The following is a 144,103-nucleotide window of genomic DNA, read 5'->3' as shown; positions in this document are numbered from 1 at the left end:
CTTGGCAAAGGGCTCTCAAACAACAGCAATATTTCAAACTGAATTTCGGCTATATGCTCAAACAATGAACATGTTTATGTAATATGTAATACTTGTGTAAAAGTAATAAATTTTATATGCACAGTTGTTTATGATTGCAAACAATATACACATAATGACTACACACATTGCAATATCGCATCGAACCAACACTAAATAGATATAAGTCAGACAAAAATACAGTAGTACACAGCGTTTCTATCACGAAAATCAACGGAAGAAGAAATGTAGCACGGTTTTAAATTATACGAATCATTTTGCCTTTTATACACGAACGAGGAGCACTCCTAGTAAAGTACCCTGCTGTTTTGAGCAAAGGAAGAATAATCTGGTAAGAAATTATTAGTTTGCGTGCGAAATTTGTTTATAGGTTTGAGGCATGTCGAGTCAGAGAGAGTACATACCAGAACAGCTCTGATTCATCAAATGGTAGACATTTTGCTCGTTTACACCACCCGAATTTTCATGTATATATCTAATGTGCACGAATTATTGAACAGTTCACGAATTTTATGGTTTTTCAGTGACCCTGCGTATTTCTATCGTCATACAACCTTTTTGTGTAATTTTAAAGAACCAGGGCATGCAACCACAGACCCAAGATATAAGTTGGGACACCACAAACATCTACAGACATTTGAAAGTGCACACAACGGCTGAAAAGAATAGTATTGTTCACCCATTCGTTAGCCAACCATCGACTAACTTGCATGAACATGAAATTATACACCTTGACTATCTTTCAGGCAGACACCCGCTTGTGTCAGACTAATAGGTTCGCATTATGCATGGGCATGCGTAGGTAGGTCTTCGTGCTTTATTTATTTTGCGCCGTTGTGTTCAAAGTTATTTGTTAGTAGTCGTTTGTGTTTTCTTGACTTCATTCATGTGTCCGTGTTTGCATTCCTTGTTTTATTAGAATGAATACGCAAAAGTTAGCTCTTCTTTCACTTACGCAAAATTTTTTTTGAAGCCGTATGAGTCGTACATTGTTGGGTTAGTGGTCGTACTCCCAACTAATGCTCCATAAAATAGCCTTGAATAAAAGAGTGCGTTGTAGACTAAGCCTTTTGCGGAAATCGGAGCAACGTGTGCTATTTGGTGCATGGTTGTACTACGTTAGATAAAGCATTGCATATCATCATCATAATCATCATCATCATCATCATCATCATCAGCCTGACTACGTCCACTGCAGGACAAAGGCCTCTCCCATATTCCGCCAGTCCACTCGGTCCTGTGCTTGCTGCTGCCAGTTTATACCCGCAAACTTCTTAATCTCATCTGCCGACCTAACCTTCTGTCTCCCCCTAACCCACTTGCCTTCTCTGGGAATCCACTTAGTTAGCCTTAATGACTAGAGGTTATCCTGTCTACGTGCTACATGTCCGGCCCATGTCCATTTCCTCTTCTTGATTTCAACTATGTTATCCTTAACCCCCTTTTGTTCTCTAATACACTCTGCTCTCTTCATGTCTCTTAAGGTTACACCTACCATTTTTTTCATTTCATTGCTCTCTGCGTCGTCCTCAGAACTGAACCCTTTTTGTTAGTCTCCAGGTTTCTGCTCCATAGCTAAGTACCGGAAATATGCAGCTGTTATATATCTTCCTCTTGAGGGATAGTGGTAATCTACCTGTTATGATTTGAGAGTGATTTGGAGGTGTCTCAAAAGATGGCTAAATGATAGGTCCTCGCCAACTCATACTCCCGAAAATTTTCTGTTCAGTTGCTCTTTTGACAATAACTTCATCAAACATAAGAGTGATTTGGCAGTCAAGTTTCTTTGATGAGAGGTCTGTGAAGATTGCAGGTTGTTTTTGGTGCATTCAATTGTCATTTATTTTGACTAAGCCGTACTGATGGTGAATTTAACCGTCCAATAATAATTGATTCTAGTTCATGTTAATCACTTGAAGTAAAAAGTAATGAATTCGTATCATCTGAGAAAATAATTTTCTCCGTCTAATTTGTCACAGCAACTATGTAATACATATGCAATGAAAACCAGCCAACAAAGCACCGAAACTAGTGCGATAAATAACGTCTGTTGGGGACCCAGAAGGGTCCCTTTAAATCGCGGGGATCTGCACAGCTAAAATTAACTGACATGTGATCATATTTTATAACTCTTGTTTCAAGATAATGGTGACAGCCCGTTTGTGAGGGATGATTGTACTTCGACAAAACAGTCCGACCGAGTTAATGGTTCATTTTTTTCATACAACGGCGAAAGTGCCAGGGCGCTACAGGGTTCGGTGTTGGGTCCTTCACTCTTTGTGATTTGTCAGAGACGCTAATATGAAACGCATATGCTTGTGTCATTTATAAACCAATGCACAGTATGGACAATATTTGTATTTTGCAAAGTCATCTTGACACTGTGGTGAGGTGGTGTGAGAAATGGTAAATGTGTTTGAGAATGTAAAAATATTAGTGTTTTCGTAGCTTTACCACAAAATGCAAACATTTTCACTAATTCCAGAGCTTGTTGGGATCAAAACTTGACAGCGTTGAACATTTTAAACACCTTAGTGTATACTTGTCTTGTGATTTATCTTGAAATAAGCATATACGTTACGTGATTGCAAAGACAACGGTGGTTTAAATTAATTAAACGCAAAATTTAGTCTCCTTAGTATGTTACAAATTTTCGACCTATATTTATTTTTGCCGGTACCATGCGGTATCCTCACGGTCAAACTGTAATCTATAAACATGAACACAAACGAAGTCGTGTTGCACGCTTTGTCAAAGGCACAATATTAACTCTACTGTTACCTGCAATAAATGTAAATTTGAATGAAAACCTCTTGATTAACGCATAAGTATCTTGCGATTAAACTAGGTTAATTTGATCTTTTCTGAAGAGATTTGTATTAACAAGAATTTATACATGATGAGCCCACCCCGACACATCATGTGAATAAAATTGATCACTACAAAAATCTGCGAAGTTGGTGGTCGTACTGGTGTTTCTTCCGATTCTTTGTTTTCTCTTGCGATTCATGAATATATCAATTTGAAAGCGTCTGTTGCTCATCTTCAAGTCGACGCTTTCTGTTCATCACTACATTATGTGAGGTTTTTGTTAATGCGCAGGCACTGCATAGCAAATGTGAGCCATTTTCAACTGTAGCCCTTTACTTTTTTTTTCTTCATCTCCCGCCCACCTGGGCTATGCACATTGTCCTAGTAAAAAACTGAAAAGACGTGCAGGGAACTCATACGGTCATATAATTTATTTATTTATTTATTGTACCGTCAGGGCATACAGCATTATAGAGGGGAGTGCATTTAGAAGACAAAAAATACAATTGAAACGTGAAAAACAAATCACATTCAGTTCATGCGTACAACACTCGAGAACAACGTGTAAATGACATCGCTTACACAATATCTAAAAAAAAGGAAGCACCGCGACAAATCAAACAAGGAATCAAAAAATCAAAAAAGGAAGCACCACGACAAAAAAAAAATACCGTAATGACGATCTAACACACAGAGAAAGTAACAAAAAAATTACAACATGGCACAACGAGTCTGCGATACACAAATTAACGGTAACCGAACAGCAGCAAACAAAACCAGGGAAAAAAATGCGTTGAGCACATCAGTGCATAAAATTTTCGAGTGCCGCCCGAAAGCGTTCCTGATTAGTAATCGTGACTAGTGACGCAGGCAGGCTGTTCCAATCATGGCATGTTTTTCGTAAAAAAGAATGGGGAAAAGCACAAGAGCTTTTCTACTATCAGCGAAATTGGTGCAAATTGAGCTTGGCATGGGCGTTCATGAACTACTCTAATGGCTTGTTTATTTTATTGCTTCTATATTTATTTATTTATTTATTTAATTAGTTATTTATTTATTTTGCACTTTGCAATGTTTTATACTCATGTAAGCAAGCAGTTTCTTTAAAGGTGGTGGGCGTCCCCTAAACCTAAACGCTGTTATCGGTCCAACGTGGTAGGGTGTGTTTTTTGTTTTCATGAGCGTTCATCTTCCTCAAGGGCAATTTGTTAGAGAAAAATTACTATTTTGTCGCCCTAATCTAGAGCGGCCTTATCAAAAGACTGTCGCAATCCTGTTAACACGTCGAATAAATTCAATTTGCTAAAGTCACAATTTTTTGTGAATGCTGAATTGTTATTATCAACTATACATAGTCTTTCGCATATCAATTTCAGTCCCCGAACACAAAATATTTCTATGAAGCACCAATTGCTGGTGTGCGGCATTCCACTTTCTTTTTTTTAATGTGAAGCATTTCCTAGTGAACTTCACGACCTTCAGCTTATCTATCTATCTATCTATCTATCTATCTATCTATCTATCTATCTATCTATCTATCTATCTATCTATCTATCTATCTATCTATCTATCTATCTATCTATCTAGCTATCTATCTATCCAGCTGCCTAAAACTTTTAGCTCTCCCAGCCGTTTCGATAATGGTATCAATACCAAACTTGGTAGGACATAACATGACTATATGAAGAACATAATTAACTAGTCATAACATGAACATAATGATATGTAGGCTATGAATGTCATGATTTACATGTTATGGTCTTGCAGCTCTTGCGGTGGTTTCGCTCCAATGGCATGGTGCAAAACTGGTATGAGAAAGCATGTTTGCATGGCGAACACACGCGACAGATCCTAACACAAAGTTCATGACATGCGTGCCATGTAACAACATGACTACATGCCATGCTCATAATGTGCTCGTGGGCGTTTCGCTAGCGTCACATAAAGCAAATTTGATTTTACGAACGTGAATGGATAACAAAGGTATGTGACTGGTGCAAACATGATAATCATGAGATGCGTGTCATGTAAAAACATGACTACATGCCACGCTTATGGTGCGCTGGCGGCCGTATCGCTAGTTTCACTTATACGAAATTTGGTATTACGGGACGTGAATGAATGACGAAGGTATGGTAGGAGTAAAAACATAATAAACATGAGATGCGTGTCATGTAACAACAAGAATACATGCTACGCCGATGATGCACTCGCAGCCGTTTCGCTAGCTTCACATATACCAAACTCGGTATTATATGGCGCGGATGGATGACATAGGTGAATTACACATCCAAACATGATAATTATGACATGCGTGTCATGTAACATCATGACTAGATGCCATACTCATGATGCCCTCGTGGACCTTTCGCTAGCTACACAGATGCCAAATTTGGTATTACGTGATATCAATGATTGAAGAAGGTATGTAACTTCTGGAAACTGGATAATCATGAGATGCGTGTCATGTGAGGACATGACTACATGCCACAGTCAAGGCGCCAATACATTTCGACGTCACACCGTGCGCGTGCTCGCTGGCGTTCATTTCGCCACGTCACGCTTGCGCTGTGACGCCAGGCTTCGGTTCTGCCATATACTCGCAGGCGCGCGCCGCAATGCGTTGCTTTGACGCATGCGCGTTTCTGCGCGTCCGGCGTCCCTCTGTCACGAAAAGAGGGAGACTCAGTGTTGTCTGGGTAACGCATCAGTGCGAAATGCAGTGTGTCGCATTCGCGCCGGTTGCCGTCCGGCCGCGCCGGTGTTAGCATTTAGCCACAGCCATTTTTCGGCAGCAGTGGTTGCGGCTGTGTACAAGCATTGACCCTTGTGTTCGCTCCGTCCAGGTGGTGAATCCTATCTGCACGGCTCACTGGACAGCACTGCTTAGCTGCTGCTGCTGTATCCTCGGCACGTGCAACTACGTCACTGAACTTCAGCCGCTACGTTCGCCATCTACTGGAGAAGGAGACCTACAAATAGACCATCGTTTGCCATTGCTTGTCATTTTGGCAGCAGTGGCTGCTGCTGTGTACAAGCATTGACCCTTGTGTTCGCTCTGTCCAGGTTCGTTGCTTCTCGGTGCAGTCTTTTCTGTTTTGCGTTTTTTTTTCGCTTCCAGTGCTGCCTTTATTATTGTTTATATAGTTTATTTTCTTTTTTTATTTCGTGTCTTGTGTTCCGTATTTTGAGTTTACATTTCTTCATTACTTATCTTGAGAATGCCGACTTGCGTGGAACTAGCAAAGGAATTACAGGCTCTTCGGCAGAAGGTCGCAGAGTTGAAAACAAGCCTTGTGATGTTCAATGACCTCTGTGAACGTGTAAAGAATGATAATGAGGCACTAACTAAAGAAAACAAGGTTCTGAGGGATGAGAATAAGAAGCTCCGTAAACAATTGTGTGACCTCGAACAATACTCGCGACTTGCTAATGTTGAACTGAAAGGAATTCCTCAGACAAAGGGTGAAGACTGCTTGGCAGTCGTCCAGGTTATCGGTGAGAAGATTGGTTGTCTAATTGCCGATACAGACATAGACGCCGCGCATCGGGTGCCCGCCAAGAATGGAAGCAACATTATTGCGCGATTCTGTTTGAGAAACAAGAAGGCTGAATTCTCTAAAAAGGCAAGAAAGGCACGCCTGTCTACAACAGATATAGGGTTTTCTCAGAGCGCAGGCCCTACATCTGTGCATGTGAATGACCATCTCACACCAGAGCGAAAGCGCCTTTTTGCACAGGCACTTGTGCTTAAGAAAGCCAACCAGTGGAAGCATCTCTGGACTGACAATTGTACAATCAAAATCAGAAAGGCGGATGACAGTCGCGTGTTTCGAATTGCATGCGCAGAAGATCTCCGAGTATTCTCTTAGATATCCTATCTGTCCCCATTTTAAACTGACCTTAGATCAACATGGCTGCGTTCTCGTGCCAGCAAACATCAGGATTGCTACTCGAGAAGTCACCATCCCTATCACTACTTCACTTAAACATTCGCTGTCCTAGAAAGCACCAGGATGACCTTGTTGCGTTGATATTCTTGCTTAAACATTCATTCTCTGTGATATGTTTATCTGAAACTTGGTTGTCTGGAAATGAGGATCACTTGTACCGATTGCCAGGTTATTATTCTGAATACTGTAATCGGGAACTCTGTCGTGGTGGCGGTAGTGCCATACTTGTCAACTCATCCTTAACCTACACACGCCGTAGTGACATAACCTTCAACAATTTTTTATGTGAATCTGTTTGGCTTGAATTCAACCATAGTGTTATACCATTGAATAGCCGTACTACTATTATAGCTTCTATTTATCGGTCACCTTTATCGTCGCATTCCGATTTTTGTAATCAGTTAAGCATCATCCTTAATAACCTAGTGAGAGAAAATAAAAACGTTCTTATGTGGTGATTTTATTATACACATTATTGATCCTGATAGTGCATCGTGCTTAGAATATATGAACTGTTTATACTGATATGGCTTTACGTCGCATATCTCAGCACCAACTAGAAACGATTTACTAGGTTCGAATACCCGTATAGATCATATCATCTCCAACATTCCCAGTGAACACGTTGCAGGTGTAAAAGATCATAGCATTACAGACCATAATCCCGTATTTTTCATTCTGGGCTCCGAAAATACCAAGGCCAGTAACATCTCTGCGAAACGCCGATTCGACGCGGACAAGTTTGTGCAAATATGTAGCACAGTAGACTGCACATCGGTGACTAATCTAGACTGCGCAGAAAAGGCTATTGAGTCTTTCTCAGAAGTAACAGCTTCAGGTAAAGATGCATGTACCACTTCCACTACTGTCACGAAGTGGTATCGTTCCCCTAGAAATCCATGGATAAGCAACTAGTTGTTGAAGTCCATTATTAAAAAGAATAACCTTCATAAGAAACTAAAGTCGCAGCCTTATAACCTCGCAATAAAATGCCGCTTTCACAAATACTCAGCAACATTCTCTTCCTCACTTAGGCGTGCTAAGCGCAATTACGACCGGAATCTCATTGTAAAAAACACAGGTAACACGAGACGCTGCTGGGAAACCATTAAAGAATTTTTGAATATGAAAAACTGCTCATAGCCCACAATAAAAATAAAGCAACGCGACAAAATGTATACCGACCCTGTAAAAGTGGCCGCCACGTTCAGTGAGCATTTCTGCGCATCTGCGGATACGCAGCAATCACCAGGTCATTTACGCAATATACCACGGTGTACTCATTCTTTTTATCTTCATTCCACGTCTGAAGATGAAGTCCTTCAGGCCATCACGTCACTAAAGACCACAAGTGCTGGTTTAGATAATATTGATCCTTTTAAAGTAAAACTAGTTTCAAACTTAATATCACCACCTTTGGCAGTAATTATTAACAAGCTGTTTTCAGCGGGTGTGTTTCAGAGCTGCCTTAAGGCTGGTAAAATAGTTCCAGTTTTTAAGAAGGGTGATAAAAATTTGTAAAGAATTATAGGCCAATCTGTATCCTGCCTTTCTTCGGTAACGTAATTGAAATCTGCTCGGCGGTAGACTTGGTCTACCGCCGAGCAGTTCTTACACAGCAGGAAATAAAGACGTCATCGACAATTACTTTGAAAAAGTGTCCATATTTGTCCTGTACAAGCATATTCTTGTCGACCTTACGCCACAAAGCCAACACGTCCTGGATGTACGCGATGTATGGCACTGTGGATGTATGAGCACGAGTCAAGAACTTTTTCTTTGCGTCTACCTGTCGTCCGATCGGTTTCCCAAATAAATAGCATAATTTCTGCTTGCAGGCGTCTCAGCTGAATAATCATTCTTGATGCGTCTCGTACTACAGTTTTTGCCATGCCATACAAGTAGATGATGTTCACCAACATCAGCGTGAAATCCTGATGGTTACTTCTGCTGACACACTCATACAGAACCAGCTGGTCGTCGATGTCTCTGCCACTTGTGCTGTTAAATGAGCCTGGGTCACGAGGTTGCATCACAATGGTTGGCTGCAGGGCTGACAGATCTTGTTGGCATTGAGTAGCCTGGTCAGTAATCGTGGTAGCTGCAACATGCCGTCCGCTGCGAAGATCCAGCTGCTGAGGTATAGCTAGTCGTATCCCGCACCGTCCACCAAAGATGTTACGAGGAAGAAAGTGTATGGTCAAAATATATTTGTCTGCTAATGTGTACAACGGTGCTGCTGTCCATGAAAGTTCCGCTCGGCACTTCGTCGTCAATATTACCAGGTATCTACTGACCCTGTGCGAATATTGTCACAAAGTGTAAACTGACGAAACCGGACAGCCCGTAATGGTGCATTAAATGCCATCACGCGGACATGGCAAACGAAATACCGAAAATAGTGGCACAGCATTTTGGTGTATCAAGACATAAATCCAACGATCTTAATCTTTACTTACTTCAGTCAAACTTTCCGTCTGCAAGAGACAGAAAATATGTTGTCATACTGATATGCCCGGGGAGGGGTTCAGGCTGCCACCCAGGATTCGGCGAAGGACGACTCTTGCGACGCGTCTCACGAACAAGTAGAAGATGCGTTTAATTTACATATTTGCAAGAGAAGTACATTGCAGCGAGAGCGTACTGACGCGCCTTTCCATCACGAGGGCCCAGAGTGCACTCGAGACGAGCGGGCCAGTGAAGTCAAGAGAGAGAGCTCAGCGCACTCCCGACACGCTCCTTTTATAGCCGTCCGTGCACGCGCTAGACGCCGACTGCGTACGGCAGGCCTGACAATGCGCGTTCCTCGCAGCGCGCCAAGAGATTTCCCGCGTTCCTGTGGAACGCGGACAGCGTATGGCAGGTACGCCGATGAGCGTCCCTTGCATGCCGGTTCCTCGTATTGCCAGTTATGACAGCTCGTCCGCCGTCCGAAGAGGTCACGTAAGGGCTGCAGTGGCGCTGCTCCCTGAAGTGGCCGTAGTCCGTCTCCGTAGGCGCAACACTGTCCACCACAACACAGAGACACTCACCACATAGCAGGTCTTACGGTAGGCGCACCTCGACGTCGTAAAGAGGCCCAGCACATCACACGCTTGGTCACAGCATGGGACTGTCCACAGCTGCAAAGGCCCCGTCACCGCTGCCTGGTCGTCAACTGGCCAAAGGAAGCAGGAAGCCCTACCGAAGGGCCACAGTCCGCAATAGCTGGTTCGTCGTGTCGACCATGCCATGCTGTTGGACCGGTAGGCATAGCAATCTTCTGCCTGCCTTTAGCGGGGAAGACGATCTCAAACCGGACACCCACACTGAGAACACTCAGTTCTCCCGAGAATCACCAGGTGTAACTTGCTTCAAGGCTCGTAATTTCTTGCACAACAGAAGACTACACTATGGTGGTGACCAAGTGAACTCGAACAAAGAAATAAAAACGCGCGCACACACGCACAAGGCTGAATAGTAGCACTTGAGTCTGACGAAGGACTCAAAAGAATTGTACAGTTCCGCGTTTCTTTTAGCTATTCAGCTACGGAAAACCTCGGCTCAGGCCATCGGCGTTACCGTTGTCTCTGCCTTTGCGGTACTAGAGCTCAAAGCTATGCCCCTGCAACGCTAAACTCCAACGCAAAAGCCTTCGATTTTTCGACGACATACTATGCAGCCATGTTAAAAGACAATGATCTGTCTGGACCACGAGATGGGATCCAGCCAGATAGCATCGCAGTTTCTGTATCGCCCATACGAGGCACGCACACTCTTTTTCCGACGCACTGTACGCCTGCTCACGAATCGTGAGTTTTCTACTGACAAATACCACGGGGTGTTCGTTCCCTTCAGCGTCGATTTGACTGAGCACAGCTCCCATTCCCCCATCACTTGCATCGCACTGCAGTACAAACGGGCGGTCAAAATCAGGCGCCCTCAGCACAGGCCAACTGGACAGAGCAGATTTCAGAGCAGCAAATGAGCGTTCGTTCTCTTCACTCCACTGCACTTTCATAGGTTCGTTCTTTTTCAAGCTATCTGTGAGTGGACTAGCAATCTCTGAAAAGTTGGCAATGTAATGCTGGTAGTACCCAACCAATCCAAGAAAGGATCGTATGTCAGTTTTACTGGTAGGTCTGGGGTAACCAGCTATTGCTGCGATTTTAACCTCTAGCGGACGCCGGTAACCTTGACCAAACTTGTGGCTGAGGTAGCTGACCTCTCCTCTTCCTAACTGACATTTCTCTGCCTTTTCTGTCAGCCCCGAAATCTTCAAGCGCGTTAACACTTGTCGCAGATGCGAGAGGTGGTCCTCCCAGCTACCAGAAAAAATCGCAATGTCATCCAAGTATGTCAATGCGTATTTCTGCATGTCTTTGAGAACGTGATCTATAAGCCGAGAGAAACAAAATGGTGCATTCTTCAGCCTAAAGCTAAGGACTAAGGGACGGAAAGTTCCAAGAGGAAAAATAAACGCGGCATAGCGGCTTGCCCGTTCAGTTAGCGGAACCTGCCTGTAGCCTCTTGTCAGGTCGAGCGTCGATATATACCTTGCACGGCTTATGATTTCTATTCTCTCCTCTAGGTTAGGGATGGGGTAGGGTTGGTCCCGAGTTACTGCACTTAACTGACGATAATCAATGCATGGTCTAGGCTTTTTGCCTGGAGCTTCTACGAGAAATATAGGGGAGGTGTACTCACTATCCGCTTCGACAATCAAACCAAGCTCCAACATGCGTTTGATTTTACTTTCCAAGATTTATTTCGGTCTAGAAGACCAACGATACTTTTTTACCGAATGGGGTCGTTAGAAATCAAATCTATGTCGTGTTCTATTAGAGTGGTCTTCCCTGGCGTGTCACTAAAGGAACCTTCAAACTCGCGCACTAATTCACTGAGCTCCTGCCTTTCTTGGTTGCTTAGGTGCGCATTCTTCTCAATATCTGCTAAGAGCTTTTCGAATGAATTTTCACGTTTCTGTTCTGGATACTGAAAATCGGTTTCTACCTCCTCAGGTACATTCAGCGCCATTTGAACCACCGCTTCGCGTTTCTTATAAGGCTTCATTAAGTTGGAGTGGTAGATGTTAACCTCTTTACGCCGCCCTGGCATTTTAACGACACAGTCCGTGTCTGATAGCTTTTCTACCACTTCTGTGGGACCTTCCCACTGTACTTGCAATTTATTCTTTTGGGAAGTGTTTAACAATAACACCTTGTCTTTCACAGCGAAAGTTCTCTTGCGGGCATTTTTGTCATAGTACAGTTTGGCCCTAGCTTGGGTGCTTTTCATGTTGGCTTCCACCAACTCCTTACCTGACTGAAGGCGGTTTAGGAGCTTCAATACGTAGTCAACTACGATGTGATCTTCTCCGCGGCCTTCCCATGCTGCGCGCAGCATGCGGAGGGGTGACCTTAGAGACCTGCCATAAACTAGTTCTGTAAGACTGAAGCCAGTAGACTCATGTGGCACGGATCTCAAGGCGAATAAAGTGGCAGGTAAACAAGCCTCCCAATTTTTCTTCTGGTCGTAACACATCGCGTGGAGTACTCTTTTTAGCACAGCGTGCCACGCCTCCACACTATTACTCTGCGGGTGCTGCACTGAAATCTTAACAATGCGAATTCCTCACTGCTCCAGAAACGCCGTCGTCAGAGCGCTGGTAAATACGCTACCCTGATCGCTTTGGAGCTCTGCTGGAAAACCTATTCTTGAGAAAACAGATAGTAGCGCATCCACCACATTTACTGAATTGACTTCACTCAGTGGAATAGCCTCGCGAAACTTTGTGGCTGGACAAATCATGGTTAAAATGTACTTATAGCCTGATTTGGTCACGGGGAGCGGCCCTACTACATCTACAACAAGGCGCCTGAAAGGCTTTGTGATTAGCAGCACCAACTTCATGGGTGCTTTCCGGATTTCACGTGGTTTTCCTACTCTTTGGCATGCATCGCATGTTTGTACATACTTCTCGACATTTTTAAAGCAACGAGGCCAATAGAACTTCCTAAACAACCTCGCCTCAGTTTTCTTCACTCCCAAGTGGCAAGCCCATCCCTCGCCATGTGACAAGCAAATAATATGTTTCCGATACTTTTCAGGGACAACCAGCTGGTCGTAATGGACCCCTTTCTTATCTTTGTATTGACGATACAAAGACCCGAACGGCTTTGGAAACCTATTCGCCTACGAGATACTCCTTCCTGGACAAGTTTCTTTAGATTTTGCATCGAAGGGTCTAGATCTTGTTCGTGCACTGAAGTTTCCTTGTCGACATTGAGGAGGTCAAGTAAACTTTCAGAATGTGGTAGCATATAATGGGGCAACGCCTGTTCCATTGTGTAGTATGCGGGCACTTGCGTTGATGATTGAATAGCAGCCTCTGTAGCACTGCTATCGCCCACTGTCACAGGTGCTCCAGACATGCTTCCTTCCTCACGCGTACTAGTTGATCCTTGCTCACAGTGATCAGCTGGTACTGGCTGTTCGACTTCATTAGGCCTCACAGCGGCAAGCTCGCGCGCCTTAGAACGGGTAATAGCCTGTGCTACGAATTCCCCGAAGCTGAGACCTCTCTGCTTCAAAAGAATATCAGACTTGTTCGAAAAACGGTACAGGTACTGCTTCGGTAGGTTCGGAGATACTGCTGCCTCAGTCTCCAGTATCCCAAATGGACCCTCAATTGTTACCTTTGTGATAGGCAAGCAAACGCTGTTCTTTTCTACTACCTGCTTTATCCACGCGCACTCAACCGTGAAGTGTTTAGCTTCAACGTATTCAGGATGGACAATGTCCATTGTAGCTGCGGAGTCACGAAGGACCTTACATTCTTTTCCGTTTACGACTAAGTCTCGAAGGTACGGTCTCAAAAGCTGCATATTTTCATCGCCACTGCCCGTAAAAGAAAATACTACTTTCGATTTCCGACATCCAGCCGCTATGTGTCCTGTCTCTTGGCACCGGAAACACAAAAGTGGCTTTTTCACCTCAAAACTCTTTTCCTTCCCCGAGTTTTCCTTTGCTTCGGTCTCGGGCGCATTCATTGCAGAGCTGGCGCCTTTACGCACAGAGCAATCTTTGAGCGGTCGTTTGCTGAATGAACGAACGCGTGCTTTTTCTGACTGGCGATGGACGGTGTACTCATCAGCTAGCTCAGCCGCGCGTTCCATGTTTCTCGCCCCAGGTCTATCTTGAATGCACAGGCGCATTTCCTCATCCAAGCACCCGTACAATTGCTCAAGGCAGATCAAGTCCACCAGCTTATTCCGATCCTCGTAGACACCTTCTCCCTTCAGCCACTCCACCAAATCGGCCTTCATGTTGAATGCGAACTCTTGAAATGTCTCGCCCGTTCTCTTTTGTGCGTCCCTAAACCGGCGGCGAAACGCTTCTGCTGAAAGCCGGAATTTCTTTAGGAGGGCAGCCTTCACTTTGTTATAGTCAACTGCGTCTGTTGCTGGCAAACGCGCAAGCGTGTCCGCTGCTTCGCAGGGCAATACCATTAGGAGCTTTTTAGGCCACGTGGCACGATCAAACCCCATCCTCACAGAAGTTCTTTCGAAGTTTACAAGAAACAACGCTATGTCCTCGCTCATTTTGTAAGGCTGCAAGAGGTCCCTCATGCTCACTCGTGCGCCTGCCTGAATCTCTGCATTTTCTGTTCCCAGATCACTATTGCCTTTTGCCTCTGCAATCTTAAGCTGAAGCCGCAAGCGCTGAAGCTCCCTTTTTAGATGCGGAGCATCTTATACTCGCGCCTTGTAGTGCGCCGTCCGCACCGTCCGCGCCGTCCGCACCGCTTCTCGAACATTCGACAGCTGACGCGCGCGCATGCGCCGTCGTGCCGTCGCCCACTCTTCCACCATCTGTGCATCCCTTCCTCCTCTACACACCGCGCGCGCTTCACTCCTCCACCATCTGTGCACCCTTCCTCCTCTACACACCGCGTTCGACATCTACAATTCTCCTGATTCTCCAGTGGACGCGCATGTGGCGTCGCGCTTCGAGAACATTCAACAGCTGACAGTGCATGCGCCGTCGTGCTGTATATATACTCAAGGTCGGCGCTCGCTCGCTCAGTTGCCGCTCGTCGGTTGGTTTGTACGGCGCGTCGACGTCCAAGGTCGCGGTGAAATGAATTCCAACGAATCCACAAACACAATGATCGACGTCCCTTCGACCAGCGCCGCCCTTTCGCATACGTGTGTACGTGTTCACTCATTTAACACCCCCTCCTACAACCACGTTAACCAATTTAGCCATCGACCCAAGTAAGTCGCAATTTAACACCCCATTTCACAACCACGTTAACCAATTTAGCCATCAACCCAAGTAAGTCGCACTTTAACACCCCGTTAACCAATTATATGGTCCGCATCCTCCTCAGTGTTCCCCCGAGGGAAGCTGCGGGCAATTTTTTTGGCTTCCCGCTTCTTCTCTGCGCCTGACGGTTTCTCTTTCAAACATAAGGCGCTCTCGCTCTTCGACTTCTTGTGCTTTTTTTCATCCTCTCCGGAATTAGCTCCCAGCACTCGGCGAGCTCCTCCGCATCCGCGCCAGAATCCTTAACCGCCTGTAATAAAAGTGGCTTTCTATGTATAGTCGCCACCTCAATTCCCAGCTCCTGGCACAGCAGCACTAAATCCGGTTTCCTCAATTTGTTCAAGTCCATGGTCACCCCGTGCAGACTTCCGTTGCTCAAACTGCCGTGAAGGTACCTCTAATAAACCCAATCCTTCTCAAAGCAGCAACTAATCTACCCTTTTGGATAAACATCACCATCTATACAAAACACCTGGCAGAATCTCTGCGGAAAGTGAGCACTCACCAGCATCGGTACCAGGAAAGAACACGAACCGATCCCGCCGCTGCCAACTAGTTGATCTGCCCGGGGAGGGGTTGAGGCTGCCACCCAGGATCCGGCGAAGGACGACTCTTGCGACGTGTCTCACGAACAAGTAGAAGATGCGTTTAATTGACATATTTGCAAGAGAAGTACATTGCAGCGAGAGCGTACTGACGCTCCTTTCCATCACAAGGGCCCAGAGCGCACTCGAGACGAGCGGGCCAGCGAAGTCAGCGCACTCCCAACACGCTCCTTTTATAGCCGTTCGTGCACGCGCTAGACGCCGACTGCGTACAGCAGGCCTGCCAATGCGCATTCCTCGCAGGGCGCCAAGAGATTTCCCGCGTTCCTGTGGGACGCGGACAGCGTATGGCAGGTACGCCGATGAGCGTCCCTTGCGTGCCTGTTCCTTGTATTGCCGGTTATGACAATACCTTATTTACAACTTCTGTACAGTTTCAGTCAGCGGACATAGACGTCACAGAAAGGGGCTTTTGAATCTATTCAATAAAGTAAATTTGCGAAGAAAACTAATAAGACTTGCGTCCTTCCGCAATCTCTACGGTATCTTCGTTAAGTGCTGCGTCACGATCTGGCAACCATGACTTTGTGAAACGTCTTCTCCCACACATTCCTCGGCTTCTCCCCTATTTATTTACGAACTGCCACTTTTTTACTGACACAGTTTGTCACGGCGCTCCACCCTCCCCCTTTTCCACACCGTCATATCCCTAGTTGCATTCTTCGGTCTTTCTTTTTTCAGGGTACCAAGCGTATACATGCTAGCTAGATCTAAACAAATCAGATCTAGCATTGAAAAAGATGTGTCCACTTGTCGAAACGTCATCTCGAACACACAACCTTCGTTTACGAAGTTTCGCATCGTAAACTTCCATCTTAGTTTTTCCGATGTTTTTTAGGTTGTAAGAATGAGAAATTTTGCATCATGAATGAAGACAGTTTCTGTAGCAAGTTTGGCTGCCCAATTCTAATTAGCTTTACAAGCTAGGATGATGCATGTGTATATACACTCGTGTATATATGCTCGTGTATATACACACATATTTACTGTGCCCTTTCACATATTACAATGCTTTCTGTTCCCTGTTTGCATATTAGTATTAGGCAGTGCAAAGTCAAGTGTGCGCATGTACATTGTTCGTCATACACCTACTGTGTACTTCTGTGGGAGCTGCAGCTCTTGATGAAGGTAAAACCCATGCGTCATGTATTGTTTAGATCTTAGCTACTTGGCATTATTTTTATTATTTAATCAAGTTTTTTACGCGATGCATAATCACAGTTGTATAACGGCACTGTTGTTTTCATTGAAAGCCTATTATAATATTGCATCGCTTTTTGTTGCAATTATGACAGAGAATTCAAGCGCATACATCAGTGACAATATACTATATATTGATTGTTTATTGTGATGATAGTGTACACTTAATTTGAATACGTTTGCAGATGACAAAACATTTTGACACAACAATCAGGTGCCGTTTTTTTCTTGTTCTTGTTCAGTAAGAGGGCTACGGATAGTTTCCATTCAGCAGTATCCTTTCAAGTTTCTAGCCCTCTCTCAACAGTGATCGGTGGTCGATGTGGCAGAAGAGTTTTGTGCCAAATTACCTGGACGGCTCACTGGTCCCAACATCTCCCCACACTCACGTGGTGGCAACACATCACGCGATCACCGCATTGACCAACGTTTTTCTATTCATGAGCCTAAAGCAGCACTGCCTTTGTGAAGACGGACATCAGCACCCGGGCCTGATGGAATATTCTACAGACCATTGTGTCACTTTGGTGGGTGTGCGAGAATCGCCCTTCTCGAGATATACAATGATCCGTAGCGAGAGGGCACCCTTCCAGTTAACTGGAAGACCAGCCGTTCAGTTCCACTACTGAAGCCTGGCAAATCACTCTTGGTGCTCACATCGTACCACCCGATTGCACTGGCTAGTTGCTTGGGCAAAGTGATGAAGAGGATGGTACTAGGGCGCCTATAATGGTTCATGAAGCATCACAACATCTACCCGGACACTATGACGGGTTTTTGCCGTGGCCGATCTTTGATTGATAGCGTCATAGGCTTTGTCAGCTACGTGCAACACAAAAAAGGCCGTAAGCGTCTCTGCATTTTTTTATTTCTTGATATAAAAGGGGTGTATGATAACGTCACTCATGAAGCTATCTTCACCGCTTTCAGAGAGGTAAGAGTGGGCGGTCGGATCTTTTAGTGGCTACGCAGCTACCTCTCTGTTTGATCCTTTTTCGTGAGAACCAAGAATGGTGACACTTCGCTATATTACAGCCACTGCGGTGTTCCCTAGAGTGGCGTTTTTAGCCCAGTACTATTCAACCTGACGCTAATCGCTCTTTATGAGCATTTGCCAAGTACTGTGAGAGTGTCTATGTACGCGGATGACATCTGCGTTTGGACGTCTGCAGTAACACGTCTACAGCTGCGAGCATGAATTCAGAGAGCTGTCACTCATGCTTTTATTTACCTGCGTAAACGAGGTCTGGAAAATGTCTTTGATAAAAGTGTACTTGTGGCATTTACGCGCAAACCAATGAAGAACGACAGCGTTTCGCTGAACATCAAAAGGATACTTTACCTCCGACCGTACAAGTTCCTAGGTGTTATAATCGACTGAGACCTCTCATGGAGCCCACATGTATTATACATGAACAGCCGGCTGACAGGCATCTGTCATTTGTTCAAATTCTTCGCTGGAAAGAACTGGGAAATGTCCACAGCCGCTATGTTGCGACTATACAGGGTTCTTTTCCTTTGATTTCTTCGGTACAGTCTACCTGCGTTAGCCAACGCAAGTAAAACAAGTATACGAATGCTTTAAAGTTACCAGGCTCAAGTCCTTCGGATTTGTCTAGGCTTGCCCCAAAATGCATCAACAGTGGCAACTATTGCCATCACAAAGAACCACCTCGTCAAGACCCATAATAATGTTGAAGTGCTGAAGACGCATATACGACACCTTGCTTGAACTCCTTGACATCACCTAGCCTCTCTACCAGTAGACCGACCATGCATATCTTACTGAAAAGCAGTGAACTCACATCGTGAGTCGATTCCAACTTCGTTCTCTCCTGCCAGTAGACCTGTGACTCTGCCAAGGGGCCTCACTCAACCAAATAATATTTTACCATACCTGGCTTTCAGTAAAAAGTCAATTTGTCGTCACCGGCTCTTAAGCAGCCCACACTACTTCTCTTATATAAAAAAAAATACTAAGACTTCATACATATATACACTGACAGATCGGTTCAGCCGAACAGCTCAACTGGAGCAGTCGGTATACCAAGGTTGGTCACGACGATTAAATTCAAGACATCCCACACAACAACATCAATGGCAGCAGAATTGGCAGCACTTCCTACCGCGTTACAATTTTTGATTGGTCAACCTACACGCAAGTAGGCTATTTTCTGCGACTCGAAGGCGGCACTGCGATCTCTACTGTCTGCTTACGCCGAGGACCACACAAGCAGCTGGCACAAGAGATAGCAGAGGTTATACACCACCTGTCTAAGAAAAGGCACCAAATTACATTTCAGTGGTTGCCCAGTCACTGCTGAATCATCGGCAATGAACGGGCCGATCAAGCTGCCCACTCATCCCACGCAGAAGATCACGAACTACTACTACCACTATCTAGGATACACGCTGCATGAAAGCTCCGCTTGCTTGCTCGCCAGCAAACCACATCAGAATGAAATTGAAATTACCCGCACCTCAAACATGCTTTACTGTACTCGCTTTAACTACGTTAAGTCTTCATGTCCCATCTAGGCTGTGCCGAGCAGACCAGAGCCTTTTATGTAGGCTGTGGTTTGGCAATGCGTTTACCAACGCCTACACTTTCTGCATTGGGATGGTCGACACCACAGCCTGTGGTCACTGTGGCAAAAAGAAACCAGCCGACATGTTCTTTGTGATTGCCTAGAGTATAGTAGATCACTGTGCCTTCGCAAGTAACTCAGAAATTTAGAAAATAAACCTCTGTTGGAGGAAAAAATTCTAGAATTTTGACAAGATGCAACTTCACAGAATAAGGCCCTGAAAGTGCTACTGCACTTTTTTGCGTTCGACCGGCTGATTGGCTGTAGCCAGAACGCCCTTCCTGTGTGTGTTTTGGTTTTCTCAAGAGTGTACGTTAGTTTTTTTTCTTTCTTGTTCTATCTACCCGCTGTTTCTTGCCCCTGTTTCCCCACTGCCAGAGATGGGTAGCAAACCAGATGCCAATATGGGGTTAACCTCTCGGCCTTCTTTTCTCTCTCTCTCCTCTCTGTTCACCTATTGTTCGTGGTGCATACCCACTATGGAAGATTGGCCAAGAATTGAGTGGCTTTTAAAATGATTGTTCAGATTTGCAATAATGGAAATTTAATAAAAAGATTGTTGATGGCCTAGGAAATTGTGTTGCTTGATCTAATAGTTATAATTATTTAAATACAAACGAATTTATTCTTAGAATAGAGCAATAATGTGATTTTATTATGTACATAATTGTGAAGACACGTCAGGATGATGAAACACTATAATTAGTCAATCTATTAGTTTCATCAATATAGTTCTGGACGGCCGCGCATACTGTCGCATTAGAGAACACAGAAATGGAAGCTCCAAAAGACAAAATGACAGGCACAGATAAATCCATACCATTACCGCGTGATGGTATTTCTAAAAAGATTTTTCGTGATGTGTTAAACCCCCTGCAGGTAAAAAAGAAATGGTCTATTGTTTCAAGGTCATCACAGAACGCGCACAGTGGCGAAGGTGCCTGAGTAGACCTGTGTTTATAGAAATTTAGATTTGGTACCCGGAAACGCAGCCTTGTGATAGGTACTTCTAGTTCACGAGTGCGGCAGAAGTCTCTTCGCCAGGCAGATAATAAATGGCGATACTCGGTAGAGTTTCTTAGTGCTGTACCTCTAAAGACTTCGATAAGCGTACGTCTGCGGAATCGAGCAACATACACATAAGCGGATGATGTACAGTGTGGTAGAATCGGTCCGCTAATTGATGACTAAGCTAAGGATTCGGCTATTTTAGTTACAATTAAGCCTTTATATAAAGGCACCCAAACTAATCGGACTTATCTCAAATGCGCAGGCACTAGTGCACAAAACGCCTTTGTTACTTGATTATCAACACTAACAGAAACTGCCACACAGAGAGATAGAGAATCTGTTATTATAACAGCGGATATAATTGCTGTATCTAACTTGCGTAAAGCGAGCACTACTGCCACAAGTTCAGCCACAAAAAGGGGTATGAATATGAGTAGCCGAACGGAATAAAACCAATCTAAAAACGGGCTGAAAATACCAACCCTTGACTTTTCGTCACATTGCAATGCGTCGGTAGCAGTAATAACGTTTGCTGTTATACTGCGCAGGTGATCTTGTTGTAAACCACATAGAATATATAAGGGAAGTAATTCCGCGTTATTAGGAAAAATATCATCAAATTGAATTTCCACAGAAAATGAATTATCTCGACTCGGCATAATTTCACAAAAACGTGCGTCTTGATAATCCAGTAAATTTTGTACAAATATATTTTTGGGTGTGAAATAGCGGCCATCCAGCACCGAAAATTGATTCCGGGGTGGACATAAAGGCTGTTTCTGAATGTCGTATTGGTGATTCATATATTCTTAAAAACGTCTGAACAGTCAGAAGGCGAATTCTACAGGAAAGAGGAGGGACCATCAATTCGAGATACAACACATTGTTGGCAACTGTTTTAGGCAGGCCAAGGCATAAGCGCAAAGCTTCTCTTTCCAGAAGAACTAGAGGCCACGACTTGTAAGCTTGAACTCACGAGAAAAGTACACAACCAAATTCAAATATATGACGAACGTACATGCAATATATTATTACCACTGTGCCTCTTCTCATACCTATGCGGTAGTTGCTTAGCCCAAGTAATATGCCAATGGCTCACACACCTTTTCCGGTGATGCATTCGATATGAGGTCGCCAGTTAAACGATGTGTGATAAATTACTCCAAGGTATTAAACAGATTCCACCTGCGGTATATCTTCATGTTGGTTAGACAGAGAGATGCGCCCGGGCTATTGCATTGCGAAACAAGGAGGGCACATTTATATTCTTTTCAAGCAACTTGCCACGAGCTCAAGCCTCGTAGGATACCCTACACGAGCAGCAGCAGCAGCAGTATCGAGCATGCATGTTGCCATTCACGCACTAACAACTCAGAATAATATTTTTTCGCGTGTTTCCTTCTGCGATTTTCTTGCATTTACATGTCGCTGCTGAAGCCAGACATTGAACCCATCACGCGAATTAATCTGTTATGATGCATTGCTTGTTGTGACTGAGACAGTCGCCGTGACTGGTAGTCACCTTGTAGTAAAAAAAAGATCTTCGAAGTTTCGTGTGGTTCTTTAATCAAACACTTATTAAAAAAAGACCTTGGTTGAAGATGGCTGGAGACATTTATTATTAAAAAGGGTGAACATCATGTACAAACAAATTGTGAATAGTAGTTAGCCTGCCATCTTATTCAGCGTTAACCTTGACCATAAAACACGTTCAAATTATGAGCTTTCTCAATTAACGGGCTACCACCTGACAATCATTGTTTGTAGTGGCATTCAGTTTATTGTGCTAAGTACTAACAGATGTTTATATGTATTTATTGTAGAGAAGCGGTGCCATTTCCAAAGGGACATTAATGATGGTTTATATATGAATTGCGATAAGCAACATGTAAAATTGTGTAATCAATTACGTCATAGATAACGTAAATATAATAGTCAATTTGGCAGGAGGTGCATTTATATTTATTACGAAGATCCTTTAACAAAGGTTTCCTCGTACTGGTTGTTAAGAGTTCACGACGCCGTTCATGCGATTAAAATAGGTTTACCCTCACTGTCTTCACAGTTATCAATGTTAAACACTGTCGTGTTTTGGCGTTGACAAAACGTCTTAAAATTTGTTGTGCAGGGTTCTTGATTTTCGTTTCCACTTTTGAAGAACTTGTCGTTCACCCATAGTTCGCAGCTGTTGTTAAAACCTGTGAAAATACACCTTTGTATTAGTTTCACACACGTCCGAGATATGATAAATATATAAACGGGAACGACATTAGGCGAGTTGGTGTGGAATATTTAGGAGTGAACTCCAGAGCAGAAAAGAACGACATATAAAAGAGCGAACAACTGCGTTTTTGTTGCACGGAGGCAATAAATATACAACAAAGCAGCCTTTACCGCATGCGTGAAACCCCAAATTTAAAGACATTGAGAACATTTGTTTTTGTCGTGACAAAACTCGGGATGCTAAAAAGCGCTTTCCAGATATGCGATCTCCAATCTTTTTTGGCATACAATGGCATGCTGACGCGCAATGAACTTTCTTTTTGTGGATAGCGAAAGCTTATTTTGTCAAGCGAGTGGTTTCTTGCCGATGTCTTCTCAAAACGCAGCGAGCCCGAGAGTTTGGAGAGCACTCGCAGGCTGCGGAGCGCAGAGTCAGATTACTTCCCTGCTTCTGGCTGAAATTATTGCGTTCTCCCTAAGACGAATGTTCCAAGGAGCATGGCAACAATACTAAGGCTTTAACGTCCCTAAACCACGATATGATTATGAATAACGCCGTAATTGAAGGCTCCGGAAATTTCGATCACCTGATTTTATTTCATTTAACGTAAACCTATATCACACATCACACGGGCCTCTAGCACACCTTCATTGAAATGCGACTTAGATTTCAATGGTTTAACGGCTATACACACACATTTTCTCTGCTGTCTTGTTCTGACTCACATATAATGCATGAAGATAAACAGTAGTGATGTCATTAGTTGTAAGGGTAAACCATGCCTAAACTATGATATGAATATAAGAGGCGCTGTAGTGTAGGGCTCCTAAAACGGTGACAGCCTGCGACAACCTATTGTGCGTGAAAATCCAAGTAATTGCAGCATATTCAAGTACTTTTGCCTCCATTGAAATGCGGCCGCCGTGGGGAGAATTCTATTCCGGACCTTAGGTTCAGTACTTGCGTAACAGCCGCTGGAGCACTGTAACAGGTCTGTCGTGATAACTCCATTGGAAGCATAATATGTCAGTAGAATCAGTTTAATAGTCGGCATCAAAGTTTAGCGCTCACTGCTTTCATATATGAGCTCGTTCTGGTGTGAAGGTAACCGGTAGCACTTTCTCGTCGTAAAGGCGGATTCGTTACCAACACTACATCTTCACGTGTTCAGCAATAATTTGTCTAGGTAAATATACAAGTATGACATATTTTGTGTCGGTCGTCATGACCCCAACATTCAAAGGTGCAGAGTAATTCTCTCCAGTAAGTAGATATACACTTCTATCGTGAAAAAACTCCGCACTGACTAATGTCAGCCTAATAGTCGGTGTGACGAGATGAATTATTGCGGCAGTCGTATGCACGACGTGGTCAAGAGTGTGAAATTATACGTTCAAGTGGAGCACGAAGACTGAAGTGCTGAATGTGCTCAGAAATGAGATGTTTTCTAAATAGAAATTAAACAGTGCTTCATGAGTCATTCTGGATACCACGAATATCTCTGGTTAGCCTTACCACCTGCGAAACTTTCTGCATGACGTACTGGTCATTCGAAAAAGACACTTTAATAAACTACCTTATTTTGGGACACCAGATGTACGACGATACTCAAATCTGCATTGTGTGGCAAAAAAAACTAATATGGTGGGCTGTCAAAGTTAGTTATTACGTGAATAGAGAATCCGTCATGTTTCGGAGAAGTGCTACGCTAGTGTCTCAGGCTTGAAATCTTTGGTGCGATGGGTTCATGGCCTTCAGTTGTCCACACTCACCCCCGTATTCACAAACGCTCTTCGATTGGACTTTCACTCCTCACTTGACAGAGTTGAGCACTGCGCCACCGCTCGGCTGGAAATAACGCTGCGCTACTCAAGAATCGCAGCTGATTATCGCTGATATGCAGTGATTTTCCCTGCCAAAAGGCGGCACTCCCATCTGTTTTCTCAAGTGAAGGTAAAGTGTTGAGTGAAGGGACGTTCTAGAATGCGGGGGTCAGTTTTCAGGGTATCAAAGCTTAGGCAAACTTACAATCTCTACCTCATCAAAATTCCTATAAACTATATACACGTCCTGTTTTCCAACCTGACAAGTGTCTCGGTGCGCCAGTCGACAGCGTCCAGTCTACCGCATGAAGTGTATCAGTGTGCTGTTCGGCCCTTAACGTTAACATTGGACATGCATCATTGATGATACTGGCTTGCTCGAGTGAACGCCAGCCGAAAACGACAAAACTTCAATCCACATTCTCGCTATATTGACGCTGTGAAATATCTGAACAAGAATTTGTACGGCTTACTCCAGCTGCAAGAAAAAGGGCTGCCGTTCATCTTTGTCGAGGTAAGAAAAGCCGAGACGGCAGAACAAGTGGCAATCGCACTCGCCAGCACTTCATGTATGGACGGAAACGAAGTATTCATTTACTACTGATCCGTCGCGCACACCTACACGAGACACTGAATCAAGGTCGAAGCGGTAAAGTTTCCGATGAACTTGGCTCCATCTCACCTTGATAATGTGATTGCTGAGCCACTAGGAACTCGAAACGAAAGAAGTGGGTCATACTGTGGCACGTGGTCAACAATAACAACCTCCCTTTCCACGCGAGAACCAGCTGTTGTGATAACTTTCCAAGAGGTGGGAATAAGGCGAAGCATGCAGAGCTATGACACTCATGGTGAAGCTGTGAATAATAACAACGAATGGAGAGTGGCGAAATGAGTCCGCAAATGCATAACCGCAATACAGCATAAACCAATAGAAGGAATCCAAATCCCACATATCATTACGGAAATCCTATATAAAGAGAAGAAAAAGAAAAGCATTTTCATCCTGAACATTTATATCCCACCTCGACAAAGAAAGGCAACTTTCGACAAACTATTTGAAGATGCAGCAAAATTAGCGAAGCAGAACACGCTCATAGTGGTGGGGTACTTCAATGCAAAAGACCCAAGCTGGGGATACCTCACTCAGGATGCCAAAAGCAAAAACATAGCCCAGCAAATAGAAATTACAGGTATGACACTCTTGACGGATCCAGCAATGCCAACAAGACTAGAAAACAGTAACTCCAAAGACACAACACCGGATCTAACTACGTGCAAAAATTGTCAAGAGGTGGAATGACACAACGCTCTAGAAAATCTAGGCAGTGATCATTACATATTCTGCACCACAATGCGCACAGATCATATACGTAAAAAGATTCGCGCTGCCAAAATAACTAATTGGCATGCGTTCAGAAAATCACTGGAACAAAGGTTGACTGCCTCAGATATAACAAACTTGAGTGATTGGGGTGACGAAATAAGGCGTCAAAAAGAAAGGTACAGTAAAGAAATAACGCAATCAAGCAATGCACCTGAGGTCGATTCACACCTACTACATCTTTGCAACACAAGAAGAAGCCTTACGAAAAGATGGAAAAGACAGAAACGTAACCGTGAATTGAAAGAAAGAATCAAGGATATCACCCAGCGCACAGAGGAATACGCCAATCAACTAGCTGCAACTAATTGGGCCTATTTCTGTATTCACTCAATGGAACACTGATAACGGCCTAAACATGGAACATACTGAAAGCCATGATAGACCCCACGAAGACAAAAAAACAGCAAAGCCGTTGAAAGATTGCTGCACTTATACCTTGGTACAAAAGAGGACCTCATTCAAGCCATGCATAAAAAATTCTTTGGGGAAGACGGAGCGGCGCCTTCATATCAAAGAAGGTATAAAGGATCACTGTAACCTGATTTAGACAAGCCTTTTACGGACGCTGAGATAAGAGCAGCCATATTTAGTAACAAGAAGAACACAACCGCGGTTGCAGATAAATCACCAATGGTATGATCAGGAACCTAAATGAAGAAGACATTGAAGCTCTCACTAAATATATAAACAAATATTGGCTGGCTAGAACTGTCCCACCCGAATAGAAACATGCGATTGTGGTCATTGTGCCTAAACCAGGAAAAAAAGTTGCCATTGAGAACCTGAGACCTGTCTCGCTCACTTCCTGCTTAGAAAATATATATGAAACACTGGTGAACACCAGGCTCCTCAACCATCTCGAGAACAACAGCCTCATGCCCGAAACTATGTTTGGCTTTCGCCCACATCTTTCTACTCAAGATGTTCTACTACTTTTAAAAGAACAAGTATTAAGGGACATCTGTAACGTTGCGCAAAACGACATTATGGCAGTTGACATGAAGAGAGCCTTTAATAACATTAGTCACAAAGCAATACTAGAAGGTCTCGAGGAAGCCAACTGTGGAGAACGAATGTTCGACTACGTCAAAAGTTTCCTTAGTCACAGGACTGCAACAATCAAGCCTGGAGATTACGAATCCGACATCATTAAACGTCCAAACAAAGGAACACCCCAAGGAGCGGTCATTTCACCGACACTTTTCAATGTCGCCATGACAGGCCTTGCAGGAAAACTCAAAGATATTGCTGGTCTACAACATGCAATATATGTAGACGATATTATGGTATGGACAACCACAGGCAGCCTAGCAGAGAAAGAAGATAGCTTACAACAGGCAGCTAGCACCATAGAAGAGTACGCAAGGATACGGGGTCTTCAGTGCTCAGCCGAAAAGTCAAAGCTCATTCGCTTCACGAAGAGAAAAGCACGGAGGATTGACCCGAGTCTAAAGCTGGAATTCAAGCTCGATGGAAATGTCATTTCGAAGAAAGATACCATACGAATACTAGAAATGTGGCTTCAAGCTAATCAGAAATGCCTGCACCCAATAAATCAACTCAAAACATCAGTACAGCACATCTCACGCATGATCTCGCGAATAACAAACAATCGCAAAGGCATGAGAGAACAAGATGCCCTAAAATTGGTCAAAAGCCTCGTCATCAGTCGCAATGCATACTCGCTTCCGTATGAAATTATGAACAGAGAAGAGAAGGTAAAAGCAAACCAAATAATCAGAATGGCCAACAATACAGCCCTGAGATTACCGCGGAATACTTCAAACGACAATCTACTGGCGCGTGGCCTTCATAACTCAATTGAAGAAATATCTGAGGCCCAATTACTAGCGCAAAAAATCGCTTTTTCCAGACCCCAACGGGCAGAGCAGTCCTGACAAAACTAGGGCGCGATACTGTATTACAAACACACCAAGAAACTAAAGAAGTACCAAGCGAACATAGAGAATGTTACACCGTAATGCCAATAACAAGCAACGCGGATCCTACTCTGCATGCTGGAAGAAGAAAGGCAAGGGCTGACTACATTGACAAAATGACAAGATTTTTGAACACGGCCAGATTCACACACGCCGCGCCTGATCAGACCAATGCAAAGAGATGTGTGTGTAGTCACCGACCATAGAGGGAAAATTACAGCCTGCGCTTCAGTAGATCAGGCGTCGACAACACAAGCAGAAGAAGTTGTCATAGCACTCGCAATAAAAGAGGGGTGACGCGAAACGCTCCATTAACAATCATTACTTATTCGCAGAAAGCTTGCAGAAACTATCTAAAGGGCAAAATTGGAGCAGAGGCGCTCCGTATATTGCATGGGACAGGATAGGACCCCACAGTAAAATACGTACAGGCTGTGACTTAGGCACCAGGGCACGAGGGCGTGACAGGGAACCTGCGCGCGGACGAGGCGGCTCGAGGATTCACAAATTACCGAGCCACTCAAGACAATGCAAGTGATGACCCTACACGTCTGGACTCTTGTTTCTCAACGATTTTAAAGTGCTACAGAGAAAATAGGCAGCTGTATCCACGTCCTCATAGCAAGTTCAATGCTGTGGAGGCAAGATTGCTAAGAAAAATACAGACTAACACTTACATAAACCTGCACACTCTTCACCTGATCTACCCCACGGCGTACAGAGATATGTGCCCGTGGTGTGGAGCCACCCAACACTTTTTCACATCACGTGGGAGTGTGCACAGCACGACGAACAACACGACACCACTGGAACGTGGGAGCAATGGGAGGCTTTGCTGTCTAGCCCAGCCCTAGTGGATCAGCTGCGAATTATCCACAGAGCTTAACGGATGGCTCGCGCCAGTGGGGCCCTGGAATTGGGGCACCACCCTGCCGGACAGACTTCGTTCTCCACCCCGTATATTCCTTGGGGCACTGGAGTTCAAGCCTAACTGGATTATGTATATAATAACATTTTCTACTACTGCTACTGCTACGCGAGAACAGCGGTTGCTCGACGCTGAAGAGCTACATTCTGTATCAATGGCATTACATAATAAGCGGACACAAGCGGTTACGATGACATATATACCAGCTCCGTTACACAATAAGAGTGAAGTTACAATCGCGACGTTTCGCAAAATTTTCAACACTACATTAATAGTATCGTGCTACGTCACTCACATCTACCCAGTGCCTTACGCCTGAAAACGCCCGATCAGCAATTTACCGGACAACAGGCGTACTTGCTCATCCAGTAACCGCGTACTTAGAAGAAAGCCGCTAGCGAAGCCGTAGAGCCTGTGGATGTCGACATCCTCACCGAGGGATCGGAGGCCAGCCACCACGGGGACCAGGACGACAACTGATCGCTCTACGCCAGAGCCCGAGATGTTATTCTGTGTAAAATGTTGCCCTAATGCCACATCCTCTCACACAGTCGACCCTAAGCTTGGACACTCAGATTAATATCATGAAATAACGTTTATTTCCTGCTCCGGCAAAATAGCAGCCTAACTAGTAGGCACGACAGTTAGAGTGTGCTGATTTTATATTTAACACAGTGCAACTACATGTGGACGAAGAATATAGAAACGTCAGTAAAGGCACTCCCTCACCACTGAGGCTTATTCAAAAGAACACTGTTTTATACAAAATGTCACGAGCACAACTATGTCGTAAACGATAGTAAGAGTGCCAACAGGAGTGTATGCCGCAAGATGTCTCAGCCATATACTCAAAAATACCTAATCACCAAATGGCGCCTGAAAAAAAAATATCAGCTCACTCTGAGACAATAAAACTGATGGGGCTAATGCACAAATTGTTTTATACAAATGTGAACAGCTACGGTGATTTCTCTCAGGAGTTGGTTTTTATAACGGCGAACGACCGTGCAATAAGAAAAATGGTGTTCCCAACCACATTCACGGCATTGCTTTCCGGTGTGGCACAACTTATCTACCCTGCTGGCTTTTTCATTTTCGTTTAGGCAAATAATGATTCAGCACCGCGTTTTATTTATACACGTTCTTCATATGACAGCGACATATTCTACGAGACAACCATTTTATAGAAAACATTTGCGGCCTCGCGCTTGACGCTGTATATGCTAGAAGCATCCTGCTTTTCCTATTATTTTCGTCAAATCGCATACAAATTTCCAAAAAGTTTCGCCAGTGGCATGAGGCCAGCAGCGTCTCATGGTCGGCATGGGCGTACATGAGTTCTATAGCGACAGTTGTATATGAGCATCCTTTCGTACCCGTACGCTGCTGCATTTGACTGGGCTGCCTAGAAATTCAGCCACGCGAACTTCAACCTGCAGCACTTTTAACGTACGTAGATCGCACGGAACAGTAGACCCGGCTGCCGGTCCTCGTCAAAGCAGGGTAGTCTGGCAGGACTCTTTATTGCATGGACTGTGGCAAGCCAACATATTCAGGAGGGTACAGGCCAGTGTCTGCCGTACACTTCCTGCAGAGTCAGTGCATCATATTCAATCCGCCAGAACTGCAAAGTTACATGAGCCTGCCGCCACCGCAATGAGTGTGCATTGCAGAAAAAGAACTCAAGCAGTGGCGGCGGTGGCAGCAGCAATATCCTGCTGTTGGCGGACATTGACTAGAAAGGTCAACTACAGAGGAGAAGCACTCCACCAGACTGCAGGCCTATGCAATGCAACTGCTGGCTGCCGGGTGCCTGGAAGAAGAAGGTCGGAAAGTTGCAGAAGTCGAAGGTTCTTCTTTTCATTGACGGCACACGGTATGTTCTACTTTCAGTGGCTTGGCGCAGCCCTGCTTCATGACGCTACAAGTCAGACTTATCCGTCAAACTTCTACACTCCCATACCATTTTTAATCTACTCAAAGTTAAGGAGGCGATCACAATAGAAAACAGAGGGGTCAGCTTGACAGACAGACAGACAGACAGACGGACGGACGGACGGACGGACGGACAGACAGACAGACAGACAGAGACAGACAGACAGACAGACAGACAGACAGACAGGCAGACAGACAGACAGACAGACAGACAGATAGATAGATAGATAGATAGATAGATAGATAGATAGATAGATAGATAGATAGATAGATAGACAGATAGATAGATAGATAGATAGATAGATAGATAGATAAAAGTACCAGCAGTTCTCTAAGAATGACTGCACGTTTATTATTGAGCTTGAGTGATTACTTACCTCCACCTGTGTTGTTCTGCTTTTTTGAAATTATCGCACAGTGCTCTGACGTGTAGTTAAATGCAATGGTAAATTTCATAGATCCACCTATTTCAGACACGGAAACACACATTGAATACACACACAGCTCTTGGCCTGTTGCACACACAGGTTTACACCAAGCCTGCAATGCACGCTTTAGCTTCAAGAGTAAAAGAGTAAGAGATGAGTGGCCCTGGCGTCATTATTTTTTGTCATGGTGTTTAGTGAGTGCAATGAATCGTATCGCAAATAACAAATTTGCTAGTATATGAAAAGTAGAGTTTATAATACGCCACAAATGCAGTGGTGAAAATTCACATCAGCTACCTCAATTTGGCAGTGTCAAGCCCTATTGCAAAAAACGGCATCCCCAGAGTGATGCCATCGCGTTTTTCTTGGCACTGGTACACGTTGGAGACACTAGAACGTGCTGGTATTTATGGTACTTTGCTGGGCGCACTGGCAAGCAGATGTATCGCATTGGTAAGGGCGCTGACTTAACCGCTGGGAGGCTGGTGCATACTGGGAAGCGCTGGAATTTTCACTGGAAATCGCTGGTGCATACTGGAGCACGAGCTGTTTCTACCAGCGCAGCGTGCACATTTATGTCGCGTTTGCCGTGGTATTTTTCGGTGTCATTGAATATAAAACGCTCGATTGAAGGGCTGGAGAGATGCTATCCTAACAGACCCAAACATATATAATTTCTGCGGCGCACGTACGTCTTGCATCTATTAAAATGCACCTTTTTCGCGTGCCCCAGCGTATACCGGCCATATTCGCATCAGCCGTGTACTACTGTAACGACTTCTTGTTGCAGTGTTTATAAGCCTGGAGCTGGACGCCAATTCTAACAGAAAGAGAAATTGGTTTTTGTCGTCATGTGGACGAAACGTAAATGAGCTCTCTCGATCGCTTCGCAAGGTTTCCCTGTGAAGGTGAGGAAAACGCTGTCGTTTGATTCCGCCACACTGCGTGAATGAATGTACTTATTTCAGGTATCAGAGAGAAATGATCCGAAGCTCAAATGCAGAAACTTCAGCTGTCCCAACTCATCACGTCGAGAGCGGTCTTACCCAGTGCCCGGCCCAGCCAGCATTTGGCCTTTCTTGCCGGCAGCGTCGGTGTGTATATGACCGGCACTTCTTGCTTCATTTACACACAAATTTAAAGTGTGAGAGTAACTGTAAAGTATAGTTTAGACATCCGTAAACCTAAATCAACTTCTACCTTGTGTCGATGTTCGCACAAAGAGCACTGATGATCGATGCATCGCGCCTTCAGCTACGCAGGCTGTCATCGAAAGCTGCCGGCCACATTTAGCCGGTACTTCTCTGACTGATATGTAACAACACACAATTTCCAGGTGGTAATTTGGTACGCCTTCGTGAACTGACTCGCTGGTTACATTTTCACCGGATTGCATTATTATTTCTTTGGGCGTTTCTTTTATAATTGTTGGTACTCATATAACTGCAAATCTGTACACTGGCACGCCCGCTGTGTGCTGCCAGCGGAGGCCAGAAAAGCAGCAGTCGCTTGGTATCGTCATTCCTGAAATGCATGTCTCGAAATTATTGACCTTCTAATTACTTCATGTACCGTTTAGGTAACAGTTAGAAATGTTGCGAAGCTCGCTTGCGGAGTCTTCAAGCATCGCAACTCAGCTGCGATGACAGCGGCCTTACCCAGCGCCCCGTCCCAGCGAGATACATCGTGCCGGCCGCGTCGGTGTACATGCTACCGGCGCTTTTCACATTAAGTACGGATAATTCAAAAGCGCAAGAATGACTGTGGGGTACAGTTTAGAAAACCCTGAGCCTAAATCATCCCCACAAGGAGTGGCGACGATCGATGTGTCATGCTTTCAGCAAAACGGGCTGTCACTGAAAGCGTCTTTCAGGGCGCAGTAGGTGGTACTTTTCGTACTCGTATGTGAAAACACGCAGCTTTGAATTAGTAATTTGGTATACTTTAGTGAACTAACACACTGGCATGCTTTTCCAGTGGATCGCATTAGTAATTTCTTCGGTGGTTTCTTAGTTGCAGGTATCCTTATAACTTCGAATCTGTACACTGACACGCCGGATGTTTACTGCTATATCGTCAATTGCGCAGACAAAAATACTGAATGTTCAATCGCGTGGGCGCATATATTCCAAACAAGTCATTTTAATCATCCGCACAAGTTCACCAGTGGCAAGTGTGAGATGCGACTATCAAAGGAAAAACAATGTCAGCAGGAACAGCCGACAATCTGTGTCTATTCCTGCAGTCAATTAGATTTTTCCGAGGTAAATTGTGAATTCTTCAAAAACCTTCGCGCTCTTGACAATACCCACACGTCATTCGGTGCCCTGAAGCCGGTCGTCACTGTCGAATTAACATGCAATTGTTATTTCGAAATGAATATCGCGTCAATGTTGACTTTGAGACTTTTAAACATGAGGTCGAACGACGTGTTTTTTAATAAATATTTATTTCACAACCCAACAAGCGTGTTTAGGCGTGGCGTAGTGGACTTATAGGTCCATGTTTCCTAGAGGTATACTGCATGTAACTAGTTTTTTGTGTCTAAGCTATGGTGTATGATGCAAGTCCTGTACTGTTCTCAGGTAATTGTTCAAAAATTACATCGTGTGTTTGCAATACTTGTGTGGGGATCCAACTGCGAAAGGTTCAGTCGCACAAATTTGTTCAGACGGGTGAAGTGTTGAGACCTTGGATGATAGGACATCTGTTTATTAAACAGTTGGTAAATAGGTTTTTTTTTGCAGACAAGAGATCCTTCCCTACTAAAAGTGTGTCAAACAAGACTAAGCAGACCGTTGCCTGAGTTTGTTGTGAGCACTCATGTTACTACAGGAGCTGTGCTAGAATACATGAAGGAAGTTGTGGCCAGTGTGCGGTTTTTGTAGGTTCATTTTTCAACTGACTACCTGTCATCTCTTGGAAAGGAAAAACTGTACGAAAGATTTATGTGACACTATGCTCCCCATCCCACTGTGCAGAGCGCTATATACATAACGCAAGGATCAGCATATACTTAAATGAGTTAAAAAAATGCTGGCAGCTCCAAGTGAGAAAAGATTCTTTTTTAAATTACACACCGGAACACTTCCTGTGAGAACCTTCCTAGAGGAGTGCGGGTTTTATGCGCCTTGGAAAACTCACTGTCTATTGTGTAAGAAACCGGAAACTATTGACTGTTTTCTTGCACTGTTGGGAAGGAGTTTAATTTTTGGACGTAATACAAACAACAATTAAAAGATTGTTGCCGTTAGACCCTCATGGGATCAGGTACTTGGCAATGGAGAATGAGAATGAATTACCTTTCTGTTTTAATGTGATGACTGTTTTGCACAGCATATGGCGCTCTAGAACGGCTGGATTTCACTGTGATCCTGACAGGAGATCAGCAAGAGATTATCTTAAAGTATCTGAAGATTTCTCGAGGTAGTAAAAAAGGCAAATGTATACCTTTATGGTTAAAAAGGGTAGAAGCCCTACTGACAATGAAGGAATTCTAGAATGTGATGTATCATATGAATATTTGATGGTCTTAGGTATTTTTCAGTTGTTTGTATTGTTTATTGTGTATTGCAATATCTTTTTCTTAGAACCCCGTGTGTGAAGCTTAACGGGAATTACAGAAAATAAAGGCGTGGCGTAGAGGGTCAGGCACTCGGTTCAGAATTGAAATGTGGCTAGTTCAACCTTGTAAAGAAAGCTTTATGTTTTATTTATTTTTATTTATTTATAGACTTATTTATCTATTTATGTCAAATGGGCACCCCGTTTCAACCATGTGAGGCCATTTTGCGCAGCGTACCCAGCGCCTCGCTGTTACTAGGACGCTGCCGCTCCAGCGTACCAGTACCTAAGCGCTGGGAGGCGCTGGAACCAGCGCAACACTGGGCCCGTAATCAGGCATGGCACTGGACTCTGGTACTCAGTGGCGCTGGTATTTGCAATAGGGAGCAAAATAGAATTAACATAAACAAATTAGTGACAATGGCAATACGACTCTTAATGTTTGCTTCCACAAAATTCATCTCTTACACATACGCATGCGTAACCTTTTAGGGTAGAAAATTGGAATATGTATCGTATAGTTGCATCTGTCGCTCTTATTTGACATGCTTTGCTGATGTGTGTTCTCGGGATGCATTCGCAAGAAGCATTGCAGCTTGAATTTCAGTGATGCCGGGTGGCGCTATATATTACTTCTAACATATTACTTGCAAGCGCCGACCTGTAAAAACTGCTCACGCGCTACTTTTATTTTCACTTCAAGATGGCGCGCAGAAAGAGAACAGATATATTTCTGAAAGTTCATCAGTTTACTTTGTATTTAGCGTGTTATGATTTTGCAATCTACACCTTCTTTTATTCAATGGGTTTCGAAGACTGCGCCACAGACACCCACGATAGGACGAGGCCATTTAGCACTTTTACTACCTACACCTATACAAGGACAGAATCCTGAGAAAACCCAATGTAACAACACAATCTTCAACCGCGAAGTCATAGTCCTAACAAAGCAGTTCCAAAGGAAGTCGGGAAAGCCAGGCGTGCCCACTCGTTTCAACAATGTTCATGGCTGTTGACTATTTCCAAAGAACACTCGTAGAACGACGAACGGAATGGCCTTCCAAGATAGCTGCTCGAGAATGAGACAGCGATGCCACTGTGAGCGAGGAACCGGGCATTAGAGGCCTTGAAGCTGCAGCACATCATAGACTCGTCCCCATCGTCTGTTGGTTCCTGCCAGGTACCTCGGCGCTCAGCCGGCCTCTAAGACACGAATGCGAAGCCCAACCGCCCAAGAATGTCGCCCGATCTCTTCGCTGCTTCTTTCCTTATTCCTCGTGCCACTCCGCTATTCCCTTTTTTTTTTTTGCTCGTGCATCCCATGGCCCACTTGAATTGGTCCTTGTTTTTCATTTCTTTTTTGCCAGCTTTCTGATGAGAAAAAAAATACTTATAAGAAAAATTATCGAAGTCCTAGGCATTTCACTACGCATAAACACTGAGCACCCTATGAAACTTGGAGTCAACAACACGCTTGAAGAAGTTATCGAGGCTTGAAAAACGGCCCAGGCTGCTAGGATTTCGGTCACACCAGCAGGGAGAAAGATTCTGGTTGACACTAGAGTCAAAGTCCTGATGCTCGCAGTGCAAAATACACCACTTGATAATTTTATGCACTTTTTCATCAAACAGTGTCCACTTCCACGTAACATGCGCCCCAAGTACAATGTGGTCACGTGTGTCACTCACGCTCACGCCTGCTCGTCTGTTTTATGCTTTGTCGATGCCATCCACTACGGCATTTCCGCTGATTTTGCAGTATTATCTATAGATACTAATGGTCAAATTTTATTCTCAGCACGGGTTCGAAATACTTATTACTGAGCAGAGCACGTGGCCGTTGCACCAGCTTTCCTTGGTCCACAAAGAACTGGTATTTACACAGACTCTAAGTCCACTGCTAGGTCATTTGCTTACGGTACCATTTGCTAGGATGTTTTATAACTCTTGCTCACTAGAACCTCACACGTCACAACTATAATTTGGTTTCCTGTTCACCTTGGCTCAAAAGTCACGAGCCCTCCTAATGTCAACGAGCTGGCCTACTCCAACGCGCAAGGCTTCGGACACCACGCCAGGACTTGCACAGCTCAGACAGAGATCTCAGCCCCCATCCGTCATTTTAGGGACATTTTGAATCAATTATGCCGTAGTTCCTTTCCACTACCACACGAAAACGTTGCCTAGGCCACATGCCAACTCCCTTCGCACGCTTCAGACAGGAACATACCTCGGCCTCATAACCTACCCATTACTCCGGCATTTCAGAACTTTGTGCTGACTACCACGATAGCAGTGGTTTTGCTCACTGTTCTGGAGGGGCTTCACAAGGAAAATATCAGCAATTTTCTGACGATGACTCTTATTCTATGCTCACGAGCCTGGTCCTCATACAACAGCTCAAGGTCGTCCAGATGACCTACGTTGGGACGGTGAGGCTAGGCCTCCCCGCTCCTGCATGGGAGCGGCCCACGATCTTACCCCTATAAAACGGGGATGAAGTCTTTCATACCCCAATAAAGTTTTTCATCGATCCATCCATCTCAGGTTTGTGCGAATTTTTTCGTCTTCTTCTCGACCTCATGATGGCGCACATTTTTGAATGCCGAAACGCACATCACTCATTTTAGATACGCAACACATGGTCTAGTTCCATCTTGTGTCCCCGTTCATTCAGCGCTGTTTCTTTTCTTTTATTTGTCGTCAGTATGTTTACCGACAACCACAAATTTCACCAATGCTGTTACTTTCATGTGACGGACACTATTATAGTTTTGATTCTTAAGCCTTTAATAAAATATCTGCCCCTGTGACGGAACAAACTGGAGATTGCTTCGTATACACACGCAGCCATTTCAATTTTATATCCATTATTAGAGATCTGGGTCATAAACTGATTCAAATAATCTGGGTTAGGTGAACTAAATGAAACCGCAAGAACAGGTCAGCCCAAAGCCATGGACACTAGCAGAGACTGCAGAATAACGTATTTCAGAAAACAGGTCCACGGCTCAAGCATCAAAGTTGCCGCTAGAAGTTATTTAGAATTTTAATTCCCTCTCAATCTTTAGAACAGTGCAGAGGTTTTCTTTTGCAATTTGTTGTTTCTCCTACCATCTATAGCAGTTCGCTATACACTCATTTCACTTATTATATTTACAGACTCTATTAAGATAAGCCCCGCCTTCTTTGCTTTGTTATTGTTTGCTTGGTAAAATTATCATAGTTACCGGTGATTCATAGCTCACTTATCAGCCATGGTATAACAATGCTCTAAATCCTCAATAACGCAAAACCTATTTTTCATACTTTATTTTACGACGCTTATTTCAGACGTCACACGTCTACAAATCACTCTTACAAGCGACTGCTATAGCAAACAGTATTGCGGTTAACAACATAATTTTATTTTTATACACCGTGCTATTGAAACACGTATCATTATTATAAATTATTTATTAGTTGTAGCACAATAGAAAATCATAATCAGAAGATGGTGTACCTCTACAAATTGAAAGACCAGATCCTCAGAGCCTAGGAAAAGTTTGACTCAGCGTGATTGGGCCGTAAGAGACTACTTACAGTATGATTTAAACAATTGTCTGCATTGCTGTAATGTCGTGATGTCACAACATAGTACGTGCTTTTCGCCGTGTGGTTGCAGTCAATATTCTTACTTTTCTACGGTCGATTCGCTTCGTAGAACTGTTGGTGACGAACAAATCATCAGGTTAAATGTTTTTTGTGAAGCGCTAGCATCCATTTCAAATATTTTGTTATCAGACTTCATTATAACATGCCAGTTTCATTGTGACTGCATTGGTTTTTTAGGCAAGACGTCAAGCTAGTGTTAATATCTTCAGATTCGCCATTCAGTTTTGTTTAATGAATATCAAAATAAAACATGTTATCAGCACTTCCGGGGCTTCACAATTGCTGCGAGCCTACTTTGCATAGCAGCGATTTCATGGCAGTGCAAACTTTACATATAGAAATGATGTCAGTACTTTTCAAGAGAGAAGCGCAAACTCTTTGCCTATAACCAGTAGTCTAAAGATCGAGTGAGGCACAAAATTGAGAAGGTACATAAAGTGAATGCCTCGCATAAAAAACAACGTGGAAAACACTGATAGCTTACTGCTGTCGACAGCTGTGAATGCTTGGGCTGGCCTACGATTGCCTTCTGCTTTGTAAACCACATCATAATTCTTCCTGCGGGAGGAAGAGACACAAAATATTATGCATTTTATGTTACAGGACAACAAGTCTTCAACGTTTTCATTTGGCAAACAAGAACAATGCAAATAATTGTGGTGTCCTTTAGCAACAACGTCAAATAATATATATATATTGGTATGCAATTTGTCCTTTATGGTACAGTATGACTGCAAGGCCTGATAACAAAATATTACCTGTGCTTTCTCTTGCAAACACAGCAAAAATGCGGATCATAGGCACATGTCCCAAATTTTGCTGGGAAAAAGTGACATTTTCTCATGACACGGTAATCTAGGACATATCTGTCGCAAACTTTCATGCATGCTCAGATTTGTAGCGACATTAGTGACCTCATTTTTTTATAAGTATACATTGTGTAAACCTTCAGTTTTACATATTACACATTTACGAATGCTAGGCAAATACGTATTCATTGACATGGCTACGCAGTAAGCATCCATATATTGTGAATGCAAGAATAGGGTGCCACCAGTTCATCGAAACTGACTACCTGTATAGTTAGATGTACTAAGATGGCAAAACCGGCATTTACCCATTTAGTTAGTTTAGGGAGAAACTGCGTTCGGCTTCCGAAACGAGCCCCGGATGCCTTAGAATTGCGCTATCAAAGGCTGTTCATGCGAGAGAAACACGAGCCTTTCCCCTTAGTTGATCACGGCTGGTTTTTAAAATGACCACACCGCCGGTTGTATTTTAAACACGACCTCTACTGCTATACTAAGATTCCTAACACTTTAGCTGTTTAACAGCTACTACTGACACCAACCTTTGGGAATGACGGCATACAAATTCGTTCACAGGTAACACTATACCGCACTCGGAATAGTAGAAAACGAACACTAAATGGGGGCTTCATTATGGATACGAAACTTCAGCGCCTGTAAAAGTATTAGCTGATTGGCCAGGGGTGTTTTCAACACCAAAGCTGCTTACGAAATCCTAACATGTTCACTCTATGAAAAGTTATAATCATCATATACACATACGTTTGGCAGATTCTAATACTAGTCACCGATACACTGAGAACGAAGAGGTCCACAATACATACAGCAAAAAGGTGTGTGTCACAAGAATTTTTGCGACTTATCACACAACTAATATTATTATAAATAGATATGTGTCACGAATTAATAAGTACCTAACGCCGTCATGCTATCTACTTGGAACCGCACAGCAATTTGTGTGCTTGCACCACAGTCACGCAAATGTCACATGTGATGCTTTATTTTTATCGAGGACAGCGTACAACTCACACCTAACTATAGGAGTCAATGGGTCACCGAAACGTCAAATGCATTCTCGAAGAATAACGTACGACCCCAGAAGCAAGCCTTGCGCCTGTGCAAGAACAGCAACGGCAGCATTGTGTGGGTCTGAGCAGTATGCTTGAAAAATAGAATGGCAGAGACTTCTTAGACATCAGTATTACAGAACGCATAAGCGTGAATCTAATACTGCATTTAGTCATGACCCGTGCCACGATAGAGCCTATTGCGTAGCGCAGAGAGCCCGTGCTTCTACGGGCAAAGCAGTCGTAAGACCGAAACAACACCGTTACAGTCATTCATCCCACGTAACTGTCATATTGAAGGCAACATCCTGTCGACAGAATCACTGCGAGCATTTTTATACAGCCGAGCTGTATAACGTGAAATACAGATGTTTGTTTTTGAAAATAATTTATCACTATCCTTACTCGTTTTCTCCATGAAAGCCCTGGAGAGCAAAACTCAGTGACTTGATTAGCAATGGATGTTATCGTTCTCATCTTTTTCTGGTTCACTCCCAGCATACGTCGCGAATGAGCAATAATTAGAATTGGCGAAAGATTGAATGCAGAGAGAGAAGACGTTTCAGAAAAAAAGATGAAAAAAGGGAAGTGGAAGGTGGAGTAGAAGAAATCAATAACACAAAATAACGCAAAACCCTTACGCTGCGGTATTCTAACCTGGCTTCTTACGATTTGAAGGCTAATGTCGAAGCTAGTTCACTATACAGGCACAATAGCAGAAACGTTTAAGGCGGCCCTATGACTGTCTTGGTAGATATGAGAAAATGACAAAATGACAAACAAAAAGGCAAACAACAAAGAAGGAGCATAAAACACAAAACAGAGAGAGATAAAACGATCAGACAGAATATGACCAGCAGGAAAAGACAGCGAGACAAAAAATAGGTGACATGAAACAGGAAAAAATAGCTTAGAATAGCCCTTTATTTAGGAGATATATCATGCTGATGGAAAGGTAAATGAGGTTAAGGAGCAGTGATTCCAGGACGAGAAAGAGAGAAGGAAGCGTTAAAATGCCATTCAATTATGTGCTTCTGCTCACTTCGCACCGATAGTTCATACTTGCCCTGAATTTTTCGCCTGCTGAATAGTTTACGCATGCCTCATCACTACACAAACGAAATGTTCACAAAGACTAGCGGAAAACCTTTCGTTAGGCTCTTCGAGTTGCTTGGCTTGTGCAAAACTTTCATCATGCCGCGAAACCAACTCACGCATCCATATATTATTTTTTTTCTGAAATGCAATAAATAAACGGATATATCTGATATTGGTTTTTACCGACAGGTAAAGAACAATCTCATATCTTTTTTTTTAGTTAGCTCGGCGAGTACCTAGACAGGCGTGCACGATACTAATGATTTTCTCGTTATAGGTAGGTGTCAGCAAAAATTTATGTTTTTTGTTTTGGCATGATTTCAGTAATCAAATTCAGCATATTTCTCCAAAGTGGCTCAGCAACCAAAACCGAACTACATCCCAATAACCATCAATTTTTCTATTACGGCCGTCAGGTATCAACATGAACAAGTAACACCAAAAACCAGTGTAGTCGCCTTGTTCACAACCAGTGCTGTTTTAAGCGGGGAACCTTCTAAAGGCGTGTGTCTGTACATCCTCCGATGTATGTAGTAGTAGGAAGCCACCGGTGGCACATACCCGCTCTACAACGAGTATGTGCCACATGGTATGCGAGATGGAAGACGGTGGAGTGTAACTAGATGGACGCACAGACGGACAGATGGACAGACAAACTGGCAGAAGGACGGACGGATGAACGCACGAACGGAAGGACCGACGAATAGATGGACTCACCGACGGGCGCATGCACAGATAGATGGTCGGACGCATGGATGGACGCATAGATGGTAGCGCGGACGGATGGAAAGGAAGAATGAATGGACGGACGGAAGTATTGACAGTCTCACGCTTCGCCCCACTCATCACCATTCCCTCCTTGGATATGCTGTGATTTTTAAGTGCGAATGCACTTTATAAGCGACCCTGAATCCGCCGTCCGCGGTGCGCCTCCTCCTATCCCCTAGCAACGGTGCGAGGAGCGGAGAGGAGCGTCTGTAGCAACGGCGCAGCAACGCCACACACGCGCGCCGCGTCTGTTGAAGACAAGGCAGCGCGGCGAAGGGCCCGTGATGCCGAGCGCAAGCGGGCCGCGGATCCCGATCTCCGTGCGTGGGAGGCCGATGGGCGACGTAAACGGCGCATCGCCTGCGGTGATAAAGGCGGCGAGACGCCGAACGAAAGCGGATGAAACGAGCCGAGCCCCCTGAAGCCGATCTGGCGGGGGGACGCGAGATGTGTGAGCGAGGGTGGGTCCTGGAGTTTGCTCGTCCAGACGCGCTCTTCAAGCGCGACTTTGTGGATCGCAGCTTCGGTCACAGGTGCGCCGTGTGCGACCGGCTGAGGTTTGACAACAACCTGAGCTGCATTTCTGGCGTGAGGAACGAGACCAACAGGTTCAACACGCTGCGGCTTCTTTAGAACGAGTTAGGAAGATGGTCGGACGAACACCGATGCGACGACATGGATGAGCAAGAGCCGTAGCTTGCTCCGTTCGGTGCGTTCTAGGTGTGTGCCTCGTGGTGAGAGTCCCTGCTGGACAGGCGGGATCCGCCGTTAAGCAAGTGCCACGGCTACGCGTAGCTGCCTCGTCGCACAGACCTCCCCAATCTGAGCCCGGTGGAAGAGCACCTCATCTCGCTTCGACTACCCTTCATGAGCATCAGATGGCTGACGCGGGGCAACGGTCAGTAGGGCTTTAAAGGAGAGATCGTGAACGTGCCCATCGACGTTCCGAGCGTAATAAAAGAACACATAAACATCATTATAGTGCCAACTTACTCTTACATATGCACGTGAACTCACCAAGATTTTCCGAGAGGGTCTAATAGTTCCTGGGAATCGCAATGTGATCACACGGGGGAGTTTTATGTTAACTCACTGGCGAATGCCAAAGGATTTTTACTCCACTCCCCCTCATAGCATCACCCCGTGCATTCGCACTTAACCATGTTCACCCTCGGGGAAATGCTTGAGATTTTTTTAGCTGATGTAACTAAAACGATTGCCAAGAATTACAAACAGTTATGTAATAATCATATGGGATGCCGCGTTGATAGAAAGATGCATTCCTGCATGCAACTTAAGAACTCTTCATAAGCGTGTTAGCAGCAGCGTGGCGAGCATGCCCACGCTGTGCTCTAACTGTTAGAGAACAACCATTATCTTCCGAACTTGGCAGTCTGCGTTACCGGTGGTTATGTCAGCTTTCGGTGGAAATGGGATGGCACTGTCCTTTATCGAACACCCGCTGCAGCATGTGGCCGAGTGACGACACCTGTGCCGGTACGCAGTGTGTCGCCACATAGATAGATGCTTGTGAATGAAGTGGTGCTGCCCCGTTCATTAACAGTGATGTATGCGGCCTTGAGCCGGGTCCACTATAGGACGGTTGAGACCAAGAGCGCAGCCAGCAGGTGGCACACCAGACACGTGCTTTCCCCCCAATTTTGTTTCGCCTTGGAATAGAGACAATTCGGCGAGCTTTGTTGTCGATTTACGTTATGCCAGCAATACCATCACTTCACGTCATCCTAATGCTTTCATTTTTCTGCTGGTGACTTCAACTTTCCCAACAGTTCCTGATGTTCTGAGCCTCCGGTATCGAAATCATTTTCTTCGAAAAGCTTCAGTTTTAAATCCTTTGCTCAGTACTTTCTCTCCACCAGATCGTTTTACAGCCTACTAGGTTAGCGAGCAAGTATAAAAACACACTGGACCTTCTGTTAACAAACTATCCGAGAACGGTTTCGCATTGATCATACCTACCTTGTCTGAGTGACCATTGAAACCTATCCTTTGAATTAAATAATTTCCGTCCTCCAAAGTGCAAAGTAAAAAAGAACCTCCGTAATTTCAAGAGAGCCAACTTTCAGGCTAATAAATGTGAGATTTCTAGCTCCACGGAAGTTTTCTTGGAAAGTTTTGAAAATCGGAGAACACAATCTAACTGTAATATGTTTGCATCAAAAGTCCACAAATTAATTGACAGATACGTTCCCATGGGCACTATTTTCTTCCATAGCAAAGCACCTTGGTAAACCGCACCCATAAAACGACTATGTAACAAAAATAAACGATTCATTCGTTCAGCCAAACACTATCTCTCAGATACGCGATGGGATGCGTCCAAGAAAAGGAACAATGCATACGTTTATGTGCTTAAGACCGCCCGCAATAATTTTCTACACATCACCTTGCCTTCTATCCCCAGTAATGACTCAACGGTGCTACGGTCTTGAAAAAGGTGTTTTTCGTAACTGTTACGTCATCGTGCGCGACCTTTCCCGATTTGCAGTGCTTTATCCCTACTGAAACGTCCCGTATGAAAAATTACGGAAAATATATGGACTCCGTAACATTTCCTTATGCTACATACGGAAAAAATATGAAGTTTTATGGAAATATACGGAAGTTGTATGGCATTTACGGAACGCTTCTTATGGAGTATATGGAAGAATAAGGAAATTGTACGGCATATACGGAATGCTTTTTATGAAGTATACGAAGGATAAGGAAAATGTATGGCATATATGGAATGCTTTTTATGGAGTATATGGAAGGATAAGGAAGTTTCATGGCGTGGATGGAGTGAGTTTTATCGAAAATTTAGAAAGCTAAGGAAACTTATGGAGCATACGGAGAGTTCATTATGGAAGATATGGAAGGATAAGGAAAGTGTATGGAGTGTACAGAAGCTTTCATAAGGAAAATGCAGATTGTAAGGTCTTACGGAAATATACAGAATTTGTAAGGCGCTTTCGAAAATGTGCAATAGTGTATGAAAGGCATGTGAATTGTTGCAAAAATGTGGAAACTCTACAGTTGTTGTCACATTTTCAGCAGGAAATCTGAGCTCTATAAAGTTATAAATGAATGCACAGTGACATATATAGTACAAAAGAATAACGCAGGCTAGTCTGTGTTGTCAGTCACCGCTGTTCGCCCTTTTCCAGAATGAATACAACTTCTGCAGATGACCAGGTGCTAAAGTCTGTCACACTGAAAATGTGTCTTTCACAAGGAATGACAATAACTGTCATTTTACTTGCATGCTGTCACAAGAAAACAAATAAAAAAAACATAACTTCAAGGGCTCGTTTTTTTGGTAAAAACAATAATAATGAGAACTAACTTCAATGCGAATGAACTTGTCAATATTAATGAAATTGTTCTCAATAACATTGGCGAAGAGAAATGTCTTTTTAAAATATCGACCATGAGCTTAGCTCTCCTGAGCACCAACAAAAGAAATGAAAATCTATGAAAACTAATTGCATGTAGCGTAAAAACAATTTTTTATTGATAGTATGTGCTCCTGCAATATAAATACAGCTATACACAACTTGCCACAGCTTCACGACAGAAACGGGGTAGGGGCAGAGGGAGTGGTCAGAAAAATAATTTTACACATAATGGTGCTTATCATTGATGCTCGGGTGGTTTTGTATAGAGCTGGGTCGTTTTAAGATTTTCAAAAGCATTGTTTCAGACCACCATGCAGATTACACTTCAATTGTAGTGCTACATAAGACACAACTTATGGGCCAGCTTTAATGAATAGGAAGTATATAGGTTAAACAAATGCTTCAAAATATAACATATCATGGCTGCATGGACGCATACAAGCTATGTAAAGCGCAATAAAGTGAGGACGCATGAGCTTCTCTTGATGCTTCAGTTCTACATAGATGCTTCAACTGTGCTGCAATGAAATTTAACCAATGTCTGTGTGTGCAACATTGTCCATTTTAAACTATCTATATTTATATATAAAATTCCTACTGCGAGTTAAGCTACGTAGCACTCCATAACTCTTATATTAAGGGCAAATTTTCAAACAATCAACATTATTCATTTTATGTCTCATGACTTCGTGCCCGCAATTCTTGGTTTGGCTCGATCACAATTGTGCAGCCCTTATTGTGGAGGAATCAAAAAACATCAACCAAAATATATTTTGGAACTGCTTCTCGGTGATATGGCTTTCCCTCAACTGCCACAGCTTGAGATGAGTCATATAGCAAGTCTCGCGCATACCTAGGGCCTACTGTTGAAGAAACTGGTCCTGCTGTGAAATGCTCAGTTTTTTCTCAGATAAATTTTTTGGTTTGGTTTTCTCACTTCTCGAGTCCCTTCACAATCAAGCAGACCCAATGTTCCCCTTAGTCCTTAATTTTGTTATAATATGAAATAAATAAAAAAATTAATAATGAAAATAAAAATACCAATAACTGTTGCGCAAAAAACACAGTCCCACATACGTACTTGAACGCAATATTGCTTTTATTTTGACTTAGAACCTAAGGCATTAGAAAAGACCGCAGTACAATAAAAACGTTGAAAAAAAACAAAAAAAATTGACCTGGCGGGACTCGAACCTGCACCACTCAGTTGTGCTCGCGTACGCAAACTGAGTGCGTTAGCTTGCTAAGCTATTCGCGCTGAACAGTGCACGCGAGTTTAAGGTATGTATATAAATTTGCTTTTTACACGCTATGTGTTGGCATATTTATCTACGATATGCGATCTTATCTATTGTTCTGTGCATAAGTTTTTGATTGTATATACGTCACATGCTTTTCGCATCTCTTTCAACTATAGATTGCTGTCCCGCCGCGGCTGAAAACAAGTATTTTTACACCCACACACAAGCTTGAGCAGTTGAAGGTTGTTTCCCGGAGCTCTCTTGCGATTGAGTCGGCCACCACAGGGAATTAGAGTGATACGCCATTAATCCCTGCATCTAGCTGTATTCCACTTAGTAGCTCTATTAATTGATGACAAATCGAGCGCGGAGCGCGACGCTATTGCGCACGACCATGCCTCGCGTAGTGGCGAAATCAGCTGATTGCGCCGGCCGGCTTGCTTCGATTTGCTTCAGAGCAAAGAAATGTCATACCTTGAAAGATTGCGTACTGCACTATGTCAAAATGTTACTGCTTTGTAGCCATTCTATGATTCATTAAGAATTGATAACTCTGATATCACTACTGTAGAGCTTTGCGTCGGCGATACGCAGCGAACGTGAGACCGCACTACGTCTGTCGTAAAAGCAGTAGGAGGCTGTCGTCTGCTAGAACAAAAACAAAACAAAGACCTGCGAAAATATTTATAAGTTGTATCTTGTTTTTTGAATAACCGTTTATCACTTTAAAGTTATTTTGCCAGATAACATACATTTTTTTTCAGTTTATAGCAGCGACAGATGTTTCCTCACACAGATATCCAAGTCAAATTCATTCACAGCTGAAGCCACATGTTGTTTGTCTTCTTTGTTTCCGTGGGCATGCCGTTTCGGTGCGTCTCTCATGTGTTCGCGCTGCTACACATGAGAGCACGAAATGTTAAATTTACGCAAGGAAGCGCCGTTCCTCGTTCGTGTGATGTGCTAAGATTGCGTCCTATTTCCGTGGTTGTTCGAGTGCGGATCATGTGCCAGTCGTCCGAGGAATCGGCGGGTTGGGCGGGCGCTCGAAGGACTCCGAGGTGACGGCTGACGCCTGTGGTCGCTTCCCTCAAGACAGTGTGAAAAAAACTAAAGGTAAGGGGGGACACTTTTTTTTGTAAACCAAGTATGCCACTCAGTGCAAGTGTGTGTTGCTGGACTCGAACGAGGCGTCGTGAAACGGCAACCTTACGCGCCTTTGCGAGTGCGGTAACCGATTAGCTTTGACAACGCGAACGCCAGCAGAGTCATGGCGCATCAGCGCGCCCTTACTGGAGCTAATTCGAGACAACTGCGGCAACATGCATGTGTATGGTGATCGATTTTTTCATATGTCCAATGTAGTGAGGAAGACGCACACGGCGCTTGCTACGTTGTTGATTAAACGAAGACTGCAGTGCCATTTGATGCAAAGTAGCATTTTGTTTACGTTCGCGGGCAATACGATTTGTAACTTTGCTCGATTCACCTAGCCAACCGCCTAAGTGGGTTGATTAGCATACGTTCACGGTAGAGATTTACTATGCCCCTAAACAGTGGCGTGTGCTTGTTAAAAGATATAATGTTTGTGCCTAGTGTAGAGAGAGAGAGAGGTGTTCGTGCAATCTGCATGTGTACCTTCAAGACGCCTTTGCTTGTAACTAATAATGTACCGGCCAGCAGCTACATTGTACGCCTGATTTTGAAGAAAACTTGCATGCACAATGTGAGATTTTGTAATCTAATAGTTTTGATGCGTTAATATTTCTCATCTAACTCATCAGGTGTTTGGCTGTTTCAGCACAAACAAGGCAAAGAAAGAAGGAAGACGGGTAATGACAGGACCAGTGCCGACTTTTGTTTGCAGGAGAATACCAATGTTGGTGTATTTATTGTGACAGCCTTTCTGTGTTGCTTTTTTGCCCAATTTATGCAACAACACAGTTGTCAGCAATATGAGAGAGAACACTGAAATTAGCTTTTAAAGATCAGGGTGACTAAATGCCTAGTAATTCACAGCACAAAGTAACAACAAGAGACATCAGTATGATCAATGCGGACGAGTACAGTCTTGCATCTAAAAAATATATTGTGCAAAATGTTGCCTAAGTAAGAAACCTCTCTATGTTTGCAAACAGTGTGACGTCACTTCGAGCACTGTGCCAGCCATTCCCTCCCTCTGTGCAAGGGCTGGTTGGCAAGGAAGTTGTTTGTGATGTTCCTGATAGACCACTGAGATGTATGCGATTCTAAACGTGTAGCCTAATATATACGTAATCTTTTGTGCAGTTACATCGCTGCATCTGACACCTACAACTTATTTGCATATTTACATTGCTCTCTTAGGACCTAACACACAAACTTGTTGTGTGCATTGTCACTTCATGAATATCGAGCGGTAAAGGTACTGAGTATATGTGAAACAAGAATCTCTGCTTATTACATGAAGACATATGAGGCCTTCGATAAAACGAGTTACACCTTTATTGGGCTTGCGTACTCGTCGGGGTGATTCATACATGCAGCTTCAGCAAATGGTATCTTCCAGCCCGGTGACCATGCAATTTTTTCTGCACACAGCGCAAACACCGAGATGTACCCACTCGCCGATAGTCGCGTCAAGTGCATATTTACCTTGACTAAAATGTCGAGTCAAGTTTTTTCATCGACCGGTCCCTGCCATGAGTGCTAACGTCTTCGCAAACAAGACACATTGTTATTGACACTGCACACACCACACACAATATTCTCAGTTGAACCGATATTCTCAATACCTTTCAATGCACGCTACATGCCGCAATCAACAGTGCACATTTTTGAAGACTATGCTGCTGTTCTTCGCACAGGCCACCACGTGTGTTCACTTCTTCAAGATAAACAGACAGCGTGGCAAATATTTTACCACACGGTTTACCACACAGCTAGATGTTTGCTGACACATACTACAGCTAATGTCGACATTGTAACATGAAGTGTAAGCTTTAAAAAATTAAACTTGCCTCAAACACCGCACGACTGTACCAGGCTGAGCCACCAGCGGGAGTGTTTTTCCAGCCACACCTTTTACATGTGCCAGTGACATCATGCTGTGACGTACCTCGGTAGGGGGGCCTATCGCTGCATACTTTATGTGAATGAGGGTCCTGTTAGTGAAAGCAGGCATTGCTGATTTCGTAACTTGTTCATTCCCAACTGGACCTTCATTTGCACGAGTTGTCTGACTGATATTCAGGCGAACTTTTGTGCAATAAATTATACAGTTGGAAGTCGGTGCTTGACCCATACTGTTGTTACTGGTGTTTCTTGTTGTTACATTGCACTGCTCATTACTGCTCACCTAAAGAAACTAGCCTATCTTGCCGCTGTTTTGGACAAGATGCAGCTGGCAAGTGCGATAGTGTTCATAACTCAAATCATTGATTAAACATGAATCCGTGTTCCTTCACATAATTCTGACAATTTTTATATCAAATTGAATGGTGTTTATAAAAAACATGGGTTTTAGCCAAACTTCATGCTCTTTTCTCGAACAGCTGACAAAACGCTATAGCATGCTTACTTGCCATGAAATGGACTGTGTTTGAAATACATTGCAATTCTTCACCGGACTGCCAGTACACTTCACATAGGCGGAACATTTATTAACCATGGATTGATTAATTAAGAAGGGAAGGAAAGAAGCGGCAGGCCGCGATACTTGATATTGGCATCCGTTTCGCTACCAAGCGCAATATCATGCAAACTTCCTACAGAGTGGTTATGCGTCTTGCATGTGTGTCTGTAAACCAAAAACTTTGGGTAGAACTATATTTATCTTACAAATGGTTGCAGGACAGTGGAGGCTGTAGGGCTGCTTAGGAATGGTGGAATCCCTGGACATGTGTTTAACCTTGCTGCATAAGCTCCTTGGTGTTTTCATGGCATCTTTACAGATGTGTTGGGTGAGTAAAGCAAGCAGGTTTCAACACATGGAAAAGTATAATATGGCAGCACCTCTTGTGCGTGCCTTACATCCTAAGTATATCAAATATTTACCTTGCACCTTGTGGCCAGTAATTTTTAAATAAACACTTTTTTTTGCTTTATATTTGAGTCTTTATGCTTCGACAGAAATGTATTTGCGTTTGACAGCAAGTGTTCTTGAACAAATAACTGATCTCAATAATGACAAAACACCCTTCATACTTGGTCCTTAGCATAAGCTAGCACATATCTGTAGCAGATTCAATTATTCATTTTTTGCTGGTATGATAATCGGCAAGTAGCAAAGGCAAGTTCAGATTGGAGTGGTCGGTGACGTCTGTTTAGGCTCTGCCACATTGCTTTGCAACCAGAGTTACTTGTGGCCACATATACAATGAAGCCACATGACGTGCATTCTAAATGAGATTACCATATCATATTTCACTGCATCATAATATGTGCCAAACAAATGCAAATATCATTAGCTTGCCACTATAAAGGGATCCTAAACCAACACAAGGTTGAAATTTTGTCGTGGTGTTGCAGCTGTGTATGAGTCTACAATGGATGCATAGCCGTGATAATTTGTCTATATGTTGGCGCAGTAGTAATGTTACACACATAGTACGCTACAAAAGAGGTCCTCGCTTATTTCGCTTTTTTTCGCTATGCTTCTTTCTTGTCTCTTCCTACCATGTGCTCCTCCTCACTGTACAAGGAGCAAGAGCAGTGGGCACACAAACACGTATTTAAAAAAATGTTGTAAGGTGAGCACTGAGAAGCTGAACACTTCCAAAAGGCTCAAAGAGGTAAAGGTATTGTTTCTAGCTACTTTTTGGGCACCCATAGCTAGTTGTGTTGCTGCAGTTAAATAATAGGTTAAATGTTAAAAATTAATTGGAGGTGGTTTGGCACCCATAATTGCAGTTACATACAGAACTTGGTTTCAATGCGTAAGCAAAATCTGTTCACTCTAAATCAATCCTAATGATATCTGAAATTCAGGAAATATTCACAGAAAAGCTCAGGAAAAGGCTAAGTGGTTGCCCCTTGAACGTGAAGGAGATACCCTTCTTCTAAAAGGTCAAAGGACAGTCTAGTAGTCTCGATATTACATGCACTATAAAATATTCTGGTGTGGTGCTTTTCATGCATGTTATAATGAGAGGGGTTTTTAATAGAACTGTTGTCACTTTGCTCTGCGTTGCTGAAATTGTTCACATAGTTATAATACATTAATCACTCAATGCCTTTTGATTTTATGCAAATGGTTTGCTTACCCAGTCGCATTAGCTTGATTTGGATAAAATCATGAATGCTCTTAAATTATTTTACTATACAGCAGGTTTATATTTAAAATACACGACCATTGATGTGAACGCAGTTGGTGGCGTGCTTGAATAATCCTTCACTATCACCACTCTAACTGAGCCTGCTACAGTGCACAGTGTGACAAAAGTAATGGTACTTAACATTACTGGCAGCATACACTTTTATGTCTCAAAATGTGTCAAAAAGCCGGGTAAAAATGTGTGTACGTTTTTTTTTCGCTCCAACTAAATATTCTGGTCTACTCAAAGTAGCTTCCGCTCTTTGAAGGTCCTCAAACTATTAGGTGTTCAAAAGAAGTATCAATGCCATATACTTTCTTTGTCAGTCAGGACATATAGTCAGGACCGCTTAAGCAAGTAGATGAACACAAATATCTTGGCGTAACATTAACCAGTACCTTAAGTTGGAACTCTCACATAACTAACATATGCGCTGCCGCTTTCCGTAAACTTTGTTTATTACGACACAAACTCAAAATCGCTCCCTCTGAGGTTAAATACTTAGCATATACTTCTATAGTTAGACCTAAACTTGAATATGCTTGCGTTATTTGGGATCCTCACACTAAAACCAATATCGAATGCCTCGAAAGAATTCAAAGAAGGGCCGTCCGCTTTATTTACGGTATTTACGATCCAACAGACTCCGTTTCTGCCCATGGTATCCATGGTATCCCGACATTAGAATCACGACGTAAATCATTTAGGCTAAAATTACTGCACCAAATGGTTAACCGGAAGCTCTTATTTGATCACAGCCCCTACATTAGTCGCCTGGAAACACGGCGCGGCCGTCATTCACACTCCCTTGCCTTAACTCCGTATTTCTCCAAAACTAATCTCTTCAAATTTTCGTTTTTCCCGCGCACAATCTGTGAGTGGAACAATTTACCGTTTGCCGCCCTGCTATCGACAGAGTCATTGACGCACATGTTTTCCTAAGGATGTAAAAATGTTTTGCAGTTTTTCTTTCTCTTACTTTCAGTGCCTTGTTGTTTCCCCTTGATTCCCTTTGCGATTCACACATTCCCACTTAAATCATCGCTGTTACGATAAGTTTGGTAGCATTGTTGGTGTATGTGTGTGATGATTGAATTATTGTATGCTGTGTGATGTTTGGGTTTATGCCTTACTGCCTGTACCATTCCTGCTTGGGCTCCATGCCTGCAGTATCTTGTAAATAAATAAAAAAATAAATAAATAAATAAATAAATAAATAAATAAATAAATAAATATATAGTTGTGGATTGCCTCAGAGCGCACATTGGACATGCTAGCCGTGTCCCCAACCACCACTTGGCCCTTCTACCTTCCGGAAGACCACGTGCTACGTTTTCAGACGTCATAGCCAAGCACCTAAACAGCATTCCATCAGGATATACGCCAGCTGCGAGAACGGCATGCCCTTTGTGGTGCCTCGACCAGCCGCAAGTACGTCTAGAAATTCCGGGAATCAAAAAGAAAAGCAGTCACTCCAGAGTAGCATTGAAGCAAGCAACACTGCTATTATTACATGAGTTGTACTTAGACCGAACGCAGATATACACTGATGGGTCCGTCTCATCCAGCAGCTCATCAGGTGCCGCTGTAATTCCGGCTGCAGAAATGACAATCAAGTTTAAGTTGTTGCATATGACTACATCTACGGCATCAGAGCTTGCTGCTGTAAGGGCTGCTTTACAATATCTCATTCAAGAACGTCCAGGAAAATGGGTCATATTCTGTGATTCGAAGGCAGCGCTTCAGAGTTTGCAGTCTGCCAGGCGTAGGAGGAGCCATGACCAACTGGTACAAGAAATAAGACATTGCCATCATGAAGCTCTAGCACGAGGGCATGATATTATATATCAATGGCTGCCTGGACATATTGGTATTACCGGAAATCAATTACCGATGATGCAGCCCGCTCAGCCCATGAAGAAACCCGTGTAGTCCCGATTCCTCTATCAAGGAAGGATGCAGCAAGACAACTTTACCTGCTGGCGCGAGATCTCACACGCACGTTCTGGTCGTCTACCAGCTTCAAAAGGTGTCAATTTTATGAACTGGATTCTTCGCTCAAGCTAAAGCTACCATCACAACTTTCCCGCTCCGATGCGACACTGTTATGCCGCCTTTGATTGGGTGTTGCATTCACAAAGGCGTACTCCTTTCGCATTGGTATGGCAGACAATCCCACATGTGACTACTGCGGAAATGAAGAGACCATCGAACACGTCCTGTGCAGCTGCGCTTGCTACGACACACAGCGATGCCAGCTACGGATGGTTTTGAATCGACTTGACCCCGGACCATTTTGTGTGCAGAAGATACTAGGACCTTGGGCATCTGCCTCAGTTGCGCAGAAAGCAACTAAAGCACTGCTACTTTACCTTAAGGCAACAAACCTGAGCGACCGCCTGTAAACTGTGTGTGCTCCCCGAGTGTGCTCGTGATTGTGTGTACCTTCTCATCTTTCTGCAACTTCTTTTCTCCCCTTTGTCCCCTCCCCAGTGCAGGGTAGCAAACCGGATGTGCGTCTGGTTAAGCTCCCTGCCTTTCCTTGCATCTTTATTCCTCTCTCTCTCTCTCTACTCAGCACTCTAAGAATGAGAATTACCCGACAACATTACCAAGTAAAATATAGGGATGTTATAAAAAGTACTGTCAATTCAATTGTCAAAAAACGTTGCCAAGTTACGTTTTTGTTCACTTTTCTTTTCACAATTTTGTTAAATTTACTTTTGATAACAATTTTGTTAAATTTACTTTTGATAACATCCCCTATAGTTTGTTTGCCATCAATTTCTGCTAGTTTTCATTATAACGTGTTCAACAAAGACAACAAACCCTTCAATTTAAAGTTCTTTTCTTTATTCATAGATCTGAAACAGTGAATCTCAGTAATCTTAGCGGTGTGTGACTTGTTTTTTTTTGATCAGTTGTGCATGTGTTCAAGTACATGCATTTAGGTGGGAGGGCGAACCATTGCCACCTCCTGTGACAAGCAGAGTTTCTGAGAACTGACAGATGCATAATGCTGCCAAAGAAGTATAGGAATATTGGAAGTAATCGTAACGAATTGCAATCGTAATGTAATTGCCAGTAGGCAAAAAAAAGGTGTCCCACACTCGCCATAATGGTAACAGGCAGCGCTGACTGACTCTTCCATGTATAAATGCACATATATACCGTACAAAATGGAAGAGGGATAGCCGCCATGGTAGCTCAGTTGATAGAGCAGCGGACTTGTTATTCGAAGTTCGCAGGCTCGGTCCCTGTACAGGGCAGGTTATCTTTTTTTCCTTCTACTTTCCTTTCTTCACAATTACAACACTTCTATTCTTCTTGAAGATTTTCTGGTGTAAAAAAGGTACCTTATAATCTGAAGAGGCAAACAGAATGTACCAGTGTACGAGTTAGCTCTTGTAGTGGTTACAAGTAAGAAATGATTTGAAGAATAAATCATTCTGCCACTTGCCTAAAGAATGGCTACCGAACATGGCGCTGGATGCGCTTTGTTATTTTTAAATCAAGCTATTTTGTATTCTATTTTTATAAATTACATGGGATACACATGACGGTATCACACACTCAATGCCACAAAGATCATGCGGCGAACAATGTTATAAATGCGAAATTGCATAAGGATAAGGTGAAAACTGCAACCTCAACGAGAATGTACAGGGAGCACAGGGTGCAGGCGTCTTTCCTTCTGCCCGTGCTTTTCAAGTGCGAGCTGTTTTCACCTCGTTCTGACCAACTAACTAGATTGAGATGTGTTGTTATAGTGCAAGAAGATGCTCCACGGGAAACAAGGTTTGTCTCAAACTCTGTGTGTGTCTTTCAACCTATATGTTGCCCGGTTCAAGAGTTCATGCAGACCAGATCGTGCAAAACAGGACCGTGTAAAATGAACCGTGTAAATAAAATAAAATGGACCATGTAAATAAACAGGATCGTGTAAAATGTCGTTTTCGTGTGCAACTGTAGTTGTGGTTGTGCTGAATGACCTTTCTTTATATACACTACATAACAAACTTGCTCCTTTAGAGTCGAGTGCATCTTCGGATTGATTGTAAATGTTTGCATATGCGAGGCCTTAAGTTTTATAAGGAATTCCTCAGTGTGCCACGAGAAAATGTGTGTTCAGTGAAAATTTGTATATCATTATATACAACTCTCAAAGCCTCGTCTACAACTTTGTGCAGGTTGACCTTGAGCAGAAAACGAGGAGCGGCAGCAGCCCCCAGAAAAGACCAAGCACCCTCTAAGCTCCCGAAGCTCTCTTCGACAGGAACAGCAAGGTCACTGTGTGGCATTGAAAACCATTGCAAGGAGTGCCTTAACAGTACACTGTGTGGCTCTTTCATCGCAGAAGACAAAGTTGACTGCTCCAGAGGAACTTCACGCTGTGTATTGTGAGTGCTTCAGGGGTTTTGTTTTTGTCCAGCCAGCAGTTAAGAAATCATGTGTCAGATTCAGCCGGGATGGCTAGAGGGAGTCGGGCAGGCATGTTTGGACATTTGTCTAGCCAAGTAGTGCCAATTTTTGCACTGTTCCTGTTGGAGTTACTGCAAAATTCCCAGAAGCTACGTGCCCTCTCTAAATGTACAGATGTGTCGGGGAAGATTAGTTGCATTAGGTTTTTCTATAACTGATAGCTGCCAACATGATTCATTATACAGGAGTTTTGTTCCTCACTTATGGGTGTTAAGCCATCCACAGAAAAAATGCAACACGTCTACTTCCAGAAGGCTCCAATGCCCTACTTGTCGGTTGTTTCGGCTTGTATCATAAGCACCTCGTTTGGGTGTACATGAACATTTTATAAACATGTACAGCGAAAAATTTGGGTGGCTGGTCGTTTTGTCGTTATCATGTTCCTCGCAGTATTCTTAAGCATGTTGTGCATTACGTTTTCAATCTGGTTCATGTGCATAGAAGACATTACAAAGTTTCAGGCTACAGTATAAAAAGCCTGGAAGCAAGCTATCACTAATTTTTTAACAGAGTTGCTTAATCTGATACATGATACATCACAAAACTTTCGTGCGTATTCATCAATGTAAGCTCGTCTTAGTGTTATCCAAAATGAAGATGTGAGTCGACAGATGGAAACATCTAGTGGGGTAATCAGGGTGAACAGTGGAAGTGCCTCAGATAGGCTGGCCGATGTTGCGATAGGAGGACCTATTTTTTCGAAGTCACCTTGTCATCCTTGGCGTGTTAGTTTAAATGGGGTCAGTAATGACATCATCTTTTGGTGTAGGCGTGTGTGCCTGTTGGAAATGTTTGTCTGAAAAAAAACCTGTAATACAGAGGAGTGCAGCCCTTGCTTCTTTTCAAGTTAGGTTGCGCTCATACAAAGTGTTCTCCTGTCGGAGTTTGGGGGTAAGGGAAGCAAAAAAAAGATAAATGATAGAAAAGAAAACAGAAGAAAGAAAAGGGGGATGCAAAGTAAAAGTAGTGCTACACTGCTCCTACTTTGCATCCCTCTTTTCTGCTTTTTTTCCCTTGCTTTCTTTTAGATGCGGAAGCATCTTATACTCGCGCCTTGTAGTGCGCCGTCCGCACCGCTTCTCGAACATTGGACAGCTGACGCACGCGCATGCGCCGTCGCGCCGTCGCCTAATCTTCCACCATCTGTGCATCCCTTCCTCCTCTACACACCGCGCGCGCTTCACTCCTCCACCATCTGTGCACCCTTCCTCCTCTACACACCGCGTTCGACATCTACAATTCTCCTGATTCTCCAGTGGACGCGCATGTGGCGTCGCGCTTCGAGAACATTCAACAGCTGACAGTGCATGCGCCGTCGCGCTGTATATATACTCAAGGTCGGCGCTCGCTCCTTCAGTTGCCGCTCGTCGGTTGGTTTGTACGGCGCGTCGACGTCCAAGGTCGCGGTGAAATGAATTCCAACGAATCCACAAACACACTGATCGACGTCCCTTCGACCAGCGCCGCCCTTTCGCATACGTGTGTACGTGTTCACTCATTTAACACCCCCTCCTACAACCACGTTAACCAATTTAGCCATCGACCCAAGTAAGTCGCAATTTAACACCCCATTTCACAACCACGTTAACCAATTTAGCCATCGACCCAAGTAAGTCGCACTTTAACACCCCGTTAACCAATTATATGCTCCGCATCCTCCTCAGTGTTCCCCCGAGGGAAGCTGCGGGCAATTTTTTTCATCATTTTTGTTACATTTGCATTGTACGATCTAGTGCATGAATCAATGACACATGGCTTTGCTATAGCAAAGATGCCTATGTGGTGTTGGATTGAACAGTGCATTGTTCTTCATTCAGCTAATTACAGATTTATCAGTCTTGCAATAAGTGTTTCCTGTCTATCACCACACATATTCAAATAAAAAGTTTGTGCTTGGCTCTTAGTATGCTGGTACATAGCTTGTGTCTTGGACTACTCTAAACGAATGTTATTTTGCTGATGTTTATGGTAATGAATTTATCCAACATGAAAATATCTTGCCTTGTGAACTTTGTCGGACCTGCATTTCTTTTTCTTTCCTATGCAGGCATTGTATGTGAGGGAGGCAGTAACAGAGAGGTGATAGCTTGAGCTTCGGAAGAATAAATGCTGGCAGTGAGGCAATTACACATCAAACATCCCAGCCTTTTTGCCAACCGTCCTAAATGTGTTTTGAAAAAAAAATATTGTGCTCGTTAACTGTATTGAAAACAGCAAAATGCTAAATAATATCCCAGAGAACAAAATATTAGGCCACGTTGGTGATTTCTGGTCTCCCCAGGATGTCGTCTGGGTGTTGTTTGTAAAAAGTAAAAATAAGTGTTTCAAAAGTACTGCCTCTTCTACGCCAAATTTGGTCTAGGTATTAAGTAAAGGTGATTGTGTGTAGTGCATGAAGCTCAGTAATATTAGTGCAATTTTTTTGCCACATCAAAAGCAATGAAGCAGTTCTCTTTAGATGGAAAGTTATATGATTACACTTAAAGTCTTAAAGTAGAAATGAATCTTTGAAGTTTTCCTATGATGGCTGTTTTCTGCATTTGATATACGACAGCTTCCGTTCCGAAGTTCCCCATGGCCCTCAATAGGAGAATTCAAAAATCATTTTCCTCGTTTAAACAAAAATTGTGATGATAACACTTGCCATATAACAAGAACTGTTTATTTGCTTTCAACTTACACATAAAAGTAATTTTCAATTAGAGACACACAGAGCTCAAATTCCATCTCAATGTGAACAAAAACGATTATATAGTGATATTTGTAATCTGGACCTAACATTATTTTTTTCGTGAAATATAACTTCTGTGCAGTGAGTATTTGTGGCTCAAATATTCATACAAAGTGCCATACAAGAAATGCAAACGATAAACAGTTTGGCTGAATTCTTCAAAGCCTATGTAGCGGAAAAGTTGCACTAATGTTACTCGGCTTCAAATACTTTAAGAAGCACCTTTACTTAATATGTTGATCAAATTTGATATGGCAAGAAAAAGCGGTACTTTGAAATTTTTCTCACAAATAACACCCGCACGACATTCTCTTCAATTCTGAAGGTACCCACGTGACCACTACTTTTTTCTCTTCAAAACATTTCTGCAAATAACTATTTTCAGAAGAGTAAATTACCATCATTTTTTAAACTATACATCTGTGATGGTCGCCAGGCAGTATGGTTTGTTGATTTGGTGTAGAATAGCCCATCGCGAAAAACAACAAATGTCTGAGCATCCTTTGACGCTCGGGCAAATTGGAAAGCATTTGTTTGTTAGCAGCAATTCAGTTAAGGCTTTGTCTTTATGCTTAGGCCCAGAAACAAAACACAAGTAACCAAAGTAGTCCTAAGAGACATGCAGTCTCGCTGTTCCAAGGCTTGTGGAGCCTAATTTAGTGCAAGCTTCACCATTTTTTAAAATTCATATTCAACCAACAGGTTTTGGAGGCACAATGCATTTTCAGCTAACGTGTTTCACACCAGTTACTTAGATAAAAAGCGGAAAGTAGAGGTAAAAATACCATGTTAAAGGCATTGTAGGTAATAAAAAAAAGGACTGCTTTCTTTTTTTGTGTGGTGCTTTGCCTGATCGCTGTCGTTTTGTGGTATAGTTCATTGTCTAGTGAACATAGGCCTTAAAAACTAATATTAGCCATGTTGAGGTCGATTTCTTGGTTATAGTCATGGTAGCCATATAAAAATTATGACTTCAAACTTGTTCTTTTGAAGATTTTTTCTTGCATAATTATATTTCAGAGTCTTAGTCAATTTTGTTATAAAAACGTGATGTCATAATAGAGTCACTGTTTGTAGAGTCGTTGAGTTCTATCTTACCTTTTACATTCCTAATAGAGCAGTTATTTTCAATATCGGTATTTAAAATGTAATGAGCATGCTGTATGTAGTAAGGTGTAAGCACTTACTGATAGCACATGCACTCAACTTTTCTGTTGGCAGTTTATTTCTGTTATTCTTGATTTGTATGTGGGGTTTCACGTCCGAAAACCACTATATGATAATGAGAGACGCTGTAGTGGGGGGCACTGGAAACTTCGACCACTTGGGGTTCTTTAACGAACACCCAAATCTGAGCACACGTGCCTAGAGCATTTCTGCCTCCATCGGAAATGGAGCCGGGATTTGATACCGCGACCTGCGGGTCAGCAGCCGAATTTCTGTTACTCTTGCTCCCCTATATGTGTGCAGTTCGGTTATAGTTATCTGGCTTGCACAGATTTTTAATGGCACCTGCTTTGTCCAGCTTGCTTTCATGGTGATTTTAACCGTCATAGGTTTAATTCTCCAAATTCTTCAAGATGCCAATTTTGTGCACAAACTGTATAGTATAAAGGCAGCAGATGTACATGCACACACTATTAAAGGTACATTGAGAGCTTTCACTTGCAGTTCCTAAAGTTTTACTTCACAGGAAGCATTTAAATCATAATTTCATAAGGACATATTAATGGATTATCTCTACCATTGAAAATTGTGACAACCTAGTTATTTTCACTATAATAAGCATGCTGTTTCCTTTGATGTGGCAGAACTAATTTATACACTCATTCTTTCTATTATTCACATATGCATAACATGAAGGATTGTGTGCCTTACATTTTCAGTTTCATTCTGTGTGTTATATTTCTTGTGCATGTGAACTAATGTGCTAACAAGTGTCTCTGACATTATTTGTGCTAATTATTCTCATTTCCAGGTGCCTATGAAGGACACATAGGTTCTATGGCAGTGACCTTTCAAATTTACAGTGGTGCTGGAGCCTCAAGCAGCATTTCGCCGATCTCCACAGGCGTTCATGAGATAAACACAGCGCCACACTTTCACAGTGCTATGATTATTATTTTGTTTAGAGATTTCGTTCTAAAATTGCTGTTACATTGTGTTTTGTGCCACCATCCTGTGGCTTAGGTGGAGCTCGTGAAATTACGGTGCAGTCACCTTCTTTGTGTACCATCAACACTGCAATGTCAATATTCACAGCTGGAGCATACAGACAAATAAAAAAACATATTGATTGTAGCAGTGCTGATGTGTATAATAATGCTTCTCTATTGATAATAATAACTATATAAGTTCTTTAAGTCTTGCATAGAACACTGCATGAATGTGTTGCAATGTAACCACCATTTATGATCGCTAGCATGTTAATTTAGTAGCTTTGTAACGTATTTTATTTAAAAGGTAATTTTGCTTCAAGCATCACGACAATTAGAAAGATGCCGTAGATTCAATCCCTCATCATGCACATTTAAGAAATATTGTGATTTGTACATAGAATTGCATGTACTCAAGATTTGAACGTCTATTCAATTTACACATTGTATTGCTTTGCACTAGATTTAGACTTAACATGCACACATTTCAGTAATTTCTGCATGATACGTCCTTCCATAAAATCCGCATCATTCCCATCATTCCCATAAAGTCCGCATCATTCCCATAAAGTCCGCATCATTCGTCTTATGCGGAGTCCGCATCATACGTCTCATGCGGACTCCGCATCATACGCCTTCCATATTCCAATAATTCCGTACTTGTGGTCTCCGCATCATACGGAACATTGTTACAAGGATAACCTTGTTACTATGGACCCAATTATCATTCAACCGCTTGGTATAAAAAATTATTGAATCTCTGAAAGTGTCTTCAAGCCCAGGAATAGATCTCATCAATGCTATGTTTTTAAAAAGCCCCAAGGTATATTCAAGCGTTATTCAGTCAAAAATATTCCAACAATACATTGACGAGTGCACCCTACCACCCGATTAGAAAATCGCAAATAGGGTTCCACTTTATAAATCTGGGTGTAAAAACTCTTTCTCAACTAGCGGCCGATTTCACTAACCAGTATCCGGTGTAAAATTCTTGAACATGTCATTTTAAATAACATTGTAGAGTTCCTAGATGCAAACTCATTCTTTTGAAATGCTCAACATAGCTTCCACAAATCTTTGTCTTAAAATATACAGCTGGTATTCTTTACCAAAAAATTACATACCATGTTTGATCGCCGTTCCACTGCTGATTGTATCTTTTTCAGCAAAGACCTTTGAAATGTGTGCCATAATTCACCTCTCATGAAATTACGCCGGAAAAACATTGATCGAACGCTATTTTCTAGGACTGATAATTTCTTGAACGATCGCTCACAATATTTGTCTGTGAACACTTTTAGTTAACAACTAAATCCCGTTCATTCTGGCGTACCCCAAGGTTTGGTACTCAGTCCGATCCTGTTTTTATTTATAATAAAGACTTACCCGAGTGTATTCCATGTGACAATAATTTTTTATTTGCTGATGATTGTGTGATTTATTGAGAAATCTCTGACCCAAACGACTTAACAATTCTTCAGAATGACTTTAACTCTGAATCTAACAGGTGTAAAATCTTGCTAATGGAACAAAGCACTACTAAATGTAAGTTCTTACGCGTTTCTCGCACATCTTCTTTCTCCACTACTTATCTGCTTGACAACTCCGCTCGTGAACACGTAGCATTATATTGCTACCTAGCTGTTCACATAACTAACTCGGCGAACCTGGTGTGTTCACAATAACAAAATCATTAGTAATGCTAACCGTTCGTTAGGTTATTTCCAACGCAACTATTCTCTGTCCCTGTGCCCTTAAAACTCTTCTTTTACAAAACTTTATACAAAGTAAACAAAAATATGTCGCATCCATTTTGGACCCGTCTACTAGTGTACTAACCTCTACTCTTGGGCTCGTTCAAAATAATTCTGTCCGTCTTGTCTTTGGCAACTACAGTTGCACCGCAAGTCTCGATTCAATGAGAGACTCCTCAGAGCTTCCATCACTCGCCTGTCGCCGTGAAGCCTCCCGCATGTCTTTTTCACAAACGGTACTATAGTCACACCCTGCATGATAACCTCCTTACCCCTTCATCATATATCTCCCCTTGTTCTGACCATCCCCAAAAGGCCAAAAGGAGGAGATCTTGCGATGTTCAACTCGCACATGTTATGAGTCATCATTCCCCAAACCTCGCAAGACGGGAACAATCTTACAGGATCAATCAGGTCTATTGCCCATCATTCTCATTTTCAAGACGTTTTAAACTCAAGTATACTGTTATGCGACTAACCAATTATGTGATTCTTCTCTTGGCACACTGTCTGATTCTTGTTTGGTCAGTCAAAACTGCTAATGCTACTTGTTTTACTATGTTTACATGCTTTATCATCAACAAGCTTATTCTCGCTTGAATAGTTACAGCTTGTACCGTTAGAGTTTAGCTAACATTGTATCTACAGAACGAATTTTGTATTGTGTTTCTTTTAAATGTACCACTCCCCTCTATAGTGCTTCTGGCCTAGAGGGTAATTTGAAATAAATTAATCAATAAATGCTTCAGATATTGGTGGTCTAAATATCAAGAACGCTCCACTATGACATCATTCATATGGCGGTTTTAGGAGGTTAAACCCCACATATCAGTCAATCAATCAATTGAAAATAGCTATTTTAGAAGGGTGCCTATCCCGAAATAAATGTGGTGCCCCCCACCCTTCGCAAAAAATTTCTCGCAGCGTACTTGGCTGAAACAACCTGCGAATCGTGTCATCACAGAGAAAAACGTGTGTGAACGATGATTGCTCCTTAAACCCAAAAGGTGTAGGTTTGCCGTGGTGGGCTGCAGGTAAAGAACGTAAGGCGGTGATGTGGCGTCGGAACATCGTAGTCCTAGGTGGCAGTGCTATGAGAAATTCACCTGGGAGAGAAAGTGGCTCCCGTTATACGACCTCTGCTGGGGTAGTGTAGATGTCTTGCTTGAAGGCGGTGCGGAGACCGAGGATGACAGCTGGGATGACCTCAAGCCAGGTTGAGTCTGGGGGAACTGTCGGTGGAAACGTTCGACCATTCCGCTTGCACAGAGATGGTAGCTGGTGCTCCTCAAGCGTTCAGGCTAGTGACGACGTAATCGTAGTGGGATTCGTTCGTGTGTTATGCCTGCCAAGAAAAGCAAGGCCTCAACCTCGGTGAGCCATACTTCGGGTGGTTCGACCAAGTGTGGCGGCAGCTTGACAGTGACATGGCAGACGTACAGGTCGGCAACAGTTGTGGTAGCAGCAGCACCTGTGTTGACCACGACCGGTTCAGCAGAGCTTTGGGGAGTGTGGCCCATGCCGGGTGCAGCGGAATCATCGGACAGCTGTAGTTCAGTGGTTACGGGCTGCTTCTAAAGTACCTGTAGCTCAGCCTGCAGTTTCTGCGCCACTTGATTGATATTTTGGGTTTAACATACCAAACCACCATATGACTATGAGAGATGCCATAGTGGAGGGCTCCAGAAATTTCGACCACCTGGGGTTCTTTAACGTGCACCCCAATCTGAGTTTCTGGGCAAGTTGTACTTGCTGGCGCAGAGTGGAGAGGGCTTCTGAGTCTGCCATGGCGGTGCGGTTAGATAGGTTTCCGCAATACGAGATGTAGGATGCTGCCTCGACGAAAGGACGCATCCCTACATGAAATATACTATCAGCACGGTAACAGCAGCGTGGTGAATATGTCAGCGCTGCGCTCGAACGGTCAGAGACTAACGATTATCTTACAAGCTTGGCACCTTGGGTTCATAGCCACAGGTGCTGATGTCACCCTTCGGTGACGGTGTAGTGGTGTCGTCACTCACTAGACGTGCGTTGCAGCATGCGGCCCAGTCACACAGGCTGCGCCAGTTCATGCGCAGTGTGTCGCCACAATCAACTGAGTTGGGACAAAGTGATGCTTCATTGCAAGAGGAATGAGGTTATTATAAGGGATATAAATAGTATGAGCGCTAGTAATATGAGTATTTTAGAATCAGTGCAGCAGCTTATAATAAAAAAAACTACAGGTGTTAGTTTGTCATTTGCATGAAAAGTGGTAAACCACTAATCAGGCTAGGACGCATAAAACACTGGCGGGTAAAATGTTGGTACCCGTCCCCATCAAGCAGTCCCGAACAGCCACTGCCGCATGATTATTAACAGCTTTGTGTGAAAATGCTGTTTGTGAAAGAACTCATCTTAGTGAAGCAAAAATGCGAATTTGTTGAAAAAAAAATCAGAAAAATACGGCTCCCTTTTCTAACAAGCACTCTCATTCATGAAAACAATTATAAAGAAATTAAGTTAGAGTACGTTGCAATAACCTTCTCTTGAACAAGCTTGCAGGCGCCAAAGAATAGCTATAAAGCTTGATTCAAATGTTTTTATAGAGAAAAGTTCTATAAACTGGGTGGCCCTCGCTGGGTTTATCTTTCAGAATAAAAAACTAGGCAGCAGCGTCTTCTATATGTCTAAAATAATTATTTCCTACTGAAGAGTACGAAACCTACATAAGAAAAATTCCAAGGTGACGCAGTTCTTATAAATTAACTGGACCTCAATCACGTGGGTCTTTTCTATCGCCATTTAAAACCCTTATAGTTTTATATTGGTTGCATAATGGCATGCGTAAAATATTTTATTCAGGCTTTTGGGCAGGTTCCGGTCTAACTTGCGACAGCAATGCACTAGACAGATTTCATGAAATTCTTTCTTTTTAGTGAAGTATGCCTATGCAAATAGCAATGATTTGATGACTTTACAACACATCGGTATTTCGTTTGTTTCTTTTATCACGCCAGTGCTTAGCAACACTTGTATATCCAAATCTCACAAAGTTGTTTATGAACGCCTCAAAAAGACATATAGGTTTAAAGAGTTGCCAGACATATTGAGGAGTTCATTATATTATTGAGTGTATTAAAGATGGTACTAAAATGAATCAGATGTTTTTTAGTGTTCTAGATCTTGTTGGATCATTTGTTATTTACATATGAGGCACGATATTGTTACTGCTTAGGTTCACTCTTTCCCCAAAAATACATTTGATGGAAATGATAGCCGGACAACTAGAAGCAGATACATTCTCTTAAAATGGCTCAATACAAACTAGTTAATACAGTGGACGTCGGGCATTCTATAGTAGTTCACACAAAAACAGTCTTGCGCACATATAAATTACAAAGCTCCTTTACTATCTAAGTAAAATGCCTCAGATGTGATGAATATTTTACGACTCTTCTCTAAGCAATAACTCGAATCCTACTGATGAAAGAAGCAAAGCTATGATTTGCTATAGATACATTAGGCAAACTTATGAGTACTGTCGGCGTGATTTATTATTGCAAATACATTTCCACAACCTCGGAAGCAAGCGTGATCAGGCGGGTGTTCAAGTACTTTTTTGTGCCTCGAAAATTGTTGGAGGTAGGCAAGCCAGTGAACGCTGTTAGACCTGCACCCACCCACATGTGCTTCTCGTGATTAGTGGAATGCGTGGAGACCTTGATACACTCCATTCTGCTGACGTGTGAAAAAAGGGTATCCGCCAGAAGGGCAGACGTATGAACCAGAGACTCATGGAGCACCGCTATAATGTGACGAAACAGATGCCAGCACACACTCGACACTCTGATGGAAGCGCCGGTTTCATCCCACCATTAAAGATAGTTCGCTGGGCGAATGGTGCTGTGATACGACAGTGCATGGAAAAGTGAAGCTCGCTTAACTAACAAATATATGTCATCGTGCGTTGTTGCTCCTTGTATCTGTTATACACGAAATGGTATGCATTATTCAGGATTACAACGGATGCGCGTGTTATTAACTGGAGCACGTGAGGCAGTGGCGATTTATTTGCGGAAAACTTAATTTCCTTTCCTGTTTCGGTTAATAGATTGTGGGAAAGTGATAATTTTCTGTCGACATGCAAACTGATTCATAAATAGGCCCTTAGTTTAAGGGAGAATCATGTGTTAAGTCATCTTTTTTTTCAGATTTGTGCTGTTATACTTTTGAGCAGCAAATGAACTTTATTATTCGTTAACCCACGGGCAACTGGCCAACACATAGTGGTTCGCTAATTATTAAAACCTTCCTCGCGTGAACCTACCTAAATTGTTTCTATTACGTACACGTTTTGCTCATCTCTAATGAAATTATGCTAGTGCATATTAGCACTATAGCGTCAGTGAAGTAAGAATGACTCACCAATTCCCAGTTGAGGAGCCGATCCACATCATCTTAGTCATTAACCGAGCACTGTGGTTCCACGTTACTCGATATTCTTTAATGCAATTTATATCAGGATACTCCATCGTAGATAAGTTTAGGTAGATGACCTTGGAGTGCATAAACTGCAGCAAGTAACATATTATGAGTAACAACTCATAGAATGATCATAAGCGAACACTAAAGATTTATTCACATCACTCTATCTTCTCACCTACAGACAATTTAAGGTCAAAAGCATTGTACCCTAGAAAGCTTCCGGTCACCTCATTTACTGGCTTCTAACGTAGAAACTGAAAGCACGTTTTCAAGTTCTTTTTATTTGTAAGAAGCTTCTCTCTTTAGTTTTTCAGATAAAATTAACGTGCGTAAAGTTCAAGAGAATCACTTATAATTTTTATATACTTCGAAAGAACATTTTTTGGATATATTTTGCAAAATATGAAAAAAATTACACAAACTTATCAGGCTATTTTCTAAAGCTCTTTGTGCCCACAGATGCTAGTACGCAACTTACGCAAGTGTTTGTGTTCGAATACCTAGTTACCCGCCATCAGAAGCAAATGCTGCGAACTGGGTTTGATACATAAAATAGATTTTGAAGCGTAAGTTATTCTTACATAGTATAAACACTATCACACACATCTCTACGTTGCAGTATTCTCTCCATCTGCGAAATATTGCGCGTGAGGCGAAAACTACCTGGCATAGACCCATTGCAAAAACGACAGCAACACTGGGTGGCGGCATCCATGGTAAAGCAGGAAACGACAACAAAAAGCGTGCGTCCACTGGGCTTCGTTCTTCGATATGGAAGCTGCGTCCGATGCGATTCTACGCTGAAGTTGTTGCTGTGGTCGTATTGATCCGCCGTCAACTTGCTTCGGTAAACCTCAACTAGCCCTTTCCGTTTATAGGCGGTAAGCTAGAAAGATCACTTTCCCGCCCGGTCGTGGGAAAAACAGTCGCATGGAAAGCCACTGCAATAACGAAGACGAAATAGACAAGAACGAAGCCCGGCGGACGAACGCTTATTGTTGTCGTTTCTTCTTTTACCATGGACGCCGCCGCCTAGCATTGCCATCGTTTTTGCAAGGGGTCTTTAAATCATGGATATCTCCGTTTGCCCATACTGGCAGTTCTTTTTTTAAAATGCGAATGCATTTCTTAGTCGGGCTATGTCAGGCATCCATAAGCATCTGTCACTGCCCTCTGCCATATCAACAGCTGTGGGTGCGCCTGTCCCTAGCAACCGGAGTCCCACCATGTCAAGCTTCGGTGTCGGCAGCTGTCAGCAACAGCTGCGGTGCGCGCGCTTATCCTCGCCCCTAGCAACCGGAGCCCCCACCTCCTCGAGTTGAACGTGACTTGCCACCACCTAAAAGCAGTGCGTGTGAAACGCATTTATAGCGTTTGTCCTGCCAGACTTTGTGTAGCGTCTGTAACTGCACACTAGCTACTAGAGCTGGAAACGCATACCGTGTTTCTCACGAAAGGAAAACATAACATGCGGCGAACGGCACTATTGGCTGCACGGTGTAAGAAGAAAAAAGAAATCATCACACATCTAATGCTGGTTCTCACGTGCGAAACGCCATTATGAACGCTACGCAATTCATTCATGTTCACAATTTCCCTCGGAGAGGTGGTGATTGACTGATTGATTGATTAAAACTTTATTTTTGGGCTGAGAAGACACAGGGGAGAACCCGTGCCACCCGGCTAACACATGATTGAATGTGGCTAACAGTCCACAAGCGGGGCAATCTGCACTTGGAGACCGTTCAGGGTAGATGGCATGAAGAACCTCAGGGTTAGGATACGCACTGCCCTACTGAAACGTTGCGTATGAAATCTTACGGAAAATATATGGACTCCGTAACATTTCCTTATGCTACATACGGAAAAATATGGAGTTTTATGGAAATATACGGAAGTTGTATGGCATATACGGAAGGCTTGTTATGGAGTATATGGAATGATAAGGAAATTGTATGGCGTATACGGAAAGGTTTTCATAGAGTATTCGGAAAGATAAGGAAAATGTATGTCATATATAGAACGCTTTTTATGGACTATACGGAAGGATAAGGAAGTTTTATGGCGTGGATGGAGTGAGTTTTATGGAAAATATGGAAAGATAAGAAAATTTATGGAGCATATGGAGAGTTCATTATAGAAGATATGAAAGGATAAGGAAAGTGTATGGAGTGTACCGAAGCTTTCATAAGGAAAATGTGGAACGTAAGGTCTTACGAAAATATACAGATATTGAAAGGTGCTTACGACAATGTGCAATAGTGTATGAAAGTCATGTGGATTCTTGCAAAAATGTGGAAAATCTACATTCGTTGTCACACTTTCAGCAGGAAATCCGAGCTCTATAAAGTTATAAATGTAAGCACAATGCTATATATAGTACAAAAGAATAACGCAGGCTAGTCTGTGTTGTCAGTCACCACTGTTCACCCCTTTCCTGAATGTATACAACTTCTGCAGATGACCAGGTTCTAAAGTCTTACGAAAATATACAGATATTGAAAGGTGCTTACGACAATGTGCAATAGTGTATGAAAGTCATGTGGATTCTTGCAAAAATGTGGAAAATCTACATTCGTTGTCACACTTTCAGCAGGAAATCCGAGCTCTATATAGTTATAAATGTAAGCACAATGCTATATATAGTACAAAAGAATAACGCAGGCTAGTCTGTGTTGTCAGTCACCGCTGTTCACCCCTTTCCTGAATGTATACAACTTCTGCAGATGACCAGGTTCTAAAGTCTGTCACACGAAAAATGTGTCATTCACAAGGAATGAAAATAACTGTCAATTCACTTGAATGCTGTCACACGAAAACAAATCAAACAAAAAAGCATAACTTCAAGGGCTCGTTTTTTTTGGTAGAAACAATATAATCAGAACTAAATCCAATGCGAATAAACTTGTCAATATTATTGAAACTGTTCTCATTAACATTGGCAAAGAGAAATGTCATTTTAAAATATCGACCATGAGCTTAGCCCTTCTGAGCATCGACAAAAGAAATGAAAATCTATAAAAACTAATTGCATGTAGCCTAAAAATATTTTTTTATTGATAGAATGTGCTCCTACAATATAAATACAGCTATACACAAGTTGCCACAGCTTCACGTCAGAAACGAGGTAGGGGTTGAGGGAGCGGTCAGAAAATTAATTAAGTATGATAGCACAACTGATATGTACGGACACATATTGGTGTTTATCATTGATGCTCGGATTGTCGTGTATAGAGCTGGGTCGTTTTGAGATATTCAAAAGCATTGTTTCAGACCACCATGCAGATTACGCTTCAATTCTAGTGCTACATAAGACACAACTTATGGGCCAGCTTTAATGAATAAGAAGATTCAGGTATACGCTTCAGCTCTACATGGATGCTTCAACTGTGCTGCAAAGAAATTTAACCAATGTGGGCAACATTGTCCATTTTAAACTATCTTTATGTATGTCTAAAATACCTACTGCGAGTTAAGCTATGTTGCACTCCATAACTCTTCCTTTTATTAAGGAATATTTTTCAAACAATCAACATTATTCAGTTTCTGTCTCACGAATTCAGGCCCGCCATTCTCGGTTTGGCTCGATCACAATTGTGCAGCCCTTATTTTGGAGGAATAAAAAACATCAACCAAAATATATGTTGGAACTGCTTCTCGGTGATATTGCCTTCCCTCAACTGCCACAGCTTGAGATGAGTCATAGCAAGTGTCGCGCATACCTAGAGCCTACCCTTGAAAAGCTGGTCCGGCTGTGAAATGCTCAGTTTTTTTCTCAAATAAATTTTTTTGGTTTGACTTTTCTCCCTTCTCGAGTCCCTTCACATTCAAGCAGACCCAATGTTCCCCTTAGTCCTTAATTTTGTTATATTATGAAATAAATAAAAATAGTAATTATGAAAACAAAAATACTAATAACTGTTGTGCAAAAAACACAGTCGCACATACGTACTTGAACGCAATATTGCTTTCATTTTGTTTTAGTACGTAACGCATTAGAAAAGATAGCAGTACATAAAAACATTGAAAAAAATAAAAAATTGAGCCTTGGTGGGATTCGAACCTGTGCCACTCAGATGTGCTCGTGTACGTGAGCTGAGTGCGTTAGCTTGCTGAACTATTCGCGTTTAGGTGCACGAGCGTTTAAGTTATATATATAAATTTGCTGTTTACACGCTATGTGTTGGCATATTTATGTACGATAAGCGATCGTATCTATTGTTGTGTGCATATGTTTTGTGATTGTATATACGTCACATGCTTTTCGCATGTCTTTCAACTATAGATTTCCGCCCCGTCGCGGACGAAAAAAGTATTTTTACACCCACACACAAGCTTGAGCTGTTGAAGGTTGTCTCCCAGGGCTCTCTTGCGATTGAGTCGGCCACCACAAGAAATTAGAGTAATACGAAATTAATCCCTGCATCTAGCTGTATTCCACTTAGTAGCTCCCTCGCTTGATGACAAATCGAGCGCGGGGCGTGACGCTATTGCGCACGACCATGCCTCGCGTAGCGGCGACATCAGCTGATTACGCCGGCCAGCTTGCTTCGTTTTGCTTCAGAGCAAAGAAATGTCATACCTTAAAAGATTGAGTACTGCACTATGTCAAAATGTTACTGCTTTGTAGTCATCCTATGATTTATTGAGAATTGATAACTCTGATATGACTACAAAGGAGCTTTGCGTCGGCGACACGCACCGAACGTAAAACCGCACTACGTCTGTCGTAGAAGCAGTAGGAGGCTGTCGTCTGCTAGAACAAAAACAAAAGAAAGACCTGCGAAAATATTCATAATTTGTAACTTGTTTTTTAATAACCTTTTATCAATTTTAAAGTTATTTTGCCAGGTAACATACATTGTTTTTCCAGTTTATAGCAACGACAGATATTTTTTTTATTTTCCTCACACAGATATCCAAGTCAAATTCATTCACAGCTAAAGCCACATGTTGTTCGTCTTCTTTGTTTCCGTGGGCATGCCATGCCGTTTTGGTGCATCTATCCATGTGTTCTCGCTGCTGCACACGAGAGCACAAATTGTTAAATTTACGCAAAGAACCGCCGTTCCTCGTTCGTGTGATGTGCAAAGATTGCGCCTTATTCCCGCGGTTGTTCGAGTGCGGATCAAGTGCGAGTCGTCCAAGGAATGGGCGGGTTGTGCGGGCGCTCGAAGGACTACGAGGTGACGGCTGGCGCCTGTGGTTGCTTCCCTCAGGACAGTGTGAAAGAAACTAAAGGTAAGGGGGACACTTTTTTATGTAGACTAAGTATGCCACTCAGTGCAAGTGTGTGTTGCCGCACTCGAACGAGGCGTCGTGAAACGGCAGCCTTACGCGCCTTTGCGATTGCGGTTGCCGATTCGCTTTGACAACGCTAACGCCAGCAGAGCCATGGCGCATCGGCGCGGCCTTACTGGAGCTAATTCGCGACAAATGCGGCAACATGCATGTGTATGGTGATCCATTGTTTCATAAGTACAATGTAGTAAGGAGGACGCACACAGCGCTTGCTACGTTGTTGATTAAACGAAGCCTGCGGTGCCATTTGATGCAAAGCAGCATTTTCTTCACGTTCGCGGGCGATACAATTTCTACCTTGGCTCAATTCACCTAGCCAACCGCCTTAGTGGATTGATAAGCATACGTTCACAGTGGAGCGTTATTATGCCCCTAAACAGTGGCGTATGCTTGTTAAAAGATATAATGTGTGTGCCTAGTGTAGAGAGAGAGAGGTGTTCGTGCAATATTAATGTGTACCTGCAAGACGCCTTTGCTTGTAACTAATAGTGTACCGGCCAGCGCCTACATTGTATGCCTGACTTTGAAGAAAACTTGCATGCAAAATGTGAGATTTTGTAATCTGCTAGAGTTTCTTTTTATAAACTAATACATTGCCAGCATGTTTAAAATATGTTTCGCTGCTGTGTGGCAGGGGTGCGGTTATCACGCTGTTGTGTAGTTGCTGCTGCAAGCACTTATAGTTTTGATGCGTTGATATTTCTCATCTAACTCATCAGGTGTTTGGCTGTTACAGCACAAACAAGGCAAAGAGAGAAGGAAGACTGGTAATGACAGGACCAGTGCAGTCTTTTGTTTGCAGGAGAATACGCATGTTGGTGTATTTATTGTGACAGCCTTTCTGTGTTGCTTTTTTGGCCAATTTATGCAACGACACAGTTGTCAGCAATATGAGAGAGAACAATGAAATTAGCTTTTAAAAATCATGATGACTAAAAGCCTAGTAATTCACAGCATAATGTAAGAACAAAAGACATCAGTATGATCAATGTGGGACGAGTACAGTCTGTCATCTAAAAAATATATTGTGAAACATGTTGCCTAAGTAAGAAACCTCTCTATGTTTGCGAACCGTATGACATCACTTCGAGCACTGTGCCAGTCATTCCCTTCCTCAGTGCAAGGACTGGTGGAAAAGGAAGTTGTTGGTGACGTTCCTGATAGCCCACTGATATGTATGCGATTCCAAACCTGTAGCCTAATACGTACATAATCTTTTGTTCAGTTACATCGCTGCATCTGACACCTACAACTTATTTGCATATTTACACTGCCATCTTAGGACCTAACACACAAACTTGTAGTGTGCATAGTCACTTCATGAATATCGAGCGGTAAAGGTACTGAGTATATTTGAAACAAGAATCTCTGCTTATTACATGAAGACATATGAGGCCTTCAATAAAACAAGTTATACCTTTATTGGGCTTGCGTACACGTCAGGGCGATGCATACAGGCAGCTTCAGCAAATGGTATCTTCCAACCCAGTGACCATGCAATTTATTTTCTGCACACAGCGCAAACACCGAGATGTACTCACTCGCAGATAATCGCGTCAAGTGCATATTTACCTTGACTAAAATATCGAGTCAAGTTTTTTCATCGACCGGTCCCTGCCATGAGTGCTAACGTCTTCGCACACAAGACACATTGTTATTCACACTGCACACACCTCACACAGTATTCTCAGTTGAACCGATATTCTCAATACCTTTCAATGCACTCTACATGCCGCAATTACAGTGCACATTTTTGAAGACTATGCCGGTGTTCCTCGCACAGGCGACCACGTGTGTTCACTTCTTCAAGATAAACAGACAGCATGGCAAAAATTTTACCACACAGTTTACGCACAGCTAGATGTTTGCTGACACATACTACAGCTAATGTCGACATTCTAACGTGAATTGTAAGCTTTGAAAAATTAAAACTTGCCCCAAACACCGCACGACTGTACCGGGCTGAGCCACTTGCGGGAGTGTTTTTCCAGCCACACCTTTTACGTGTGCCAGTGACATCATGCTGTGACGTACCTCGGTAGGGGCCTATCGCTGCATACTTTATGTGAATGAGGGTCTTGTTGGAGAATGCAGGCATTGTTGATTTCGTAACTTGTTCATTTACAGCTGGATCTTCATTTACACGAGTTGTCTGACTGATATTCAGGCGAACTTTTGTGCAATAAATTGTACAGTTGACAGTCTGTGCTTGCCCCATACTGTTGTTACTTGTGTTTCTCGTTACTTTGCACTGTTCATTACTGCTCACCTTCAGAAACTAGCCTAGCTTGCCGCTGTTTTGGACAAGATGCAGCTGGCAAGTGCGATAGTGTTCATAACTCTAAATTCTCAAGCAAAAATTATCGTTTCATATTCAGTTAGTTGCATTCATATCAGTACATTATAAGAAATCATTGATTAAACATGAATCCGTGTTCTTTCACATAATGCTTACAACTTTAAATATCCCATTGAATAGTGTTTTTAAAAGACATAAGTTTTAGCTAAACTTCATGCTGTTTTTTTGAACAGCTGACAAAACGCTATTGCATGCTTACTTGCCATTGGATTGTGTTTGAAATACATTGCACTTCTTCACCGGACTGCCAGTAACACTTCAGATTGGGGAACATTTATTAACCATGGATTGATTAATTTTTAAAAACGGAAAGAAAGAAGCGGCAGGCCGGGATACTTACTTGATATTGGCATTCGTTTTGCTACCCAGCACATTATCATGCAAACTTCCAATTGAGTGGTTATGCGTCTTGCATGTGTGTCTGTAAACCAAGAACTTTGGGTAGAACTATATTTGTCTTAAAAATGGTTGCAGGACAGTGGAGGCTGTAGGGCTGCTTAGCCAATATGAATGGTGGAATCCCTGGACATGTGTTCAACCATGCTGCATCAGCTGCTTGGTGTTTTCACCGCATCTTTAGAGATGTGTTGGGTGAGTAAAGCAAGCAGGTTTCAACACAGGCAAAAATATAATATGGCAGCACCTCTTGTGCATGCCTTTCATCCCAAGTATATCAAATATTTATCTTGCACCTTGTGGCATGTAATTTTTAAAGAGACACTTCTTTTTGCTTTATATTTCAGTCTAGATGATTCGAAAGCAATGTATTTGTGTTCGACAGCAAGTGTTCTGCAACAAATAACTGATCTCAATAATGACAAAACACCCTTCATACTTGGCCCTTAGCATAAGCTTGCACATATCTATAGCAGATTCAATTGTTCACTTTTTGCTGTGATGATAATGGGCAAGTACTAAAGGCAAGTTCAGATTAGAGTGGTCGGTGACGTCTGTTTAGGCTGTGCCGTATTGCTTTGCAACCAGAGTTACTTGTGGCCACATATACAATGAAGCCATAGGACGTGCATTCTGAATGAGATCATATCACATTTCACTGCATCTTAATATGTGTCGAACAAATGCATATATCTTTAGCTTTCCACTCTAAAGGAATCCTAAACCAACACAGGGTTGAAATTAAGTCGTGGAGTTGCAGCTGTGTATGAGTCTGCAATAGATGCATAGCCGTGATAATTTTTCTATATTTTGTCACAATAGTAATGTTACACACATTGGCCGATACAAAAGAGGTCCTCGCTTATTCCGATTTTTTTCGTTATGCTTCTTTCTTGTCTCTTCTTGCCATGTGCTCCTCCCCACTGTACAAGGAGCAAGAGCAGTGGGCCCACAAACACGTATTTAAAAAAAATGTTGTAAGGTGAGCACTGAGGGGTTGAATACTTCCAAAAACCTCAAAGAGGAAAAGGTATTGTTTCTAGCTACTTTTTGGGCACCCATAGCTAGTTGTGCTGCTGCAGTTATCATTGTTGATCAGGACACTATTTTGAAGTCGTTGCACACATTTGCTTCAAATGCTAAAAAGTAATTGGAGGTGGTTTGGCACCCTTTATTGCAATTACATACAGAACTACGTTTCAATGTGTAAGCAAAATCTGTTCACTCTAATTCAATCCTAATGATATCTGAAATTCAGGAAATATTCACAGAAAAGCTCAGGAAAAGGCTAAGTGGTTCCCCTTGAACGTGAAGAAGATATCCTTCTTCTAAAAGGTCAATAGACTGTCTAGTAGTCTCGATATTACATGCACTATAAGATATTCTGGTGGGGTGCTTTTCATGCATGCTATAATGAGAGGGATTTTTAATGGAACTGTTGTCACTTTGCCCTGTGTTGCTGAAATTGTTCACATAGTTATAATACATGAATAACTTTATGCCTTTTGATTTTATGCAAATGGTTTACTTAACCAGTCAGTATAACTTGATTTGAATAAAGTCATAAATGCTCTCAATTTTTTTACTATACAGCAGGTTTATTTTTAAATTACGCGACCATAGATGTGAACGCAGTTGGTGGGGTGCTTGATTAATGCTTCTTTATCACCACTCTAACTACACCGGCTGCAGTGCATAGTGCGACAAAAATAATGGTCCTTAACATTAATAACTTGCAGCATACACGTTTATGTCTCAAAATGTGTTAGAAAGCCTGGTAAAAATTTGTGTACTTTTTTGCTCCAACTAAATATTCTGGTGTACTCAAAGCAGCTTCCACTCGTTTACGGTCCTCAAACTATTTGGTGTTCAAAAGGTGTATCAATGCCATATCCTTCCTTTCTCGGCCTACTCACCACTCTAATATTGAAAATTACACGACAACATTACCCAGGAATATATATGGGGATGTTATAAAAAGTAATGTCAATTCAATTGTCAAAAACGTGAACCCATTAGTAACTTGTCGCCAAGTTACGTTTTCGTTCACTTTTGTTTTCACAATTTTTTTAAAGTTATTTTTGATAACATCCCCTACTGTTTGTTTGATATCATTGTCTGTTAGTTCTCATTATAATGTGTTCAGCATAGAGAATAAACCCTTAAATTTGTAGTTCTTTCCTTTACTCATGAATCTGGAACAGTGAATATCAGTAATCTTAGCGGTATGTCACTTCTTTTTTTTTATCAGTTGTGCGTGTGTTCGTGTACGTGCATTTAGGTGGGAGGGCGAACCATTGAAACTTCCTATGACAAGCAGATTTTCTGAGAACTAACAGTTGCATAATGCTGCCAAAGAAGTATAGAGATAGTGGAAGTAATCGTAATGTGATTGCCAGTAGGCAAAAAAGGTGTCCCACACGCGCCATAATGGTAACAGGCAGCGCTGACTGACTCTTTCATGAGTAAATCACATATACACCGTACAAAATGGAAGGGGGATAGCAGCCATGGTAGCTCAGTTGATCAAGCATCGGACATGTTCATTGAAGTTCGCGGGCTCTGTCCCTGTCCAGGGCAAGTTATCTTTTTTCCTTCTACTTTTCTTTCTTCACAATTACAACACTTCTATTCTTCTCGCAGAATTTCTGGTTTAAAAAGGAACCTTATATTCTGAAGAGGCGAACAGAATTTGCCAGTGTATGGGTAAGCTCTTGTAGTGGTTACAAGTAAGATATGTTTTTAAGAATAAATCATTCTGCCACTTGACTAAAGAATGACTATAGGACATGGTGCTGGATGCACTTTGTTATTTTTGAATCGAGCTATTTTGAATTCTATTTTTATAAATTACATGGGCTACTCATGACGGTATCACACACTTTATTGCCACAAAGAATATGCAGCGAACAATGTTATAAATGCGAAATTGCATTAGGATAAGGTTAAAACTGCACCCCCAGCGAGAATGTACAGGGAGCAGAAGAAGCAGGCGTCATTCCTTCTGCCCGTGCTTTTCAAGTGCGAGCTGTTTTCACCTCGTTCTGATCAACTAACTAGATTGAGATGTGTTGTTATAGTGCATAAGGATGCTCCACGGGAAACTAGGCTTGTCTCAAACTCTGTGTGTCATTCAACCTTTATGGTACCATGTTCAAAAGTTCATGCAGACCAGATCGTGTAAAGCAGGACACCCGTTTAACTTAATAACATGGCTTAAGTCATAAAGCAGTTAGTGGGACCGAATGTCAATTTTTATAGTAGCTGTTTTTCTCTGCAATAGAAACCTTACTGGTCTGATCGTATAAACATGCAGCGAAAGAAGAGAATTTTTGAGGCTTGTTTCTTTTTGTTTGACATGGCTTTCATGAGTACATCTAGTGGTAACGCAGAAAGTGCTGGAAACATTTTAAGAATTTTTGGGTCCATGACTGCTATGAAGTGTCACACAACACAGGCACCAAACAGTGGGAGGTCAGCATAACAGCTTCATTTGTTTGTGCATTGCAGTTTGCTGCGAAAGCATGCATTTCATGGGCGTGTGAAATGCGCATATTTCGCACTGTTTGCCACGATGACAGTTCTGCTTTTTGAGGGTTGACTCCTCTGCGTAGGCAGCACAGAATAATGTTGGCACAGGTAATATGGATATATGCAGTAACTTTGACCACTAATCTTTTTGCATGTTAAAGCATCAAATAATTTGCAGTAAACAAACAGGCTGCATGACATACTAATTTTTAAGCTTTTTAAGTGCCATCTTAAAAGAAATGCCACTCAAGTTGCAAAAAGAATGCAGTTCAATTCACATTTTTGATTTCCACCTCCAATCACACATTCTAGCGACTTGTCAGTCTCTTTAATGAAGAAATCTTAATCAAAATTTTTAGCTGAATGGGTTGGTACTGATGTTGAATTTTGTGCACTGCTCATAAGTAGAACGATAGATTTGTGCCCTACCCTTCAGTACTGCCTGAAATTGATGCGGCAATCTTTGAATATTTTTAGTATCGTTGGACGATCAGTGTCAGCTTAAGCTATGTCATGAAAGCGGCCCACAGCGTCCAGCTAATGTTGTTTTTGTGTGCAACTGTAGTTGTGGTTGTGCTGAATGACCTTTCTTTATATACACTACATATCAAACTTACTCCTTTAGAGTCAAGTGCATCTTCGGATCGATTGTAAATGTTTTCATATGTGAGGCCTTAAGTTTAATAAGAAGTTCCTCAGTGTGCCACGAATTGTGTGTTTAGCAAAAATTTGTATATCATTATATACAACTCTTAAAGCCTCGTCTACACTTTGTGCAGGTTGACCTTGAGCAGAAAACGAGGAGCGGCAGCAGCCCCCAGAAAAGAGCAAGCACCCTCCAAGCTCCCCAAGCTCTCCTCGACAGGAACAGCAAAGTCACTGGGTGGCATTGAAAACCATTGCAAGGAGTGCCTTATCAGGAATCTGTGCTGCTCTTTCGTCGCAGAACACGAAGTTGACCACTCCAGAGGAACTTCACGCTGTGTATTGTGAGTGCGTCAGTGGTTTTGTTTTGTCCAGCCAGCAGCCAAGAAATCATGTGTCAGATTCAGCCGGGATGGCTAGAGGGAGTCGGGCAGGCGCGTTTGGAAATTTGTCAAGCCAAGTAGTGCCAATTTTCGCACTGGTCCTGTTGAAGTTACTGCCACAAACGACAGAAGCTTTGTTAGCTCGCTAAATGCACAGATGTGTCGGGGAAGATTAGCTTCATTAGTTGTTTCTATAACTGATAGCTGCCAACATTCTTCATTGTACAGGAGTTTTGTTTCTCACTTATAGGTGTAAAGCCCTCCACAGAAAAAATGCTACACGTCTACTTACAGAAGGCCCCAAGGCCCTACTTGTAGGTTTTTTGGCTTGTATGATAAGCACCTCATTGGGGTGTACATGAACAATATATAAACATGTACAGTAAAAAGTTTAGGTGGCTGGTCATTTTGTCGTTATCATGTTTCTCGCAATATCCTTAAGCATGTTGTGCATTACGTAGTCAATCTGGTTCATGTGCATAGAAGACATTACGCAGTTTCAGGCTACTTCAAGCACTGTTAGTATAAAAAGCCAGGAAGCAGGCTATCAATAATTTTTTAACACAGTTGCTTAATCTGATGAATGATACATCACTAAACTTTCGTGCGTATTCATCAATGTAAGCTCGTCTTAGTGTTATCCAAAATGAAGATGCGAGTCGACAGATAGAAACATCTAGTCGGGTAATAAGGGTGAACAGTGGAAGTGCCTCAGACAGCCTGGCCGATGTTGCGATAGGCGGACCTATTTTTTAGAAGTCACCATGTCATCCTTCGTGTGTTAGTTTGTATGGGGTTAGTAATGACATCATCTTTTGGTGTAGGCATGTGTGCCTGTTGGAAGTGTTTGTCTGAAAAAAAACCTATAACGCAGAAGAGTGCAGCCCTTGCTTCCTTTCAAGTTAGGTTGCGATGATACAAAGTGTTCACCTGTCAGAAGTTGGGGTAAGAGAAGCAAAAAAGGCAAAAGAAAGAAAAGAAGAAAAAAGAAGGAAGAAAAGGGGATGCAAAGTAAAAGTAGTGTGCTTCACTGCTCCTACTTTGCCTCCCCCCTTTTCTTCTTTTTTTCTTTGTTTTCTTCTTTCATCTTTTTTGTTACATTTGCATTGTCCCATCCAGTGCATGAATCAATGACACATGGCTTTGCTGTAGCAAAGATGCCTATGTGGTGTTTGATTGAACAGTGCATTGTACTTCATTCAGTTATTTACAGGCTGATCAGTCTTGCAATAAGTGCTTCCTGTCTATCACCACACATGATCAAATGAAAAGTTTGCGCTTGGCTTTTAGTGTACTGGTATATAGCTTGTGTCTTGGACTACTCAAAATGAATGTTATTTTGCTGCTGTTTATGGTAATGATTTTATCCAACATGAAAATATCTTGCCTTGTGAAGTTTGTCGGACCTGCCTTTCTTTTTCTTTCCTATGCAGGCATTGTATGGGAGGGAGGCAGTGACAGAGAGGTGACAGCTTGAGCTTCGGAAGAATAAATGCTGGCAGTGAGGCATTTCCACATGAAACGTCTTAGCCACTTTACCAACCATCCTAAATGTGTTTTGTAAAAGATATTGTGCTCGTTAACTGTAGTGAAAACAGCAAAATGCTAAAATCTGTCGCAGAGAACAAAATATCAGGCCACCTTGGTGCCTTTCGGACTTCCCAGGATGTCGTCTGGGTGTTGCTTGTAAAAAGTAAAAAGAAGTATTTCAAAAATACTGCCTCTTTTACACCAAATTTGGTCTAGGCATTAAATAAAGGTGATTGTGTGTAGTGCATGAAGCTCAGTAATATTAGTGCAATTTTTTTGCCACATCAAAAGGAAGGAAGCAGTTCTCTTTATATGGCAAGTTATAAGATTACACTTTGTTTTAAAGAATAAATCATTTTTGAAGTTTCCTAATGATGGCTGTATTCTGAATTTGATATACGACAGCTTCCGTTTCGAAGTACCCACAGCCCTCAATAGGAGACTTCAAAAATCATTTTCCTCATTGAAACAAAAATTGTAATGATAACTCATGCCATATAACAAGAACTGTTTATTTGCTTTCAACTTACACATAAAAGTACTTTTCGATTAGACAAACACATTGTTCAAATTGCATCTCAATGTGAACAAAAATGATTATATAGTGATATTTGTAATGTGCAGCTAAATAACTTTTTTTTCGGGAAATATAACTTCTGTGGAGTGAGTATTTGTGGCTCACATATTCATACAAAGTGCATTATTGCCATACAAGAAATGCAAACGATAAATAGTTTGACTGAATTCTTCAAAGCTAATGTAGCGGATAAAGTGCACTAACGTTACTTGGCTTCAAATACTTTAAAGAAGCACCTTTACTTAATATGTAGATCAAATTTGATATGGCAAGAAAAAGCGGTACTTTTAAATTTTTCTCACAAATTACACCCGCACGACATTCTGCGAAATTCTGAAGGTACCCGCGTGACCACTACTTTTTTTCTCTTCAAAAAAATTCTGTAAAGAACTATTTTCAAAAGGATAAATCACCATTACTTTTAACACTATCTATCTGTGATGGTCACCAGGCAGTATGGTTTGGATGTTTGGTGTAGAATAGCCCAGTGGGAAAAACAACAAATGTCTGAGCATCCTTTGACGCTCGGGCAATTTTGAAAGCATTTGTTTGTTAGCAGCAATTCAATTAAGCCCATGTCTTCATGCTTAGGCCCACAAACAAAACACAAGTAACCAAAGTAGTCCTAAGAGTCATGCAGTCTCGCTGTTCCAAAGCTTGTGGAGCCTAATTTAGTGCAAGCTTCACCATTTTTTAAAATTCATATTCAACCAACAGGTTTTGGAGGCACAGTGCATTTTCAGCTAAATTGTTTCACACCGGTTACTTAGATAAAAAGCAGCAAGTAGAGGTAAAAATACCATTTTAAAAGCATTGTAGGTAATAACAAAAAGGTCTGCTTTCTTTTTTTCTTTGGTGCTTTGCCTGAACGCTGTGCTTTTTGTGGTATAGTTCATTGTCTAGTGAAAATAGGCCTTAAAAACTAACATTAGCCATGTTGAGGTCGATTTCTTGGTTATAGTCATAGTAGCCATATTAAAATTATGACTTCAAGCTTGATTGTTCCTTTGAAGATTTTTTCTTGCATATTGATATTGCAGAGTCTTAGTCAATTTTGTTATAAGAAAACGTGATGACTTAATAGGGTCACTTTTTATAGTCAATCAGTTTGACCTTACCTGTTACATTTCTAATAGAGCAGTTATCTTCAATATCGGTATTCAAAATGGAATGAGCATGCTGTATGCAGTAGGTGTAAGTACTTGCAGATAGCACATGCAACCAACTTTTCTTTGGCCGTTTATTTCTGTTATTCTTGATTGATATGTGGGGTTTCACGTCGCAAAACCACTATATGATTATGAGAGACGCCGTAGTGTAGGGCTCTGGAAAATTCGACTACTTGTGGTTCTTTAACGTGCACCCAAATCTGAGCACACATGCCTACAGCATTTCTGCCTCCAACGGAAATGCAGCCGGGATTCGATACCATGACCTGCGGGTCAGCAGCCGAATTTCTGTAACTCTTGCTCCCCTATTTCTGTGCAGTTCGGTTATACTTGCACAGATTTTTAATGGCGCCTGCCTGATCCTGCTTGCTTTCATGGTGATTTTAACATTCATAATTTTGCATAGGCTTACCTCTCAAAATTGTTCAAGATGCCAATTTTGTGCACAAACTGTATAGTATAAAGGCAGCAGATGTACATGCACAAACTATTAAATGTACATTGAGAGCTTTCACTGGTAGTTCCTAAAGTTTTACTCTGCAGGAAGCATTTAAATCATAATTCTATAAGGACATATCAATAGATTATCTCTACCATTGAAAATCGTGACAACCTATTTATTTTCACTATGATAAGCATGCTGTTTTCTTCAATGTGGCAGAGCTAATTTATACACTTATTTCTTCTAATATTTACATATGCATAACATGAACGATTGTGTGCCTTACATTTTCAGTTTCAGTCTGTGTGTTATACTTCTTGTGCATGTGAACTAAGGTGCTAACATGTGTCTATGACATTATTTGTGCCAATTATTTACATTTACAGGCGCCTATGAAGGCCACATAAATTCTATGGCAGTGACCTCCCAAATCTAAAGTGGTGCCGGAGCCTCAAGCAGGGTTTCGCCGATCTCCACAAGGCGTTCTTGAGATAAACACAGCGCCACACTTTCACAGTGCTATGATTATAATTTATGTTTAACGATTTCATTCCAAAATTGCTGTTACATTGTGTTTTGTGCCACCATCCTGTGGCTTAGGTGGAGCTTGTGAAATAATGGTGTAGTCACCTCATTTGTGTACCATCAACAGTGCAATGTCGCTATTCACAGCTGAAGCATACAGACAAATAAAAAAATATATTGATTGTAACAGGGCTGGTGTGTAAAATAATGCTTTTCTATTGCAAATAATAACTTTATAAGTTCTTTGTGTCTTGCATAGAACACTGCAATAATGTGTTGCAATATAACCACCATTTCTGATCGCTAGCATGTTAATTTAGTAGTTTTGTAATGTATTTTATTTAAAAGGTAATTTTGCTTCCGCATCACGACAATTAGAAAGATGCCGATGATTCAATCCCTCATCACGTATATTTAAGAAATATTGTAATTTGTACACAGTATTTCATGTACTCAAGATGTGGACGTCTATTCAATTTACACATTATATTGCTTTGCACTTGATTCGGATGTAACATGCACACATCTCAGTTTTTCTGCATGATACGTCTTTCCATAAAATGCGGAGTCCGCATCATGAGTCTCTTTATAAAATGCGGAGTCCACATCATGCGTCTCTCCAGAAAATACGGTGTCCGCATCATACGTCTTTCAATAAAATGCGGAGTCCGCATCATACGTCTTCCATATTCCAATAATTCCGTACTTGAGGTCTCCGCATCATACGGAACGTTTCAGTAGGGTGGCTTGCAATAGTCTTATGGTGACTGCCTGCGCCCTGCACAAGGCAGGGTGTGGGAAAGAAAATACCCTTCTTGACCGAAAGAAGTACTTTGTTATTTCATTGAACGTAAGTACGGGTTCCCAGCGAGGCAGAGGAACAGCGGAGGCGGCGTGGTCAGTGAATCCTCACGCGGCCTCGTGTGCGCCCTCGTCCGGGTTAGAGGTAGAGGCCTCAATTGACCGCTTGTGAGCGGGAAACCAAGTGAGAGAATGGAGCGTGATACTATTGACGCTTTGGAAAAAGCGGAGGGCCTGAGGGGCTACCATCCCGGGTCGTAGGCTTTAATAGCTGCCTTGGAGTCGCTGTATATTGTCTCTCTGCGACTATCTAGCCTAGCCAGCACGATTGCAACCTGTTCGGCTATCAGGGGCTTCGATGTGCGTACCAGGGTGGAGCAAGTGAGCCTAGAATTTCAGTCGACGATAGAAACAGCGAATGCTTCTTGTTGGACATATGGCGCAGCATCGACAAAACTTTCATCAGGGGGTTGCTACGGACGTGCTCGAGCAGACCTCTACCCCTGGCCCTACGCCGACCAACGTTGTGTGCAGGGTGCATATTGCAGAGAAAAGTGCAATGCGCAGTTGAGGCTTGACGTTTCTGAGAATCTGCATGGAATCGGGGCACTGGTCAATAGAGTTGAGGCCCAAATCATCGAGTATCTTGCGTCCCGATTTGGTTCGGGAAAGCCTGAGGAGCTGTGAGCGCTCTTGTGCCTCGATTATCTCTTCGAGTGTATTGTGAACACCGAGCTCGAAATGTTTTCAGTGCGAGTGCTTACAGGCAAGCCGAGCCTGAGCTTGAAGACCTTTCTTACGAGGAAATTGAGCTTACTTCTCTCTGCAACATGCCAATTATACATGGCCGCCGAGTACGAAAGGTGGCAGAGCACAAACGCATGTATGATGCGGAGGAGATTGTATTCCTTGATTCCCCGGTGTCTATTGGTGATCCTTCGGATGAGGCTGAGAGCGCTTTCCGTCTTAGTAGTGATCTGTCTGAATGCAGCTCTGTTAGCGCCATTGGACTTGATGTACATTCCCAATATTCGGAACGAATCCACTCTGGGCACTGGGGACCCGTCACCAGTGAAAAGCCGTATTTCACTTTAAGACGCAGGTTTCCAGTCATGGTGGCCGCCACCTCGCGGTCTTTTTCTTGTAGAGCAGAAGTTAAGATTTCGATGGGGAGCACCTGAGACCAGTGGGACGGAAGAAACGTTCGGTCACGTCGATTGCGTGCTGCATCGCTTCCTCAACTTTACCATCCCTCCCGCCGGTGCACCAAATGGTTATATCATCTGCCTAGATGGTATGAGTGATTCCTTAAATATTCGCGAGTTCCTTGGAGAGCCCAATCATCACGATGTTGAATAGTGTTGGATAAATAACTGAGCCCTGAGGCGTGCCGCGTGAACCGAGGTTGATCTCTCGTGAGAAGTAGTACCCTTCGTTCTTGCGCTTGGTAGTTCTCTGGCAAAGAAAGGATCTCACGAAGTCGTAGACCCTCTTCCCTAGCCTTAGGCTTGCAATAGACTGGAGAATGAACTCATGAGAAACGTTGTCGAAAGCTTTCTCCAGGTCTAAGCCAAGGATGGTTCTGGTGTCTCCAGTGCTCCGGTCGATGAAATGATGCTTTATCAACTTCATGGCATACTGTGTCGAGAGACCAGCTCTGAAACCAATCATATCGTGGGTGTACATGTCATTGGTCTCGAGGTGCACCTTGAGTCAGTTCAGAAGGGTGTGCTCTGGGCCTTACCGACAGAGGAAGTTAAGGAAATCGATCTTAGATTATCTATTTCTGGTGCTTTACCAGGTTTTGGAATTAAAACTGTGTAGGCCGTCTTGAACTGTGTGGAGACCTCCCCACTGCGCCACATCTCATTAATCTTTTCCGTAAGGAATTTGATGGAGTCATCATCAAGATTCTTGAGCATCTTATTCGTTATGCCATCAGTGCCAGGGGCGGATTCGGCAATTAGGGAAGAGAGAGCCTGTCGTATCTCGGCCACAATATAGTCCTGGTACAACTCTGGCGAGTTGCACCCCGCGTAGTCGGGAAACTGTGTGGGTGCAGAGCTATCCGCATTTCGCAGATATTTGTCTATAAGCTTGTTGACAGCCAATTCGTCCGGGGTAGAGTCAGCAGCAAGAATAATGGCTCCCGCGAGGGATGGTCTCTGGTTGGACCTGATCGAGAGGGTGTTTGAGAAGACCCCATCTCTTCCTAGATCTGAGCTGACCCTCGAAGCTTTCGCAGAGCTCATGCCATTGTAGTTTACACCAAGTTATGTAGTGCTCCTCGAACGCCCTGTTAACCTCGGAAACCTTCTTGCGGAGCCTCCTGTTATGCTTCTGTCCCTTCCACCTCGTGAGTATGGCTTGCTTGGCTTCTAGTAGATGGGCCAACCTGCTGTCCATGTTTTCAACATCGAGGTCAGTGACGACCTCCTTGGTCGCTGCCGTGGCGTGATCTCTGATTCATTTGTACCATCCTCGAAAATCTTTCGCAGCTGTCGGTGCTTTCTCAACTCTCACTTTGCAAAAAACGTATCAGTCGACCGCCTTAAATTTTTTCGTCCTAAAGCGGGCAATCGCGAAGGATACCTCGATGACATAGTGGTCACTTCCGAGGTGTAGAGCTGTGTTAATCTACTCGACCCCACCTATATTCTTTACAAAAGTGAGGTCCGGGGTGGTATCCCGGCATGTGGAGTTACCTCTCCTAGTGGGGAAATCTTTGTCAGTGATAAGCGTCAAGTCGGCTTCTGTCGCAGTCTGCCATAGCTCGCGTCCCTTGGGGGTATCATACATGTATCCCCACACGCTATGTGGGGCGTTGAAATCCCCTACGACGACAAGGGGGTAACTACTGGCCTTGCTCACAGCCCTTTTGAGGAGACAGTTCTCTCTCACCCTACGATAACTGGGACTGCAGTATACGTTGAGAAGAAAAAGGCTATTTCTTCGAAGTCCCTTTTTGGGTGAGTTCATTATAATTTCAGGTATTACGTACTCAATGCCATCAGCAACTACACCGAGGTCATGCGATAGGTAATTGTACCTTTTGCTGATAAGTGTGGCAACTCCCCTACCTCTTGAATCGGATGCCATCAGCAACTACACCGAGGTCATGCGATAGGTAATTGTACCTTTTGCTGATAAGTGTGGCAACTCCACTACCTACTGAATCGGATGACGCTACTAGGTAACCCTGGAGTTTGATTGGGGTGCCAGACGCAACTTCCTGAACAGTGATGATTTGGGGCTTAACATCGAGAGTTACTGAATATTGCTGTTGAATAGGCTTTTTGTGAGAAAACCCGCCGCAGTTCCACTGCCATATTCCGAAGTTTTCGTCCACACTATTCATGTTTAGGCTGAAGGGATGGTTGAGCAGCTATAGCGGCCCAGAGGATCGCGCCCTCAGTCGGTGGCGCTAGTACATTGCGTTGTGCTGGGACCTGCAAAGGAGTCAGACCGGGGTCTCTCCTCGCATCGACCTCTTTTAACTTGCTTATGCGTTCACTCAGTGCTCCAAATTCCATTTTGGGATGCTCCACGGCTTCTTGAATTTTCGCTAAGGTAGCCTGCATGTTGACGAAGGAAACCTTGAGTTCCGACAGTAAGTTAACCGCCTCTTCTTCTTGTGTGTTCTCAACCGCTCGGCGCTTGGTTTCGCTAGGCCTGTGAAGTGCCTCAGACGTATCCATGGCGACCGGGGTTGACCGGGCTGCGCCGAAGTTGGTGAGGACGCGAGCTTTCTAATCTCCGCCATCTCCGCAGCTAGCCTGCTCATTTCTTGCTTAAGCTGCGTGTTTTCTTTTCTCGGCTGCTCGTTAGCTCGTCTCATCTCGTAGATATGAGACGAGCTAACGAATTGAATCGCGGGGAGAACCGCGATTCGATTTGTCGCCTCTGGTAGTTTCACGTCTTCCTCGAGCCTTGTCGGCCCAGAAGAGCGTCGGCTTCTTGCTGTTAGAGATGGTGGGCGTGCGGGAGCGGGACCTGGTCGGCCCCGACGAAACGTGTCCCCGCCTTGAGGTGGAGCGAGGCTGAGAAGGGGAACTTCCCGGGCACGTTCTGTCGACCTGGAGCGTGAGCCGGGACATCCCCTGGCGGCACCACGGCGCATAGATCTGGAGCGGCCTCCCGAGCTTCCCCTGGAACGGGTGCGTCTTCTGTGCTGAGCATCCGTGGTGGGTGACGAAGACTCGAACCCATCCGCAGTGTCGAGGTGGGGTTGCGGGGACGGTGACGCAGCACCAGCCATTATGGCACGCTCACAGCGACGACGGCGCACAATGTACGGGATTTTGAACCTTTGACCACAGTCTTTGCTAGCCGTGCGATGCTGGCCACCACAGATTTTGCACTTGGGAGTACACACATGTTGCTTGTCGGGGCATGTGGCACCACAGCCTCGGCAAATCGTGTCACCGGGAGTAGTACACACGTCAGCGCGATGACCAAGACGGCCACACGCATAACATACGTCGATTTGCTTGCGGTAGAGTGAGCATTGCATCAGCACTGGTCCATACCTGGAGAAGTTTGGTACACGATACCCGTCGAAAGCGATGATGACCGTGCCAGTTTGGGCTATTCTCTTGGCTGCTAAGGCAAGTTGATTATTTGTGTTGACAATCTTCGCATCGATGACGTCAGGGCCGTCTTGAAGGGGAACGTTGCGAATCCCCCCTTTGCAAGTGGAGTGTGGGGCAGTCTCATAGGCACTTAGCTCGTGCAACTTGCCCGAAATGAGTATTTGCTTCATCCGAGCGTATCGGTCTGCGTTTTCGCGCTTGGGACTACTGGAAAATATAATATTTTGCAGCAGATTCGCGCATAGAGTATCCTGGCACAAATAGTCCTGGCTTATGCCAGCGGCAACTAGTATTGCGTCTGCGATTTTAACTGCGCATATTATTGAGATATTGAGTCCACCTCTCGGCCGAATCACAATCTTGATGTCGTCTTGTGGAAGGGAGGGCATCTTTCCCGCCCGTATTACTTTGGACTTCAGCGCAGCGCCATTTGATTCACCGCGGCGTGCGCCCGGCTGCGACAATGGCGCGTTAGAATAAGCAGTGCGTGTTTTGGCGCCAGCTCTTCTGGCCCCAGCGGACTGCCAACCTTTATCTTGAGTAGACTCTTCTTCTGAAATATCCTCTCTGTGCACTTCATACTTCATCGTGAGCAAATGATTCCGCCCACCGGGCCTCCGAAGGGCCGGCCGCAGGTGAGAACAAGCCCAGCGAAAACGCGGTTTCCCAAGCCATTCGTTAGGGTTAAAGAGGGCACCACTGCACAGGAAAATTCATTGTTCCTAACTTGACAAAAACTTCTCACTGTGGTAAAATATGGTATCGGTAGGATCCTCATGACTTCTCGAAACCGATGCGAGCACCAGTTCATGAACACTTGAAGAAAAAACTCTAGAAACACAGATTTAGCTGCGCATACACAGGAGCCGTACCAACGCGACCTCCCATTCCAGGTCTCCTTGGAGAGTTGAGTTGGGGCATATTCTCACCATCTGCCTAATGGTTCTTTCTCTTAACAGTATACTAAGAATGCGCGCTTAAAAGTGGCATGAATTTAAACGCTAAAAAAGTGGCTCTGACGTACCATACCGCAAGATGCTTGTGTTGCCGAAACAACTCCCCTGATTTAGAGGTCGCATTAACTGTGATGGTAGCAACTTTCCTTCTAGTGTAACTTGTAGAACGTTGTAGCATAACTGGTCCCGGTTCGCACACCTTCTCAAATCTTAGCCTAATTTTAGTGCTAAATGGTCACCTAAACTCGGCTGTTAGGAGCGGGACGTCTGTGCGCCTGTAGAGTGGCCCGTTCAAACTGTCTCGATTTGCCTGCTGCAAGCACGTTAGTGAAGTACAAACAACAAAATAATTGTTCTTTATGCGGGTAGGGAAGATATATCCTCGGCGTCTTTTTAAATGCGAAGCATTTCTTAGCGAACTTCGGCGACATTAAGCGTATCTATCTATCTATCTATCTATCTATCTATCTATCTATCTATCCGCCTACGACTTTTAGCTGTCCTGGCTGTTTGAATAACGGAATCAATACCAAGCTTGGTATGGCAAAACATGACTGTATGAGGAACATATTTGGCTAGTCATAACATGAAAATCATGACATGTATGTCATGACAAATATGATTTACATTTAATGGTCCTGCAGCTCTTGCAGCGGTTGCAACATGGCAACATGGCATGTTGCAAATTTGGTATGGTACTACAAGATTGCATGGCGAACACAAGCGACAGATTTTAACATCAAAATCATGACATGCGTGTCATGCAACAACATTTTTTTCTTTATTACTTACTTTTGCACATCATACAATAATAATACTGCGCATAAACAGTACATACAGCTGTAACAAACGGAATGGTTACGTATAAAGTGTCATGTAACAACATCACTACATGCCACGCTCATGATACGCTCGCATCCGTCTCGCTAGATTCACTTATTCCATATTTGGTATTACGGGACGTGAATTGATGACGAAAGTATGATACTGGTGCAAGCATGATAAACATGAGATGCGTGTCATGTAACAACATGATTAGGTGCTATGCTCATTATGCGCTCGTGGCCGTTTCGCTAGCTTCAGATGTACCAAACTTGGTATTACGCGATGCGAACGGATAACATAGGTAAATGACACACCCAAACATGATAATCATGACATGCGTGTCATGTAACAACTTGACTGCATACCACACTCATGATGGCGTCACGGCCGTTTTACTAGCTTCACATATGTCAAATTCGGTATTACGTCACGCCAGTGGATGACGAAGGTATGTGCCTAGTGCAAACATCATAATGATGAGATGCGTGTCATGTGAGAACATGACTACATGCCACAGTCAAGGCGCCAATACATTTCGACATGACACGGTGCGCGTGCTCACCGGCGTTTATTTCGTCGTGTCACGTCGGCGTTGCCACGCCAGGCGTCGATCCTGCCGTATACTCGCAGGCGCGCACCGTGGTGCGTTGCTTTGACGCATGCGCGTTTCAGTGCGCCCGGCGTACCTCTGTCACGAAATGAGGCAGACGCAGTGTTGTCTGGGTAACGCATCGGCATGGAGTTATATTAATCTATAGCGTCGGCGCGAAAGGCAGCGTGTCGCGTTTGGCACCAGTTCAGTCGGGACGCGCCGACTGACGCTCGTCATGCCTGGCGTCAGACTATAGAGGGCTCGCGTTTACTAAGGTAGCGTCACTGTGCCCAGCGTGCGTGCGGGTCAACGCTACATTGGAGTATATTGGGTCCTTCTTAAAGCGTTTGTGACCGATTTGCTAGCTCCACGTATACTAATTTGGTGTTACGTGCAAACATGATAATCCTGACACGCGTGTCATGTAAGAAAATGACAATATACCACGCTCATAGCGTGCTCGCCGCCTCTCCGCTAGCTCCAATATACTAAATTTGGTATCACTTGACGCGAATATATAACGAAGGTAAACGGCACATCCAAACATAATAATCATGACATAGAAATCAAGTACGGCATCATTTACCTCCAACTCATAACGTTGTGCTGATTTTAAAATGACATATCAACGTTTGTCATTCGTGCTTCGCTTATCATCGATACCCAGTGTACGTTGAATCTGCCAATATTTTTATTCAAAGTACCTAAATCTTAAATTATGAACATATTGAAGGTAGAGTATACAGAAGTCAGTTCCATTACATGTTTGTGAGTGTTTAAAATTACGTGCGTAGGTACAAAAATAGGAACAAAATGGTACGTGTAATATAATTATTCACACATTTAAAAATAATGCAAATGTAAAATAAATTGGTATTAGAAATGCTAATAAAAGAATGTTCCAGCAACGGTGAAGTGAAGCCATGATTTGATTTAGAATGATAAACTGTACTGCAAGTTTCGAAACTTAAAATTATCATTAAAGGATAAATTAGAGTTAAAATGTTTTCTTTAATTTTTAGGTGAAAATCTCCGCACGTGAAGTCACTGATTATAAAGTGTTTTTCGGATTCGCACGACATTCGCGTGATGAAATTTTATAAAATTTCAGAATTCCTAATCTATGGCAGCCACATATCATGATGTCCTTCATTTTCACCGATTAGGGACTACGTAAGACCTAGTAGACGCCGTCTAAATCTTCTATGGCGCGGTGTTTCGTGCGGGAATCTCAAGTTGTGCCTCCGGCAAGAGTGCTGTCTTCGGGATGTATTATGGAAGTGTTCTTCGTAATACGTTAAAGCATCATTTTTTTTGAAGAAAAATTATACGTAACGATAGAAGCAATAAACGTGTTGTTATACGAATCAAGCAATCAATCAAACAATTAAGATGACTTTTGATAGTATTATTTATTTATTAGGCCTGTGTAATATGTAACTCATGGCCTTTCAAACCTGTAACTGGCTTCTGAATGCATATCTGATGTGTGATTGTACTTTTTTGCCACGCAATATTACACGCCCTAAATATTTCTGCGCACTACGAACCAATTTAAAGTACGGGTATCACCCCGAAGAACACCTGCTTGCTACGTAGAAGTTCTGGAACCGACAATGAGTTGTAACAAAGGTGGTTTTACGTCTTTGTGTTCACAAATCCTAAATACTACATTTAGGACAACGCTCATTTTCTCCCCGCAACCAGACGATGTGGACAAAGCACCGAAATTCGTGCGACACGAAGCCATTACTACACAGCGGTATAGTAGATCTACCTAGTGCAACCAGCATGGATGTTCACAGAATATGGAAGAAGGGGAATAACAAAAAGCTCGTTTTTTTAAACAAAGTCAACGTGACGAACAGGACTTGAAACCAAGAATATCGTAGGCGAAAGTATTTATTGCTCAATGATTGTTTGGTAAATATTATAAGCAAAACGGAAATCGAAACGAATCTGAATTCAGCGTATTGAATTCAGATTCCATTCGTGAAAAGACACCCTTAGCATGAGTTGGATCTGAACGCACGGTGTGCGGTATACCATGCAACAATTCGCCACTATATAGTTTTTGGTTTTACTACCACCGACCTTTTATTCTCAACTTGAAATCACTGCTCCTCAACCTCACTTACCTTTCTATCAGCATGATATAGCCTTATTACGTGGCTATTCCAAGCTATTTCTTTTCCTGTTTCATTCCACCTCTTTTTTGCCTCGCTTTCTTTTTCTGCCGGTCATATCCTGTCTGATCATTTTCTCTCTCCCAATCTGTTTTCTGTTTCGTGCTCCTTCGCTGTTTTTGCCTTTCTGTTTGTCATTTCGTCATTCTCTCATATATATCAAGGCATTCATTAGACTCCCTTAAACGTTGCTGCTAGTGCGCCTGTATAGCCAACTAGCTTTGACATTGGCCTTCAAATTGTGGGCAGCTGGGTTAAAATGTTGCAGCTGGAGGGATCTTTCTCTAGTGTTATTGATTTCTTGTACTCCACTACAATACTTCCTTTTATTCATCTTCTTTTCTCGAACGCTTTCTCTCTCTCTCTCTGCACTTAATCTTTTGCTGATTCTAGTTATCGCTCATTTGCGGCGTATGCTGGGAGTGAAGCAGAAGAGTATGAGAACAATAAGATCCCTTGCTAATCAAGTCACTGAGTTTTTCTCCGCTGGGTCCTCATGAAGAAAACCAGTGAGGATTTTGATAAAATATTTTCAAATATAACGATGTGTATTTCACGTTATACAGCTTGGCTGTATAAAAATGCTCGAAGTGATTTTCTTGACAGGATGTTAGCTTCGATATTGCCGCATTGAATATGCAGCACCTAGAGAACAACGAAGAGCACCCGCAGCAAGAGAGAAAGACGAGGTTCTCATCCAACCCCTCTGATAATTTTCGTTAAAAAGAAACTGGATTGCATAAATGTAGACATTAGCACAGTAATTGAAACTAATTCCTCAACCCTTAACATTAGAATAGAGTACGATGAAATCTTCCCCCACAAGCCAAGTTGCAATCTCTTAGATTTTTGACCACTACATTAAACGATTACTTGGTACATGCAGAAACAAAATATGTAATAGCTACAGATGCTTTTGTCAACAATCAAAAGGCAGGTGTAGGAATTGCGTCTGATTTTCTCGGCTGGTCTTTTTCAGTAAGGCTTCCAGATTTCACTCCTATAGTTGAAGCCGAGCTAGTAGTCATTACTTTAGCTCTTCGTAAAATTTCTATGACCGAGACCAGTGCAATCATTCTAACAGACTCACTTTCAGTGTGTGCAGCTCTGACAACCTCCGAACAATCTCGTGCCCTAGCAGCTTTCCACACATTAGCACCGCCGCATTTAAAACTCCTCAAGTTAGTGTGGGTTCCACGTCACTGCGGATTACAATTGAATGAATTGGCAGATGCTTTGGCACGAGCATCACTCGATGGACCAGTAATTTCAATACTTCCCGAGTTAGAATACTTATCAGGGGTTAGATATAGGAAATTCGCTCTTTTTACAGATAGTTTAGAAAATACGTGTTCACACAATGGACAGATTATCAGCACCTCGAATTCCCATGGAAAGCTCAGTGTAGTCCATCAAAAAAAAAAACTTCCCCCTTTAAATTTTTATTTACACAGAGCTTGTCTCACACCATCCCCCCTTTGTCCGTTTTGCGAAAAATCATAAACTATAGAACATTATTTTAGCTCATGTCGGAACTATGCATTAATTAGAAAACGACTTTTAGATATTCCATTTGCGAAGCTAGGTTTAAACTTAACCACAGAAAATTTTCTAAATATTGGTGCCTCTGTTTTGGAAAAATGCCACAGAGATGCATTTGATGCGGTGTGTAATTTTATTCAAGACTCTAAACGTTTTTCAACATAAAGCCCACGTTAACAGGTACTCAAAAAAAAAACCGTACCAAAAGTAACTTTCAAATCAGGATAAATCCGTGACATACCAAATTAATCGGGTTTGGCAAAACCAGCTGTCTGGTCGGCTCCCAAAATCAAGTTATAGCTATTAGTGTCTACTTTATTGTTGATTCTTTTTTCTCAATATCTAAATCTTCGGTTTCTTTCTTTTTTTTATATACTGACTTCACTATACAACTCTCCCCCCCCCCTTTTTTTTCGTTGAAAGCAATAATGCAGTTATCGTCCATATGAGACTATATGTTCTCTTGGCCAATACCCCAGAGTGGGTATGAGTCGTGGATTAGAGGCTACAAACAAACAAACAAACAATCAGTTATCCAGTGCTCTGGTACAAGCAAAGTGAGTTGTCCAGTGGCAAGACTCAGCCGAGCGTGTGATCGCATATGCTAGGAGGACGCTTTCCTGCGCTGAGTCCAACTACTTCACAAAGCAAAAAGAGTGTCTTGCTGTCGAATGGCCGGTTATGAAATTTCGTACGTACCTCTACGGTCGTTCATTCCACGTAGTCAGCGACCATCATTCCCACTGCTGGCTGACCAACTTGAAAGACCAGTCTAATCGGCTCGCATGGTAGAGCTTACTCCTTCAAGAGTTTCATATTGTCACGGGGTCGTGACGTGGCCGAAGGCAGGAGACTTCGTGTTTGGATTTAACTGTTTATTTGGGCGAACCTGTGCCCGGTATAAGGAAAGTCCAATTACAGCAGCAGTCTCGCACAGATAGCAGTCTCAGACTGATAGCGGCGAACGGAGCGTCGGCCTTCGATCAGCAACTGACAAGCGGCGAAGCACGTCGGCATTTATACTCTTGCCGTCGAATGTTCTAGCGTTATCGCTGGCGGTGGCGAAGGTTACAGAACAATCTGTACCATTCGCACAGTGGGCAAGATCTTATCGAAATGATCTACTACAGTTCGGAACCTTCTCGAAAACTGCAGGCGCGGTTTGCGCTGAGAGTTGTGTGGTGTTTTGGGACGATAACAAAAACTTGGGAAATGGAACGTGGCAATATGACGTTTGTGTATAAGTCTGGACGGCAGCACGTCGACGCCGATTGCTTATCAAGGTCACCGATAAAGCGCGACGATGACACAGAAGATGACAACATGGCATTTGTAGTAGTCGTCGACACCACTACGATTTCGTGCAAGCAGAAAGAAAACAGCGAGTTGCTTCCCTTTAATAAATTTTTGTATGACCGGGGAACAACAGTCTTTAGAAGATTTGCGATGAGCCTGCCATCATTCTTCTTACGTAGTGGTGCTTTCTATAAGAACTTTTCTCCCAGAGGAAGCACCTACCCGCTTGCCATTCCAACGTCAATCCGTAATGAGATACTTTGTGTTTGCCACAATTAGCCAACGTCTGGTCATCTCAAATACACACGCACATTGGCCAGAATCCAACAAAAATACTACTGGCCAAGACTTCTAGCTATTGTGTAACACTACGTGCGCACGTGCCTCAATTGCCAACGTCGAAAATCGTCACCGTTAAAACCAGGTGAACTATTAAAACCAATTCAAGTGCCCACGGTATCTTTTGCCCAAATTGAAATGGATATTCTTGGGCCTTATCCGACTTCCCATGCTGGCAACAATTGGGTAATAGTCGCCACTGATTATCTCACGCGCTACGCGGTGAGATAATCGTAAAACCACTTCCTATCATCCACAAACGAACGGCTTAACAGAACGCCTCAACAAGACTATTGCTGACATGTTAAGTACCTAGGTTGACATGAATCACAAGAATTGTGTCGACATTCTACCGTACATCGCGTTCCCCTATAATAAAGCGCAGCAAAAGACTGTACGAAGAACGCTGTTCAGTCTACTTCATGGCTGTGAAGTAATGACGATGCTTGAAACCATGTTACTCCACGACTGCAGTGACATTGATTTGAACGCTGCATGTTTAACCCAACGAGCAGAAGAAGCGAGGCAACTTGCACGTGTCCAAATCACCCAGCAGCAAAATTACGAAGTCCAATGTTATAATCTGCGACACCGACATTTTGTCTACTGGACGCGGTGAGAAAGTGTCGGTATGGAGTCCTATCTGCCGCCGGGGACTGTCTCAAAAAAAATTACGGCATATTCACGGGGTGAATGATGATGAATGGGCGAAGCTCCGGAGGGATTCATCGGTAAACTGTGAATCTTCCGTGTAATTCGCTCGCACATCGGAATTCTGTCTGCGAGCGCGCGCTGCTGCCGCCTTGCGCTCTCTCCGCTGTGCAGCCTTATCCATCCGGCGACTCCGAGCGCGCGCCAACAGCGAACGAATTTTATTACAACGCTCCCCCTAGCGTACGTCGCCGCACTAAATCGAACGATTGCCTTCAACCAATGACACGCGCCATATGTGACATCATTCCTATTTTATCTCGCGTCTTTCATCAACTACAAGTACCGCTCTTTAGTTTATAACATCTTGCATCTTTTCATCATCAGCTACAAGTACCACCATCTAGTAAACACTACAAGAACTGAACGAGAGGTGGCTACATACAGGAGACGGCACCGCCATCTAGTGAACACTGCAAGAACTAAACTAGAGGTGGCTACATACAGGGGACGGTACCGCCATCTAGTGAACACTGCAAGAACTAAACTAGAGGTGGCTACATACAGGCTACAGGGGACGCACAGCCCACGCCCTAAGGAGCTTCGCCCCTAAAATTGGTGAAGAAATAATTTGGGCCCTACACCGTTTTAAAACGCCTGAGTGACTTTAATTACGTAGTCGTTGCTGACAGCCTGTCGACGACTCGCCAGTCAAAACAAGAAATCGTGCACGTTGTGCGAATGAATCCCTATTGTTCGGACTCATTTACTGGTTTTGTAGAAGAGCATCGGGACGCTGCTCTTTAGAGGGAGGTAAATGCCGCATTGAATATGCAGCACCACGAGAACAACGAAGAGCACGCGCAGCGAAAGAGAAAGACGAGGGTCTCATCCGATCAGTTTGCTAGTGTTCTGGAACAATTAAAATGAGTTGTCCTGTGCTCAACTGCAGCTGTTTCTGCACTGTGACAATATGACAATTACGCGGGCTGAACTTGGCTGTAACGGTGTTGCAACGAAATCTTTAGGTCTCACGACGGCTTTGCCCGTAGAAGCGCGGGCTCTCTGCGCTTCGCAATAGGCTCTATGGTGGCATGAGTCATGACCAAAAGCACTATTAGATTCACTCTTATGCAATTTGTAATACTGATGTCGAAGAAATCTCTGCCATTCCATTTTTCATGCATGCTGCTCAGACCCGCACTATGCTGCCGTTCCTGTTCTTGCATATGCGCAAGGCTTGCTTCTAGGGTCGTACCTTATTCTTCGAGAATGCATTTGATGTTTCGGGGACCCATTGACTCGTACAGTTAGTTGTGAGTTGTACGCTATCCTCTATAAAAAGAAATTATTATGTGACGCTTGTGCAATAGTGTTCTACTCTTTAAGGCAAAGCCCAAGCGCCTTTCGAGTTCTTTGCACAATTCAGTGGCTGAGAACAGATGGGTAGATGTCAAATGTGTACTGCATACACACAAAAAATATGTACCTTTGTTATCTCATTTCGTTGGTGAGCCAATCTTTCGAAGGTAAAGGACTGCTGGTAAAATCCTAATGCGCTCGCATGTTTTCTATACTTCATTGATTTCATGTTATAGTTGAATTCCTGGCGTTGAATAATCGTTGGCCTATTTTTGACACAGACACACCACACACCCTCTCTCAATTAGGATATGGCACTGCGCCGCGTCAGAACGCCACGCACAGACTCGTCATTAGCTTATAGACGAGTGAATTCTACTTAGATTGCCTAGTAACTTCTTTGGAAATAGTACGCCTGGTCCTTACACACCCACACACTGCGAACTTATTCGAGAATTGTAAACATCATCCTTACGCATTCATGCACTGTGAGACTTTCCTCTAGCTTTGTGTACTTTTTCCTTGCGTATTCACGCCATACGAGCGCGTCCTAGAGTTGTATGGGTCAATTGTCCTTACGCACACTTCCATATTCACTTGGGCACGGACAGAGTAATCTGAGAGGCTTTCATAATTTCAGCAGAATAACGAGAGCTTGCGGCCATTGGTACTGTGTGATAACCAGTGGTTTGTTTCATCTTGGAAGGCTCGGCTGCGTAACGAACAGGAAATGAAGCCTAAAAATTATAGGTGGCAGCATTTCATGCGCATTTCTTGTTGGGTATGTATTATAAACGAAACTGAAATCAAAATAGCGTTTTACGTTCAGATGCTATTCATGAAAATGTGCCCTTAGCACGAGTTCGATCGCCCCGTTGCGGTGGTCTAGTGGCTAAGGTACTCGGCTGCTGACCGGCAGGTCACTGGATTGAATCGCGGCTGCGGCCGCTGCATTTCTGATAGAGGCGCAATTGTTGTAGACCTGTTTCGTCAGATTTGGATGCACGTTTGAAAAATCACGGGTGGTCGAAATTTTCGGAGCCCTTCACTACAGCATCTCTCAGAATCATATGGTGGTTTTGGGACGTTAAACTCTACAAATAAAGAAAGCATGACTTGAGGCTGAATGCATAACGCTCCTTGTACACTTGCGATGCCGTACGGGAATTCACAGCTATATAGTTGTTCACTTCACTGCCACCGGCTGAGGAAGTGTCTTTTCAAACAGTTTCATTATTTCTTATCAGATCATAGTCTACAATAAAATCACAGAAAGTAGCGTTTGTTTTTAATTCAGTAGCCTAATTTTTTCTTACCTCCATTGCTTCTTTCCTGAAATCTTAAGCAGTTATAGAGGCCTCGTGCGAAAAGATTTAGCTACTTCCGAGCAAATTTCTTTGTTCATGATATCATAATTTGCAAACTTACGATCTAGGTTCTATGAATGAATCGAAGTACATATGTGAGCCTGTATGAGCGGGATGTTTTGTCCTGTTCTAGAATATTTTATGCTTATACAAATACAAATCATCTTTCGAAGTTTATACAGTGAGGCTTTATGGTTTCAACTTTTGTTTTTAACTTTTGACAGCAACGGGGAACTTTAAGGCGGATGTTGTCTAATGACAAAATAGGAAAATAGGCGTCAATGGCGAACTTCAGAAATTGCTTTCTTCATTAAATAAACATCAAGTGCGGAATACGTGCGGCTGTAGTTTCGTGCGGTAAAAGCATACGCAAAACTGTGTACTGCGAGACGGCTCAGGCTATCGCGCAGACCACAAGATAACAAATCTGAAGGTAGTGATGATCAACATTTCACGGCTTTTTGGAATGATTTTACCTTAAGGCTAATGGCAAAAAATACAAGGCCACTGAAAGCAAACATACGGGGCAAGCGCTGTCTCATGCGATTCCTTTCCTTGGGCGTGTTTTTTACGCTGTTGCTTAAGTATGAAAATTCAACTAGCCCAATTCACTACATTCTTTAGTACTTCTGTGATGCTCGTACAAGTATTCACGCAGGTGTTAGCCATTAAAACATATGCTTGCCATGCTGTCGAGTGATGACCATGGTCATCACTAGACACCATGCTGTGTAGACAAATGCTGTCTAGGCATGCTGGCTAAACAAATGCTGTCTAGTGATGATCACGGTCATCACTAGGCACCATTTGAACGGCAGTTCAAAAGATGGCAGGGCACTTTGTGCGGGATGTTTATCGCTAGCGACAACGGTCTGCACACAACAGGAGGAGGAATAAATGAGGAAGGACAGGGAGGTTAGCCAGTTCTCAGACCGGCTGGCTACCCTGTACTGGGGAAGGGGGTAAGGAGGATAAAGGATGAGAGAAAAGAGACATTGTAAAAAAAAAAGAAGAGAAAAGGTCATCAGACGATACACGATGCTGCTTACAGTCTGTCTCTAAGACCACTTGCCCGCAGAAAGCGCAACAACGCTCTCAATGCCTTGCGTGCAGAGGACGGTCTCGGCCAGTGTCCTAATACCCTTTCTTCCGACAATCGGCGATTGTCTATTCTATCTAAAGCTTTTTACAGTTCTTTTCTTGCACACTGAAGCGAGGACACTCGCAGAGAAGATGGGAGAAAGTCTCTGCGCAGCCACAGTTGTCACATGTCGGGCTGCTGGCCATTCTGATTCGAAACGAATAAGCATTCGTAAAGGCCACCCCGATTCACAGATGGCACAAAAGTGTTTCCTCTGCTCTGGTTATTCCTGATGGAAGACGGAGCTGTAGGTGTGGGTTAAAATTATGAAGCCGGACGTTGGTGAATGCCGGTGAATTCCACTGAGCGAGTGTCAGTTCTCGTGCAAGTGATCGAAGCCTTGCAGCGGCGTCCGTTCTTGATAATGGTATAGCTACACAAGGGGCATCATCATAGTAGTTCGGGCTGCTTCATCTGCACGGTCGTTTCCATCAATGCTGCAGTGGCCTGGTATCCATTGATACGCTATGTCATGTTGTTTCTCTATAGCCCGGTGATAAAGCAGTCGTATTTTAGCAATTAGCTGTTCGTTTGGTCCATGGCGATATGGCGAGCCAATGACCTGGAGAGCTGCTTTGGAGTCGGAGAATATTGACCATGTCTGTTGCGGTTTTTCAACTAAGAACTCCAGAGCGGCACGAATGGCGGCGAGTTCTGCCGCCGTGGATAATGTCAGATGCGAGGTCCTAAACTTTATCGTGATGAATTTTTCCGGAATTACCACTGCGCCTGTTAAACTTGTTGAAGTGACTGACCCATCCATGTAAATGTGATTGCGTCCACTGTGTTTCTAATGCAGAAACAGTATTGTTGTTTGTTTTAGGGCCAAATTTGACAAAATTTTGTTCTTTTGCATTCCGGGGATGGTTATCAGGGCTTCCAGTGGATGTAGATACCCCAATGGTAACGACGGTCTTGCTGCGTGCGTGAAGTTCGTGGGAATCACCGTGCGATGCGGGCAATAATAGAGCAAAACGCAGAGCATGGCCTGGAAGTTGCAAGGGAGGCGAGGTGATGCGATTGAATCCGGGTGGCAGGTCTTATGTGCGTTCTTAAAGCATTGACACGAATGTAGGTTGTGATAGGGTGTTCATAAGCGACTGCGACAGTCGCTGCTGAGGATGTGCATGTCGGCAGCCCGAGGCATATTCTCAGTGCTTGAGCTTGTAATGACTGGAAGACGTGTGCGTTTGGTATGCGGGCCTTGCCAACACAGGTAGGCTGTAGCGCATGAAGCAAAGAAAAAGTGCAGCATACAGTTGAAGCATGGCTCGTACTGATGCACCCCATGATTTTCCCGCAAGAAACCTTAGGACGTGGGTGATCATGGTCAGTTTCTTCTTCATGTAAGCGATATCAGGGCTCCAAGACAAGTCACGATCTATTATTACTCCCAGGAAACGGTGAGTCTTTTGATAGTTGATCGTGTTTCCATTAATTCTGATGCGGTATGGTGTCATTAGAGAGTTTTAGTACTGTGTACGCTGCGTACGTGGCGGCGTTGCGTACGTAAGGACGCAACGTACTGCGTAGTGCGCATGCGCAGACCGCAACGCGCACGTATCGCATTACATACGCAGCTGCTACGTACGCACGCATGAGATGCGTGCGTGCTACGTATGAGGTGATCGCGCTGCTCTCGAACAAGTTCGCGAAAGCGCGAGACTTCGTTTTGTAAAATGTGGCATCGAAGGAAGGCACCGACCGGCTCTGTCCCTATCGGAAAAAAACGAATGGTGGGCATGGTGTTAACCACCACCCACCATTATAGTGGATTAATTTAGTGGGTGAATGGTGGGAAACGCCCACCATGGCGCATGATGGGTATGGTGGGTGCTGCAGGGTCGGCAACACTTGAGCGCGAAATGACGTCAGAATCACCGTGACGAGCTGCCACAAAAAATAAAAAGCAGCACCCATCATCTGCTTAGTGCTTCCCAGCATTATCGCATTGGTCGGAAAAGTTTCTCAGCTTGGTACACCATGTTCTCCACCATAATAAGCACCATCCACCATATGCTTAGGGCTTCCCAGCATTATCGCAATGGTGGGCAGAGTGTCCCTTTATTGCCCACTATCTAGCCTCTGCTTTCCACCATCATTTCCACTTTACCCATCATCTGTACACCATACCACCCAGTATGTCCCGGCATAACCACCATATTTTCTACTACGTCTCACCATAGCCATCATAATTTCCACCATGCCCACTATAATTTCCACCATGCCCACTATTATTTTCACTACGCCCACCATGTTTTCCAGTATCCACTATGGTAATTTTTCTGATAGGGGTGGCTTAAAATATGGCCATAATCTGGCTACAACACTTGGATTGGCTCACATTGGCTGTGAACAACACGTGCGTCTATTTTGATCTACCAGATGGCGCAACACGCTTCACGCTCATTACGTACGCGGGTACTACGGCGTACTAAAAGCCAATTAGTGGCAAACGACGTCACGTAACGCAAGGCGCTTGCGTGATGCGTACGCAGCACCATTCCGCAGTACTAAAACTCTCTATTGTCTTGCGCGTAAACGCAACCAGTGAGCATTTCTAGATGACAGCTCAAGTCCTCGTCCTTGAAGGTAGTTTGACGTCAGTGTAGCCACTGTCGAAAGCCTGGCTCGTACATGTAGACGCGTGACCCCTGATGCCCAGATGCAGATGTCGTCCGCGTATATCGACAGATGTACGGAGTGTGGCAGGACGTCAACGAGGCCGATGAGCGCAAGGTTGAAACGTATAGGGCTTAGGACCCCACCTTGAGGTACTCCGCGATAAGTATAGTGTTTCCTTGTTGCGCCATCTTCTGTCTGAACAAAGAAGCTTCTGTTCTTCAAATAGCTGTAGATCTATAGGCAAACGCGGCCTCCCAATCCAATGCTGCCCAAGGCGTGCAGGATCGTTTCATGTAGTACATTGTCATATGCAGCCTTAGTATCCAAGAAAAGTGCCGCTGATAATCTCTTTAGGCTTTTCTGCTGTTGTAGAGACGTGACAAGATCAACAACATTGTCTATGGAAGACCGTCCACGTCGAAAGCCGGTCAAAGCATCGGGGTATTATAGGTTACGTTCCAAGTACCACTCCAGGCGAGTCAGCACCATTCTCTCCATCACCTTTCCAAAACAGCTGGCAAGCGCGATGGGGCGATAGGAGGCCATGTCCAGAGGCGATTTGCCTGGTTTGAGCAGGGGCACAAGGCGGCTGCACTTCCACGAAGAAGGAACCAAACCGTTGCTCCACGAGTCATTGTATACAGCTAGAAGGGCACGCCAAGCTGTTCGTCCAAGGTTAGCAAGGGCCATGTAAGTGACTCCATCGGGTCCAGGCGATGACGAGCGCTTGCATGCTGCCAATTCTGCCTGAAGCTCCTCTAGAGAAAACATATTGTCCGTCTGAGTGTCTCTGGACACCGGTGCGTTTCGTAGGTTACTCATGTTTATCCCGGACCCCTTGTTTGCATCCCTGGCATAGAAGTCTTCCGCTACATCGATTTCACGCCGGCTTTGGTGGAGAGCAAGGAATTTGAACGGACGATGCTGTTGTGGCAATGTTCGTAGGCCGGAGATTATTCTCCATATTTGCGAAAGAGGTTTGTGGGGATCGAGCGACTCGCATAGTGACTTCCATCGCAGCGACTGTAGTGCATTGATTCGACGTTGAATCTTCTTTTGTAGACGTCTCGCTTCCCTCAAGTCGTAGATGGATTTTGTGCGCCTATAACGTCATTCGGCGTGACGACAGATTGCGCGAAGTCGCTCCAAATTCACCTCATATTTGTAAACATCTGGCAAAGGTCCACAATTAAACGGTGCCTCTTGGATAGTGGCCTTCATTACACCTTCTAGGCTTTCAAGAGAACCTTCTTGGTTTGTTTCGCATTGCTTCTCTGTGGATGATCTGTACTTTGACCAGTCTATCCGTGAAGCGGGCGCAATTTGCGACTTGCTTAGCCCCTTGATCTTTATATAGGTGGGGCTGTGGTCGCTGCCACGCGTTTCATTGTCCGCAAACCACTGCACCGTGGTACTTAGGCTACTTGACACAAAAGTTAGGTCGAGACAGCTACTATATGTCAGACGCCGCAAAAACGTAAGAGTGCCGTCATTTAAACATTATAGTTAGTGGTCAGATGCAAAAGAGGACACATTTCTTCCCCGACGGTCCATCTTCTGGCTTCCCCACAGGGGGTGATGAGCGTTAAAATCACCGGTGATAATCCATGGCCCAGGTGTCGCTGATATAATGGCGCTTAATCTTGCTGAGTCGAAGCGGCCTGAAGGCGAAATATATACTGCCACTAGCGTGAAGTTAACGTTCTGACACTTAACTGTCAGGCACACGTATTGGTTGCTGTCGTCCAGTGTTACTGGATGCTCAAATATGTGAGTTCGCACCTGATGTAAACAATGACCTTACCGGTTTCTTTACGGGTTGCAGATCTGAAAGCCTGGTATTTAGAAAGTCGTATAGCATTGTGAAGACACGGTTCACAAATTACGATAATTGGAAACTGATTCTTGAAAACTAATGGTCGAAAATCCGAAATGCGGTGTTTAAAACCTCGGGCATTTCATTGAAAAATTGATGCCTCTTTCACTTGTTTACGTAAGGGCTGCAGAGAAAGAACCATGGTGCTTCTCTAGATTTGATAGCACCGGATTCAAAGCATCCAATATTTGAAGAGCGCTGTGGGCAGCCGGAGTCTGAATAATATTCAGGAGTACTCGAATTGTCTTCACGAGGGTCTTAATCACGTCTATTATTTCGTTATCTTGACTGTCATGACCTACTCACTCTGAAGTAGTTTTTAGTGGGCGATGCTGCGGCTCTACTGGCGGTGTCACTGACGGCAGCGCTGGCCACGCGTCAGGGTCAATGTTTCTTGCGTCTTTCTGAGGATGCTTGTTGTTGGCACTTGTTGATGTTTGTGGTGGTGAGTGCGTGATATGGGGTAGCGGTGTATCCCTGGCCTTGGCAGAGGATGTCCTCGGAGTTTTCTTATGGCGTGAACGCCAACGTCGCACTTTGTCAGCAGCCTCCCTGTGGGTTGAACCGTCTCTGGCTATCTGCCTCAGCACTTGCATCTCCTTCTTCACATTTGGGCACTGCTTTGATGACGCCTCGTGAGGACCTTGGCAATTGCCGCCTTTGCGATGTTCTGCCTGGCAGGCTTCCGTGTTGTGCGACTCCGAGCATCGGGAGCACACAGCAGAACTTGTGCAAACAGCACTCACGTGTCCTATTTTACAGCACTTCCGACACTGAAGAGGTTTCGGCATGAACGCCGTATTGTGTGTCGAAAATGACCAACTCTTACTTGAGTTGGGAGGCTGTCACCCTTGAAAACTAGTTTCACGCATCGTGAGTTCCCGAGATGGCGGGCTGGCAAGATTATAGTAGCTTCCGTCACTGGTTTGATTAGAGTGGGGAAATCAATATCGCTGATAGAAGTGTCGACGTCGTAGATAAAGCCTACCCTACAGTCCTTGCCATCTGGTACGAAAGAACGTACGTTGATGTTCCCCAGCACATTCACCTTGGTCAATACGTCAAGAGCAGTACGTTGCGTAACGTCTATCGCCAGAACGTTCTTGCGGCCATTGATTCTCACGTCTGTTATTTGTCCCGGAACGAGCACTTCAGGTGACATAGACGTGACCTGGCAATTAAGTCGGTTCATGCTGTCAGCGGCATTCAGCGGGACAAACAAAATAGTGTGAACCGGTGGCTTTTGAATATTCGTGGTAGCCTTACTTTGGGAAGGAGATGTCGTAAGCAGCCTCCTCATCGCCTTGTGTCTTGCCACGGGCAGAAAGTCACTTTCATCGGAGCTCTCATCACTGGCCGTATAGTAAATCAGCGTGTCCTCACTGTCGATGTCACTTGGGTGGCCGGAGCGCTTTCTTAGAGTGGCCACAGACGATGCGGAACGTATGGGTGGAGGCCCTGGTGATTCTACGTCCATTTCCGCAGGCAGAAGAGCGGCGTCTTTCACAAGCACCAAAGAAAACGAGAAAAAATAACAAAGACTGAAACCAGCATTCCACTCAGGAAAAACTTCGTCTTCTTCCCAAGCACACATTGAAGCGCACAACGGTCAGGGGCTCTTTCGAGTTCGATCGTCAAGGTTACCATGGGTTCTCTGCGAAGGCCAATCAAAACAATAGCAGAAGACTTTCATTATAATATTTTGTCATGTGAATGGCTGTGAAGAATATGAGTTCTTCGCTTACCCAACGCATTCGCGATGGCCCGTATCCCGCGGTCTTGATGTTTTGCTTGTTAGAACAGCTACAATGATTCCTACAACTGAACTTTATTGCTCACGTGGTTGAAGTCGTAGTCATTTGCAACGCAGGCCAATTGCAGCATTTATTCGTAGCACGTTGCATTTGCTCATGTTTTCCGTCACTCGCCGTCGTTCTGCCGAGTGACCCAGCAACGACTTCACAGCGGTGCTGTTGCGCGTCCCACTTGCGGGGAGGATACATTTAGTTGCCCAGCAATGGCGCAAAAGGGTCGGACTTAGCACTACCCAATGCTTCCGTGACCGGATGTGCTACTTGACAGTGAAACCCCAATGTGAAGGTTCTAACGCGTTACACCGACTGAACTCTGATTGATGTAACGACAACTGTACCTTCGTTGAGGCATAGCACAAGCACCTTTGAAACGCTGTGCAGGCATATCTGGAGGAAATTGTTAGTGCTAGGCTCGACCATATATCAGTACAATGCACATCGTTTTGACATTGAGTAAAATAACGGTGACCTTGTCTTACTGAGTGCCTGTCACTTTATGAACCAGGATGAAAGTTTTTCAGTGAACTTCCACAGATTAGTAGGATAGCTCATTTGATTTTCTTACCACTATTGGCCACGTCCATACCCCGCTGCGTGGAGTGGTTGACGCTGAAGTGGTATCCTAAAAAAACAGATTATCAGTTAGGTGCGCTCTTATAGGTGAACTCCCGAAATTGTTGTAATTAGCCCTTGTCTAATGGAAGTTTTGAGAATCAAGACTGGCTTTTTATTGCAGTAATTACGCAATCATTTAAATTCATCATCATCATCATCATCATCATCATCATCATCATCATCAGCCTGAATACGTCCACTGCAGGACAAAGGCCTCTCCCATGTTCCGCCAGTTAACCCGGTCCTGTGCTTGCTGCTTCCAATTTATACCCGCAAACTTCTTAATTTCATCTGCCCACCTAACCTTCTGTCTCCCCCTAACCCGCTTCCCTTCTCTGGGAATCCAGTCAGTTACCCTTAATGACCAGCGGCAAGCACTCTCAAATTATGACAGGTAGATTGCCACTATCCCTCAAGAGGAAGGTATATAACAGCTGTATCTTGCCGGTACTTAGCTACGGAGCAGAAACCTGGAGACTTACAAAGAGGGTTCAGCTTAAATTGAGGACGACGCAGCGAGCAATGGAAAGAAAAATGGTAGGTGTAACCTTAAGAGACAAGAAGAGAGCAGAGTGGATTAGGGAACAAACGGGGGTTAAGGATATCATAGCTGAAATCAAGAAGAAGAAATGGACATGGGCAGGGCATGTAGCGCGTAGACAGGATAACCGCTGGTCATTTAAATTCAAGGTTGTTCCAAAGATTTATTATGCTTACGGTAATAAAATAGATGAGAAGGCGAAGAATATTCATGTGATGGTTGCTCGTTTGGCACGGTTTGTGAAAGGGACAGACATTTATGCTGCGTTTTTTTTAGATTTCAAAGACATTCACTCAGAGACATTTGGAAAGGCGTCATAGTTCCAGGTTAGACGTTTCGCAATGCAGTCTTCAGTATGAAGTCAGAGGTTCAAGCAAAATTGAAAATTAAACAACGTCGCATAAGTAGACTTGCTTTTGGAACACACGGCTATACCAAAATCAAGGGGTACAGGGTGATATGAATGGACATCGTTTGAGTGCAGGTTAGCTAGCAGCAAGATAGAGTTTGAGGAGCGATTGTGAAAAATGGGAAAGGAGCGTTGGGCTAGCAAGTTTTCAGCTACTTGTACATGAAGAATTTTGATACTAAAAGGAGCAACCAAACTCGAAAATTGTCAAGCAAGTATTTAGAAAACAGCAGAATACCAAGTCAAAAGGAAACATCGGTTAAGAAGAAGGCTAATGAAACAGGGAGAGACATGTGGAAGACTGGAATGCTTGCGAAATCATCACTGGAAACCTACCAAACTTTCAAGCAGGAAATTGCAAGGGAAAAAGTCTACGATAATTCTTGGGGTAAACATGTGCTGTTATAGGCCAGAACAGGAATACTGCGTACCAAGGCGTACTGATCCAATTACGAAGGAGCATTAGTGTTATGTAGTGAGTGTGGAGACGAGGAGGAAATGGCAGAACATTTGATACCGTTCTGTAAAGGGCTTCACCTTATCGTCTGAGTTAATGACGCGCTACTTTTCAAGACATTGGGGTTTCGGAATAGTGAAGGCAAATTAGACTTTAAGCGGGTAGATATATTCAGGGCGAGGCTAACTTATTGGTGGCTACAATCGAGGCGCGAGTGAAATCCAAGCTTGCAGCACATAGTGATAGTACATGACTTCATGACTAGGTGGCATGAGCAGCCTATAGCTTAAAGGGCGCAGCTGGATATATTCAATCATTCATCTATCCATAAAAACTGGATAATATTACAGATGTATTCCTATAACTCGGAAACTTGTTTAAAGGCGTTGTCCTACCCCACAAAAATACTTTAAGGAAACTTGATTATGCTAATTGTATAATGCGACAAAAAATTCACTTTGCTTCTACATTCCTGACGTCTGCACTGAAACACCAGTGTTGACATAATACACATATATATATATATATATATATATGTATATATAGGATACCCTGTAAACACCAGTGCAGTAGACGTGCCTCGAAATCCTAAGCTGCACACACAACTGCTAAACATTCAAAAACATATCTATAAACTTCATAGAACTTACCTTAAAGACACAAAATTCCGCAGAGACTATTCGCAGATTGCTTGAAATCAAAGTCCACAGAATGTGGGATCTGCCACGACATAACTAAAGAAGCAGTGACACCAAATTTCAAGCTCGAGATGTGGCTTTCATTCGACTGCTTGGTATGCAAGCATTATTTTAGTGCAGTATGAATGGCGTTCGTTAAGTAAATGTGATCCTATTTTGAGCGCAAAGAGCGCCTAAATACTCAAGACTGCGTTTTTGGATTGACAGCATTTCACGTGTTCAGCGAGCTCTTAGAACCTGTTTGAGGCGCTTAGGGATGATGAGCGAGCTGCGATGACTGCAAATTTTATTTTTGTAATCACGGTGTCTAAATGTGGCATCATATGGGGGGGGGGACGCCTGGCTGTGTGAAAATGGCCTCACTTGCTTCATTTCTCTTGGTTTGCGCAGCGCGTTCATGAAGCCTGCGGTTTTGTAGTGTTGCCTTAGCTGATTTGTCGGACTGTCGTGAGCGCAAATGTGACTATTTTAAGCTGTGGCCATCACGAAAAAGTAATATCCTTGTTATACCTTTGTTACACAGGCAGTCTAAAGCAAGGTTGCGCTAACCGCGGTTACGTTAATCGCGGTTCACTGATGTTGCACGGCACATGAAACCATGGTTATGCCGCTAACCGTGGTTTTAAGAAACCAAGCTCTGCAACATCTGTTAGTTAGATAACCGAGAAAATGGCGGCGCTCACCACCGATGAGTGCAAGCCGGCAAGCGCGCGTGAAAAATGCACAATCTAGCCAGCACGAACCAAGCGTAAAGCCTGATAAGAGTGTGAGAAAATCATTTGAGTGCTATTTGGAGCACGTAACGCAATGCAAAGGTGTACGCGGCAATTACAACCAATTGGAACACCGAGCTTCCGCTTGACGCAGAGTAATTTACGCCAAAGCAAGTCCGGAAGAAAATAGATAATCTGAACAAGATGTACCAGTCGTTGCATGAATGTACTAGGAGGCACATATGACATTTATGCCGGGTTGCTGCTGAATGTATTCTGTGCCTATATATTCACGGAAGTGGCTCTGGTGATTGTACTACGCCAGATGGGGTTAGCCACCTTAACCGAGGATGCTTTCACGCTGTGTACCATCGGTAAACCATGATTGGCGCTAACCGCAGTTAAACGCGGTCAACCATGGTTGGTCGTAACCGCGCTTGCTTTGTAGCGTTTGTAAGTCTTACCAGCCAGCGTAGCCCAAGCATGGGTCCTCAGGGGCCCCACTCAGTAGGTGATGGTACCGAAAATGATTCGCCGTGCCGGGTAAAACCCCGCTACCGTATTACATGCAAAGCAGCACTTTCAATCACGTGTGTAACGCCATAGGCACATTCGTCCATACGAACGTGCTGCAATGCGTTGCCCTCTCTGCAGGTGTTGGAGTGGGGCTAAGAAGGTCACGCCGCAGTTGCGCGTTCATGTCACATTCCCCTCGCACGATTTCTCGCAAGTGCACGCTGATATCAATCACTCCCTAACCCGCAGCAACGCTCGCCGCAGCGGCCGCAGCTGCCGGCTTCTTCACTCGCTCGCAACACACTTATCTCTCGTTTCACCCTCTCCACTACCCGCAACCCTCAAGCACACGTCGAGTGGAAACACTCGGGTTGTTTTTCTGCGATGACACTTGCACGAGACCCAACCCACCGGCCCTGTCTTTGCGTCTCAAGCAAATGTATACTCGAGTAAATGCTACACCACGTTCAATCCTTTAAAATGCTTTTTCAGCAGCCGCGTCGACGCTCATTTCCAACAAGGTCAACGCCTTGCACATCGCTGCTGCTTCGAACTCCACCAGGGTTTCCTTCGGGGTGATGGTCAATTAATTTTTCCTAGTGTTTTCATCGTCGCATGACGATGCTCATGACGGCGGTGACGATAATGTAGGTGGCGAAGACGTGCCTTTACACGTGCGTGGCGATCCGATGAAATGTCAATAAAACTTGCGTCAGCATTTAGTGGGGGGACGTCATAAGATAGGCTGATGACGGTGGTGGCGACAATGGAGGTGGTGAACACGTGTCTTTACACGTGCGCGGTGAGCCGACGAAATGGCAACTGAAACTTGCGTCAGCGTTTAGTGGGGGGACGTCATAAGATGGAGCGAGACTGCGGGCGATGATCGCTTAGCAGTGTTGGCAGTGCTTGAAATAGTTGGGCTTTGCACCCATTTTGAAATATATTCGATACTGTTCATACTAATCAATATTATGTATATTATTTCGTCTCGCTTATGCATTATTAGTACCGAATCATTACTTAGGTGACGATAACTACGCATCGACGCAAAAAACGTGACATTCGTCAAGTTGTTGTCACTGCTACTATAAAACATTTCTATTCAATTTTGTGCTCCTCTGGATGCCTAGATATAATGATATATATATATATATATATATATATATATATATATATATATATATATATATATATATATATATATATATATATAAATATATATATATATATATATATATATATATATATATATATATATTTATATATATATATATATATATATATATATATATATAGGCTGATCTCAGGCTGTGTGACCCACGTATTCATCAGTGTACGCACAAATTATGTGAACCGTTTGCCAAAGAAAACTCATCAAAACCTATTATTCATATACAGAATTCAAACAAGCCACATCTGTCCTTTATAAATTGTGTCGTCCCTAACGAGGTCAGTCGATACATCACTTTCACAAAGAAACTGTATGCGCTGAGGGTTCTGTTTATTTTGAGATCTGTAAACATATGTGTAGTGTGCCCAGGCATCCCAATGTGCGGGGTTAAAACCGCTCACAATTTCAATGTTAAAATTTAGTGATAGATACCTTTTCTGAATAAATTCTTTTTTACTGATCACTACAAGCCCCCCATACGAGGAAGCAGTGTTGACGGAACAGTCGACTGAGGTATCACGGAGCAAGAGTAATATGAATTTAAGATAATCTTTTTAGGCAAGTTTGTATTGAGACCTGTTCCAAGTTGTATACAGAATCGGCGCCTGCGCTGCTCAAGGAAAATGTGATATTTTCTTGATTGAGTTCTGATTCTTTTATTGTAATCAAGGCAAGCACTTTTCTCTAGGTACAACAATACGCTGCTTCGACAGCTCCCGTAGTGCATAATGCCATAGACATCTCGCTCGAATGTCCTTCGTGGGGTTGAAAGAAAACATCACAGTTTTAACATACGGATACACCTTTATCATGTACACAGAACGATCACTGTTGAAAATGCGCCACTTACGACTTTCATGTGCACCTGTTTCGATCTGTCGCAAAATGTACATATATATTATTTACGAGTATAACTATTTAATTAGAAGAACACCATCAAGAAGTAGTGCTGATAGGGCATCAAAATTAAAATATATTGGCAAAATAAAAATTACTGGCAATTCTCGATATGCAAGACTACTATTTTAGCCAAGATAATTTTAGAAATGATACCCTATCAGTACTAATTTGTGAAGCTGTTCTACTTAGTAAAAAGCTATATTTGCTATCACATTAACCACACCTCAAACTAACAATTACCATATTAACCAGAAACATTGAGTGGGTAACTTACCGTCTGTTCAGTCGCCAGATTTGAAGGGACAACTATAGCAATCAGAAGGCATGACCAACGCCAGTTGCTGTAGGGAGCCATTGATACTGGTGAACAAGTAGGGCTCGGGCAAATATATTTGCTAGAACCTTCTTAGAGAGTTGAAACATACAAGTATCCCCTCAAATATCTCTTGCATAATAACCTTCTCCTCGCGAAGGCTAAGTTCAATGGCTATATAAGTGCACACAAAGGAGCACAGATACCCTTTGTTTGAGAGTTCTTCAAGAAAAAGTTTGGCGCATCGGTGAACTTGCACTGGGGGGTCGGTTCATTACTACTTTACCCTTTCCCTACTCGAATTTCATAGTCACATAGCTTAGCCAGTTGATTTGCTTGTCTATTTCCCGAAAATTCTTCTTTGGAAATTTTTTTGTACGCTGTGAACAATCTTGCCCTAAACGGAAATGCCATTGCATAGCCAAGTTCATCGACTTGAGATAATAATAATAATAATAATAATAATAATAATAATAATAATAATAATAATAATAATAATAATAATAATAATAATAATAATAATAATAATAATAATAATAATAATAATAATAATAATAATAATAATAATAATAATAATAATAATGTTATTATTATTATTTTATTCGTTTTGAATATGCTCGAAGTACAAATACACAAAGAAATATTAGTCTAGCGGGTTGAAAATTTCCATCCAAAGTAGCACAATGCTCACTAGTTCATTCGGGAATCACAAAAATAGAGGCTTAGTGGGATAGATTGTTAACAAGAACAGTTAAACGTAAAGTGAAAAATGTATTGAGGAGAGCAGCGGCTTCACTTAGCTTCCTATTCAAAATGATGCGTAAGGAGGAACTGCTATAAATATTTCTAGGTTTACGCAATATGACCTCTGTTGAAGTTTTGAATGGGACAGTGTTCATCATTTGACACAACAAAAGACACACCATGCCTGTGCAAATTCAAACCGAAGAATCGAGACTCCTTCGTCTAGAAATTCAAAGCACAACAAAAGTCTCTAAGTAACGTCAAGGCTTTTAAGAATTCATCTATCTAGTTCTGCACAAGCTTATCCCACTTGTAAAGCTACTATATTACACTCTGCGGTAACATACGTGAAATCTTTTTGTAGATTGTGTGTCATTCACAAGCGCTGTAAGGAGACAAGCCGTAACAAAAAGCCTTTTCCCTCGACCATCTGCTTTAGAATTAACTGCATTTGCCCGCTACAAAAAGAGAATGCATTCGCAGAACACGCAGCAACGCCACAGCGAAAGCATGAAGAGGGGTCTTTCAGAGCCTTTTCTAAGCACTATTTTGGTAAATGCTAAAAGCGCACTTGCTAGGTACCCACTACGCCATAAAGAATAAAAATTCTCAAAGTAAGCCGGCATTCACTAGGCTATCCTTCAATAATCGTCGGAGAAGCGTGGTATCTTCTAAGGATTCTCGCGCGACTTTTTTGTCATACGCAGCGGATGACGACCATGAAAAATAACGCCTGAAGAGGTTATGTGCCACAGTGTGCACCAGCGTGCCTTTAGAATAGCTAGAATGTTGGGCAGGCACGCAGTGGACCCGGGTTCAAATCGTACTATGTCACCACATGTTTTATATGTTCCTTGTTTATTTTTTTTTTATTTTGTGCGATAGCCGTTACGGGCACAAGCAGCAGCGGTGGTGGTGGCGGACAACAACAACGACGCACGTGACCCATGTTGTGATCCCATATTAGCTTTCGCTGTAAAAGAGCGGAACAGGGGTTGTTTTGATGGAGCAAACCAACAAACAAGAATTAGCCCATGGAAGAAGACGACGATCACCGGTGCTGGTAGTCTGTGAGACGATCACCTGTGCTATTGACATATATTGCAGTGAGAACTGCTTGATTATACCTCATCAATAAACGACCTTAAAGGGCCAGTGAGCCGGCTCCGAAATGTGCAGGATAAGCTCGCGCAGTTTTCCTGCGCGTGACCAACCTCCTTCAACGCGCGGTGACGTCAACTCGGTGATCGGCGACGTGACGAAGCACGCAGCTCGTCAATTGGTCTAAACCAGGTATCAATAGAGAGTAATATTGTCTACGTCCCCGATCGCCGAGTTGACATCACTGCGTTTGGAAGAAGGGTGGTCAGGCGTACGAAAGATGCGCCAGCTTTTCCTGCGCGTTCCGGAGTCTGTTGACTGGCCCTTTCAATGACTACCAATTTCAACGCGATTGCGTTGAAGAGCTCGTGTTAGAAAAAACCCGCCGCCGGCATCGGCCATGTTGGTTGCGAGCCAAAAATCGTCTGTGCGTCTGCAACCGAAAAATCAAGTTACCGAGATAGCCGCGGGAGGCCGCTACTTGTCCACGTGAGTGCGCACGATCACACTGACAAAGCCACGCATTTGAAAAAAAAAATGGCAGCATATCCATGAAGTGAATGACGGAGAGTGGGGCGAAGCATCCGTCCGTTTATTTGCTCTTGCTTCCTTCCATCCGTGCGTCCGTCAGTGTTACCGTCCATGCGTCCATTCGTCGGTGCAGCCATCCGTGAGTCTGTCCATGCATCTGTCTGTGGGTTCCTTCGTTCATCTATTCAACGCTCCAAGTTCCACCATCTCGCATCTTTTCATCATATATACGCGATGTAGAAGCACTGCCATCCAGCGGACATTCCAAGGACTAAACGAGAGGTGGCACACGCACACTTTCTAACGACTTGCGCTTCATGTCTACTTCCCACCTTTAACCACCCCGACTTCACTGTATTCATGGCACTGTGGCCCAACGCTCGCTAAACTTTTCTAAAACCAAGGAGGTTACGCTCAGCGAGTATAACGTAGCAACCCTTTCTCGCCAGATAGTGCTCAATGTACATGCCAATGGCTGCTAATGGGGAATGAGAGACAGGAGAATTCGACTTTTAGTTAACGCGCACGCGACGAATTTTTCATTGTTCAACAACGCACAAGAGAAATCTCCCACCGGCACCACCTTGCAGGTCAAAACGTAGGACTGGTTACATACTACGCCTACAACTACGAGGGACGAACGGGTGCCGCTATAAGAAGCTTCGCCCCTAAAAAAAAAAGCTCAAGGTCACGAGGCGTGGTAGTTTCTTTGCTCTGCCACCCCTCCCTGCTTAGCTTCTAGCGCTTTCGTCGGGACGACAGAAGAAATAATGCAATTGCAGCATGCGACAAACCTTTGTAACTGCACTCGCACTGGTGTTCGCGGTGTTGAATGCACTCGCGGTGTTGAATGCGTGAGGCAATAAGCTCTTGTAGTGAATTAATTTCATGGTTATGCCATCTTCCACATCTAGTGTGTCCAGTATTCCCCGTCTGGCTGGTTGGACGTTACGTCTCCAAGATTATGAGATCCGTGTCGTGTACAGGTCACACCGCCGGCATTTATATAACGTCGCAACTACCGTTCTGGCGGCCGCGAGTGTTTGCTTATGATTCCTCACCACCTACGTGAAGATATTTGCGACTACTTTCATGCACGTGCAAAACGAACATGCGCACAATTCAAAATAATCAAGCCTGGGCGCTTAGAATATGCCTTGGTTTACTCCGGCCGCTGCGCACCGACAGCTGAAACAATTGACATTGCACACAAATTCTCGATCATGACACACATCACCATTGAAAAGATCCGTACGTACCTTAGGCAACAAGCTAGCAGTCCTTCCTACAACTTGGTAACCCTCGCTACTTAGAGGCCCCGCACGAAATTTAGTGCAAATGTCTGTGCACATCGTGCGTCGTTTACGTCTGGTTTTACGCCTGCTGAGAAACTGGTGTATCTTCCGTGGTGCCTGACACTTCAGCAAGTAAGTATTTTAATTCCAAGAATACAGAAAAAAATCAAATATGTCTTCCTCAGCCTTTAAACAATTGAGCTTGCACCTCCTGCATAAAATGTGCTATAACCATATGCACATATACACCGATGGATCAACCACAACGTCTGGTTCTAATGGTGCGGTGGTAATTCCAGCTAGAGGAATCACTCTGCGAATCAAGCTTTCACACGTCACTACGTCTACGGCGGTACAACTTGCGGCTTTGCGTGGCGCCATAGAGTACATCAAATTCCAAAGACCGAGTAAATGGGCTGTGTTTTCCGACTCGAAACCGGCCCTGCAGAGTATGCAGTCAGTCCTTCGGCGAGGTTGCCATCAACAGTTAACTTACGAGGTTGTAAAGCTTCTTCACCACGTTGCAGAAACAGGCCACGAGGTCAAGTTTCTGTGGCTACCTGACCATTGCGGGATCAGTGGCAATGATTCTGCAGACAACGTGGCTCGTACATCGCACCAAAAAGAGCACACCCATCCGATTTCTTTGTCAAGGACTGACTCTGCAAAGCAACTTCGTCACCTGGCACGTAGTCTGTGTCTGCTGGAGTGGAACACCCCAAGCAAAAGACATACGAGACTCTACCAAATAAACCCTCGACTGGAACTTCGACATCCATCCGGACTTCGTCGACGTGAATCTTCGCTTCTTTGTCGCCTTTGGTTGGGGTTTGCCTTCACAAAAGCATATACAACACTCATCGGATTGACCGACAATGCGGAATGCGACGTCTGTTGCACCAAAGAAGACATCGATCCTCTGATATGCCATCGCCCTCGATATGTCTATGAAAGACAGTAGCTTTCAGACGCATTGCGAGAATTGGACGAACGGCCACTCTCTATGCAGATGCTACTGGAACACCGTCCTCACCTTTCGTTGGCTCAAAAAGGAGTCGAAGCTGTCTTGTGCTTTTTGAGGACTACAGGCCTACGTGACCACCTTTAGTTTTTGTTTAGTGCCACCCCTGCATATGCGTCAGCCCATTGACTGACAATCCTTTTTTTTCTCTTTCCTCTTTCTCTCTCTCAATTTTATGCCCCCATTCCCTCAGCGTAGGTTATCAAACCGGGCATGTGCCTCGTTAACATCCCTGCCGTCTCTCTTGTTGTTCATCTCTCCCCCCTTTCACTTTCATGTGCATTCCCAGTGCGGCTACGCAGGTGTGATAAATACGTACGCATCTCTCTGGCTGGAGTGATATTGGCGGAAAATTTACCGCTTTGTCTGATAGTACGCAAGTTCGTGTTCGAAATGTCAATGCCAAAATTACCCACCGAACATAACCAATGGACAACTGCAGCGGCTGCTTTGCCCTTCCCGACCTTTCACCCACGTTCGTGAACGCCACGTTCTGCATCGGACAACCAGCGCGTCCCATCCGCGAACGAGTGGAATGACCGAACGCTTTAACTGAACCCTGGGCGACATGTTATCTGTGAATTTGTCCGCTGACCATTCCAACTAGGAAACATAATTTCCTTTGTTACTTACGCTTACAACAGTGCCACTGAGTCTCCGACAGGTTCCTCTTCGTTTTTTCTCCTCAAATAGTGCGAACTATCTCGTCATGGACGCCATTTTTGTGCCTTCTAGACGCTTCAGAATCCACAACTGTATCTAAGGTCACCACTTATGCGAAAGAATGCACAGAACTCACACCTTCCTTAACGGCGCAAGATCAAGCGTACCAGAAAGGCCATCATGACAAAAACCTAACTCCTCAGTCATAATCGAATAGCACGTTGGTAAGGCTTCGCGTTGCCTCATCTGCTCCTGGTTCACCGGAGCCTCCCCGGTCAACTATAATATTGAGCCGGTTCTACCATCGACCGACTGACGCCGTTGCAGCGGCGAGACCGTACATGTCTCTCGATCGAAGCCACAGTACCAACTACCTTTCGTACCCGCTCTATAGGTCACTAGTATGGCTCCTTTTTTGCGGGGGGGGGGGAGGGAAAAGGCGAAGTGATTTGTAGCATTTATATATGTCACACGCCGGAGCGCCAGCGAAAGGACAGAAGGAAGAGCGTTGTTGCTGCTGACGCTCACTCCGCTTGGCAGGTATACGAGTTTACCTCTACGTTCTGCAAATAAACATGTCCTCAGCTCCCCGCTGAAGGCGCACTAACAATATTGAAGCTGCCTTGATAAGCTGGTCGGAGTTTTACACTCAGCTTCGAAACACGTATGAATGTTCCGACCAAAAAGAACAAGCTGAACGTCTCCTGAATTCTAGTAATCAAACACCCAAAAAAAGCGTTGCCATGTTCGTTGAGGCGACGCCCTGGCTGTTCCGGAGAGCTGACTCCGCCATGGCGAAAGACAAAAAGGTACGCTTCCTGATACAAAATGTAGAACCACTCTTTCCAAGACTCGTGCGCAAAGAAACCACCTGGTACTATAGCGGAATTTCTCCGTGAAGCTAGAAAGATGCAGCCGATGCTAAAGCAGCAGTCTTCGCACTACGATCGCCTTATTAATGTCACCTCTTTATCATAATCCGCGGCACCACTCGACGTCACGTTCATCACAGAACTCACCGAGCTTGTACACAGCATTGTACGCGAGGAGCTTCTGAAACTTTACGCAGTGTCTACCCGGTATCTCCACCAGGAAATGTCACAATATAATGAAGCACAAACCGGTCGAACACCAGGCTGGTACTATCACTGGCAAAGTGAACTCATTGACGTCTTTTGCTTGTTTGTTTGTTTGTAGCCGTGAGTACATGGCACACACCCACTCTGGGAGAGTGGCCAAAAAAACATATAATATCCTATGGAAGATAACTGCACTATTGCTTACAAAAAAAGAAAAGAATATGTTGAAGGAAGACTGCATATTGCAAAAAATAATAAAGATTCAGAGAATGAGTCTTCATCGTCTTTCCTTTAGCGGCGCATACAATTCCGCCAGCAATGATACCGCGTAATACACGCTTGTGGTAGTGTGATGGATTGGGGTTGTTAGACCCCACATTCCTATAATTGCGTCCCTTTAGTTTGCTCTGTCAATATTTTATTATGAACATACACTACCTGGCCCGCCTTTCAACCCTTTTGTTTCTTTCTCGCCTTTTAGAGTGAAAGCTGCTAAGAAATCACAGCACGGGTAACGCGCGGCGCTGTATTTGTCCACTGCCGCGGCCGCAAACGTCCGTGACCACTGTCACACGAAATCAGAAAAAAAATTGGCTGAGCCCACGTACAGTGGGAATCAATTATATGCGAAGCACGAATAAGAAAGGTTGATATGTAGCTTTCAAATCGGCCCAACGTTATAAGGTGGGGGTAAATGATGCCGTACATTACTTCCTTGTCATGATTATCGTGTATGAATGTGTCGTTTACCTTCGTCATCTATTCCCAATAATTGATACCAAATTTAGTATATTTGGAGCTAGCGAAATGGCCGTGAGCACGCTATAAACGTGCTATGTTGTCATGTTCCTAGATGAAATGCGTGTCAGGATTATCATGTCTGCACCTACTCACATATTTCATCATTCACTGACATCCCATAACACCAAATGTGGTATATGTGTAGCTAGCAAAACAGCCGCAAGCAGATCATAAAGGGCACATTATACTCTAATTTAGCGTCGACGCACATGCCTGCTGGGCGCAGCGACGCTACATTAGCAAAGCACGAGCACTCTACACTCTGAAAAAATATCGGGTGAAAAGGGTGTCTTTTTGTGCCACAACAGTAATCGTCATCAGGCTTGCGTGCGCTTCCTTCCTTGAAAACTCGGCGCTGGCCACTTTCCTATCGAGAATGCAATGTAACCCTTATAACGGGCATGTCGATCGTGACCGGAATGTACTGGGCGTGGGGCGATAGCGCAAGGATGGAACGCAATATAGATGACGATTATTTTTGTGGGACATAAAGATACCCTTTTTACTCGCTCTTTTTTAGAGTGTATAGTCTGTCGCCAGGCGCGACCGACGCGACCAGCGTCTGTCGGCTCTGCCCATCGGCAACCGGCGCGAAATTCGAGCTGATGTGTTACCCAGAAAACACTGCGTTTCCCTCTTTTCGTAAAGGGGGACACCAGACGCGCTGAAACACGCATGCGTCAAAGCAACGCAGTGCGGTGCGTGCCTGCGAGTATGTGATAGGACAGGTGCCTGGCATGGCAATGCCGGCGAGCACGCGCACCGCGTCCCGTTGAAATGTCTTGGCGCCTTGACTGTGGCATGTAGTCACGTTCACACGTAACACGCACCTTATGATTATCATTTTTGCACCAGTCACATACCTTTGTCAATGATTGACGTCACGTAATACCAAATTTGGCATATATGTGAAGCTAGTAAAACGGCCGCCAGCGCATCATGAGCGTAGCTTGTAGTCATGTTGTTACATGACATGCATTTAATGATTATAATCTTTGCACCAGTCACATATTTTCGTCAATCATTCACGTACCGTAGTACCAAGTTTGGTATATTTGACACTAGCGAAACGGCCACGAGCGCATCATGAGAGTGGCGTGTAGTCATGTTGTCACAAGAAACTCATGTCATGATTTTCGTGTTCAGGTCGCCTACGTTCTTTATACAATCATGTCATACCACACCACTTTTGCAACGTGCCATGTGAACGAAACCGCTGCAAGAGCTGCAGTACCATCAAATGTAAATCATGACACACAAGACATACATCATGATATTGATGTCATCGACTAGTCAGATACGTTCTTCATACAATAAGGTTATGGCATACCGTTGCATGAGTGGGAATGGAGGCACTACAGCCGCCAACATGTTTGAAACACCTTTACGTTTCAAAGTGCACCTGTTCATTAGTTTCTTCCTGTGGGATAACCTCACCGACACTGTGCAAATACTGGTAATCCCGGCAGCTAATGATGGAGGCATCTATCCGCTGAGCCGAATGACGGGGCCCATGTTTCGCTCTAAAGCTACTGACACATTCCTACCACCGACACATTCCTACCACATTCCTACCGACACATTCCTACCACATTCCTACCGGCCACGTATTACTGTTGTGCTGTTATTCCCAGCTATCAAGTCAACCGATGCATCGTCATTGGCAAGCCGTAAAGGCTGGTCGAAAAGCTTGCAGAGATTTAGTGGGAATGGAGGCACTGCAGCCGTCAACATGTTTGAAACACCTTTCCGTTTCTGGGTGCACCTGTTCATCGGTTTCTTTGTGTGGGACAAACTCAACGACACTGCGCAAGTGCTGGTAATCCCGGCAGATGACGGAAGCATCTACCCGCTCAGCCGAACGACAGGCCCCTGTCCTACCGTGAAGCTACTGAGACATTCTTTGCGAGCTGGCCGGGTATTACTACTGTGCAGTTATTCCCAGCTACCAAGTCAACTGACGCATCGTCATCGGCAAGCCGTAAAGGCTGCTGGAAAAGCTTGCACAGTTTTAGTCGGAAAGGAGGCACTGCAGCCGTCAACATGTTTAAAACACCTATCCGTTTCTGGGTGCCCCTGTTAATCGGTTTCTTCGTGTGGGACAACCTCACAGACACTGCGCAAGTGCTGGTAATCCCGGCAGCTAATGACGGAGGCATCTACCCGCTCAGCCGAACGACGGGCCCCTGTTCCACCGTGAAGCTACTGTGACTATCTTTCAGCCAGAGATATACAGCGCGGCGTGGTGATGTGTCGAGGTTTGCTGCAGACTTCATGGGTGCAGCGAAACGCAAAAGCAGCCGCCCACGCTCATCCAATCGTACACACAAACACCACGTCGTAATTCTTAGATCGTTGAATCTAGGCGGCCGTGGTCGAGCACTCCAAGTGCCACGCACCACGAACCGTCGCCGGCAAAATACGGGGAAAGACTGAGCCAGAAGAGGAGAAGAAGGACATCTTTTCTGTGGAGAAGGAGAGCTGGTCACCTTGGCAACGCTGTTCGCACTGCCTGCAATGCCCGTGCGGTTCATTCCAGTGGAAACTAATTGGTTTCGTGCCGCACGCTTCCCTCTGTAGTTGCTCCTCAATGGTCTATCCGTTTATCGCGCGCACCTATTGGGCTCCATTACTTGTTTTTCGGGTAATTTTGCCTTAGAGTGTAAACACGAAGCGCAAGCCGTGGAAAAGTAAAAGCCGAATTCTCCTGTGTCTCATTTCCTATTAGCAGCCATTGGCAAGTGGATTGAGTACTATCTGACAGGAAAAGATTGCTACATTATACTCAAAGAGCGTAACCTCCTTGGTTTAAGAAAGGTTTAGCGAGCGTTTACGTATTTTCTTTATTTATTTTACCTCAGGGTCAACATACATTACAGAGGGGAGTGGTAAAAACAACAAAACAAGTTTTCAAGTTTAAGAGGCCATGCAATGTTTTTGGTTATACAACAACAGATTGAAACAAAACAAAAGAAAGAAATTAGAAATATCGAAATGGCACATAGGAAAATAGAAGGATACTTTCTTATAAAAACGATAAAATAACGTTTTTAAGTATACAGTGAGCATCGTTACTCTTCAGTGCAACAGGTACAACAAGTTCAACAGGTAACAGTGAAATCATAATTTTAGAATTGTGTAAGGTGAAATACAACGACCAGGTATTCAAAGAATTGGTTAATACAGTCACAAATGTGTCATGATCTGAAATTGTTACAAACGATTCGGGAAGGCAATTCTAATCGCGTGAAGTGCGGGGTACCTATGATTGTCAAAATGACTCTGTTTGAGACGATGGGATGCCAACTTTATGAGCGTGATCTAAACGACGAGAAACGTAATGTGGTGGAAGGATTAGTAAATCACGAAAGTATGAGTGGTGATATATTTTAAGGAAAAGGGTTAAGTAGATCGTAGTACGACGAGAAACAAGCGAAAGTAATTTAAGGGTAGATTTCATCAGTGTGGTGCTCGTGTTTCGATCGTAATTAGCTGTTATGAAGCGAACAGAGTTATTTTGTACCATTTCTAATGAATGCACCAAATCTTGGTGATATGGATCTCAAACAGATGCGGCATACTCAAGTTTAGTACGAACTAGTGTTTTATACAACATCAGCTTGACAGAAAAAGGTGATTTGATGAAGTTAGGACGAAGATATCCGAGCATGCGGTTAGTATTACAAAAACATAGTTAGTATGACTATTCCATGTTAGGATTTACTGATATGAACTCCGAGGTACTTGTATGAGGTGACACTGTTTATTGGTGTGTTATGTAAGTTATAAGTAGGTAACGTGGTGATCTTTCTTGACACAGCATGAATTTACATTTTTTAAGGTTTAATTTTATGAGCCATGTGTTACACCAGTTAAGGGCAGCAGTGAGGTCAGATTGAAGAAGGGCGACGTCGTTAGGTCCAGTTATTTCACGAAATATTACGCAGTCATCAGCAAAAAGATGAACAGATGAGGCGACTCAAGATGGCAGATCGTTAATATAGATTAGAAAAAGAAGCGAACCAAGAACGGAGCCCTGTGGTACACCAGAATGTACCGCACATTCTGCGGAATTACTTCCATTACCCGAAACGTATTGTGAGTGGTTAGTAAGAAAACTTTCAATCCAAGTTACAAAGCAGGGGTCAAGGTTAAGTAGTCGTAAATTAAAAATGAGAAGTTTGCTGCACACCTTGTCAAAAGCTTTGGAAAAATCGAGGAAAATGCAGTCGGTGAGCAAGCTGTTGTCAAGAATGGTGGTTAGTTTATGCACGAAAAAAATTGCCCGCAGCTTCCCTCGGGGGAACACTGAGGAGGATGCGGACCATATAATTGGTTAACGGGGTGTTAAAGTGCGACTTACTTGGGTCGATGGCTAAATTGGTTAACGTGGTTGTGAAATGGGGTGTTAAATTGTGACTTACTTGGGTCGATGGCAAAATTGGTTAACGTGGTTGTAGGAGGGGGTGTTAAATGAGTGAACACGTACACACGTATGCGAAAGGGCGGCGCTGGTCGAAGGGACGTCGATCATTGTGTTTGTGGATTCGTTGGAATTCATTTCACCGCGACCTTGGACGTCGACGCGCCGTACAAACCAACCGACGAGCGGCAACTGAGCGAGCGAGCGCCGACCTTGAGTATATATACAGCACGACGGCGCATGCACTGTCAGCTGTTGAATGTTTTCGAAGCGCGACGCCACATGCGCGTCCACTGGAGAATCAGGAGAATTGTAGATGTCGAACGCGGTGTGTAGAGGAGGAAGGGTGCACAGATGGTGGAGGAGTGAAGCGCGCGCGGTGTGTAGAGGAGGAAGGGATGCACAGATGGTGGAAGAGTGGGCGACGGCGCGACGGCACATGCGCGCGCGTCAGCTGTCGAATGTTCGAGAAGCGGTGCGGACGGCGCGGACGGCGCGGACAGCGCACTACAAGGCGCGAGTATAAGATGCTCCGCATCTAAAAGTGTTAATTGAGTTTCGCAAAAGTATGATTTGCAAAAAGGTGTTCCAATAGTTTACATGGTATACTATATAGTGATAGAAATGGATCTGTAGTTATAGGGAGAATGCTTGTTATCCGATTTGTGGATTGGAACTACCTTCAGACATTCCACTCAGATGGGAGAACACCGTCGTTGAGCGGCTGTTGAAAAATTTGGGTTAGTAATATGGATGAATAACAGACAGTATTTTGCAGGAATTTGACGTTTATCGCAACCCGGTGCCAAGGATAGTTTCAGTGACTTGATAATGCTTGCGACACCATCATAGCTGAGAATGAGAGGAAACATATGATCGTGGTGACATGGTGGCGCAAGGTGGTGGTGGCTAAAGAAAATTTTTGAAAAGAAAACAACATTAAGCATGTTCGAGCACTGGTCGGTCGGTATAGCGTTACCGCTAAGATCATTAAGTTCTATAAGATCACTTTCTTGAGGATTGATCACTCGCCAAACTTTTTAGCGTTAGTCTTCAACATCTTAGGTAAGGTGTTACTTAGAAAACCATCTTTGGCAACTTTTAAGGCCTGCGCGTATTCATCAGCGCACTTCTTGTAATCTGACCAACAAGCCCTACTATTGATAACACTAGCCAATTTGAACAGACGCTTCTTCCTATTAGACAAGCGTTTAAGCTAGTGATTATACCATGCTTTTTTTAGGTTGGAGGAGATAGCGTAAGCAGGGATGTACTTAACTGTTAGTTCCACAACCTTAGCAAGGAAGATACCCCAGCTTGACTGAACGTCGCGAGAGCCGAAATCATTCATAAAATCGTCAAAAAATACAGAAATTCTTTGTTGATGGTAAGAAAGTCGGCCTTGTAATCTCGTAGTGTCTTATTCGTTTTAACGGCTTTAGGTTGCGCAAGGGAAACGTTAAACGAGAGAAGGCTATGATCACTTATTCCAGGCAGGCAAGTTACATCAGCGAGCGTTACATCAGCGAGCATTGGGCCGCAGTGCCGTGAATACAGTGAACTACTATATATCATGAACTCGAGGTGACTAAAGGTGGGAAGTAGACCCGAAGCGCAAGCCGTGAGAAAGCGTGCGTGGGCCACCTGTCGTTTAGTCCTCGAAATGTCCGCTGGATGGCGGTGCTTCTGTATGCGGAATATATGATGAAAACATGCAAACTGGTGGTACTTGGAGTTTTGAATAGATCGACGAACTGACACACAGACAGATGCATGCATGGACGCATGAATGGACGCAGGGGCGGATGCATGGACGAACGCAAGGACGGACGCACGAACACACGCACGTACGGACGGGCGGATGAACGCATGAACGGTCACACAGACAGACGCATGGGCGGACGGAAGCAAGAAAGAATGGACGGACGAATGCTTCGCCCCACTGTCCATTAATCACTCGGTGGATATGCTGCCAATTGTTTTATGTTCTACTTTTACTGCACGTTTGTTGTATTACCCACCCCTTCTGTAACGCCTTTATGTGCCCTGAAAGTAATCAAAATAAAATTTAAAAAATATAAAGCTTGGTACCGATAATATTGAAACGGCCAGAAGAGCTAAAAATTGGCAGATCCCGTGTACAGAGGGAATCAATAATACGCAAAGCACGAATGAGAAAGATGATATGTCACTCCAAAATTAGAACAACATTACAAGGTGGAGGTAAATGATGCCGTACGTGACTTCCATGTCAAGATTATCATGTTTAGATGTGTCGTTTATCTCCGCCATCTATTCACATCACGTGATATCAAATTTAGTATATGTGGAGCTAGCAAACGCCCCCGATTACGCTATGAGCGTGGTATGTTGTCGTGTTTTTACATGACATGCGTGTGAGGATTAGCATGTTTGCACCAGTCATAGATTTTGTCATTCATTGACGTCACTTAACACCTAATTTGGTATATGTGGAGCTCGCAAAGCGGCCCCCAGCACATCATGAAGCGTGTAATATACTTCAATGTAGTGTTGACGCGCACGCACGCTGGGCTTAGCGACGCTACGTCAGTGAAATGCGAACACTCTATAGTCTGACGCCAGGCGCGACCGCGCGACCAGCGTTCGTCGGCGCGGCCCGACGGCAACCGGCGCGAAATGCGACATGCTGCTATCAGTGCGATGCGTCACTCAGGCAACACTACATCTCCGCCTTTTCGCGACGGAGACACGCAGGACACGCTCAAACGTGCATGCATCAAAGCAACGCAGCATGGCGCGTGCCTGCGAATAAATGCCAGGACTGGCACCTGGCGTGGCAACGCCGGCATCACGCAACGAAATGAATGCCGGTGAGCACTCGCACTGCGTCACGTCGAAATGTGTCAGCGCTTTGAGTGTGGCATGTAGTCATGTTCTCACATGACATGCATTTTATGATTATTATGTTTGCACTAATAACATACCTTCATCATCCATTGACGTCACGTAATACCGAATTTGGAGTATGTGAAGCTAGCGAAACAGCCGCGATCGCATCATTAGTTTAGCATGTAGTCATATTCTTACATGACACGCATGTCATGTTGATCATCTTTGCACCAGTATCATACCTCCGTTATCCATTCACGCCCCGTAATATTACATGTGGCATAAGTGAAGCTAGCAGAACGGCCGCCAGCCCATCATGAGCGTGTCTTGTAGTCGTGTTGTTCCATGACACGGCATCTTATGATTATCGTGTTTGCACCAGTCACATGTCTTCGTCATCCATTCATGTACCGTACTACCATATTTGGTATATGTGACGCTAGCAAAACGGCCGCGAGTGCACCATGCATGTAGCGGGTAGCCATGTTGATACATGACACGCACGTCATGATTATCATGTCATGGTCTTTCGCTTGGGTTCGCCATGCAATCATGTCATACCATACCCGTTTTGCAACATGCCATGTAAACGAAACCACCGCAAGAGCTGCAGGTTCATCAAATGTAAATCATGACATTCATGACATACATGGCATGATTTTCTTGTTATGACTAGTCAAATATGTTTTCATACAGTCGTGTTATGCCATACGAAGTTTGGTATCTATATCATTATGGAAACGGCCAGGAGAGCTAAATGTCATAGGCGGGTAGATAGATAAATAGATACGCTGAAAGTCAATAAAGTTTGCTAAGAAACGCTTCGCATTTAAAACTCAAATAAAGTTTACCAAGATATAGTGGGATTCGAAACTGGGTCCAATGCGTACCAGCCTATTCTCGGCAACAACTTTTCTCGGCAGTGAAGAGAAAGCCACAGAGGCGCTGTTTCTGCACATGTAGCACTACGCGAAGTAGTCTCTTTTGGGGAACTTCTCGTAACGGTATGAAAAGTGACGGGGGCGCGTCATCAGAGTTTAATGTAGACGCCGACTGCACTTAGCATTTGAGGTGCACGTAAAAAGGCGAGACTTTTTCACGCGCTCACAAAGGCAAAATCACAATGAATAAATTAAAGGAATTACGAATATCTTAATGGCGTGAGCTGCATGCAGTCTCGAATAGCTCCACGTAGAAATAAAGGAAGGAGATTTATGTTTGACGTTGAAATTACGAACGCTATTGTGGAACTACATTTTCATGCGGTGAAATTTATGCAATATGGCTTTGTAGCCTTTGCTCCAACGCCAAGAAAAGCTGTCTTCTACCGCGAAGCCAAGCGGGTTTTCGGGATTCGTTCACAAACTTGCTTTATGCAAGGTTAATATCTGGACAGGAATCGCGTTAGTAGAAAAAATAATGCGTTTTGGAACAGCAAACAAGCAACAAGGTGCCCCGCCACGGTGGTCTAGTGGCTAAGGTACTCAGCTGCTGACCCGCAGGTTGCCGGATCGAATCCCAGCTGCGGCGGCTGCATTTCCGATGGAGGCGTAAATGTTGTAGGCCCGTGTGCTCCAATTTGGGTGCACGCGAAAGAAGCCCAGGTGGTCGAAATTTCCGGAGCCCTCCACCTATGGCGTCTCTCATAATCATATGGTGGTTTTGGGACGTTAAACCCAACATATCAATCAATCAACAACCAGGTGTCACAAAATTCGAAATGCTTAACGAGTGGGTCGTCCAACTCTTCAACTCATTACAAAAGCTTGTTCGTGATCACCCACTAATTGTGGCACATACGTACTTCAGGTGTAAATGCTACTACTTGACAGAGAGCCACTACTTGAAAAGCCACTACTTGACAGAGAAAAATCACAGAAAATTCCTTGCCAGTGTGAAGTGGATACCACGCATCTCTGAAAAAATAGAGAAGAATAGCGTGGTGAATTTCAGCCTAGTGCACAAAAATTATGCGTATTTCAGGCGTAGCGGCTACCCATCATGTGTGTCTGTAGCAGTTAGCCAAAGAGTGTTTAGAAAAGACTCTGACAGGCCGCTCACAATTTCACTGTTGTATGCGTTCCGCGCAGGCCTGTCGATTTTTTTTTCATATCTTGATCTATTGGGTATGCCTTTCACCTTAAGGGAGATATTGCGTTCGCCACTCTTCACATCCCAGTGCAACCTTTTCCTATGGCAAGGAATGCCTGAAATGCTCAGAGTAAATCATTACAATGGTGTGGAGGCGGCAAAATAATCTTCACAAAGGGCACTGCACGACCTCAAAGATGAGTTCTGCGCATACTTGAAACTAATAGAAATACAGACTTGAGATATGCATCGCGTCCAATGGCCTGTACACTGAAGGTTATTGAATGCATTCTGTGAAAGGGTTTAAACAAAATTTTGTTTCAGGGGTGAAGCTCCTTAAGGTGTGGGTCATGTGCCTCCTCTTTGTAGCAGCCACCTCTCGTTTTAGTCCTTGGAATGTTGTTTGGATGGCGGTACTTGTATATGATTAGTATATGATGAAAAGATGCGAGATGGCGGTACCTGGGGTGTTGACTAGTTGTACGTATGGACGGATGGACTGAAATACAGGCCGACGGAGACGTGCACATACTGACGCACAGACCGACAGGCGCGTGGACAGACGGATGGACAGACGGACAGAATGATAAACTTACATACATACATACATACATACATACATACTTACATACATACATACATACATACATACATACATACATACATACATACATACATACATACATACATACATACATACATACATACATACATATATACATACATACAAACATACAGATAGACAGACAGACGTGCAGACGGTTGCGGCCGGCGGATGATTCGCGGTTTGCCGATGAAACCCTTTAAAGCTTCGCCTCACTCATCATCATTCACTCCGTGAATATGCTGTGATTTTTTAGTTTGTTCCCCTCTTATGCATGGCAATCTTTAAGTGTAGTCAAAGACGCTGCACGTGACGTCACCGAATAATGTATCTAAACTCGAAAGGACACTCAAGGACATGAACCCTTTAGCGTTCTAAAAGGTGATATACTTGAGTTCTTTGTCTATATCACTAGCTAACTGTAGACAAGGTAGCTGCTAGCTCACTAGCAGCCAAGCCTTGAAAATCACCATGAGGTTCGTGTGAGATTTCGCATTTTGGATTTCTTTAGTAAAACAGCACCGCAGTTGTCTTGAACGATGGGCCTGAAAGGAAATATAACAAAGCAGAACAAAACACGAAGCACGGCTCCGCTCTTTCCAGTGTTATCTCTCGCGGGCCGACACTACATCGGTCAGGTGGGAAGCGGCCCTACGCAGCTCCCCCCTGGCTGACCAACTTTGGGCCATCCAGCAGGCCCGCGAAGCGGCCGATAGGATTGGCCTAACGGTCGCGACGTGAGAGTCACCCACTGCGCGCTGACGCGCGCCTTGCAGGACCACAATAAAGTTTCAAAACCAACCAACCAACAGTTCTGCGGTGACCTATCAACTCACCGAGCACCCCGTCCTAGCACAATCGTACCAGCTATTAGTTCTGAGCATATATAACTTGATGACCATGTTTTGTGTTTTCTGGCACAAGGTTCATTTTATGGCCAAACAGTGCCATTTTATTGGACTAGAAATGTGTACAATGATGGTGGTAAGCGGCTGTATAAGGGCCTTAAACCTTGTGCTAACGCAGGTAAAAACGTAGAAGTAATTATATCTTGTCTATGTCATTAAATTTGTGTAGTGTCAATGGATAACGAAAATTTGTGATAATGAAAACCATGGTGGACACGTATAGCATTACAACAAGTGCCTCTCTCGTTCACACCTTTGCCTACAAAGTGCAGCCACCCCAACGGAGACATCTCTGGAGAGGTCATGCTACGGAATGGCCAGGTATATGACATGAAAGGTACGGATGTTTCTCAAAAAAGCCGACACCGATTTATGTGCGAAAGGTGGTTCCCTACGGATGGACATTGCAGGGTGAAGTGGTATCTCCAGTCAGAAGGTAATGGAAAGTATTGTCTTTAAACGTGTCCAATTGTTTACACTCAATTGAAATGTCAAGTACGGTGAGTGCCACATCTGTCACACAAAGGTGGATCGCCGCCAGACAAAATAAAGGAATGCGTAGTTTATGTATGTGCTCTTGTTAACCTTGTAAGCAATACTTCTGTGTGGTGCGATTTTCATACTGGCGCCCAATGACCAAGTTGCGGCTTGATAACATGCAGTTTATTACCTCTCTCTCTCTCTCTGTTTGTGTTTGTGTGTGTGTGTGTGTCCCACATGCTCTGTCAATAAATCCTGAGCTTTCGTTTAAGAACAGGTTTCAAGTCGAGCGCGGGTATGGATATCGATGTAGTGGCAGCGGTTTCGTTGGCGGATCCAGCCAGCTGGTCAAACAAAACGTTGCTTTTTATTTTGCGGTGTCCTGGTACCCCCAAGACTACAGCATTCTGTTTGAATGAGTAGGCTGTGCATAAGAGTGAGTAAATCAAGAGAAGGACGGGGTTTTTGAGCTTTTTAAGAGTTTTCAGGCCTTTTATTACGCTCAGAAAGACTGTGTATAATATGTGCCTTTTGTAGCTTCATTTGTTTATAGCGTTTAACGGCCACAAGTATCGTATAAGCTTCACCGGTAAAAATACTTGTATCAGAGTTCAGAACGCCGGCTTCCAAATGTATGGGCTGATGGCTGCGTATACGACACAGAACACAGAAGTGTTGAACTCTAAGGCACCCGTAAAGAATTCAGGGAATCTGTATTTATGTTGTGGTTCTAGGAAGTATGTCTGAATACGTGCAATTGGCGTGTGCTTCATAACCTCCAAGAAAGACACGTCGCAATCTATCGCCTGCCACTGCCACGGTGGCAGGCATACTGCGAAAGCCATCAAGCGGTGTTCAAGTGGCACACTGGTTTCCTATGCTGGGCAACTCACACGGATTGAGTAGGGCTGTCTCAAAGAATGTCGTTTTTCAAACACAGCAAAACATGTCATGTCGTTATTTTAGAATGTGATGGGTGTTCCTTGTCTGCGTTCACTTTAAGATAATATTAAAAAAACATGTAACATCTCTGTAGGTGGAGCGACCATTCGTTCGATTTGACGTACAGGCTTTCCACGGGGCTAGTGCGAAACGCACCTGTAGAGAGGCGGATGCAGGGGTGAGGAACAGCATCAAACAACTTAAATGCAGTAGGTGTCGCAAACTGATTTGTTATTGACCCATAGTCTCGGTGAATACTTTTGAGGCTTTTATACTAGTTTATCATACACTTGTTGTGAGGTGCCCACGTATTGTGTGGCAAGACATTTAGAACATTCATGAATTTTACGCGCTTGTTTTCTAAACACGTGATGTGTGGTATGAAGGCTAGTTTGAAGTCTAAGATGATGTCTAAGTATTTATGTTCAGTATTAACAGAAATACGTTGCCCATTCAGTTGAATATTGAGTTCGGAATGAATGCCCGCCTTCCTGGAGAAGACACACGTGATTTTTTATACATTATGTCGAAACCCGTTTTCGTCTGCCCAATAAAGGCTTTGTCCAAACAAAGCTGAACCTGCGGCTCAGACACGGCCAGAACAAGACGTGAAACCAAGCTGGACATCATTGACATATGTGCAGCAAAACATACTTTGAGGTATGGGCAAGCGCAAAGAATTCATTTTGATATTAGAAAGTGTGCAACTGAGTACAGCACCTTTCGGAACTCCTGTTTCTTGGAAAACTGTTTGAGAAAGAACGCTGCCCACTCGAACACGGAACGTCCGCTTAAACAAGTAATTTTCGATTGCAGTAAAGGTTCTTCTACGCATGCTAATGTGGGACAGGTCTCCTAATAAGCCAAAGCGCCATGTTGTATAATAAGCCTTTTCGATGTTTAGGAACACTAGAAGAACGTATTCTTTGTGGACTAAAGCTTCTCTGATCTGTGCCTCGACATGAACAAGGTGGTCAGTGGTGGATCTACTCTCTTAAAACCCTCATTGAAGTTGCTTGAACAAATTGCTTTTTTTTTCAAGAAATTATACAAATCATAAGTTCATCATTTTGTTTTCGAAAAGTACACACAGGCAGCTTGTAATTGCAGTAGGTCTGTTGGTTGAAATTGAAGAAGGGTTTGAGCCCTGTTCCAAAATGTGAATAACACTAGCATCTTTCCCGGAAGTAGGGATAGAGCGAGAAAACCAGATGGCATTGTACAAGCAAAGTGAGGTTCTTTGAGTTTAAATTGGTAGGTTTTTCAACATTCCATACACCACACGGTGAGAACCTGGGGCGAAATCGCTGCAGGAGTTGAGTGATGTTTGGAGCTCAGCTAAGCAGAAAACTTTGTTGCATGCCTCGCATTTTGTACATTTTTTCTAGTTTAGGCTTTTGCATTCTTCTTTTGTATTTTGAAAACCGTCAGCACAGTGTGACGAGGTCGACACCCGCTCGAAGCGTATGCCGAGGAAGTTCAACTGATCTTCCAGGCTGTCATTCTGCGTTTTTACGAGTGGGAGTGAGAGTACTTGTCTTCCTGCTACTATACCAACAATGCTGCAGACTTCAGCCTCATGTGTATATGAATTGATCCTGATAAAAACTTCCACGAGCTTTTTTTCCTGGCCTGACGACGCAGTTTTCTGCCTTGAGACTTTATTATCGCGAAGCTCTCAAGATTTTTGGCTGTCGGTGAGTTCCGAAGCATCCTCCATGCCATGTACTGCTAATTTCGCACATTCCGACACTCAGTGTTCCACCATGGGACGCGTCACTTGCAGGGCAGTGCAGATGTTTGTGGGATGCATTTTCTGCAGTGTCAATAAGAAAATCTGTGAAGTAATGCACAGCTTCATCTACGCTAAACCCACATATGTCAGTCCAACTTAAACGAGTAGTGGTCTGAAACTGTTCTCAGTTAGCTTTATTTGTCAGCCTTTGAAAACATCTGGAGCACTTTCATATAATGTTTGTGTGCTCAAAACTACAGGCTAATGGTCATTTCTATATGGATTGTTTATGATTTTCCATTTCAGTAGGGCTAGGAGTGAAGGAGATACAATACTGAGGCCTATAGGCGCTTAAGGTTTGTTGGTGAGGTTATAAAACGTTGGTTCTTTCTTATTCAACCGACATGCACCGGAAGAGAACAAAAACTGTTCAATTAGGCCACTTCGCGCATCAGAGTGAGGATCACTCTGTAGACTGCTATGTGCGTCCAGGTCCCCAAAGACCTAGTAGGGTTCTGGCAGTTCACTTATTAGGGACAGGAAGTCATGTTTTTCAAAACGGTACTACGGAGGTATATAAAGCGAGCCGAAGGTGGTGTGATTGTTCAAAGAAATGCTCAAACAGCCACTGCCTCAAGGGATGTTTGTAGTGGTAGGTGAGTATATGCTACGTCTTGAATAACTATATTACGACACCACCGAATAACGCCGCAGCATCGTCCAGGTACTTTCTGATTACAGCATTCTTGCTTAGAAAATTGGTGTTATTGGATTTTAGGTGTGTTGTACACTCAGCGCTTTTGGTGAGTGTTTGTTTAAAGGTTCTTGGACATCGTCAAGGTTTTTGAAAAGGCCCCTGACATTCTAATTTATAATTTCTGTGTTCATGATGAAAGTATTGCACTGCTGTGTGTACGAATAGGAAGTGACTGTTTAGACAGCAAGTGGCAATTCAAATAACAGGAAAATTGTCGGCCCCCTTTATCTGCTTTTTTTTTCTTGGGGCGCTCGAACGAGCCGCGCCAAGTTTTCGACACAAAGGGTACCACCGTGTCAATTGCTTCCTTGGAGGCGCTGTATGCCCGCACGTGCGAGCTGGTCATAGGCCTCGATTGATGAGGTGAGGCCTTCAGATCTGAGGACCCTGGTGTCTCCGGTCTCTGTTCGCTAGTATGCGGAGTAGGCTCAACTACTGCCGCCATAAGGGTAGGCGCCACACCCAACGGCTCACTCTGCGCAGGGCGAAGGAGTGAGTGGGGAGGGCTGGCACGACGCTGCCCTCTTTCGCCCCGTATCAGCAAGTTGTTGGGTCAAGAAGTAGTGAAACCCTGCTTCTTGTTTTTTGAACGCATATCCTACTACACTTTCAACGTGATGATTTATTTTTTCCACATTTTACATGACTGCGAATATGCGGCAAGATTTCTATCACAGTTGACGCAGTGCTTTGGTTTTTTGGAAACTCCACACTGCGCACAAGTTTGTCGGCCACGAAAGCTTTGCGAGCCATGGCGACATCTTTAAAAAGTGAAGCATCGTCCGGAATTTGGTATGTATAGTCGGACACGGAGCTTTGCGTACCCAGTTGCAACTGTCTCTGGAAGAATGCTGGAACCGAAGGTAATCAGTATATCTTTTTGGAATATCTTTGTCATCTCCCTTTATTCTAATCCTCTGCGTATTGATTACGTTATCTTCGTGCCAGCTGTCAAGAAGTTCAACGTCTGTCAAGTGAACTAGGTCATCCTTCGACACTACTTTTTAGACAGTGTTCATTGAACGATGTGCTGATTCAATGATGGGAACATGGCCGAAATTCTTCAAGCTGGGTTGTTTTCATATAGTTTTTTGTCTCGGACTTCAATAAGGAGGTCTCCACTGGCCATTTTCTGTGCTTTGTAACTTGTTACAAGCGTGTCTATTTGACACCTTGATACTGAGAACCGAGAGAGCTTTCTGACTGGTTTTGCTGGTGTGGTACTATGAATTACATGATAGCTTGGGAGGTTGGTTTTGTTCGGTTGGAGAAGCTGCGAGCTTGCTTCAGTTTGCACGCTCTTTATTGAATGGTGGAAAGAGAGTTGGAAGTTTTAAACCAAAAAATATGAATTGTGTTCAGTAGCGGTGGCAGCCACCCACCACCGAGCCAAACGAGGGGACGCTGCAAGACAAATAAATGGCTTGAATATGCCAGCTGTGCACCGCTACTGTAACCTAATGTGGGGAATTCCAAGGTGGAGTGAACACACGAGGTTAACCCTTGCCGCCATGAAGAATCGGAAGTAAACTTAAGAGAGAAGCAGAGAGGACGGTTAAAAAGTGAGAGATAAAGACGAAGATGTAGGGAGAGGGATATAGGAATAGGTGACTGCCGATTTCCCCTGGGTGGGTCAGTCCAGGGGTGCCGTCTACGTGAAGCCGGGGCCAAAGGGTCGTGTTGCCTTTGCTTGGAGGTTTAAAGGTTCGATCACCCTACGTCGGCTCAACCCCCAAGATCCGCTCTTCCCTGGACACGGCAAAGCCACGCATAGCTAGGCGTGGGAGAGAATCGAAACCTCCCCGTGGGATCAGATCCGTGGTGTCACTACACACTAAACGCCTACTTGCGCAGATGCCCCCGTGGGGCGCATGTCCAGCTTTCGGGATCGTCACTCATTGTATACGTTGACTATGCATTAGAACTGTACTTGTAATGCAGAAGTCGGAAAGCGGTTTATAGAAAGGAACGTACTTAGCAGCGAAAGAAACCAGCATTTACGTAACGTTCGTTTGCGCTACAAAGCTGGCGGTATAGTTTGAATACATTCAAGGGTGAAACCCAAGTTCGTTCAAATATGCGAAAAAGCACGTAGAAGCTAGGAAGTTTGTCCCGTGTGTATATTACTGCCTAGCTATTTACGGCTTTATTATTTTTCTGCTAACAAAACATTCCTTGGCCTAACAATTACCGCAAATTGCTGCTATTCGGCATTATAATTAAATGCCCACCCCATGCGAAACGGGTAACATAGTCACAACATAAGCAGGACCAGTGGCTTTAGAGCCTTAGCAAATTTTATCGTGCGTTTTGCTGCAAGTGACATCGTGATGTTCCCTAATCTGCTTGACGAAAGCGCCCCTTCAACGTAAGGTAATGTGTGGGTGATGTGTAGATAGTTTTTGGTGCTGTAAATGACGGTAATGTTCGCTATGAATTATTAACCCGGGGTGTTTTGTAATATACTGGTATCGTCCAAGGGACCGTAAACAAGCTCGGTAAATATGAAAAACAACTGGGTTATTTATTCCCGTTTTTGCAACACGATTCGTGATGCCAGTGGTATCCTCACGTAACTTCGGGATTGAACAAGCTCTTGGTTGTTCAATACACGAGAGACACCTGTTGTGCATGCAATGTCAGCTATCCTGCTTCCCCATTCGCTCGCATGCCCGTTTGTCCATGTGTCGCATGTTACTGTGCACGCTAAACTGATTTCATGTATTTCTATGCGTTTGCGACTACGTAAGCAAATAGCGCAGCGTATAGGCACAGATAATTAAATCCTGACTGGCTGAACGCTCAGTGCTGAAATTCCACGGCATTCCAGGTGATTTATGAAAAAATTGATTGCGAGGAAAAGATACCACTTGCAGGAAAAGTAGTGAAAAGGAAAGCATTGATTGATTTGCGGGGTTTAACGTCCCAAAACCACCATATGATTATAAGAGACGCCGTAGTGGAGGGCTCCGCAAAATTAGACCACCTGGCATTCCTTAACGTGCACCCAAATCTGAGCACACGGGCCTACATCATTTCCGCCTCTATCGTAAATGCAGCCGCCGCAGCCAGAGTTCAAGCCCGCGACCTGCAGGTCAGCCGCCCAGTACCTTAGCCACTAGACCACCACGGCGGGGCGTGAATAGGAAAGCAAAAGTCATGTGTCTCTTTGAACTTTGTGTGAGATGTAGAGACTTGTTATAACTGGCGAAACGCAGTTCACGTGATATGATGCCTGGAAAGATTTGTATTTTGCCAAGTCATATGACACTTTTTCTTTATTTGTTTGTTTGTTTATTCATGCGTGTACTAAAGCGCCATGTAGGTGCATTGTTGAATCTCGGCTGCGGCGGCTGCATTTCCGATGGAGGCGGAAATGTCGTAGGCCCGTGTGCTCAGATTTGGGCGCACGTTAAGGAACCCCAGATGGTTGAATTTCCGGAGTCCTCCACTACGGCGTCTCTCATAATCATATGGTGGTTTTGGGACGATAAACCCCACAAATCAAATCAATTAGGTGCGTTGTTGAAAGGGGTTTACGAAGGCAAGTTACACAAACGTCATGAAAGAAATTGTATTTCGCAGTACACTTCGTAAACAAAAAAAATATTCACAGCACACTGTAAATATGAAGCTACCTATACTGGAGAGTTGGTGGTAGGTAGAAAGAGAGGCAAAAACAAGGTGCATATTTTTGTGAAGTTGATTGGAGCACTGTGCGAGTAGTGGTAATAAAAGTGGCGGAACACTGCTTCATTCATGTGTGCTTTTTCGAAAGAGAGTAGTGGCAGATGAGTTTGTTCGAAATATATATTCACGTACTTTTAAGGAATGGCGCTGTCCTGCTGAAATATATTTATATATATTAATTTCTATTTCATTCTGTAGATTAAAGTTTTCTTTTCATTTTTCAGTTGCAGAAAGTACGTAGTCTCATATACTTACGCGTCGACAATAGTAACGGCCATCTCAGTGCATTCCTAATTTAGCCTTATGTTCAAGTTGGGTTGTTTAGTCTGATGTTCAAGTTAGAAACCGGGCATGTGGCAGGTTTCTCGATGCCGACTAATGCAGCAATACTACGCTTAGTTGCCGGGTCTCAGCCAGTGCAAGCATGTTCTGAAACTAGCCATTCATTTGATGATGAACAGAACAGAAGATAGGGTTCTGTAAGAGCATGTCAGAAAGTATCACGCGCAACTTGCTTGTGAAAAACTTGGCACCACTTTGTGAAATAATTTATCATGGCGTTTGAAGAAACAAAAATATATTCACATTATTTACACATAGCAGTTAAAACACTGTAGGGCGGACGCTTTCTTCTTTGTTTTCTAGGTTGAGAGCTCACGCCTGCTTCTCGGCCGCTGCTCCTTCTTTGTCATCTTCTCAAAGAAAGGTAAATATTTAATACCCTCCAAACAATACAAAGGCCCGCCCTTTGAGTTCATATCAGCGAAGACAGTTTCATTTGGTACAGAGGCTGGACAGGTCGTCTTGACTTCAGTTCGCACAGCTGCGTGGTGCGTTTCGTAGTAAATTCGAGATGATTGCTCCACAACTTAATTCACAACTCTCTCGGCATGCCCCATCTTCATATAGTTATTAATTTATTATTCATTTGAAATTTCTCACAGGCCTTCTGGGAATTGTGTAAGGGGGGCTGTAAAATACCACAAATGAGCAGAAAAAGTGAATGAATCAAACACCGCTACGAAACGACAAAGAAAAAAATCAGCAGATCCCACGTACTTGGGAATCAACGTTATGTAAAGCATGCGGAGGGAAGGTGACCGTGTTGCAATTTTTTTATTGAGCGACACGTCATGAGATGACACTAAATATATGTACAAATGTGGTACGCACAGATATATGTTGAAGAGTTGCAGAGGTTTATATAACCAGTTGCTTGCACTTGCGCACATGCGTATTATCATGTTCCATTTTGCATCGTATCTTTGCCACAAAACAAAAAGTTGTCAGTTACTGTTTCTATTGCATCAAGTGTCATGTTGGTTCTCACGACCAGGCTTTCCTGCTCCTCCACACTGCACCAGCTGCATGTTGGCGTGGGTGCGCAAGCTGCGGTATGAGCGGCATTTGTTTACATCGTATACACCCAGCTTCCACTACGACACCATCCTCGCGCTAAGTGCAACTATAGGAACTTTAAAGTGTAAGTGCCAGGGTGCTGCGTGCCGCAATGCAAAACAATTTGGAGACTGTTCCGCTGCTCGACAACCGACGAAAAGGCTGGGTTACACAAGCGAAGCAAAACTGCTTGGAACCAATTACTTCTTCCCGTGTTTGTTAGGTTAGTACCCGTGGTATTGCAAGTGGATATTTCTTGAAATGGCTGACTTCGTCTTGGACAAAAAGCAGTTTGAGCAAAGTTTTTTTTGCACAGTAAAAAAATGCATCAGGCTTCGCTAGGCTAGGCCAGGTTATGCAAGCGAAAGCTGGTTAACTTGACTATGCTTGTTTATCCTCGTAGTCAACGTGCACTTTACCAATCGAATGATATTGTCGCGAGTTATAAATAACAGGGGGTTTATTTAAAAACACGGATAGTAGGACTTGTAGAGACGCTCTCAGAGAAGGCCGCTAAGATTGTCGTCTTCTTCACTCTGCTGCGCTGCGCCTCTCGAGCAAATCCACGTTCTTCGTTGTCGTCGCTATCTCGCCGCTAAATGCAGCTATGCACGCGGCATCGCCAGAGTGAGCGTCGTCCCGACGCTCAACAGGTAGAGATGCGGCCATCGAGTGTTTACATCACTGAGAGTGGTAAAGTTTCATGCGGACCACGTGCACTGTCTCAGGCAGATGCTGGCGACGTTTTGAACAGGAGGAGGCGTCGGGCACGACTTCGTACGTCACGTCGCTAAGACGACGCAGAACCTTGTAGGGTCCGAAGTATCGGCGTAGAAGTTTCTCTGAGAGGCCTCGTCGTCGTACAGGAAACCAAACCCAGGCTCTATCTCCTGGTTGATAAATGACGAATCGATGGCGAAGGTTGTACCGTTGGGCGTCAAGTTGCTGCTGGTTCATTATTCTGACGCGGGCAAGCTGCCTTGCTTCTTAGGCGCGCTCGGTGAAGTCTGCGGCATCTGTCTCTGAATCATTGCAATCGTAAGGCAGCATGGCGTCAAGCATTGTCGTAACTTCTCTGCCATGAATTAGTGCGAACGGCGTCATTTTTGTTGTTTCCTGGCGCGCCGTATTATACGCGAATGTGATGTACGGCAATATTTGGTCCCAATTCTTGTGTTCTACGTCGACGTACATGCAAAGCATGTCAGCGATTGTCTTGTTAGGTCTTTCTGTAAGCCCATTAGTTTTTGGGTGGTAAGCTGTCGTCTTCCTAGGCGCTGTGCCACTGAGCGTAAGCACAGTGCGCAAAAGCTCGGCTGTAAACGCGGTACCTTTGTCTGTTATGACGACAGCTGGAGCACCATGTCTCAGAACAATGTTATCAATGAAGAACTGAGCCGCTTCAGTGCAGTGCCACTCGCGATTGCCTTGGTCTCCGCGTATCGGGTGAGGTAGTCCGTCACCACTATAACCCATTTGTTGCCGCTGTCCGATGTTGGGAATGGGCCCAGCAGATTCATTCCGATTTGAGAAAACGGGGTTTCTGGCACGGGCACAGGATGTAATAGCCCAGCGGGTTTGACAGGTGGTACCTTGCGCCGCTGACAGTCAATGCATGTTCGGACGTAATGTTTAACCTCTGCTGCGATTCTTGGCCAGTAATATTTTTCTTTGATGCGTGTCAGTGTTCTTGTGAAACCGAGGTGGCCCGCAGTGGCTTCGTCATGGCAGGCTTGTAAAATTTCGCTGCGGAGAGCTCCAGGAACTACCAGCAGATAGCTTCTACCTGTTGATGAAAAGTTCTTTTTGTACAGAATTCCGTCCCGTAAACAGAATGACGATAAGTTCTTTGAAAACACTCTTGGTGCATTGGCGGCTCGTCCGTTCAAGAATTCTATAAGCGAGTTGAGCTCCCGATCATCTTGTTGTTGCCGAGAAATGATAGCTGCATCAACAACTCCTAAAAACCTGGAAAATCATCATCCTCTATAGCCGGTGATTCAATCGGTGACCTTGACAAACAGTCGGCGTCTAAGTGTTGCCTTCCGGACTTGTAAACTACGGCCATGTCGTACTCTTGGAGCCGTAAGCTCCATCGTGCTAAACGTCCAGATGAGTCTTTCATGTTGGTCAACCAACAAA

General features: G+C 43.7%; 1 protein-coding gene across 5 annotated transcripts; it reads right to left on the bottom strand.

Annotated features, from left to right (window-relative positions):
* Positions 1-22,456: 22,456 nt before the first annotated feature.
* On the bottom strand, positions 22,457-114,993 carry LOC119185126 (uncharacterized). Of its 5 annotated transcripts, none has more exons than XM_075872339.1 (8): positions 114,789-114,863; positions 109,057-109,113; positions 75,669-75,749; positions 74,387-74,477; positions 67,609-67,754; positions 38,885-38,958; positions 31,132-31,218; positions 22,457-22,715 (listed from the first exon to the last, which is right to left on the bottom strand). In XM_075872339.1, exons 4-8 carry the CDS (start codon positions 74,420-74,422, stop codon positions 22,543-22,545), a joined length of 516 nt encoding a protein of 171 aa, XP_075728454.1. In that variant the 5' UTR covers positions 74,423-74,477; positions 75,669-75,749; positions 109,057-109,113; positions 114,789-114,863; the 3' UTR covers positions 22,457-22,542. The 5 variants fall into 5 exon arrangements, with proteins under 5 accessions (XP_075728454.1, XP_075728455.1, XP_075728456.1 ...); XM_075872340.1 differs by lacking the exon at positions 114,789-114,863 and adding an exon at positions 111,164-111,245; XM_075872341.1 differs by lacking the exon at positions 75,669-75,749 and having other exon boundaries at positions 114,789-114,853.
* Positions 114,994-144,103: the final 29,110 nt, after the last annotated feature.

Source organism: Rhipicephalus microplus, chromosome 8 (assembly GCF_043290135.1).
Source record: "Rhipicephalus microplus isolate Deutch F79 chromosome 8, USDA_Rmic, whole genome shotgun sequence".
In the NCBI taxonomy this organism is placed as follows: domain Eukaryota; kingdom Metazoa; phylum Arthropoda; class Arachnida; order Ixodida; family Ixodidae; genus Rhipicephalus; species Rhipicephalus microplus.
Note: the sequence above shows the minus strand (reverse complement) of the source record. Positions and strands in the feature narration are given on the sequence as shown.

What these genes read in the sequence shown, in the direction of transcription:
- LOC119185126 (XM_075872336.1), bottom strand. Translation starts at nt 114,869, where the DNA reads ATGGCTCCCTACAGCAACTGGCGTTGGTCATGCCTTCTGATTGCTATA. An exon ending in ATCTGGCGACTGAACAGACG is followed by an intron (nt 109,114 to 114,788) that starts GTAAGTTACCCA and finishes CTGTTTTTTTAG; the next exon opens with GATACCACTTCAGCGTCAAC. An exon ending in ATTCACAGCTGTCGACAGCA is followed by an intron (nt 31,219 to 38,884) that starts GTAAGCTATCAG and finishes TGTCTGAAATAG; the next exon opens with GTGGATCTATGAAATTTACC.